The sequence below is a fragment of the Mastacembelus armatus genome, chromosome 11 (genome assembly GCF_900324485.2).
Source record: "Mastacembelus armatus chromosome 11, fMasArm1.2, whole genome shotgun sequence".
Lineage (NCBI taxonomy): Eukaryota > Metazoa > Chordata > Actinopteri > Synbranchiformes > Mastacembelidae > Mastacembelus > Mastacembelus armatus.
The window spans coordinates 1153966-1258438 of NC_046643.1; the positions used below are offsets into that span (position 1 = coordinate 1153966).

General features: G+C 40.0%; 3 protein-coding genes across 5 annotated transcripts; 1 reads left to right on the forward strand and 2 right to left on the reverse strand.

Annotated features, from left to right (window-relative positions):
• Positions 1 to 238: 238 nt before the first annotated feature.
• On the reverse strand, positions 239 to 35764 carry LOC113125981 (death-associated protein kinase 2). The gene is made up of 12 exons (XM_026299684.1): positions 35503 to 35764; positions 16986 to 17146; positions 13065 to 13286; positions 8441 to 8579; positions 8195 to 8324; positions 6629 to 6677; positions 6202 to 6228; positions 5720 to 5872; positions 2517 to 2562; positions 2321 to 2410; positions 1129 to 1221; positions 239 to 1003 (listed from the first exon to the last, which is right to left on the reverse strand). The coding sequence occupies exons 2-12, from the start codon at positions 17045 to 17047 to the stop codon at positions 923 to 925; spliced, it is 1092 nt and encodes a 363-aa protein (XP_026155469.1). The 5' UTR covers positions 17048 to 17146; positions 35503 to 35764; the 3' UTR covers positions 239 to 922.
• A 6377-nt stretch (positions 35765 to 42141) lies between these two features.
• ssr2 (signal sequence receptor, beta) lies at positions 42142 to 49912 on the reverse strand. Its single transcript, XM_026301180.1, has 6 exons — positions 49834 to 49912; positions 45290 to 45447; positions 44798 to 44896; positions 43394 to 43502; positions 43232 to 43309; positions 42142 to 42702 (listed from the first exon to the last, which is right to left on the reverse strand). The coding sequence occupies exons 2-6, from the start codon at positions 45445 to 45447 to the stop codon at positions 42592 to 42594; spliced, it is 555 nt and encodes a 184-aa protein (XP_026156965.1). The 5' UTR covers positions 49834 to 49912; the 3' UTR covers positions 42142 to 42591.
• Positions 49913 to 61131: 11219 nt separating this feature from the next.
• Positions 61132 to 88967, forward strand: LOC113126460 (uncharacterized). Of its 3 annotated transcripts, XM_026300475.1 has the most exons (10): positions 61204 to 61256; positions 62071 to 62239; positions 63510 to 63612; positions 64646 to 64759; positions 64855 to 64911; positions 66375 to 66512; positions 81615 to 81662; positions 81890 to 82003; positions 86055 to 86150; positions 87816 to 88967. In XM_026300475.1, the coding sequence occupies exons 3-10, from the start codon at positions 63517 to 63519 to the stop codon at positions 87921 to 87923; spliced, it is 771 nt and encodes a 256-aa protein (XP_026156260.1). In that variant the 5' UTR covers positions 61204 to 61256; positions 62071 to 62239; positions 63510 to 63516; the 3' UTR covers positions 87924 to 88967. The 3 variants fall into 3 exon arrangements, with proteins under 3 accessions (XP_026156258.1, XP_026156261.1, XP_026156260.1); XM_026300473.1 differs by lacking the exon at positions 62071 to 62239 and having other exon boundaries at positions 61132 to 61256; XM_026300476.1 differs by lacking the exons at positions 62071 to 62239; positions 81615 to 81662 and having other exon boundaries at positions 61132 to 61256.
• The last annotated feature ends 15506 nt before the right edge of the window (positions 88968 to 104473 follow it).

Here is a 104473-nt window from a genome sequence, read left to right on the forward strand (position 1 = left end):
ATAATTCAAATAGCTCTTTCACTTAGCAGAGTAAGAAATATAATAAAAGTTTTAAAAAATACTCACTGGTAGTGTCATAGCACTTTTGAACATTAAAAGCAATTTGAGATTTTGAGCAAGTGATTTTGGGTGCTACAACAATACCATGGACTTATTGAAGATACTTAAAGAGCAACTTAACAGCAACTGATAATATTGTTCTGAGTGACTTCCAGTGGGAGCGCTTTTGACCTTAGAGCAGACCTTAGACTATATATGGTGATGTTGCTAAAAATAGGTTCAGAATGGCAAGAAACATAAGCAGTCAGACAATTTGACATGTTTAAAACATAAAACAGATGAATTAAACATTAGGCACCAATTATTGCAATTCTTCAGTCAGTGGAGTATTCAGACATATAAGTACAGTGAATCTAAGTTAAAGTTCTTGATGACAGGGTACAAACAATCCATCAAACCACTGTAAGTAAACAGACATGAAATGTTTCTAATATTCTGTCTTTGCACAAGAAACCTGAGTAGTTGTAACACAAATTGAAAACCAAGCATTAAGTGGGTTTGAAAAGTAATGTCACTATCTTCACACTTTGCTGCTATTTACTTGATAAGAAGAGGCAGTAATAAATCAGTTTTCTTTTATCGAAACAACTTCAACTTCACTTTCATGGTGCTCTATGTTCAGATAAAAGTATTAGTCACCACAGGAGAAACTGTTAAACAATATTTGTAATATTTATGATGAAAACTTTATCATCAGAGAAGAAGTCATGGAAGACTCAAACTAGTAACCATCCAAAGCATTCTAGCTTTCAACATGTATCATTAAAACCATGTAGCCACAGTGGTTTCCACTAGCTTTTTCTGATGACAAGGCAATGCTCAATTTTCAGGCACTTTGCTTTGCTGCGCCCTCTGGTCAGCTCTATGAACTACTGCTGAGTCTTCGACGCAGCAGGGAGGCAGGCTTGCTTTCTGTGTCCTCTGTGTCGCTTTCACATTGTCTCTGGAGAAAAGGACCATTAGAAATGGGGTTTAACCTGATGCACACTGATGAATATAAATATATATGTTGCAAAGTAAGCTGTAAACTGTAAAGCTTGCAATGTGAATGAAACAATGCTGTCTCACCTGTAGTGGACCTGGATCTGTGGTGGAGATACCCTTACAAAGCAGTTTCAAATTGACCAGCCGGTTACACATACACACCATGTTGTAGGACATCTAGAAGGGTGCAGGGGGTGTAGAAATATCACTTTACAGACATATATATGAATGTTTTTAAGCATTGTACTTGGAGCAAGAAAAATCAGAGCAAATTGATAAACAAAAGGTGATCAAAAGGTGAAATGAAGAGCAGCACTTAAAACGAAACAGTGAACTGTGAGTCTATACTGTATATTCTAAAATTATCTAGAAATCTTGAAACAAAGTACTGGGTTAAGTAATCTGCTGGTGGTCTACAAATTACCTCAGTGTACAGACTGACTCCTTCAGAGCACTCACTACTGTCAGAAAAGCACAGAAGGTCCATTAACACCAAAATCCTGGTGTCATTTCAGATTGAAAAATGAACAAATGTATACATGCTGTGCCAACTGTATGTTATTGCATCTGTCAGTGTTTCTTGTAGTGTGTCTTTTTTGATGTGCTGCCCATAGCTTGCAGCAGGTCTAATTAGCCTTGAGGTACTTGGGTACAAAAGTACTAAGACTGCAAAGATCAGCAGTAAAAGGTAGGGTGCAGTATACACCACCACCTAACAGTGGATTGGACATGAGTAAAATTAAACACCCATACATACCCATAAGTATAAATCAAATAAAAGTTTCCAAAATTTTGTCAATTTAGGTAAATATTATTACACTTATTTGTGAGGTCATTTTTTGTTTTTGCTAAGTTTGTTTTTAATATTTTTTTTAAGCTATAAACATTTTGGATGAGAGACAGCTTTGACGGTGGCAGGGTGTTTAGCAGTGTCGCTTCACATTTCACCATTTCTGTGTGGAGTTTGCATGCTCTCCCCCAGGTCTGTGTCACTTTTCTCTGGGTACTCTGTCTTCCTCCCACAGTCCTAAGGTTTTGGCTAATTGATGACTGATGTGAGTGTTTGTCTCTATGTGTCAGCTGCGACTGGCTCCAGGATAAGTGGTAGATAAGGGATGGATGAAGGACTACCATGGTTTAGAATCCGCTTGTTGCTGTAGGTCATGCACATGTGGCTTCCTATCACTTCTTTCCATCATTTCCTGGCATCTTTCTACTGCTTACAAATAAAGTTTTAAATATAGTTAAATGTTGGTTGAGCATACAGAAAACTTACCTTCCATTTCCTTTTGGCATTGAACCTCTTAAAGTTCTTCATATTGATTGAGGATCGATTCCTATTGGCTGCCTGTTTGCGTGTGATGGGCTGAAACAAATAACAACATTGTCATTATATGCAACACACAATAATGGTTAGTATCATGATGCACTAAATAAGTCAAGCGGGTTTATAGTAGGTAACTGGTAGTTACTTTAATCCAAGGATGAAGCAGACACTCTTCCGCTGTCATTCTCTCACTGAAAGACACATCAGCACAGAATTATGACAGCAGATAAGGGGAGCAGTGGTAAGTAATACAAAATGCTAATCTTTACTCATATGCATATTTTGCCATTCTTCTTCTACATCTAGATGTCTAAATGTCTTTGCTATCATTCCCTGGGGGAGCACCACAAGGGCACCAAAATGTCCAACAGTGACCCTGCCAAAAAGAATTGTACAGTTACATGGATTCACCATTTTACTATAATATTTTATATTAGTTAAACCTTAACCATGAAACTATGTCAGACTTTTAGTGTCACATAAATCATTTAAAAATTTTGAATTACTTTCAGTAATTGTCTATTGTTAATAAAAACTGTAATTATTAACAGTTTTAAAAATAATAAATAAGTTTAACATTTAAACAGCCAATAAAAGATAATAATTTTCATTCATTTGAAATTTATTTTCATATTAATCCATCAACAGTGCAGACCTCTGTTCCAACATCTGCAAACGGCAACTGCTATCACAGCTAGAGATTGACGAGAACGTCAAGGGGGAGCCAGGACAAGAGGTCGGGGGGAAATAATACCAGCACGAGCTGAGATTGGGTACCAAGCCACAATAATAACAATCCCCACACGCTCAACACAAGAGCACCTGACCTGAGATTACTTGGGAGCCAGTTACCAAGAGTGCAAATGGCTAACGGAAAGCTGGACAGTCCTGATCCTGAAGGACCCCACAAAGGGAGCAGTCCCATCCAACTATTGCCCAGTAACCTGCCTCTGCACAAAATGGAAGCTCCTGTCAGGCATCATAGCAACTAAGATGAGTAAGCACATGGCTCAGTGCATGAGTGGGTCCCAGAAAGGAATGGGAGCAAAACAAAACTAAGGGAGCAAACATCAACTACTAGTAGATAAAGCAGTCACTTGAGACTGTTAATCCAGAAGGACCAACCTGAGCAACCCCTTTGATTGACTACAAGAAAGCCTACAACTCAATGTCTCACACACGGATCCTGTTATGCAATAGGACTCTAAGAGCCTTCATAAGGAACTCAATGGGATTGTGGAAAACAACCCTAGAGGCCAACCTCAAGCCTATTGCACAAGTCTACATTAAGTGCAACATCTACCAAGGAGATGCTCTGTCCCCGCTGGTGTTCTGCATAGGCCTGAACCCCCTCAGCCAGATCATCACTAGGACTGGTTTCAGATAACTACTATGAAATGGAGCAACCATCAGCCACCTCCTGTACATGAATGACATCAAACTGTATGGCCAGAAGTGAGCGAGACATTGACTCACTGATCCAAACCACCAGGATCTACAGCAACATCAGAATATCATTCAGACTGAATAAGTGTGGTCAGATGATAAAGAGAGGGTCGCATGTCAGGACTGAAAGAATTGAACTGCTAGAAGGCAGCATAGCGGATGTTGAGGAAAGCTACAAGTACCTTGGAATCCCACAGGCAAATGGGAACCAAGAAGAAGCCGCAAGGAAAGCAACCACAGCCAAATACCTACAGAGAGAAAGGTAAGTCCTAAGAAGCCTGCTAAATGGGAAGAAGGCTATCCAGGCTATCAACACCGCTGCCATAATAAGCTGGCCAAAAGAGGAGACAGAGGTCACTGATGTTAAGACAAGGAACAGAAGCCTGACGTGAAGGGAGAAGAGCAAGAACCATCATGGCAGGACAAACCCCTGCACAGTATGTGCCACCAACAGATAGAAGAAGTAGCTGATATTGAAAAGTCCTACCAGTGGCTGGAAAAGGCTGGACTGAAAGACAACACACAGCACTAATCATAGCAGCACAAGAACAATCCCTGAGCACAAGATCAATAGAGGCTGGTTGTAAGATGCTAGCAGGCAGGGCAAACATGGAACGCCATAACCAAGTGGCCGGCATAGTGTACAGGAACATCTGTGCTGAGTATGGTCTGGAGGTCCCAAGGTCAAAATGGGACACACCTCCACAGGTGTTGAAGAATGACCGAGCTAAGACGTTGTTTGGGACTTCAGGATACTGACAGGCAAACGGGTGATGGCAAACCAACCGAACATAGTAGTGGTGGACAAACAGCAGAAGAAGGCCGTAGTGTTAGATGTAGCAATCCCAAGTGATAGCAAAATCCGAAAGAAGGGACATGAGAAGCTTGAGAAATACCAAGGGCTGAAAGAAGAGCTAAGAATCTACAGCTAAGAGCCATAAGAAACAGCATCCTCCATGGAAGAAGGGTTTGGAAAACAAGATCAAGGCAGCATGATGAGAAGCTATTAGAAATGCAGAAAGGTGTGATAGAGAAAGGCTTACCTGAGAAGTATGACATATAAAGTGCCTTGAAATGACTGAATTGTGATTTGGCGCTATACAAATAAAACTGAATTGAATGGAATTTCTGACAAGCAGTGTGTTTACTCTTTTCTTCTTCTTCTAGTAAATAAGTGGCAGGATAGATGCAGCAAAGGCAGCACAACCCATTCGTGGCATGTTCTGCCAACTGGTAAATATAAACTGTAGTAAATTTAACATAGTGTACAGCAACATCTGTGCCAAAAATGCGAAATGCCACCCAAGGTTTTTGAGAACGACCAGGCTAAGATCCTGTGGGACTGCCATATACAGATATATGTACATATATATATATATATTCTTATCTATCATGTTTGTTCTGTACTGTATTTATTCTGTCATTCAGTAGGACCTCTGCTTGCAGACTGAAAACGTAGGAAAAAAAGGTAGATAAGGTCATTTTCTGTAGAGCATAAAGATCTCAGTAAATTCCCCACCCTCTTCACACACAGGCATATATGCACACACACACCTATTGACTGAAACTTCAAACTTCAAACTGAATGATCAGTATAGTATAGTATAGTATTGTTTCAGCAGACAAATTGGAAATGTGCAATAGAACTTTATCATGATTAAAATGTGAATGTGAAATGTAACAAAATTTAAAAAACACTCATAGTCCTCCATGTGACACAACTATGATTACACTGTTGTGTTTTTTCTAGTTAGAGAACTGGTTGCAGAAAATGAAAGTTTTATTCACAAGCAATACATGAAGTGTCCTATTTCATTTAGCACTGCCAGAGCCCCAGTTGCCAGTGGAGTTACTCCAACAACCCTGCCATTACCCATAACAAACACTGCTTATGCTACATACCTGGCATTTTTCACCAAAAGTTTCTCGATGAAATCTTTGGCCATGGAGCTGGTTGTGCTAAAGTATCGGGCATTAAACTCATACTTCATGGCAATGATATTCTTCAGAGTCTCTTCATCACTATCACCTTGGAATGGTGACAAACCACTTAGTCTGAGGACAGAGTGCACAGTGAGAGTGAGACTGCAGTATGTCCACATCTACCTCCGTCCATGAGTCTACTAGTAATTCTAAGTCAGAAAAAAGCTTCACAGATGAAAGGTCAACAATTTCAAAACTGAAAGTAAAGGAGACAATGAGTTTAAAGCTGAAGGCTATAATACACATGATGGAAAAAGAGAAAAGACCAGTAAGTGCAGATTCACATAGTATTAAAATAATTTTAGATGTTTCCATGTGAGCTTTCTGACCATTAAATATTTGCAGCGACAAATTATATGCCCACATGCTTAAAGGCCTACAGACAAGCCTGTACAACTTACAGTATGTAGGTAATAACTCCGATGCTCCTGGAGGACAAAGAAACATAGGACACAGGCAGTCATGTGGTGTGATTTGAACCTTTTCACTACTACATGACAAACATGGGACAAATATTGCATCCAACAGCTAAAGTCATTCAGTGTTGCATTCAAATGTTTTTTTTTAAATTTGGTTTTCTCAAAATGCCAGCAGACTCTTGACAATTAGAATGAAATCAGTGAGGCTCAGAACAGGCCCCAGCATGCCACTAAGAGGAATGCATTCTCCTGTCTATAGAGACAGATCATTAAGATACTTAAAATAGTTCAGAAATTCATAGAAACACCAACTAGGTGTTTGTGTACAATCATTAATTATAACGCTTTCTGTGGAAGATGTAAAATTGTGAAAATCACTGCAGAATACAGTAGATGAAAAAACACTCACCACATATCTGCTGCTGTGCTCAGAGGTTCATTGTTGATCACCTCAGGGCCTGAAAGAGGGAGAAGAGAATGTGATCAGGATGGGGTGGTATAATTCTCATCTTCCCAGGTATCAGGGAGCTCTGAAGCTATCGATTTAATATGAATATGGCATACTTAAATACTCAGTCTAAAGGAATATGAATGTGTAACAAAGTTATTGGATACCTTGGAAAAAAAATGTGAATGCAGATATTTAGTAAAAATAATGATTAAAGAAATTACGCTATTATGTGTGCAATATGCCCACCTCTGCCATTTGTCAGTCTAATTAGTTAAAACCTAAAAATTGACCCAAGCTTTACTGCCAGAGCATAACTCAGGCCAGAATCAAACATGTGCCTTTGGCATGATAGCGCTACACTTTATACGTTCGCCATCCTCCCTGACAATCAGCCATATGGTGCTGTTTCTTAGGAATGACAAGGTGACTGAAAAAGTAGGTTTTAAAATACTAATTTGGGAGAGTTGATTTAAGACTGCAATGCACCTCTGGTCTCCCCTTCTCTGTGGTCAGCCATGTTGTGTTTTAATGAAGCCCAATTGAAAATATTTTTGCTGATAAAACTAAAGACAACATATGGTTGTGACTGCAGCTGTCTGATATAAGGGATTTAACATGAGTGTTCACAAAGATGTTTTAATTCTAGCAAACTGTACATGGTGTTGTGCTTCATGTTTAATAGATCTTGACTAGATACATGACACCATGGTGTAACAGATTGTAATTATTTATCTGGCACTGTGCCTGTATATTTGCACATCTACAAACAGGCTAATAGGCTTTGGGATACCTGGTGGAGAACTGCACGTTGAATCTTTTTAGCCTATTCCTGAAGCAATGCAGTGACTGTGCATCCAGGGCACCACAAACATACTGAGAAAAAAGTGTGACATTTTGATTTGCTACAATTGTAGTTTTCAATTTATACACAGCTGACCTATATCAGTGGTGGCAGGTAAGAAAAGGACCTCTGCAATAGTGTGGATTTTTTGCATTATGCAATCCAGTGAGCAATGTCATTAAATGCCTGTTATAGAACTAGTTTGCATTATGTGTCAAGTAGCCCATTTGTTTGTCACATTTGGGCCCAGTTTTTAAAAATCTTTCTTTTGTTTTTTTTCCACAAAATAGACATGCTCATTTCTGACCTGCTTTTGTACCACAGACCTTGGTAAAATACCAAATACATTAACCAATGAGACAGGTCTATAACTGCCATATGGTTGAGACTCCTTCCCTTTACTGATTTTAAAGCAATTTAACTTTTTCTTATGCTGGTAGGAATTAAGTGTTATTTTCTGATTTATTAAAAAAATACAGATACATACCTAGAGGAAAATATACCACTTAATGCCTACACAGAATTGATGACATATCTCTCTCTTGATGCAACTCAAAATCTTTGTCTTAGCTCCTTGATATAGTTATTCCTGCATTCCTTGTCATTCTATACATGATAGGAATGTCAGATATGAATATCTAAAAATGAAGAAACCAATAAAAACATCATCCAAGAGGACTCACCAATGTACTGTGGGGTCCCACTTGTGCTCCTGTATTCCTCACCCTGATAGAAAAGGTGGGCCAGGCCAAAGTCAATTAGTTTGATGTTGGGATGTGGTGACACTTTGTCTGACAGCATGATGTTTTCTGGCTGAATTGAGAGAATATTGTTGTTATGATGGAAGCAATGTCAAAAAAAGTTCCTAATTCACTGTTGTGTCTCAAAACATCAACAACAAGGGGAGAAGTCATTCAGTTTACTGTTACCTTGAGGTCAAAGTGGGCAATGTTCTTGCTGTGCATGAAAGTGAGTGCCTTCAGGATTTGCTTCATGAAGTCAATAGCCTCATTCTCCAACAGGTTCTCCTTCTCAGCAATGAAATCAAACAACTCCCCTCCACTAACGCTGAAATGTCAAACATAGATGCATGTAATACTGAAATGTTTATTTTGCTTATAACAGTGATGTGTTTATATGTAGCACACATCATTAGTTGTGACAAGCATACAGCAGTGTTCCTTCCAATGTTACTTATAGATAAGTCAGAATTTAAAATTTATATAAACGGAATAAAATGACTTGCAAAACCCATATTTCATTGTGAAAAGAACAAAGACAACACATCAAACATTGAAAGTGAGGTTTTTTTAAAAAATATATACTCATTTTCAATTTGAAGCCAGCAACATAGTGTTTGGGATCTTAAAAGATCAGCAAATTTACTTCTTATACGTTCTGAAAATGAAATGTTTTCCCATTCTTGTCTGTTATGAAATTTCAGCAGTTTGGGTTCTACTTTGTTGTATACTTTACTTCATAATGCGCCAAATGCTTTCAGTGAATAATAGACTTGAACTGCACATAGGCCTGTGTGTATTACCATGCAGAAAGAAAAGAAGCCAGGTCCTCCCTGAAAAATATGTCATATAGATAGCAGGATATCTTGCTCAAGAACCTGTACATAGTTGCAAGAACAAGTAATGGCACTGTTTGTTGTTACTGGCCCCATCAACCTGCAGTGTCAATTTGTTGTTTATTGTTGCTGTTCTTTTCTCTCTCCTCTATCCACTCACCCCAACCGGTCGAGGCAGATGGCTGCCCAAACTGAGCCCGGTTCTGCTGGAGGTTTCTTCTCCACTGTCACAATGTGCTTGCTCAAAACGGATATGTAAAGTGCTGTGAGATTAATTTAATGTGTATTGACATCATATAAACAGACTCAATTGAGCTGAATATTGAATTACCAATATGGGATAAATTTAATTTTCAAAATGAATGACATGAATTTTTATTTACAATTTACACAGCATTTTTTCAATTCTGGCTCTGTAGCGTTTTCCTTTTTTGGCTCAAATGTTTATCAAGCTCATGGCCAGGAGATTCTGGTGTGGAGGTGGAGCTGTCTTTGGCATAGGACAGACAGAGCAGGTCGTAGGGTGGTAGTGCCAGGTGTGTACAGGTGCATCTCGAAAAAATTAGAATCATCATCATCAAAAAGTTGATTTTTATGATTCCAACTTAGAGCTAATGAAAACCCCAAACTCTGCATCTCAAAAAAATTTGAATATTACTTAAGAATAATTTAAAAAACGGATTTTTAACACAGAAATGTTCCGACTACTGAAACGTATGAACATGTACAACACTCAATACTTGGTCAGGGCTCTTTCTGCATGAATTGCTGCAACAATGCAGCATGGCATGGCACATCCATCAGTCTGTGGCACTGCTGAGGTGTTATGGAAACCCAGGTTGCTCTGATAGCAGCCTTCAGCTCTTCTGTGTTATTGGGTCTGGTGTCTCGCATCTTCGTCTTCAAAATACCCCATAGATTTTCTATGGGATTTAGGTGAGGTGAGTTTGCTGGCCAATCAAGCACAAGATACCATGGTAACTACCTTTGGCAGTGTGGGGAGGTGCCAAGTCCTGTTGGAAAATGAAATCAGCATTTCCATAAAGCTGGTTAGCAGAGGGATCCATGAAGTGCTCTAAAAACTTCCTGGTAGACGGCTGCACTGATGTCGGACCTAGTAAAACACAGTGGACCAACACCAGCAGATGACATGACTCCCCAAACCACTACATGATGTCAAGAAACTTGGATTCTGTGCCTCTCCTCTCTTCCTGCAGACTTTCAAAATGAATAGTGAGCAACTGTCCAGTCCTTTTTCAGACTTAGAGAAACTTTATTTATTCTCAAGGGGGAAATTCAGTTTGCAGTCAAGTCACAGCAAGAAAAAAAACAATGTCACAATGTCATTCATCAACAGAAACGCAGCATAATTCGCCTACAATTTAGATAATTTTCAGTCCAACAGGTCAGTGTTAATGTCGTTGACGAAGTATTTTCGTTATAATTTTCGTCAACGACAAGTTTTCACTGACGAAAACGAGACGTTAACTAAAAAATTAAATGATGACGAAAACTAAATAAAAATATTGACATTTTCATTGACTAATAAAAACGTGACGAAAATGTGAGGGAGGGACGTTTTTAGAAAAGATCCAATCAGAATTAATCTTCTTAGACACACATTTGAAAAGTAACTGATCCACCTAGTGACGTGGGATGCGCGAGTGCACGACATCATCATAGCCTACACTGGGTTTCTGTCTGACTTAAACTATAATGAAATGGATACAGCTGGAGAAAACAAAGAGAAGATATATGGGTCAGTTTCATCTTTGATGCAATGGCATTACTGCTAAATACAGTTTTTCTTTTAAATATTTTGGAGTTGCTCTTTTGCTTTAAAGAATGAAGAATGTCATATGCAGGTTATAAACGATGCATATCTAATTTTTGGTTTTTTATGGAAAGGCCATATTCCATATATATTTAATGAAACTTATTTTTTATTTAATTTTAATTTAGAATATTTTGTATATTACAATTGTTTTACTAAATTACACTTAAATTAAACCCAATATATTTTAGTTGACTAAATCTACAGTAGATTTAGTCGACTAAAAATAGACAAACTAAAATAAAGCAGATGACTAAAATATGACTAAAACTAAAATTGCATTTTAGTCAAAAGACTATGACTAAAACTAAATTAAAATCTGCTGTCAAAATTAACACTGCAACAGGTTTATACCATCAAGAGCAGAGCAGCGTACATGTTCAGACCAATACACAAGTCATAAAGTGCAGAACACTTACAGCAACAAGTGGAGAAAGTGCAGTGACAATAGGGAATAAACAAAAATAGAAAACGTCCCTAGCCCAGGTAGGACGATGATGTCGTCTCTGGTTCAAGAGTAGCCTGACACAAGGAATGCGACAACTGTAGCCCATGTCCTGCTTACGTCTGTGCGTGGTGGCTCTTGAAGCACTGGCTCCAGCTGCTGTCCACTCCTTGCGAATCTCACCCAAATTGTTGAATGGACTTTGTTTCACAATCCTCACAAGGCTATGGTTATCCCTTTTGCTGGAGGACCTTTTTCTACCACGTCTTTGCTTCCATTCATCTTTCCATTAATGCGCTTGGATACCACACGCCGTGAACAGCCAGCTTCTTTAGTAATGACCTTTTGTGTCTTACCCTCCTTATGCAGGGTGTCAATAATCGTCTTCTGGACAACTGTCAAGTCAGCAGTCTTCCCCATGATTGGCCTACTGAACCACACTGAGAGGCCACTTAAAGGCTCAGGAAACCTTTGTAGGTGTTTTGAGTTAATTAGCTGATTAGAGTGTGATACCATGAGTCTCCAATGTTGAACTTTTTCACAATATTAAAATTTTCAGAGATACTGAATTTTGGGTTTTCATTAGCTGTAAGTTATAATTATCAAAATTAAAAGAAATACACTTGAAATATATCACTCTGTGTGTAATGAATCTATATATAAGTTTCACTTTTTGAATTGAATTACTGAAATAAACCAATTTTTTGATGATATTGTATGCATGTGAACTGGATGTGGGAATGAATTAAGCAGATGGGACTAAGGTCCTCACTATCGCCTTGCCTATTTAATAGGTGTGGGCATCTGTGCAGGAGAGGGGTTAATAACTAATGTAATAAATAAGAAAAACCTTTTTAAAATAAATGTTAGAAATTAAATAAGTAACTAAGGAAAATATTTAAAGCAGTTTAAAGATTAATGTTAACAAAAGCCAATATTACACTATACAATATACCTATTAAGTACATGTACAACTGTGATACACTGTACATTAGTACAAGTGGCAGATTTATGGTTACATGTAAGAAAGCGGTCTTTCTTTCCATGCAAAGATATAGATACGTGATTCAAAATAATGTAGGGTTTCTGTAATTAGTAATGATGGACACTCACATTAGGTTTCCTTATTACAGGGCTCACACTGGCTGACTGTGGCTTGCCTTGGAAGGCACATTCAATTCTGGATTGTTGCTTTTTAACCCTTATTTCTGAAAATTCCTACTTCATTACTTACAATTCTGTTGTAGATATCCAATATTTAAGGTTTGCATTCTCAGGCCTGCTTCCTGTTATTGGATGGAGGTAGGACAGTGAGCCTGACTTATCAGATATAATAAACTGTCAGAATATAATGTTATAACATAATGTCTGCATTACATTTAATGGTGCCAGTCCCAGGGTTTAATCACAAGTAATCAAGTCCAGGTCAGCATTTATGAGCTTGAGTAACAACAGGTCAATATGTCTGATTCTCATACCTTCCTATGCTTGCATTGACCAAACTGGCATTGTCTGCATAGAGATGCATATTGGATTTGTCTAGAAAAACATACAACAATCAAAGGAACAAGCAATTTTTCTGTTACTTCCTAGACTTTACACATTCATTCCTATAGAGTCACCCTAATTGTAACTTGCTTAACCCTAACCCTGTTGGTATACACACATACACACACACACACTCTCTTGTTAACTCACAGCTCCAGAATGAGCACCACCTCAGCTCGGCTCTCAAAAACATCTTTGAGAGTCACAATGTTTGGATGTTGCACAGCCTGGAGGATCTCCACCTCCCGCTCAACACTGCTCCTGTCCAGGCCCAGACGACTGCATGCGTTCTTTCGAATCTTTAGGAACTTGCCTGCCCAACTAGTCCCAGAGGCCCTCTCGCGAACTTGTCGAACCTGCCCAAAATGCCCGCTGGATGGGACGAGGACGAAGAACACCAAGGTTGAGGTGAAGCATAAATGTGTTGATTTGGCACTTAGTTGAGGCAAACTGCATAACAAACCACACATGCTCATTTTGTTTGCACCTAAGTGACTGAACATGCATAATCACTTCAGATATTTGTAAATCCACTGTTTCAGCTAAATTTCAATATGGACATTTGAACAAAAACAAATATCAATAGAAACATTCCTAAAATATTGTTTGAATGGTCAGCACCACCAACAAAATTATACACAACAGTGATGCATATTTTATTGTTTGACACTTTACTCTGGGCTCTAGAATGTGTTCCGACTTTCAGCTTTAAAAGTCTTTAAGCATGTTCACATCCAGTGAATGTAGACAGTTCAGGGGGACAATAATAAGGCTACAATTTTTACATTGCTCAGCCAGTAAGGATGTTACAGAGCTATCTCACTAACTAAAAAAAAATAAATGAGTTCTAGCAACAGAAACACTTTCATAATACTCATTTAGGGGCAGAAGTATAATTAATTAATAATTTTCTGCCAGTTATTTGGAGTCCAGTCGCAGCGGCAGAAGGTTCAGCAAGGTTGTCCAAATGGACCTCTCCCAAGCAAAGGGTGTTCCCAGGCTAGATCAGATATGTAGTCACTCTGGTGATCTCTGGGTCTATCCTAGTGTCTCCTACAAGTTGGATGCAACCAGAATAGCCACCTGTAGTGGAAGGTGTCCATGAGGTATCCTGATCAGATGCCTAAAACACCTCCACTGGCTCCTTTTAACATGAGGGAGCAGCCTTACTTTCTACCAAGCCCAGTAAATGGACATTTTTTTATGAGGCCAGTCTGTAATAGTATAGTACTGGACATCAAGAGACACACAGATTTTCAACGGTAAATAATGTGTTGTTAAGGAAGCGTTTATCATGTCAGTCATCTCAGATCAGCAGCAATGCATGAAAATTAATTCAAGCAACACTAATTTGTGAACAATATGAAGCTAGTATTAGTACGAAGTATAAAGGCCCTTTTATACAGAATGCAACATGTGCTGTGCTGACTGCTGGATTCAGAGCAAAATAGGTGGCATTTTCAAAATTTCTATTATGTTACGAGGGCTGTTAACGCCATAAAAAACGAGTTAAAGCAAATTCCTTTCAACACCACTATTTTTTGATGCACAATTAACACAGACACATTCTGTGATTATTGTTAACCTTTCCTGCTTCAGCCTCCAGACCATATTCAAGAAGCAAAGGGAAAGAAATTGATATTTAGCTAATATCAGACTTCATTTCTACTGGCCACGTGGTTAAATGTCAGAGCATGTGAGAGCTCACGGAGCAAACTGTCATCACACAAGCCATTGGAAATAATGGGGTTCAGAGGTGTCATTGTCATGTCCTGTGTAAAAGCTCGGTTAGTGCGCTAGTTAGCACAGTTCTTGAGACTACATACAAAAAACACACCCAGTTGTTCAACGAATTGATCATAATAAACTACAATGAAAAAGGTTTTACCAATATACAGTGGGTACGGAAAGTATTCAGACCCCTTTAAATTTTTCACTCTTTGTGTCATTGCAGCCATTTGCCAAAATCAAAAAAGTTCATTTTATTTCTCATTAATGTACACTCAGCACCCCATCTTGACAGAAAAAACCAGAAATGTAGAAATTTTTGCAAATTTATTAAAAACGAAAAACTGAAATATCACATGGTCATAAGTATTCAGACCCTGTGCTCAGTATTGAGTAGAAGCACCCTTTTGAGCTAGTACAGCCATGAGTCTTCTTGGGAATGATGCAACAAGTTTTTCCACACCTGGATTTGGGGATCCTCTGCCATTCTTCCTTGCAGATCCTCTCCAGTTCTGCCAGGTTGGATGGTGAACGTTGGTGGACAGCCATTTTCAGGTCTCTCCAGAGATGCTCAATTGGGTTTAGGTCAGGGCTCTGGCTGGGCCAGTCAAGAACGGTCACACAGTGTTTCTGAAGCCACTCCTTTGTTATTTTAGCTGTGTGCTTAGGGTCATTGTCCTGTTGAAAGGTGAACCTTCGGCCCAGTCTGAGGTCCTGAGCACTCTGGAAGAGGTTTTCTTCCAGAATATCTCTGTACTTGGCCGCATTCATCTTTCCTTCAATTGCAACCAGTCGTCCTGTCCCTGCAGCTGAAAAACACCCCCACAACATGATGCTCCCACCACCATGTTTCACTGTAGGGATTGTATTGGGCAGGTGATGAGCAGTGCCTGGTTTTCTCCACACATACCGCATAGAATTAACACCAAAAAGTTCAATCTTGGTCTCATCAGACCAGAGAATCTTATTTCTCATAGTCTGGGAGTCCTTCATGTGTTTTTTGGCAAACTCTATGCGGGCTTTCATATGTCTTGCACTGAGTAGAGGCTTCCGTCGGGCCACTCTGCCATAAAGCCCCGACTGGTGGAGGGCTGCAGTGATAGTTGACTTTGTGGAACTTTCTCCCATCTCCCTACTGCATCTCTGGAGCTCAGCCACAGTGATCTTTGGGTTCTTCTTTACCTCTCTCACCAAGGCTCTTCTCCCACGATTGCTCAGTTTGGCTGGACGGCCAGGTCTAGGAAGAGTTCTGGTCGTCCCAAACTTTTTCCATTTGAGGATTATGGAGGCCACTGTGCTCTTAGGAACCTTGAGTGCTGCAGAAATTCTTTTGTAACCTTGGCCAGATCTGTGCCTTGCCACAATTCTTTCTCTGAGCTCCTTGGGCAGTTCCTTCGACCTCATGATTCTCATTTGCTCTGACATGCACTGTGAGCTGTAAGGTCTTATATAGACAGGTGTGTGCCTTTCCTAATCAAGTCCAATCAGTTTAATTAAACACAGCTGGACTCCAATGAAGGAGCAGAACCATCTCAAGGAGGATCAGAAGAAATGGACAGCATGTGAGTTAAATATGAGTGTCACTGCAAAGGGTCTGAATACTTATGACCATGTGATATTTCAGTTTTTCTTTTTTAATAAATTTGCAAAAATGTCTACATTTCTGTTTTTTTCTGTCAAGATGGGGTGCTGAGTGTACATTAATGAGAAATAAAATGAACGTTTTTGATTTTGGCAAATGGCTGCAATGACACAAAGAGTGAAAAATTGAAAGGGGTCTGAATACTTTCCGTACCCACTGTACATACAAATGGAGGTTCTTAATGCCACATAATAATGTTGGAACTTCCCCTTTTTGAGTAGCAGTGCAAAAGACAATTGGGCAGATGTTGCTGATCCTTTTGCCTTGGTGATGTGCAAAGTCCAAACAAAAATACAAATTGACCTCCACTGTCTCGTGTCTCCCTTTCACAGCAGCAACAGAAACTATTTTGTGTTTATGGACTTTTACAATGTTCACATGTGTCAGGAAATTAGAAAGAAACTCTTCGAAACCAAGCATCCATCCTGAACATGGACATCCAACGTCATACTATTAAATAAAAGAGAGTGAATAATATGTTAAATTTTTACTGTTAAGGTTTATTAACCTTGAATATATACTGTTTTTCCTATATTACCCATAGGGGATTTGTTGGAATATGAAAACCTTCAAGCTGAAACTGAAAGTCAGCTCTTTGCCTTTAGTCACTGTTTCAAATTTAAGAACAAACATAACTAAATATGTAAATGTACAAATATCTTGTGACTGCATTGTAGAGTTAGAGTTAGTAATATCCATACCTTCCCAGGACTTCCCCGAGCTCATAGAAGTCTTCCACATTTTCAGGCTTAAAAACTGCCATGCTGATTTGCTTCGATAACCCTCGTCATGTGTTAGTCCACACCTGGCTATTTAACAGTCAGCATCAAGTGGTTCATGATCCATCAAACTGTAGCTGGGCCTGCATTTGAGTAACAGAATTCAGAAATATATTATATCACATTATAACATTACCATGGAATACGGTGTATTCCATGTATGTTTACTGTAGAAAGAAAAACAACTTCTAATTCTCCTATCATTTGGTTATATGTTGTTGTCATGTGACTCAGTTGTGTCAGAATGAGCATTTGGGCATGGGTTCGTTTTTCTGCACCAGACTTTTCCCAGTCAATATTATGTTCCAAATGAATGCAGATATGGGATCTAAGCTTAATTTAAAAAATACTCTTGACTTTACATGTTCTGAAGGTCACTCCTGCTCAACGCGTGGGGTTTTTCTGTTTGCATTACCTTTAATGGTTCCATCATGAACCATCCATTGCTTTGTTTAATAGCTGTTTATATGTATAAAGTACTGTGATGGACTGGTGACCTGTCCAGGGTGTACCCCTGCCTTCCACCCGAAAGAGAGCTGGGATAGGCTCCAGCAGATCCCCATGACCCCGATTCAGGAAAAAAAGCGGGTATAGAAAATGGATGGATGGATGTATAAAGTACTACAAGAGATTTTCTTTTCTCTTTAATATTCAGCTGTGTGTGTCAAATGTTTCCTAGCAGAAGAGGATGTGCTTTATGTCTGTACTCTAAATTAGTATTTAGTTAAATGTATATAACTATACTTGTAAGTTCAGTAGAGCTGTACTAAGAAAATTCATATTACAATTATTTATAATGATCCAGTGCTATACTAAGCCAGTTACTTTTGTTTCTGCTCTCCTTATGGCCCTTGCAAATGTTTGCTATGCGTCAGGACAGAAAATTTGTAGTGAAGACAAGACAATACTGCATGAGCTTTACATATGTAGAGGATCAAAGAGACCAAAATCATTTTGTTCTTTTGCTAACTTGTTCACCACTGGAGTTTAACATGGTTTATTCCAACACCTTGCTTTTTCAGTATGAATCAATTCACTTAAGGTAAATATTCTTTCCAAAATAAACATTGCATTATTTTTAATAAATTTGCAACATGTTTTTTACTATGATTTACCCGTTATTACAAGCTGCTCTGTGGAATAGAAAGGTCCCTACTAACATCACCAGCTTGTACAAAAGCCCCAATCACACATGGGTGTAGTACTTCCTAATTTCAAGTACTGAAATTGCTGCTGGGAGATGAACCATGTAACTTTTGGATTACTGTTGTTGACTGAAACACTGCAATACAATAAAGGAAATCCTGCTTTAACTAAAGATGGAAGCTCTTTCTTTTCAACCTAGCATTTTTGACACTTTATGTATACAGTATATGCACATACACATATTTGTATTTTTTGACTGTCCCAGTCATCACCTTTAAGAAATTTGCAAAAATAGGAATTTTGTCCTTGCATGTCTTCCCCAATTCCCCTTCTTCTCTGATCACACCTTTCCCCAGCTGAAAAGAGTGATATCTACTGTACTGTATGCAACCAACTTCCCTATATACATCAGACTTCCCTGCATGATTTTCTATGGGTGTGGACAACAAATTGTTGGTCTAGTAGTCCTACCTACAAGTTCTGCATCATTTTTATATACTAAAACAGCATTTTTAACATCAAGTTCACTAGTTATTAACATCTCTTTCACACATTGCTCTACTGAACATGCCAAGTTCATGTCCATGTGCTATGCACTATGCACTATGCTTTGTGCTGTTAATTGTCTGTCCTCATCTACTTTTGTCTTATATTGTCGCATTGCTTTTAACATGCCAGGGTGACTGGTGTATTTTAGATTTTGTACATGCTTTTTATGCTTGAGTTTCTGTTTTCCATGTTTTAATTAGTCCAAGTCATACTTTTGAAACTAAAGTAATTTTCAGCTATTTCTTCACTAGAACATGTCAATACAGGTCCAAGTTCATACCCTCACTGGATGGATGGATATTTATCCTAGCAGTCATGTCAACAAGTATGATTCATCTAGAAACAAGCTTCCATATATTGACACAACTACAGACAAACCCTATACCTGTGTCCATGCATTAATATTCGTCAGGAAGCAACAAGTAATTGAAACAGGTTATTGTATTCTATGTATATCAACTGAGACAGTATATACTAATGCACAAACCTAAAAAATAATATTAACATATCTTACAAAAAAAAAAAAAAAACAGAAAGATCAGGTCCTATCTGACTGACAGTATGCTGCTCAGCAGCACAAATGTGGATCAAATATTACCACATCTATGGCTCTGTGAAACATTCACTGTAAAATCCCTGAAACTCTATCAGCACATGTGGGACCGTATTCATAGAAGTTCCTAATGCAAAAAGTAGCTCCTAGCAACAAAACTCTAAGAAAATTCTTAGTACTGTGGGCATTTAGCAACAATTTCCCTAAAAATTGAAGTGTAGATCTGAGTAAAGATAAAAGTTATTTATGAAGCGTATTAGTCCTTAAAAGACCTCCTAGGGTGGAAAACTAAGAAGGACTCTTAAGAGGCTTAAGAGTTTCTTAGGAAGACGAGAAAATGCAAGAAAGGTGAAGAAATGTGCTGGATAATAATTGAGAGTGACAGAAAAGACTGTGCAGGAATAAAGTTTACATTTGATCTTATTACAGATGCGCTCATTTCAATTACCAACTACTTTTGCTAATTGTTACTCATTACTTCGCTAAAGGACTACCTGAATTTCCCTTCAGGGATTAATAAAGAAGCAGCATGGTAGATTAGTGGTTAGCAGTGTTGCCTCACAGCAAAAAGGGCTCGGGTTCACAACGGGTTTGCATGTTTTCCGTGTGTTTGTGTTTTCTCTGGGTACTCTTTTCGCCCACAGTCCAAAAACATGTATGTCATGTTAATTGCTGACTCTAAATTGCCCGTAGGAGTGAATGTAAGTGTGTGAGGTTGTTTGGCCCTGAGATGGACTGGTGACCTGTCCAGGGTGTACAACTGACTTTCACCCAAAGACAGCTGGGATAGGCTCCAGCAGATCCCCATGACCCTAATTAGGAATAAGCAGGTATAGATAATGGATGGATGGACTAATAAAGCTTATCTCAACTCATCTTATCTCCTGCCCAGCGCAAACATGCTACAATGCCAGAAATGAAGTCATCACAACACAGAGATATTCGGCAACACTGCAGAAGTGATGAGTTAAGATCTGTTACAATCTTCTATCAACAGAACGATCACACAATTAGTACAGCACTGTCAGAACTTCATATTATGTCACAGTCCATTTTGTTTCACTGGACATTCCACCTTGCAGGCTCACAAAAAGGCAGATATGGACTTCCCCAGTGTGGTCACTAATTGTTGGAACACACATCTGAATTTTTGCACTATATGAATAGAAAGAGGTAACACAGCATCAACATTCAAATATGTTAAATTGTGGACTATTTACAATAGGGCCATTTTTCTCCAGTTTCTTTAAAATATATGTGTGTGATTAGGGTTAAACACACAAAAAATAGTCCTGTTTTTTCAAGGTAGATGCTTATAACATTTCATTCACTTTTGTGTGTGTTTGTGGAGGCATGCAAAAAAAAAAAACAAAAAAACAAAATTACAGCCTTCAAAAGGATACCGAGCAACAGGGTCAGCTCCACCTCCTCACAAAGACTTTTGGCCTTTTCCTTGCTCAGAGTTGCTCTGACACTGGTCCTAAATCATTTTCAAGTTAATAATCCTAGCTATAAAATTTTAAGTTAAGTAAAGAGAGTCAATATGAATTCAGCCCAGACCTCCAACCTGGCAAACACGGCTGATGTCATGCCACTTTTCATTACTCTCCACTGGATCCATGTTGCTGCTCGCCTTAAGATCAGGTTACTAATGCTCACCAACGGAATGGCCTCCAGCACAACACCTTACTACCTGAATTCTCTCTTCTGTTTCACTATGATCTACAAACATCTGTTCCTGAAAACTTTATAAGGAAATAATATATAGGTAATGTTATTTATCTGGCAGACACTTAACTAAAGGATTACACTGCTGTAATCCTAAAAATGTGCGCCAGTTATAAAATTTCTTAAGCACACATTCGCCAGAGCTTTGGCACATTATTTGAAAATGTCTGCCTCTCAGCCTCTCAGACTGCATTTTCATATATAACCTCGTCATAACCTTGATTTGTCATGGTATCTTTAGGGCAGCGAGAAAGATAACAGCCATATGTGCATAGCATAACCCTCCATTCTGTACCCCATGAACACTTGCAGAACATCGCGAACACTACATTTGCATGCAAAAACTGTTTCTATAGTGGGCTTGTGCTGACGGGTGATCATCAGTTATTAGTGAAGAAAGACATGAATGTAATGGTCACTGTGTCACTAATACACTTGGTTTTAACTATGTGTGAGCATAAGCATCATAATCCATTACACAGGTGAACTTCAGGCTTCAACTAATAGGGGTGGATCAGCAAAAAAAAGGGGGAACAAATATAACTTTGCTTTCAATTTATTACTAAAAAAATTGAAAAAATAAATTGTGTCAAGAACACTGCATATTGTAACAGTTTGTATGTGCAAATATCCCACTTGCGAGTGCAAATGTGCAGTTTGCAAGCACAAATGTGAAATTCACCCACACAGAAAGAAGAGTTACACGTATGTTTACAATATCACATTCAAACTTTTTCCTCAAATGTTTGTTTGGTGTCACTTCAGACTGGAAAAAAAAAAAACAAAACAAACAAAAAAAAAAACCTCTGTTCAGTGTATGTATTGTAAAGCCAAACTAGCTTCTCACAACAGCATAACTCTGATGCTTCAGCATCTCACCAGAAAGCATCCAGCATACGCATCCAGTACACGGAGTTGAGCCGACACAAGGTAACGTTAACATTACTCTACTTTGTACTTTAACATTATCATCATGAAAGTTCCAGACCTACCATCATGGTGAGCACCTGGGGCTGGAACATGTGTTTGAAGACATGTGTCACAGAAGACATTCAAAATGTATCAGGTTGACTATGACTCCTTGTGTTTAAGAGGATTAACTCAATCTGACAGGCTGTTACTACCAATACTTTGAAAACGATATAATTAAAAGTAATGTTTTAGAAGTTTATGAATGACATTTAAAAATATTTTGCTATATCTAACAAACTTGAATGAATATGATTGGCTGCCTCACAAACTAAGTACAAATACATACAATTATTTAAATATATATATACATTTAATCTTAACACAGCTGTTAAGATGTAGCTGCCAGTCAAGAGGAAAAGAGGAAGGCCAAAGAGGAGGTTCATGGATGTGGTGAAGGAGGACATGTGCAAGGTTGGTGTAACACAGGAAGATACAGAAAACGGAGAAAGATGGAGATGGATGATCCGCTGTGGTGACCCCTAAAGGGAGCAGCCAAAAGAAGAAGATATACATTTAATCTTAACACCATATATACATGATTAGAGTAACCTGCAAATGGTTCATTTAAATTGTATAAACATTCAAAAGGTTTTCAGAGGGTAACATTCTTTATTTACACCAAAATGGGAAAAAACAAATACACAAAAAAAACATACATTTTGTAACAGTTTTCTTCATAACAACTAAGTCTGACATGGCTCAGCCACTTGATAAAAAATATCTAATGGTGAACTGAGTAATTTCTGGAAGATGTTACAGTTATCCAGCCTACAAAAGATTTGTAAGCTGGTCCTGAGGATTCACGGAGGATCCAAGTGGTCATGTCTGCCTGCCTCATCTTTGTCTGGCTGGTCAGTCTACACGGAGAGTGATGCGATCTTCTTTAGGATCTTGCCCATATATGTTGCCGAATCCACCAATACCTCCTCCAATATGGTTATCATCACAGAAGAGAAGGAGAAAAATTGTTTGATTCTCTTGCACTACAAGACTAAGGCTGCATCCGAAATCCCACACTTCCCTAATATATCGTGAATGGGGAAAACCCGGTCTGGTAGCGAGAGACGGCATCCATCCCACTTTGAATGGTGCAGCTCTCATCTCTAGAAATTTGGCCGAGTTTATTAGCCGACCTAAAGCCTGACAATCCAGGGTGGGGACCGGGATGCAGAGACTCAGTCTAAAACGCCTCTCTGCAGTTTCCTTAGAGCCGCCGCCCCCCTCAAACCACATAGAGACTGTGTCTGCCCCTCGAACATATAAATCAAATAAATCAGAAGTTAACAGAAAAGGAGTTATTCATAAAAACTTAATAAAAATTAAGACCACTCCTCTTATTGAACAGAAAAACAGAACTGTCAAATGTGGACTATTAAATATTAGGTCCCTTTCATCTAAATCTTTGTTAGTAAATGATTTGATAACTGATCACCAAATTGACCTACTTTATCTTACTGAAACCTGGTTACAGCAGGATGAATATGTCAGTCTGAATGAATCAACCCCCCTCAGTCATAAAAATTATCATGTTCCTCGAAGCACAGGTCGAGGTGGAGGAGTAGCTGCAATCTTCCACTCAAACGTATTATTAAACTTTAATTCTCAGATCAGTTATAACTCATTTGAGAGCCTCACTCTTAGTCTCTCACATCCAAACTGGAAAACACAAAAACCAGTTCTACTTGTCATTGTGTACCGTCCACCTGTCCCTTACTCAGAGTTTTTAACTGAATTCCCTGACTTTCTGTCTGATTTAGTGCTTAGATCAGATAAAGTCATTATAGTGGGAGATTTTAACATTCATGTAGATGTTCAAAATAATAGTCTCAGCACTGACTGCATTTAATTCTATATTAGATTCAATTGGTTTCATTCAAAATGTTAATAAACCCACCCACTGTTTCAATCACACCCTTGATCTTGTTCTGACCTATGGCATCGAAATTGAACATCTAATAGTTTTTCCCCCAAATCCTGTTTTGTCAGATCATTCTTTAATAACTTTTGAATTTAAAATGATGGATCATGCAGCGTTTGGAAGAAAATTCCACTACAGCAGATGTTTATCCGACAACACTGTTAATAAATTTAAGAAAATGATTCCATCTTTATTTACATCTATGCCAAGTATAAACATAGTGGAGGGCAGTTGCTTCAATCCCACTCCCTACCAAATTGATCATGTTGTTGACAGCGCTGTAACCTCACTGCGTGAAATGCTTGATTCTGTAGCCCCTCTGAAAAAGAAGTTAGTGAATCAGAGAAGACTAGCCCCATGGTATAATTTACATATTCGTACCTTAAAGCAGGCATCACGAAGGCTGGAAAGGAAGTGGCGTTCCACAAACTTAAAGGAAATTTTTCTAGCCTGGAAAAACAGTCTACTAACATATTAAAAAGCTCTCCGTAAAGCCAGAACTGCATACTATTCATCACTAATCGAGGAAAATAAGAACAATCCCAGGTTTCTTTTCAGCACTGTAGCCAGGCTGACAAAAAGTCACAGCTCTGTTGAGCCCAGTGTTCCCTTAGCTCTCAGCAGTGATGAATTTATGAGTTTCTTTACAAATAAAATCACAACTATTAGAGATAAAATTCAGCAGATGCTTCCTATACCTGCAATAAATGAATCTTCTACTACAGTAGCTCTTGAATCATCTGTAGGACCTCAGTTATGTTTAGACTGCTTCTCTCCCATAGATCTCTCTGAATTTACATCAGTAGTTGCTTCATCGAAATCATCAACGTGTCTCTTAGACCCCATCCCGACTAGACTGCTTAAAGGCACCCTGCCATTAATCAACTCATCTTTATTGGACTTGGTAAATTTATCTCTAGTATCAGGCTACGTACCACAGGCCTTTAAGACTGCAGTAATCAAACCTTTACTCAAAAAGCCTAGTCTTGATCCAGGAGTCTTGGCTAATTATAGACCAATATCCAACCTGCCATTTATTTCTAAAATCCTAGAAAAAGCTGTTGCTAAGCAGCTATCAGACCACTTACACAGGAATGAACTATTTGAAGATTTTCAATCAGGATTTAGAGCACATCATAGTACAGAAACAGCACTGTTGAAAGTTACCAACGATCTTCTCTTAGCCTCAGATAATGGACTTGTTTCAATACTTGTCCTCCTAGACCTTAGTGCAGCATTCGACACCATTGACCACAATATCTTATTACAGAGACTGGAGCATGTGATTGGTATCAGAGGAACAGCGTTAAAGTGGTTCCAATCCTATTTATCGGACAGATTCCAGTTTGTTCATGTCCATGATGAACCTTCCACACGAACAAAAGTTAGTTATGGAGTTCCACAAGGCTCCGTTCTAGGACCGATTCTGTTCACCCTGTACATGCTTCCTTTAGGATATGTCATTAGGAAGCACTCTATTAATTACCACTGCTATGCAGATGACACTCAGTTGTATCTATCTATTAAACCTGTTAACACAAACCAGTTAACCAGACTTCAAGTCTGTCTAACTGACATAAAGGCCTGGATGACCAGTAACTTTTTACTTTTAAACTCGGAGAAAACAGAAGTCATTATATTTGGGCCAAAAAATCTCAGAAATAACTTTTCTCAAATTATAGCTACTCTAGATGGCATAGCCCTGGCCTCCACAGCACTACTGTAAAAAACCTTGGAGTTATTTTTGACCAGGACATGTCCTTTAACTCACACATAAACAAATCTCTAGAACTGTATTCTTTCACCTGCGCAACATTTACAAAATTAGGAGCTTCCTGTCTCAAAATGATGCAGAAAAACTAGTCCATGCATTTGTTACCTCAAGGCTAGATTACTGTAACTCATTACTATCTGGATGTCCCAATATCTCCATAAAAAGCCTCCAATTAATCCAGAATGCCGCAGCCAGAGTCCTGACAGGAACTAGCAGGAGAGATCATATTTCTCCTATATTGGCTTCTCTTCATTGGCTCCCTGTAAAATATAGAATAGAATTTAAAATCCTTCTTCTCACATACAAATCCCTTCATAATCAAGCTCCTTCATACCTTAAAAACCTCATAGTACCATATTATCCCAATAGACCACTTCGCTCTCAGAGTGCAGGCCTACTTGTGGTTCCCAGAGTTTCCAAAAGCAGAATGGGAGGCAGAGCCTTTAGTTATCAAGCTCCTCTCCTATGGAACCAGCTCCCAGCCTGGGTTCAGGAGGCAGACACTCTCTATATTTTTAAGGATAGACTTAAAACCTTCCTCTTTGACAAAGCGTATAGTTAGGGCTGGCTTCAGGCAACCCTGAACCATCCCTTAGTTAGTTATGCTGCTATAGGCCTAGACTGCCCGAGGACCATCGGTGCACTGAGCTCCCCTACCCTAACCCCCCCCTTTCCCTTCCCCTCTCTTCTCTCCTCCCACCTCATGTATATTCCACCATTGAATCTTACTAACCTTGTGTTCTCTCTCTCCCCTAGTTTGTGCTCTCTCCCTTTCTCTCTATTCTCTCTGTACCTTCTGCAGGTGTCCCTGGTCCTGGAGCTGTATATCGCTGAGGTGCAGTTACTGGTCCCACCAACTTGCAGTGTCTATTTGTTGTTTATTGTTGCTGTTCTTTTCTCTCCGCTCTATCCACTCACCCCATCCGGTCGAGGCAGATGGCCGCCCAAACTGAGCCCGGTTCTGCTGGAGGTTTTTTCTTCCGTTAAAGGGAGTTTTTTCCTTCCACTGTCGCCAAGTGCTTGCTCATAAGGGAATTGTTGGGTTTTTAGTTTTAGTTTTTGTAAAGTGCCTTGAGATGATTTGTATTGTGATTTGGCGCTATACAAATAAAATTGAATTGAATTGAATTGAATTGAATTGAATTGAATCGTAGGGCTGCAATGAATCCTCAAGGAAATTGAGGAATTTGATTACAAAAAAATCCTCAAAGCAAATTCTTTGCCTCAAGTATTCGTTTTAACTAGTATTACTATCACTTGCATTATCAAACCTGCTCTGCCTAGGGATTTCATTTCAGTATCAAAAGTTGGCGCTATGGCAGAGAGCGAGACTCTTAACATAACTGCTTAACATAGTCTAAATAAACGGCTGATTTATTTAAAGTTTAAACAATGTAATTTGATGACATGATTTCGTGAATCGGCTGTGAAAAGATATTTAATCATTATTTTTGAGCAGATGGAGTAATTGTCAATGCTGAACACCAGCTTGTTAACACTTTTTAAGTTGTTAAGCAGTTTAATTAGATTAGAACATTTAATGGAATTTAAACAATGCCGTTCAATAGAGTGGGCTCTTTAAATATTTGCGTGGTTGTGACGACGCATAACACGTGAAAACATCAACATGGCAGATGTTATAAAATTGGACAAGCCGTATTGATAATCTAGAAGAAAACACTGTGATGGACCCTCAATTACCTCATGCCCAGTGGCCTATTGGGAAAGTAATCAAGGTCTATCCCAGTCTTCAGCTTTTCATTCTAACACAGCAGATAGACTACTGTGATGGCGGCTGTTATAAAATTACTTAAGTCTGTCAAATAGCCCCTCTGATGGACAGGTGAGATGAGTGCAGTTTGACCTAGTTATTAATAGCCTAACCCAAATCAGGTGTGCTGGTACTACTTAAAGTCTAAGTCATATCAGAGGAATCACTGCTCTTTGATCCAACCCACTTCTCCAAGCCCCATGTGTCTGTGATGAAATAAGCTTCCTGTTCCTTTTTTACTTTAGATTGCACTTTATTTACCTTAATGTTTACTTACTAACAAGTATTGTGTATGTGTCTTGCTTCAGAAACCATGGTATGACTGGAGAAAATTAAACTGAGAAATCTGATCTACATCTGGTGTTATCTCTTTAATTTGAGAAGCTACTGTGGTCAGCCTTCACTACTGCTAGAACCAAATATAACTAACAGCGGATGTAGTACATCCGAATTCCATTCATACCACCCATACTCATACTATATAGAACGTACTATTTTAATGGCCGCCAACTACGTACTTACTCAAATGTAGGAGTCTTGGCTAATTATAGACCAATATCCAACCTGCCATTTATTTCTAAAATCCTAGAAAAAGCTGTTGCTAAGCAGCTATCAGACCACTTACACAGGAATGAACTACTTGAAGATTTTCAATCAGGATTTAGAGCACATCATAGTACAGAAACAGCACTGTTGAAAGTTACCAACGATCCTCTCTTAGCCTCAGATAATGGACTTGTTTCAATACATGTCCTCCTAGACCTTAGTGCTGCATTCGACACCATTGACCACAACATCTTATTACAGAGACTGGAGCATGTGATTGGTATCAGAGGAACAGCGTTAAAATGATTCCAATCCTATTTATCGGACAGATTCCAGTTTGTTCATGTCCTTGATGAACCTTCCACTCGAACAAAAGTTAGTTATGGAGTTCCACAAGGCTCCGTGCTAGGACCGATTCTGTTCACCCTGTACATGCTTCCTTTAGGATATGTCATTAGGAAGCACTCTATTAACCCTCTGGGGTCTGAGGGGGTTTTTGGGGCCTGGACAAATTTTGACATGTCCTGACATTTGTGCTTTTTTCAGTGTTTTTTAAACATATTAATGTCTAAAGTCTAATAACACTGTAATCAGCACAAAATTGGCTACAATAATATGTGAGCTTCAAGTTTATACATTATTGTGTTTTTGAGAAAAAAGTGTTTATGCATGGCTAGTGAAAAACTACAATTTTTTACTCACTGAAATAAGACCATAAAACACAAACAGAACATTGGTTCACAAGACTTTGGAGACCAGCATGTTGTAGGCTAAAGTGTTTACTTCAGAGTGCTGTGAATGTCATCTTGTTCACACATTCACAATAAACAATACACTGATTTAAATTTTCTAAGACACTTTTTGTCCAGAAAGGCCATATGCAAGAGGGTGTGTCTGAGGATGAATAGTCATGTGATTTACCTGAGAACACAAAAGACGCACTGAACGACCAGACAAAGCCGCGCATAATGAGCCTTTCAGTCAATGTAGATGGGACGGATTAGTGCAGCACAATACAAAACAATGAGGAGCCAAACGATCCTCATTTGAGTTAAAATCAGTGTTTTTACTCTGAGGACAAGCTAAACTATTTGTCTCTGTGAGGAATGTAAGGAGCGCCGCTTCACGTGCGTAACGCGCCATCATCCAAACACGCCGAAAAAGTGAGTAAATTCTATGATGAAGTTTGATATTTTGTGTCATTTCTCGGGGGCGTGCACATATTTACCTGGTTCACCTGAGATTATTTACATGTGAACAGTGAACAGAGTACAAGGCGGGACCGCATTACCTGTAATGAGGTGAGACAGGAAAATATGGACTTCTCCTTACGTTCATACGGATTAAATAAAAAGTGATGATTTGTTTTTGACTTGAATTGTTTCACTCAAAAGAAAACATTTCAAGCTTTCTAGCCATATAATTCTTATTTTTATGAGGCAAGTATTCGCTGAGATTCTGGTTGTTTTATTTACGCGTCTGTGAAGAGAAATGGCAGAGACAGAAAAGTCCGAGAGCGCACCCTGTCGGCTTTCTTTATTTAAAAAAAGCACAACGTTTTGTTGTTATTATGATGGTATACCACTAAAACTAGACCCTTTACAGATTTGAATGATATACTTCTTTTATCTGTACGATCAGAATTGACGGAGTAATTTAAGTTTGTTCCGGCCTTATCAGAAAAAGATGCGTCAAAATGCACCGGAGCGTGCGTCGACCCCAGAGGGTTAATTACCACTGCTATGCAGATGACACTCAGTTATATCTATCTATTAAACCTGTTAACACAAACCAGTTAATCAGACTTCAAGCCTGTCTAACTGACATAAAGGCCTGGATGACCAGTAACTTTTTACTTTTAAACTCAGAGAAAACAGAAGTCATTATATCTGGGCCAAAAAATCTCAGAAACAACTTTTCTAAAATTATAGCTACTCTAGATGGCATAACCCTGGCCTCCAGCACTACTGTAAAAAACCTTGGAGTTATTTTTGACCAGGACATGTCCTTTAACTCACACATAAAACAAATCTCTAGAGCTGCATTCTTTCACCTGCGCAACATTTCCAAAATTAGGAACATCCTGTCTCAAAATGATGCAGAAAAACTAGTCCATGCATTTGTTACCTCAAGGCTAGATTACTGTAACTCATTACTATCAGCCCCCCCCCCCCGCCCTTCCGTTCCCCTCCCCTCTCTTCCTCTCCTCCCACCTCATGTATATTCCACCATTGAATGTCACTAACCTTGTGCTCCCTCTCTCTCTGTTCTCTCGATACCTTCGGCAGGTATCCCTGGTCCTGGAGCTGTATATCGCTGATGTGCAGTTACTGGTCCCACCAACCTGCAGTGTCTATTTGTTGTTTATTGTTGCTGTTCTTTTCTCTCTGCTCTATCCACTCACCCCAACCGGTCGAGGCAGATGGCCGCCCAAACTGAGCCTGGTTCTGCTGGAGGTTTTTTCCTCTCCACTGTCGCCAAGTGCTTGCTCATAAGGGAATTGTTGGGTTTTTAGTTTTTGTAAAGATTTGGGGCTATACAAATAAAATTGAATTGAATAAAATTGAATTGAATAGTACCTACCAGATAGTATGCGACTTAGAAAATGGCCTAAGAAAACATGTAGATGTTTACAGTGACAGTATTTTTAGAAGGCTTTTTTGGTTTGTTTCATTACTTTTTAAAAACAGTAAATTTTTATTTACATTATTTAAATCTGTAAATCATAGACGAGCAGCTTGATCTGTAACAACAAATCTTTTAATGAAGTGGTCATCATCATCATCATGGTTTGCATTAAAAGAACAGGTAAAGATTTAAATATCCAATGTGTTGGTGTTCAACCTGTGTGCATGAGTAAACCATGAAAAACAACTGGCTTCACATTATCTGACTGATCTGACGGAAAGTCACACTTCCAAACAGGATTCTGCTTTGCTGTTTACAATGACAGACTCCTGGTCTATCAACAGAACAAAACATACAATATCATCTTTGCAAATGAACAGAAATCCTGTCTGTGTGCCCAGGAAAATTTTTTTAAAGCAAAGCTTCACTCTCCCACAATAATTACATCTAAAAACACAAACCTCTGATATCTGACCCACAAACTCAAGCCTCTTTACTCTGCATCCTGCTGTTGTAACATAGCTAACCAACAAACGTTTTCTGCCAAGTAAACTAGACAGACTTACCAGACAAACTATCATCCTTACAGTTATCCTCAAAAGCAAACAGCCAACCCGTCCTGTTTCAGAGTAAAACCAAGGCTATGAGTAGACAGAGCATGTTAGCCAACAGCATTAGTGCTAACTATACAGCCAACGTGGCTAATTTCAACATGTCCATGTTTTAAGAAAACAAAATATTGTACTGTGGAGCAATCTAGAATGAACCACTACAGGAGCTGTGGCTTTTTGGCAGCCTTTTTATTTGAAGAGACAGCCTCAGACACTAGCAAGCTTCCTGTGCTTCATACACCGCATAACCCCAGGTAGGCAGGCTTGACATTGAACATGCCCATCACATGGGAGAACATGAGGGAGTCTACTAACAGACAACACTTCTGACTGATGGTGCAGACAAGAAAACATTCGCCTCACATTGATTACATGGGAGACTCCTAAAGGCAGTTAAACAGATATGGGAACTCATACACATAAACAGGCTAACTGAACACAAGGATTAACTATTTACAGTAACTGGCAGTGCTGCAAGGGATGCTGGATAACCTCATCCCTTGTGCACACTACATACAGTGGGTACCGAAAGTATTCAGACCCCTTTAAATTTTTCACTCTTTGTGTCATTGCAGCCATTTGCCAAAATCAAAAAGTTCATTTTATTTCTCAATGTACACTCAGCACCCCATCTTGACAGAATAAACCAGAAATGTAGAAATTTTTGCAAATTTATTAAAAAAGAAAAACTGAAATATCACTGTGAGCTCAGCCACAGTGATCTTTGGGTTCTTCTTTACCTCTCTCACCAAGGCTCTTCTCCCACGATTGCTCAGTTTGGCTGGACGGCCAGGTTTAGGAAGAGTTCTGGTCGTCCCAAACTTCTTCCATTTGAGGATTATGGAGGCCACTGTGCTCTTAGGAACCTTGAGTGCTGCAGAAATTCTTTTGTAACCTTGGCCAGATCTGTGCCTTGCCACAATTCTGTCTCTGAGCTCCTTGGGCAGTTCCTTCGACCTCATGATTCTCATTTGCTCTGACATGCACTGTGAGCTGTAAGGTCTTATATAGACAGGTGTGTGCCTTTCCTAATCAAGTCCAATCAGTTTAATTAAACACAGCTGGACTCCAATGAAGGAGCAGAACCATCTCAAGGAGGATCAGAAGAAATGGACAGCATGTGAGTTAAATATGAGTGTCACTGCAAAGGGTCTGAATACTTATGACCATGTGATATTTCAGTTTTTCTTTTTTAATAAATTTGCAAACATTTCTACATTTCTCGTTTTTTCTGTCAAGATGGGGTGCTGAGTGTACATTAATGAGAAATAAAATGAACTTTTTTGATTTTGGCAAATGGCTGCAATGACACAAAGAGTGAAAAATTTAAAGGGGTCTGAATACTTTCCGTACCCACTGTAGTCCCCCTCTAAGAGAGTTAACTGTCCCCAGAGCCCTTAGTCCACCACAAAGTCTCTATGAAGGAACGACAGCCCGATTGCACCCTACCAACTTCACCCGATATATCACCTCAGTCAGTCTGTCCAACACCATACATGGCCAAACCCAATGGCTCATGAGCTTGGACGACAGTCCTTTCTTGCGGGTCGCGCAGTACCACCCACACCTGCGCATCAATCTCCAGAGGTTCCCCTCTGCACCGTGTATTGTAGGCCCGCTTCCATACCAGGCCCCCCCCCTCCACCTCTGGCTGTGGTGGGGACCCAAACATCAGTTCCACCAGGGGGCGGACCTCTCTCCCGAACATGTCAATAGCCAATAATGGCAGCCAGCACAGTTCTGCCGAACTTTTCTGTGGGCGGTGTTTGTGGGTAGAGCCAGAGGAGGGACTTGCCTCTAGTATACATACACAAGAGCAGAATGTTTCACAACTTCCCTTCAAAAAAAGAGGAAAAAGGGGAAAAAAAAGGAGGCAGCACATCTCTACCTTGCTTGGTGTGTCTCTAGAGACACCAGACAGCCATATAGAAATAGAGGTGGATTTGCATGAATAAGTTTCATTTCATGTTGGCTTTGGTTTTCAATACAAAGTGTGTTGAAGTTGTACACATTGAGTCTTCTTTGAACTTTCTTATCCACTTGTTTTTACTTCCTACAAATGCCACTAAGCAAGAAAAGACTTGTACACAAATGACTGCAGTCTTCTGTGCATCAGCTGAGGTCTACACTTTTTTATGTTAGAGTGAATTTGAATGTAAGAACACTTACATGCAATTTTTAAGGATAGACTTAAAACCTTCCTCTTTGACAAAGCGTATAGTTAGGGCTGGCTTCAGGTAACCCTGAACCATCCCTTAGTTATGCTGCTATAGGCCTAGACTGCCCGAGGACCATCGGTGCACTGAGCTCCCCTACCCTAACCCCCCCCTTTCCCTTCCCCTCCCCTCTCTTCTCTCCTCCCACCTCATGTATATTCCACCATTGAATCTTACTAACCTTGTGCTCTCTCTCTCCCCTAGTTTGTGCTCTCTCCCTCTCTACCTGTTCTCTCTCTACCTTCTGCAGGTGTCCCTGGTCCTGGAGCTGTATATCGCTGAGGTGCAGTTACTGGTCCCACCAACCTGCAGTGTCTATTTGTTGTTTATTGTTGCTGTTCTTTTCTCTCCGCTCTATCCACTCACCCCAACCGGTCGAGGCAGATGGCCGCCCAAACTGAGCCCGGTTCTGCTGGAGGTTTTTTTCTTCCGTTAAAGGGAGTTTTTTCCTCTCCACTGTCGCCAAGTGCTTGCTCATAAGGGAATTGTGGGGTTTTTAGTTTTAGTTTTTGTAAAGTGCCTTGAGATGATTTGTATTGTGATTTGGCGCTATACAAATAAATAAATTGAATTGAATTGAACTGAATTGCATACCAAACCATAGGGTAGGGGGGTCTGTATCAGTCACAGATGGCCAATGGCCCATTACACCACTAATATATATATAAATGAATTACCTGTAACAACTGACTTCAAATTTTTACACAGTGCAGAACTAGTTTCAGGTACTATTAGAGAGAGGACACATAAATATATAGAAAAGCAGAGAAGGTAGGTTGTTGTTAGTAACTATAGTAATTGTGCAGACAATTACTACAGTATGTGACAAAATGAACTAAAATACAACCTAATCACAGCAGCTATTCTGTGAGATCAGCTATATTTAAAATGTGCCATGATAAAGTTACTACTCTCTCTCTCCAGTATTTTATGACAAGCTCAAAACAAAGTAAAAAAAAAACAAACAGTTTGCTTCAAAGTGGACTGGCTCTGAAAACAACAGAGCAGAACAGGAAGTAAAAGCAGATAAAGGTCCTGGGGTAAAACTGGGGTTGACATGCCAGAGAGTCACCTATGCAAGGAATGGAGTCTACATGCACTATTATATCAGGTTTTTAATACTGAAAAAACATTTTCACTCTGGCCGAACTGCTTTCCACATGATGTGTTAGGATGGACATCTTCATTTCAATGACATAAATCAAACATTTCTATATGTAAGTGATCAATCAGTATGGCTATAAGATCTTCGGATGTTACAGTGTAAGTGCTTTTTTGTTTGTTTGTTTTTTGTAAAGTGCCTTGAGATGATTTGTATTGTGATTTGGTGCTATATAAATAAAATTCAATTGAAATTAACTGAATTTTGCTGTGCTTTTCTCTATACACATTAGCAAATTCTGGATGACCCACTAGAGCTTCCAGTTTTGAAAATTTCCAGGAACAGGACACGAAGATTCGAGGCAGTCTAACAAAATTCACCCCCTGAATCCTGGTCTATGTCTGGTGTTAAATGTGCAATTTAAATTCGGATGAAACCGTGAAATAATACGGTTTTATCTTACTGTCTGAAAGTATGAAAACATTCACGACTAGTTGAGTATAGCCTGTAAATTGCCTATATGTTTAGAATCTTAGGCTGATGGTTGCTTTTAAAAAAACATCCAAGGTGATGGCCCCTCTGGCAGAAAAAGTGGCCTCAGTCGTGGCCCTGCCCTCCAACCCCACCTCATCACAGTGAAAACTGTCTAGAACTGCCCTGATGTCATTTGCTCTCATTTTCTGCTCTACAGGTAGCATTGAGCAATTTTAGACCCACAATTTAAATTAGAACAATGATACAAAACTTTCTAATCCAACAAGTGTATGTTGGTACCTTTGAACATTTTAGACGGCATAATGAAGTTAACATCCAGAAAAACATCCACCGTGAAACACAATTTGCAGACTGACCATCGACTTAACGTAGCTAAATGCAGAAGTACGTTAGCCTCAACCGCAGAACCTTTTAAACAGAATGTACTCACACGGTGTATGACTGCTGGACTTCCAGGTGAGACGTTCCCATGAACCGTCGTCTATCCAGCCATAGATGTGTCTGTACTGGACGCTCGGCTCAGCCCAGACGCTCACAGACGGGTTAAGAATGCGGAAAACACCCACATTTACTGTTTGATGTCATGTCCGAGTTACCGTAAATACGAGTTCAGCAACCTTAAGAGGCGTTCGCGACACCTCCTATTGGTTCAGACTTTTAAGGCCCTGGCTTATCTTATTTCATTTTTGATACGAACGCACCAAACTGGCAACTAATAAAATAATACTTCCGGTTTGTAAAAATAAAAGCGGAAAATACATAAAATGCTAATCTATCTTACAAACAAATGATACATTTCATTAAAATAAGGAATTTATGTGTCATTTGTCCATAAAGTTACTATTGGATCAAAGCTGAACTCAATATTACGAGAACTGAATGTACAAAATCTGGCCCAGGAACAAAGGAAATATAGCAAAAACCAGTTATACAAAACCATATTTTATAGAATAAAAATAATAATTGATCTATCATGTAATAATGAAAATGCAAACATCAAATAATAAATACACGTATAAACAAGAGCACATTAATATCCATAGCACTGTTGCCTCACAGCAAAAAGGTCGTGGTTCGCAACCTGGCCTTTCTGTGTGGAGTTTGCATGTTCTCCCTGTGCTTGCATGGGTTTACTCCGGATACTCTGGTTTCCTCCCACAGTCATAAAACATGTATGTCAGGTTGATTGGTGACTCTAAATTGCCCATAGGAGTGAGTGTGAGTGTGTGAGGTTGTCTGTCTTTGTGTGTCTATACGTGGCCCTGCTATGGACTGGTGACCTGTCCAGGGTATACCCCTGCCTTCCACCTGAAAGAGAGCTGGGATAGGCTCCAGCAGATCCCCGTGACCCTCGTTAAGGAATAAGCGGGTATAGAAAATGGATGGATGGATAATACAAAGCTAAATGCCTGCTAACAAATGAAAAAAAATCAACTGCTATGAATCAACAGATTGACCACATATCAAATAAAGAGCACAGAAGTTAATGAAAAGTCAGCACCAGTTGTGCTAAGTGATAACTTAATATTCAGTATTAAGCCTTCAGAGATCTTTGGAGAAAAAATAAGGTAAAGGAGGTAGGCAACAAGTTTATTAGTCAACAACAGCTTAGACAATGACTGAAAAAATAATAATTATTGAAACACACTATATGGGCTTCAACATTGTGCTCAGATGCTTCTGCAGAACTAGTTCTACACAAGGAATTAATTTTGTAGATTTACCTAATCCAGGGACTATGTCTCTCAGCTGGCCTGGGAACACCTTGGTATCCCCCCAGGAGAGCTGGAGGAAGTGTCTAGGGAGAGGGAAGTCTGGGCACCCAGACAAAGAGCCATAACTGTAAATGAAGTGTAAGATTATATTTTATGTTGCTGATTGAAATATGGTGCTCTAGCAGCAAAAAGAGAACACTTGTAAATGAGTACACTTTTATATCATTGGAGTTTTGGTTTTAATTTTTTTCCCTTCAGACTTCAGTTTCCTGCAGGCCCACTGACCAGCATGGAATTCTTCAGAAAAACATATTGTAGATCTCTTCAACTGTTTGGGTTTCATGAAAGGATTTCACCAGTGATAGGCTCCAGCGGATCCCCGTGACCCTGAACAGGAAAAGCGGGTATAGAAGATGGATGGATGGATGGATGGATTTCACCAGTGTGGTGGTCACCAGTCCATCACAGGGCCACATAGAGACAAACAACCTCACACAACTCCTATGGGCAATTTAGGACTGATTCACCAATCAACCTGACATACATGTTATTGGATTGAGAGAGGAAAGTATAAAAATAATAGTATAATTATAATGATAGTATAAAAATAAAAAAAAAAATTAAAGTTAAAGGTTGAGCATAGAGAAAATAGGCAATGATAGAATATAGTTTTCGGCATAAAAAAAGAAATTTGCAAATTGTGCCAAGTTGAAAAAAAAAAGTCTAACCACTTTTTAATGTGCAGTCCTTTTTTAGGGCAACACTCTAGAAGGAGGAGTCAGCTGCAGGCCAATCTTCTGGCCCAGCCACCAACAATAGGATTTGCAGTTCAAGTGTCTTGTCTTAAACTTTCAACAAATTTCTAGAACTGCATTCTTTCACCTGCGCAACATTTCCAAAATTAGGAACATCCTGTCTCAAAATGATGCAGAAAAACTAGTCCATGCATTTGTTTCCTCAAGGCTAGATTACTGTAACTCATTACTATCTGGATGTCCTAATATCTTAATAAAAAGCCTCCAATTAATCCAGAATGCCGCAGCCAGAGTCCTGACAGGAACTAGCAAGAGAGATCATATTTCTCCTATATTGGCTTCTCTTCATTGGCTCCCTGTAAAATATAGAATAGAATTTAAAATCCTTCTTCTCACATACAAATCCCTTCATAATCAAGCTCCTTCATACCTTAAAGACCTCATAGTACCATATTATCCCAATAGACCACTTCGCTCTCAGAGTGCAGGCCTACTTGTGGTTCCCAGAGTTCTCAAAAGCAGAATGGGAGGCAGAGCCTTGAGCTATCAAGCTCCTCTCCTGTGGAACCAGCTCTCAGCCTGGGTTCAGGAGGCAGACACTCTCTGTACTTTTAAGGCTAGACTTAAAACCTTCCTCTTTGACAAAGCATATAGTTAGGGCTGGCTTCAGGCAACCCTGAACCATCCCTTAGTTAGTTATGCTGCTATAGGCCTAGACTGCCTGAGGACCATCGGTGCACTGAGTTCCCCTACCCTAACCCCCCCCCCCCCCCTTCTCTCCCACCTCATGTATATTCCACCATTGAATGTTACTAACCTTGTGCTCTCTCTCTCCCCTAGTTTGTGCTCTCTCCCTCCCTCTCTCTCTCTCTCTCTGTACCTTCTGCAGGTGTCCCTGGTCCTGGAGCTGTTTATCGCTGATGTGCAGTTACTGGCCCCACCAACTTGCAGTGTCTATTTGTTGTTTATTGTTGCTGTTCTTTTCTCTCTGCTCTATCCACTCACCCCAACCGGTCGAGGCAGATGGCCGCCCAGACTGAGCCCGGTTCTGCTGGAGGTTTTTTTCTTCCGTTAAAGGGAGTTTTTCCTCTCCACTGTCGCCAAGTGCTTGCTCATAAGGGAATTGTTGGGTTTTTAGTTTTAGTTTTTGTAAAGTGCCTTGAGATGATTTGTATTGTGATTTGGCGCTATACAAATAAAATTGAATTGAATTGAATTGAATTGAACTTTGTCAAAGAATTTAAGTTCGATAGAGATGGGAAGGATGTGCAGCAGGTTAGGGTGATCAAGGACAGGGATGGTAATGTGTTGACAGGTGCCACAAGTGTGATGGAAAGATGGAAGGAATACTTTGGAGAGTTGATGAATGAGGAAAATGTCAGAGCAGGAAGTAGCAAAGATCAGTAAGGATGAAGTGAGGAAGGTGTTGAAGAGGATGAAGAGTGAAAAGGCAGTTGGTCCTGACGACATACCTGTGGAGGTATGGAAGTGTTTAGGAGAGGTGGCAGTAGAGTTTTTGACTGGGCTACTTAACAAGATCTTGGAGAGTGAGAGGATGCCTGAGGAATGGAGGAGAAGTGTACTGGTGCTCTTCTTTAAGAACAAGGGAGACGTGCAGAGTTGTGGAAACTACAGAGGAATAAAGCTGATGAGTCACACAATGAAGTTATGGGAAAGAGTAGTGGAGGCTAGGCTGAGGTCAGAAGTGAGCATTTGTGAGCAGCAGTATGGTTTCATGCCAAGAAAGAGAACCACACATGCAATATTTGCTTTGAGAATGCTGATGGAGAACTACAGAGAAGGCCAGAAGGAGCTGCATTGTGTCTTTGTAGATTTGGAAAAAGCATATGACAGGGTGCTGAGAGAGGAGCTGTGGTTTTGTATGAGGAAGTCTGGAGTGGCAGAGAAGTATGTTCAAATGGTGCAGAACATATATGAGAGCTGTAAGACAGTGGTGAGGTGTGCTGTAGGGGTGACAGAGGAGTTCAAGGTGGAGGTGGGACTGCACCAAGGATCAGTTTTGAGCCCCTTCTTGTTTGCTGTGGTGATGGACAGGCTGACAGATGAGGTTAGACAGGAATCTCCGTGGACCATGATGTTTGCAGATGACATTGTCATCTGTAGTGAGAGCAGGGAGCAGGTGGAGGAAAATCTAGAGAGGTGGAGGTTTGCTCTGGAAAGGAGAAGAATGAAGGTTAGCCGCAGTAAAACAGAGTACATGTGGGTAAATGAGAGGGAGTCAAGTAGAACGGTGAGGTTACAGGGAGTAGAGGTGAAGAAGGTGGAGGATTTTAAGTACCTAGGGTCAACAGTCCAGAGCAAAGGAGAGTGTGGAAAAGAAGTGAAGAGACTTTTGCAAGCAGTTTGGAACGGGTGGAGGAAAGTGTCAGGTGTGATGTGTGATAAAAGAGTGTAGAAAAAGACAGGAGGCAGAGCTGGAGGTAGCAGAGCTGAAGATGTTGAGGTTCTCTCTGGGACTGACGAGGATGGATAGCATCAGGAATGAGTACATCAGAGGGACAGCTCATGTTAGATGTTTTGGAGAAAAAGCCAGGGAAGCCAGATTGAGATGGTTTGGACATGTTCAGAGTTGGGACAGTGAATATATTGGTAAAAGGATGCTGAGGTTAGAGCTGCCAGGAAGGAGGCATAGAGGAAGACCAAAGAGGAGGTTCTTGGATGTAGTGAAGGAGAATATGAGGATTGTTGGTGTGGGTGAGGAGGATACAGCGGATAGGGTAAAATGGAGGCAGATGATTCGCTGTGGCGACCCCTGAAGAGAGCAGCCGAAAGAAGAAGAAGATATAATACAACTTATTGTACAAATCATCTTGCTCACTACTACTTTTGACATAATATTCTGAATGATGAGATCATATTTAATTAGTGGCAAAAGAAAATATTTAACAGAATCTCATGCACATACACAATATTACTCATCCCAGTAGTTCTTGGCTTTTTTGAAAGTAGGGCCTAGCATTTGGTTTGTTTGGATAAAATTTGATATTTTTAGTGAATAAAAACAAATAAATACAATCAAAATATACTAATATGATTCTAAATAAAACAAACTATTGCAAAGTTGGTTAGAAAGCCACAATTCCATGTCACAATAACATAACAGTAACAACTGCCCTTGCTTGCGATGGACTGGTGACCTGTCCAGGGTGTACCCCTGCCTTTCGCCCAAAGAGAGCTGGGATAGGCTCCAGCAGATCCACACGGCCCAAAAAATAGGAATAAGCAGGTACAGATAAATGGATGGATTTGCCTTGCGGCTCATTGGAGATCTGACATGTCATACACTCACTGAATATTGGTAACAACAGAAATTGCTACTTATCTTATTGATCCATCCATTATGTATACCCGCTTATTCCTAACCAGGGCAGCGGGGTTATCTTAATATGAAATTCAAAATTATGAAATTGTTCACAGTCCACCTGTATTGTTGAAAGAGGTTTGGATGAATCCCTGATTTTCAACTGGTGCCTTTGCCTTAAACATTATCACAAATGATCATTTTAGTGGTCTGGATATTGTGGAGTGAGCGAACCTCTGAACAATGTCTGTGTGCTGAGGATCTGATGGCATTTACCTGGGGAGTTCATAACAATGTGTGTTCTTTCACAAAAGATGCACTCCTTCACAAGCATCAGTACGACGTCCTGTCTTACTAGATGGAGTGAGGTGATCAATGGACAATATTACTAAAATGTCCATATACATTTTAGTAATATTGTCCTTACTTTCCTCTAAAGTGTCTACAAGAGCTGTCAGCTCACCTTCAGATATGTCTGACTTTAACTGCTGTCTAGCATACTGGGATTTTCGATTGTTCTTAATGTTAAGCGGTCTCTTTTGTAAGCCTCCACCTTCTGAAATGCAAGCATCATTTTCGTGGAGTTCCATGAATGACCAGAGCATCTGAGTTCTGCCCCTTCACTGGTACAGCCATTGTCTGGTCTGAGTCTGTAGTATCTACAGGTAGGTTTTCAGATGCTTCCATTATGATGGGAGTGTCACAACCTTAAGACTGTTGAATCACTGTTGGGTAACTACAGAATAAAGTGAGAAACTAGGCTATGAGGTTAACATGAAAAGTTTTAAAGAGCCAAATCTAAAAGTGATATGGCTATCACACAGTAAATTCCAACGTCTCTAATTGCATCCACATTTCCCTCACTTGTGTCTTTTCCTTGCACCTTATTTCTGCCCACATACAATGCAAGGAAAAGATTGGGGGTATGGGGGAGATGTGTCTAGAACTTGAGTGGAGTCTGCCTGTGGCTAATTGAACCGTTCGGACATAATTTAGAATGGCGCACGCACGCACGCACGCACACACACACAAATAATGCACAACAGTCTCAACTGCATGTCAGGATAAATCCCATGGTGCATTCAAGCTGAATGTTTTTCAATCAATACACAAGCTTTGAGCTCACAGGCAATGGATTTTCTGTTTCAACATTGTAGTCTGACGGATTACAGAACAATTCATTTCAATTTCCATCTTTGATAGTATATGGACTTCTGCTCAGTTCAATCTGGCAAAATTGGAATGTGAAATCGCAGAAATCACCAGACACAGCCTAATTAAAACCCAGCCTGTTTTTTTATTTTGCAGTTCAACAAGTGGCCTTAAACTTCAAATGTGAATTCAGTTCATTACATATACAATTATAAAATTCCATAAACCTGTTACAGTACTAACTGCCATTTCAACTGTTCTGCCACATGATCCATTTGTAAAAAAAAAAAAAAGGAATTACCAGCAATTGGTGAAGCTTAGAGCATGAGCAGTCAGTGAGAGCAGCTGCTAATGGTTTGTTGACCACAGCGAAGCCTTTCACCTTACCTTTGCTGCTCTTCAACTTCCTGACTGCAAGCTCTCTTAAACACATGCTTCTTTGATCAAATCACCACACCTCTTTGTCAATGTACTTTTAACTTTTATCCCCAATATGGGTTATTAGGTTATTCTAAGATTCTGTGCCCACTAAGCCCTCTGATTTCTACCCCCACCCCATACCCAGGAATGCCTTTTCAGTTTTTCTTGGCCTTTGGTGAGTCATACTTCCTCTTGCTGGAGTACCAGAGGAGCAGAGGGATGCCAATGGAGGGAAGGGTCATAACGCCAAACGCAGCCCAATCAAGCTAGAAAGTCATGGAAAAATAAGTTTCAAGGGAAAGTTTGTAAAAGAAAAATCTTTGTTCTTCTAGAATTGCTATTTCACTACAAATCTGTATTTATGATAGACTAAGTTCCAGTTTAGTCAAGTTAGATTTCATTTATGTACCAGAATTTTCTTCAAGGGTAACATGATAAAATACACTAACTGGCAAGCAAAAATGCATCAGCATGTGACTGCTGTTGTTGGTTTAGTGCACACTATATCAAGGCACTGATAACTTATTAACATACTATAAGGTAAAATACAGTAAGTAACTGGCTGCCAGTATGCTTAGTTTTTACAACACTAATGTTTTATAAGACTAGTCAACAGAGCTAAATTGCAGACTACCAGCCCTCAGACTCCATTTGCAACTTAGCAGGTCATTAAAAAAAAAAGAAAAACAGTGCAGAGGTTTTGGTTCCTACAAATATCCACTAGCACTTAACACTGCATGCAGGTGAGTGCATGCAGAAACCTGACCCACCAAGCAAAATGCTCTTTTTACTTACATAATGTGGAGAGAAGCGCCGATCAAACTCCCTCTGAGCCAGGATGCCTCCCTGACCTGGAGCGCTGGTAGAGCCAACCTGCAGGATAAATAAACACTTGAGCCTCCTTCACTTGATTAAACACTTTAACTGCTTTGATCCATTAAAATAAACTGGTTTTACCACAACTTGTCCTCCCTCCTGAGCCAGGTAGCTGACTGTAGCAGAGGTGAAATTAAAGTATCCAGCCTTTAGGGGGCGCAGCACTACTGTATGAGAGACATTGCTGGCTCTGAAAGTTCCAAAGTTAAATTGAACAACTTGAAATAAATGAAGAGTACATATTTGAAACAAATTCAAAAGGATGAGGATAAAAGGATAAGCAATTCCGATGTGCCCCCTAGTTTTTCAGCTGTGTTGGATTAGAGATATATTTTTAATTTAAATCCCAACATAGGTTTGAAATCACGCTATGTGACAATGTGCTAAACAAGAACAGTGTCTGCCCAGTGCTCTCTTTGCTGACTCCATCCTGCTCTCCCCCCTCCTCTCCCTCTGTTCTTCTCTTCTGTGCTCTCAAATAGCAATATCACTTAACATCCAATCACAGAATCTACAACCCCAATTCCAAAAAAGTTGGGATGCTGTGTAAAATCGACATTTAAAAACAGAATGTAATGATTTGCAAATCCCATAAACCATACTTTATTCACAAAAGAACATAGAAAACTTAGCAAATGTTTAAATTGATTTAAATTTAAAAAAATGTCATTTTGAAACTGACGGATGCAACACATCTGTCATTTTGACCTTACCTTCTCACCTGAACCTGGTTTTCCAGTTAGTGAGCCCAATGCACTGTCCTTAAATGTATTAAATATATTGTAAATATACTTTGTGTAACTGCAGAGCAAATGTGTTTATCTGGCTAAGTTACCATTAAGTTTAATGTAAACTTAAAATGTAGTTTTCTTTCATTTGTTAATGAAGAGTAACTGCCATGCTGTATAATATTGTTGTTGCTATTGCATATCCGCTTAAGCTAAAATAATAAAGTGCATCAGTTAGCTTATTACTTGGCAAGTGTGCAACCAAGTCAGCTAACTTTATTAATAAGTTTAACCCAATGTTCACAGAGCAGTCAGCAACTCTATTTGCTAAGGGTACATTTTCAACTTATTTTAATCTCCACCATGAAATTCACTGCTGTCTTTCTGTCATGCTTCCCCAAGATTGTTTTTATAGCAGATTACAGAAACAACGCTGGGCTGCCAAAGTATGAGCCTGCCAGTTAACCGGCTTAAGATGGCAATGCTGATTATGTTAAAATGGCAAAAATTAGCCTGATTAATCGATCAGCCTCTAATGTTAACTAGACACCATTATAAACGTTTTCCCATTTGTGCAAGAAGTGGCTGCTAACAGAGGATTCCTAAGGACAGAAAATGTGGACAACGTCAGTGTGAGTAACCTGAGATACAGAGGTATGTTAGATACACTGTTCTCCCATTAAACTATCATAAATGGTATAGCACCAGAAACACCTGAAGTGGAAGGAATTAAAAAGACTTTTAGGTTTAAGGATACGGTGCAATCCTGTCCCATTTGACATTCAACATTCCAGAAACAATTCCAAAGTCTTCAGGAGGAAAAGAGTCATCTGAAAGCTCCACCTCCAGAGCAGCACTGTAGAAACAGATAAGCAGATGGCATTCTGACAATAATGTATCTCAAAATACAGCCACAAAACATGTCAGATTAAATTTAGCCATGTGTGGAAAAGGACAAACTATCCCACTTCAGTTTCTATACACTGCCTGTGCATTAATGCAGCCACTGTGATAAGAAACGTTTGACAACATGCTTTTGCAATATAATAATCCATTGGTGGCAAAAAACCTACAAGGAATACGTTTGATGGATTTGTGTTATAATATTAAATCTTCAAGCTAACTAAAAAGTTAAAAATACCATAACAGGTTTTTCACAGGTCACAGGTCATTCTGATGTCCTATATATCAAAGACTTGTGTCATACACAGTTAACAGCTTTATATACATGGGAAAATACAACTCTTACCTGGAGCCCACATTGTAGATGTTGTACTGTAGGGTGAGATCACGGCCCTCCACAGCATAGCGGTTCAGCAGGGATTTTGAGGCCAACAAACGGGCTCCCTCTTCTCCAGAAACCACACCAAGCAGACCCAGGACAAGAAAAATATGCAGCATAGTCATCTGGGGAAAAAAAAAAATTCTGGTCATGAGAATAAGACAATTGGGAGGGAAGGGACATACAGATTCTGTGAGGTACAATCTACTTGAAAAGTCTCAGTACTGCCGCTCGCTATATGCAGAGTACTCAGTTTTTATAGGGCACCAATATATATATATATATATATATATATATATATATATATATATATATATATATATATATATATATATATATATATATATATATATATATATATATATATATATGTGTGGACACAGCACATCACTGCATGACACCGCACATGATGTCACATGATGTCAATCGGTATTGACCCATTCTGAAGATCGTAAGCTGTGCTTGTGACTCTGCTGCTTTTGCCTATTACACATGCCATCCTATAACCTTAGATTTGCTTCCTAGTGCTTTTTGCCACGACAACTGCAAATGATAATTAATGGACAACTATGAAAAACATCAGTAGTCCAGTGCCAAGAAATGAAAAAGAAAAAAAGCCCAAGATGAAGCCCATGCATCACTTTCAGGTACAGTGGGTACGGAACGTATTCAGACCCCTTTAAATTTTTCACTCTTTGTGTCATTGCAGCCATTGGCCAAAATCAAAAAAGTTCATTTTATTTCTCATTAATGTACACTCAGCACCCCATCTTGACAGAAAAAAACAGAAATGTAGAAATTTTTGCAAATTTATTAAAAACGAAAAACTGAAATATCACATGGTCATAAAGTATTCAGACCCTGTGCTCAGTATTGAGTAGAAGCACCCTTTTGAGCTAGTACAGCCATGAGTCTTCTTGGGAATGATGCAACAAGTTTTTCCACACCTGGATTTGGGGATCCTCTGCCATTCTTCCTTGCAGATCCTCTCCAGTTCTGTCAGGTTGGATGGTGAACGTTGGTGGACAGCCATTTTCAGGTCTCTCCACAGATGCTCAATTGGGTCTAGGTCAGGGCTCTGACTGGGCCAGTCAAGAATGGTCACAGAGTTGTTCCGAAGCCACTCCTTTGTTATTTTAGCTGTGTGCTTAGGGTCATTGTCCTGTTGAAAGGTGAACCTTCGGCCCAGTCTGATGTCCTGAGCACTCGAAGAGGTTTTCTTCCAGGATATCTCTGTACTTGGCTACATTCATCTTTCCTTCAATTGCAACCAGTCGTCCTGTCCCTGCAGCTGAAAAACACCCCCACAACATGATGCTCCCACCACCATGTTTCACTGTAGGGATTGTATTGGGCAGGTGATGAGCAGTGCCTGGTTTTCTCCACACATACTGCTTACAATTAACACCAAAAAGTTCAATCTTGGTCTCATCAGACCAGAGAATCTTATTTCTCATGGTCTGGGAGTCCTTCATGTGTATTTTGGCAAACTCTATGCAGGCTTTCATGTGTCTTGCACTGTGGAGAGGCTTCCATCGGGCCACTCTGCCATAAAGCCCCGACTGGTGGAGGGCTGCAGTGATAGTTGACTTTGTGGAACTTTCTCCCATCTCCCTACTGCATCTCTGGAGCTCAGCCACAGTGATCTTTGGGTTCTTCTTTACCTCTCTCACCAAGGCTCTTCTCCCATGATTGCTCAGTTTGGCTGGACGGCCAGGTCTAGGAAGAGTTCTGGTGGTCCCAAATTTTTTCCATTTGAGGATTATGGAGGCCACTGTGCTCTTAGGAACCTTGAGTGCTGCAGAAATTCTTTTGTAACCTTGGCCAGATCTGTGCCTTGCCACAATTCGCTCTCTGAGCTCCTTGGGTAGTTCCTTCGACCTCATGATTCTCATTTGCTCTGACATGCACTGTGAGCTGTAAGGTCTTATATAGACAGGTGTGTGCCTTTCCTAATCAAGTCCAATCAGTTTAATTAAACACAGCTGGACTCCAATGAAGGAGCAGAACCATCTCAAGGAGGATCAGAAGAAAAGGACAGCATGTGAGTTAAATATGAGTGTCACTGCAAAGGGTCTGAATACTTATGACCATGTGATATTTCAGTTTTTCTTTTTTAATAAATTTGCAAAAATTTCTACATATCTGCTTTTTTCTGTCAAGATGGGGTGCTGAGTGTACATTAATGAGAAATAAAATGAACTTTTTTGATTTTGGCAAATGGCTGCAATGACAAAGAGTGAAAAATTTAAAAGGGGTCTGAATACTTTCCGTACCCACTGTACGTTCATAATCCTGTGAATCTTTCTTCGGCTGTTGACATTAACGTATTGTAATGTCTGTAACAGTTTCACCATCACCAACCAAGAGTCTCCGAAGTTACAAAAATAGCTTAGACCACACACCATCCATGTTGAAATGGAGGGAACTTGAGATGGGTCTAAATAACAAGAGGGCAATAGACAATCAAGAATTAACTACTGGAGGCAGAGAGGAAAAGGTGGAAAGATGTCCTCACACGATTAGTCAGCATCACAATATCTTTGGCATGCCAAAATCTTGCTTTTAGGGCTCTTCAGATTGTCTCTACATAAACAATAGCAACTTTCTTAAGGAAGTCGAGCTTCTTGCACTGTTTGAACCTGTGATGGAAATTCATCTGTCAAGAGTCAAGGACAAAAGCACTCACACACATTACCTTGGACAACAAATCCAAAATGAGCTGGTACAGCTCATATGTAACAAAATACTGAAGACCATCGTGTCCCATATTCATCAGGCAAAATACTATTCCATTATTCTTGACTGCACCCCAGATACAAGTCATAAAGAACAAATGTCAGTCATACTGCGGACTGTGGCCTTGGAGCCAAAGCCAAAGGTTAAAGAATACTTTTTAGGATATGTGAAGGTCTTCAAAATCACTGGCTTGAATCTGTCAAATGTGATACTGGAAAAGCTTCAGAAATTTCAGATTCCTTTTGAAAATTGCAGAGGACAGGCCTACGATAATGGTGCTAATATGAAAGGTAAAAGACAAGGAGTGCAGGCAAGACTGCTGATGCGAAACCTACTGTGGTTATGTGCAGAAACTTCACATTCTTTTCAGGAGCTACACAACAATAGAACATCTTGTTGAAGCAAGTCCAGCTCACATTGAAGTCTTGAAGTGATGTAAGATGGGAAAGCAGAATACAAAGCATTACAGCTGTCAGACATCAAGTGAAGGAAATAAGAAATGCTCTCATTGAGGCAAGGCAAACTGAATGATCCAGTAGCCAAAGTAGAGGCTCAAACCCTGGCAGAAGTGGCTTCAACTGGGGTTTCTGATATGCACTGTTGTATGGTTTGACATCTTGACAAAAATTAACCAGGTGAACAAGATGCTTCAGTCTAGTTCAGTGCAACTGGATGTTGTTGTTGGATTCTTTGAGAGTACAAAAGATTCTCTCTTGAAATACAGACAATCTGGATTTGTGGATGCTCAGTCAACTGCAAAGGAACTCTGTGAGGAGAAAAAGCTGAGAATCACTGAAAGGCATTTTGCCTATGAGGCTGCAGATGAGCCCACCACTGATGCCTTCAAAAAGCTTGAAGTAATGTTTCAACAGTGTTGTGGACTCTGCTTTGGCATCACTTCAAGAGAGATTTCATGCTCATCTATGGCACAAGAGCGCTTGAGTGGTCTCACAATAATCAGCATCAACTCTGAATTAGCAAAGACATTATCATATGATGAGCTTATTGATGATTTTGCCTCCAGAAAAAACATAAGCGTGCCTTTGTAAATTCTGAACTTTGGAATGCTCCAGCAGATGTAAGTGGTGATTTTTGATCCAATTTATTATAGTTTACTTTGATAACATTTAATCTTTTTAAATGATTTATTTAATATGTGTAATTTTAGTTTGTTTTTTTTTTTTCTGTAGAGGTACAATTGTAATTTCTCAATAGATACTTTATTCAATAATAATATATATACATACAATATAATATACATAATACAATATCAATAATACAATTTAAATACTACTTATTTACTTTTATGTTTTATTAAAGTTATATTTTGAAAGATACTGAACTACGTATGAAGAGATTGGTTGTCAGACGAAACTATAGCTGGCTTGAGTGGCTGTTCATGGCTAAAAGTTAACGCCAAGCCAACTTTTTTATAAAAACTGGTCTAGCTTTCTAGCTAACGCTATTTAATATAGGTTCGGGTTTTATTCACTTCACATCGTTTGTAGACAGATAGGGCAAATAGTTAGAAAACAGTACATTTTAGCTGGCTAAGTCCAGGTCCTGAACACAGACGCTTACGTGGACCAGTTAGCTTTTAGACAACATTAATTCACAGAACACATCAGCCCCTAACCTTACAAATTACGTTACATGGATGAAGTCATTATTGCTAATATGTCTACTTCTAAAATACCAGCTAGATAAAACACCAAATATCAACTTGTTACCAGCCTTTGCGCAGTTAAAAGAGTAGAAAGACCGATTCTTACCGTTGACACAGCCTCCTCGCCCTGCAAAGAATGAAAGAATAAGACAAGCGCATGCTCAGAAGTTTAAGGCTGATGTTTGCATGACGTGTACTGAGGGGGAACATACAGAAGACTGCAAACAGCACAGCGCCCCTGGTGCCTGGGAGGTTTCTCTTGGGCTGTACGGGGTGTCAAAGACTTGTAATGACTTTCTACATTGCTATAAAGTTATTTTGAGCTAAAACAAATCTCAACAGGTGTTACTTTATACCCTTTGTGTTGAAGATGAGATACAGAGAGGGGAGCCCTGCTGGACCACCCAAATCTTCCACTGATATAAGCAGAATAAAGGTTAAATGTGCCCAAAGAGGCATTTTGCCTTGCAGACACTAGAGAATAAAATAGAACTAGAAAAGACAATTTCAGAAGAAATTGTGGTGAGATTGCTGGCTGCTGAAAAAAGCTTGAGCTAAACTGTGTTGCTGGCTGCTAAACAGTTGAAACTGGTGTGAATTAGCTGGGAACTATATACTAAAAGTGATATAATTTGTATGAAGGAGCAAGGAAGCAGCATTAAGACAAGAAAAAGAGGAACGTGAATGAATAATGCAAATGGAGCCATAATGTGTACAAGATCTGGATGAATGTGTTAAACAATGGGACAATATCAGCTCATCCACACCATACCACTATAGGTTATGAACTCTTCAAAGTTAGAATAAAGTTTATAAAGTTTATGCATGTATGTATAAATGAGTAGGACCTACTAGGAAAAGCTTTGAATGAATTTTCTGTCTGTATGTCTGTGTGTGTGTACTCATTTTGTGAATATTTGTTTTTTTGTGTCTGTGTATGTATCAATGAATGTAAGTGTGTGTCTGTTTGTGTGAATGTGTCTGTTCCTGGGTGTGTCTTTGAGTCTGTGTATGTATGAATGTTTGTGTGCATCTGTACATATGTAATCATGTGTGTGCATGTGTGTAATTGTGAGTGTGTGGCTGAGTATGTGTATGTATGAATGTTTGTGTTTGTGTGCATTTGTATGTATATGTAATCATGTGTATTTGTGAATGTGCCTGTATGTGTGTGTCTGTGTTTGTACACATAATCTCTGTATGTTTGTCTGTGTCTGTTCATGTGTGTATATTGTACTGACTTGACACCTGTCTGAAACACAGCATGTAGCAAAGATCCAATCGGCTAATGCTAATCGTAAATATGGAAAAATTGTTGCTGGCTGTCTAGGTGGTGTCCAGCAAACGATGTGGGCTTCATAGACAATTGGGCCACTTTCTGGGGAAAATCCGGTCTGGTAGCAAGAGATGGCATCCATCCCAATTTGAATGGTGCAGCTCTCATCTCTAGAAATTTGGCTGAGTTGATTAGCCAACCTAAAGTTTGACGGGACGCAGAGACTCAGTCTAAAACGCCCCTCTGCAGTTTCCTTAGAGCCGTCACCCCCCTCATACCACATAGAGACTGTGTCTGTCCCTCGAACATATAAATCATATAAATCAGAAGTTAACAGAAGAGGAGTTATTCATAAAAACCTAATAAAAATTAAGACCACTCCTCTTATAGAACAGAAACAGAACAGTCAGATGTGGATTATTAAATATTAGGTCTCTTTCATCTAAATCTCTGTTAGTAAATGATTTGATAACTGTCTGATTTAGTGCTTAGTTCAAATAAAGTCATTATAGTGGGAGATTTTAACATTCATGTAGATGTTCAAAATAATAGTCTCAGCACTGACTGCATTTAATTCTATATTAGATTCAATTGGTTTCATTCAAAACGTTAATAAACCCACCCACTGTTTCAATCACACCCTTGGTCTTGTTCTGACCTATGGCATCGAAATTGAACATCTAATAGTTTTTCCCCCAAATCCTGTTTTGTCAGATCATTCTTTAATAACTTTTGAATTTAAAATGATGGATCATGCAGCGTTTGGAAGAAAATTCCACTACAGCAGATGTTTATGTGACAACGCTCTTAATAAATTTAAGAAAATGATTCCATCTTTATTTACATCTATGCCAAGTGCAAACATAGTGGAGGGCAGCTGCCTCAATCCCCAAATTGATCATGTTGTTGACAGTGCTGTAACCTCGCTGCATGAAATGCTTGATACTGTGGCCCCTCTGAAAAAGAAGTTAGTGAATCAGAGGAGATTAGCCCCATGGTTTAATTTACATATTCGTACCTTAAAGCAGGCATCACGAAGGCTGGAAAGGAAGTGGTGTTCCACAAATTTAGAAGAATTTTTTCTAGCCTGGAAAAACAGTCTACTAACATATAAAAAGTCTCTCCGTAAAGCCAGAACTGCATACTATTCATCACTAATAGAGGAAAATAAAAACAATCCCAGGTTTCTTTCAGCACTGTAGCCAGGCTGACAAAAAGTCACAGCTCTGTTGAGCCCAGTGTTCCCTTAGCTCTCAGCAGTGATGATTTTGAGTTTCTTTACAAATAAGATCACAACTATTAGAGATAAAATTCAGCAGATGCTTCCTATACCTGCAATAAATGAATCTTCTACTACAGTAGCTCTTGAATCATCTGTAGGACCTCAGTTATGTTTAGACTGCTTCTCTCCCATAGATCTCTCTGAATTCATATCAACAGTTGCTTCATCGAAATCATATCTCTTAGACCCCATCCCGACTAGACTGCTCAAAGACACCCTGCCATGAGTTGGCTCATCTTTATTAGATTTGGCCGATTCATCTCTAGTATCAGGCAATGTACCTTTTAAAACTGCAATAATCAAACTGTTACTCAAAAAGCCCAGTCTTGATCCAGGACTCTTGGCTAATTATAGATCAATATCAGATTCACTATCATATTTAGATAGATAGATAGATAGATAGATAGATAGATAGATAGATAGACAGACAGACAGACAGACAGACAGACAGACAGAGAGAGAGAGAGAGAGAGAGAGAGAGAGAGAGAGAGAGAGAGAGAGAGAGATAGATAGATAGATAGATAGATAGATAGATAGATAGATAGATAGATAGATAGATACTTTATTCATCCCCCATGGGGGAAATTCAGATTGTCCTGCAGTGCTTATATTAACTTTAACATAGAAATTTCACTATAAAATATAACATTTGAAATATAATTAACAGATAAATGCACTCAGTTAATAATTTACAACATTAATAGCATAACTAACATATCAACAATTACTATTAAAAAGTCTAATGGCTGTGGGGACAAAGGATCTCCTCAACCTCTCAGTTCTGCAGCACAGTGAGATGAGCCTCCCACTGCAGCTGCTACTCTGTTTAGTCAGTATATTGTGTATGGGGCGTTTATTATTGTTCAATATAGAAAGCAGACCATTTCTGAAGGTGGCAAGACTCGGAGTTATACCTAAAGTCAGATGTGTAAACCGTGAACAGAGAAGGAGCAAGAACAGTCCCCTGTGGAGCCCCAGTGCTGCATTCCAGTGTCCCAGAAACACATCTCCCCAGCCTGACATACTGCGGTCTGAATGTCAAATAGCCCATAATCCATGACATCAGGGAGGGGGCCACCTCCATACATAAACACTTGTCTCTCAGTTTGGGAGGCTGTATAGTATTAAAAGCACTGGAGAAGTCAAAGAACATAATCCTCACATATTAATCAGGCACATCCAGATAGGCATATGCCCGGTGCAGCATGTAAAGCACCACATCTTCCCCTCCCATGTGTTCCTGATAGGCAAACTGAAGGGGATCAAGATCCTCCTCAACCTGCAGCCTCATGCGACGGAGAAGGAGCCACTCCAAGGTCTTTATGATATTGGATGTCAAAGCCATCGGTCTATAGTCATTTAGCTCCACCAGCTGCCATGTTTTGGGCACTGGTATTAAACAAGAAGTTTTCCACAGCACCGGGACTTTTTCCAGCCGAAGACTCATGTTAAAGAGCCTCTGAATAGGAACAGCTAGATGTCCTGCACAGTCCTTCAGAACCCTCGGACATACTCCATCTGGTCCCGCTGCCTTCCATGGCCGAAGTCTCCTGAGCTCAGCTTCAACTTCTTCTGTTGTTAGAGACATAAGCAGCTGTTCAGATTGTAACGGCGGGACGGTGGAGATGGAGGTAGCAGTAATAGAGGATGATGTATAGTAAGGAGCTGCAGAGGTGGAGGGAGCATCTGTGGAGAGGGGGGGGGCAGTTTTTAGTTTTGCGGAGTTATCAAAAGATGTAATGTGTATCATTGACAGTACTTCCCTGTACTTTCTTAATTTTACTTGAGTAATGGAGTTGAGTCAGTATTTCTACTTTTACCAGTCTTTTTTCACACAAGTATCTGTGCTTCTTTTTTTTGAACATTTTTTATTGTTATTAATCAGATACAGATAAATAAGCTTACAATTTACATTATCGTATGAGAACAAGAAAAGAGACGAGAGATAAAATAAGAAATATATAAATAAATAATAATAATTAAATGATGAACAAAGGGAAAAATATTAAATAAATAAATAAATAATACACATGAATACAATCTCCACAGACCACAACAGAAGTTCTGTATACAATTTCACTGTCCATATGTTCTAGATAGGATACAGCGTCCAGACTCTCCAGATAACCATAAAATACCTGCCACATAGACCAGAAAACCTGGATTTTGTTTTTTAGAAAATAAGTGAGTTTTTCCAAAGCAAGACATTAAATCATCCTGTTTATCCAGTGAGAAATACACAGACTCTTTTCCTGTTTCCAAGCATATGCAATCAGTCATTTTGCTTCTAATAAACAGAGGGTAACCATTAACTTTTCATGTTTAGTAAGTGTGACATTTACAGGGTAAATGTGTGTGGGGGTTTTACAAGATGTCAAGGGGTGACTTGAATGTTTGCTTGACCCTTTGATGGTATGTGGTTCTGTCTGTTTTATTAGTTTAGTGTTTTAGGGTAGAGGGTTGTAAATGACTGCCAACAATTTGTTTCTTTGATTGTAAGAAGGCTGAAGATAGATACCTGAACAAACAATGTGGGGGTCTGTTCAGGATTAGTCCACAGTACTGTATATAAACCTGGTGTTGTAACACAGAGGCAGAGGATTTCTGCAAGGATGTCCTCTCCGGGCCCGTGATTAAACCTGAGATGATTCATCACACTTGTGGTTGTTTCTGAGAAGTAGCAGCTCTCAAACTTAAAGAAATTTCCACAACAAGTGCAATAAACATAACTTAGGGTCGAGTTGAAAATTCTTACTTCTCATCTTGCTAAGAGTATTCACAACTTTAACCCCAAAACCATAAACCTTAGTACACTCCCACATACAGTGAAAGAGAGTTCCCTTTTCTTGTTTGCATTTATAACAGGTATCAGGAATATATGGATTAAAATGGTGCAATTTAACTAGAGTGATGTATTGTCTACTAAGCCATTTGTACTGAAGCAATCTTAGATTTGCACTTGTCTGAGTTTGGGCATCTGAGCATGCTGCTTGCCATTCATCTTCTATTATTTCACACTGTAAGTCAGATTGCCTTGACAGAATGAAACTGTGTACTTGTAAGTACTTAAAAAAAATGTTCTTGCAAAATTCCAAACTTTGCTCTTATTTCTTCAAAGGACATAAACCCTTTCTCATTATAAAGATCAGATACTTTACTAATTCCTTGGGTTGACCAATTTCTAAAACCTGGATCAGCTCTGCCAGGGTGGAAGTTTTCATTTCCAAAACTTGGTGTGAAATGGGACAGTTGTGGTAATTCACCCAACTGAGAAAGGGCTTCAAACCACACCAGTATAGTGTTTTTTCTAAAAATAATCAATGCATGAGAACGTTTCATAAGTACTAGAATAGCATGAAAAGGCCAGTTTATCCGGGTATCTGCTCCTCCACAAATCTGTTAAATTGAGATCTTCCATAAATCATTTCATCACTACTCTTGTTTGTGCATGCGAAAGGTCTGATTTAGTTGATCTAGGTTTCTATAAAAAGCAGGATTATCTACATTGGGCCCATAAATGTTTACTAAATTCAGTTTAACGGAGAGGATCTCCGTTTAAGGGCGTTTTCCCTTGTGTGTGATGCACAGATTAGTTGGATGTAGAATACCCTCTCCGTGATATCAAAATCCCCAGCTTGCGGTAAACTGGGGATTTTGAGATCACGGAGATTCTTTTTCACAGTGTCAAAACCTTTAGTTTTCTATTATCCAGCATAACAGTACCTTTGAGTGCGCTGCTTTTAGGATGCGAACTTTGTCCGCGTAGTTTAATAACTTCATAATCACTGCTCTTGGGTGCGGATCAGAGCGGTTTTCTGAGGACCTGCCAACCCGGTGCGCTCTTTCGACCGGGGTCGGGGAAATTCTCCGGTACGAGAATCTCGGGGAGCATCCTTTCCACAAATGAACACATGTCCGTCCCCTCACAAGACCAGGTACCCTCAGGTTCGATCGGCGACTGCAGAGATTGGCGCATGTGATTTTAATCAAAGGAACAGCATTAAATCAATCTTTGTTTATTGGACAGATTCCAATTTGTTTATGTTCATGATGAACCTTACATGCGTTATGCAGATGACACTGTATCTATTTATGAAAACTGATAATGTAACCCTACCCAAAACATTGGTTAAGTTACAGTTGGTCACCTTGTCATTATAGGAAATTGCCAAATGTGTACTATACGGTATAGAAATGTTACTGTCATCCAACAACATAAAATCTCATGAAAATTCTGGACTTTACTATATTTGCTTGGAGTGAATTTGACACAGTCATCCCTGTTAGGATATGTTTATTTACTTTATTTATCCTATATCAGATAATGTCGGTTGGCAACCACTAGGTGGCAGAAACCCTCTAGTTGATGTGACACTTACTGTGAAAGTGTAATTTTTTTTAGCTGTGTGGAGAGAAGTTAGCGTGCTCTCCTCTGCGTGTGGTGCCAACCGGAGCTGGGATTCCTGAACATTGTGCCTAAAACTGTTATTTGTTGAAATAGAGCCTGACAGCAAGATTCAGAGAAGTGAAGGAGCAGTGCGGGCGGCCATTCTCAGCGTGACGACGGACATACAGTGGGTACGGAAAGTATTCAGACCCCTTTAAATTTTCAATCTTTGTGTCATTGCAGCCATTTGCCAAAATCAAAAAAGTTCATTTTATTTCTCATTCATGTACACTCAGACAGGTGTGTGTCTTTCCTAATCAAGTCCAGTCAGTTTAATCAAACACAGCTGGACTCCAATGAAGGAGCAGAACCATCTCAAGGAGGATCAGAAGAAATGGACAGCATGTGAGTTAAATATGAGTGTCACTGCAAAGGGTCTGAATACTTATGACCATGTGATATTTCAGTTTTTCTTTTTTAATAAATTTGCAAAAATTTCTACATTTCTGTTTTTTTCTGTCAAGATGGGGTGCTGAGTGTACATTAATGAGAAATAAAATGAACTTTTTTGATTTTGGCAAATGGCTGCAATGACACAAAGAGTGAGCTCACTCTGGTTGTGCGCAACAGCATCAAAACTGAATACAGCTGCAGCAATTGATTGTAATTTTCTTTTTCTGGCCAGATTTTGTTTATTTATTTATTTTATTTTGGTTTGGAAATTTGTTTTTGTGGGATATTCGAACTGTATAGCTGGATTGAGGTTACCCCGATATTTTTTTTCTAAGAGAAATATGCTTAAATAATTGAAAACTGAAAAGTGTGTATTTGTCATCTCTGAGTGGGATCAATGGTTCCTTCAGCCTAAGAGACAGGTATATACTTTCTCTTGCATCAAGAACCGAGACATAGCTGTTAACAGTTGTGATCTTAAACCTTTGAGATTTTTATTTTTTGTATATGCTAAGTAGATTAACGGAACTTGGTTACAATAACACAAACCAGTTAGCTAAACTTCACTTCACTTCCACTTTTAAATTCAGAGAATTGTGTTTTAGGGATGTTTTTAGGGAGTTTTTCCACCCCACTATCACCAAGTGCTGCTCATAAGGGATTTGTTGGTTTCTGGGTTTGTTTGTTTTTTGTTTCTGTTGTTGTTGTTTTTTTTGTTGTTTTTTTTTTTTGCTTGTTTGTTTTTTTGTCAAGTGCATTGAGGTGATTGTTTTGTGATTTGGTACTATGCAAATAAAATGAATTGAATTGAATTGAAATTGTGTCAAGCCACTCTTGAACCAGACAACATCAGAGGCATCTTACCTGGTCTAAGGGCAAGAAGGACTGGACTGTTGCTCACTGGTCCAAAGTACTCTTTGCGGATGAAAGTAAATTATGCATTTCATTTGGAAATCAAGGATCCAGGGTCTGGAGGAAGAGAGGAGAGGCACTGCATCCAAGTTGCTTGAGGTCCAGTGTTTCCACCATCAGTGGTGGTTTGGGGAGTCATGTCATCTGCTGGTGTTGGTCCACTGTGTTTTATCAGGTCCAACATCAGTGCAGCCGTCTACCAGGAAGTTTTAAAGCACTTCCTGGATCCCTCTGCTGACGAGCTTTATGGAGATGCTGATTTCATTTTCCAGCAGGACTTGGCACCTCCCCACACTGCCAATGGTACCAATACCTGGTTTAAGGACCATGGTATCTTGTGCTTGATTGGCCAGCAAACTCGCCTGACCTAATCCCCATAGAGAATCTATGGGGTACTGTGAAGAGGAAGATGCGAGACACTAGACCCAACAACGCAGAAGAGCTGAAGGCTGCTATCAGAGCAATGTGGGTTTCCATAACACCTCAGCAGTGCCAGACTGATCACATCCATGCCACGCTGCATTGTTGCAGCAATTCATGCAAAAAGAGCCCTGACCAAGTATTGAGTGTTGTACATGTTCATACATTTCAGTAGTTCATCATTTGTGTTAAAAATCCTTTTTTATTGGTCTTAAGTAATATTCTAATTTTTTTGAGATATTGAGTTTTGCATTTTCATTAGCTGTAAGTTATAATCAACAAAATTAAAAAGAAACACTTGAAATATATCAGTCTGTGTGTAATGAATCTATATATGAGTTTCACTTTTTGAACTGAATTACTGAAATAAATCTTTTTTAAAATATATTTTTTTTGATATTCTAATTTATTGAGATGCAGATGTATATCACAAATATGCAAGAGGAGTTAGATATTAACTACAAACTTGTTATTTAGGGAAATGTTAATTTACAAAATGGTGAATAAAAATTTATTATAAGGGCAAGTTAAAAACCTGTGTCCCTGTCCTTGTCTCTGCATCACTCTCTATTTGCCCTTCTTTCTGATTCAGTTTATCCCCATTTTGATTCTTCACAACTCTTTCTTCTGCCCTCATTTTCCCCATCGATCTTATGTCCTCCTCTGTCTCTTTTGTGGCCTATACCCTTCTTTTCTTTGTCTCCTTCCTGCTGTCCACCTACAGACCAGTCCACCTACTGTGACCTACAGTGGGTACGGAAAGTATTCAGACCCCTTGAAATTTTTCACTCTTTGTGTCATTGCAGCCATTTGCCAAAATCAAAAACGTTCATTTTATTTCTCATTAATGTACACTCAGCACCCCATCTTGACAGAAAAAAACAGAAATGTAGAAATTTTTGCAAATTTATTAAAAAAGAAAAACTGAAATATCACATGGTCATAAGTATTCAGACCCTGTGCTCAGTATTGAGTAGAAGCACCCTTTTGAGCTAGTACAGCCATGAGTCTTCTTGGGAATGATGCAACAAGTTTTTCACACCTGGATTTGGGGATCCTCTGCCATTCTTCCTTGCAGATCCTCTCCAGTTCTGTCAGGTTGGATGGTGAACGTTGGTGGACAGCCATTTTCAGGTCTCTCCAGAGATGCTCAATTGGGTTTAGGTCAGGGCTCTGGCTGGGCCAGTCAAGAACGGTCACAGAGTTGTTCCGAAGCCACTCCTTTGTTATTTTAGCTGTGTGCTTAGGGTCATTGTCCTGTTGAAAGGTGAACCTTCGGCCCAGTCTGAGGTCCTGAGCACTCTGGAAGAGGTTTTCTTCCAGGATATCTCTGTACTTGGCCACATTCATCTTTCCTTCAATTGCAACCAGTCGTCCTGTCCCTGCAGCTGAAAAACACCCCCACAACATGATGCTCCCACCACCATGTTTCACTGTAGGGATTGTATTGGGCAGGTGATGAGCAGTGCCTGGTTTTCTCCACACATACCGCTTAGAATTAACGCCAAAAACTTCAACCTTGGTCTCATCAGACCAGAGAATCGTATTTCTCATAGTCTGGGAGTCCTTCATGTGTTTTTTGGCAAACTCTATTCAGGTTTTCATGTGTCTTGCACTGAGGAGAGGCTTCCATCGGGCCACTCTGCCATAAAGCCCCGACTGGTGGAGGGCTGCAGTGATAGTTGACTTTGTGGAACTTTCTCCCATCTCCCTACTGCATCTCTGGAGCTCAGCCACAGTGATCTTTGGGTTCTTCTTTACCTCTCTCACAAAGGCTCTTCTCCCACGATTGCTCAGTTTGGCTGGACAGCCAGGTCTAGGAAGAGTTCTGGTCGTCCCAAACTTTTTCCATTTGAGGATTATGGAGGCCACTGTGCTCTTAGGAACCTTGAGTGCTGCAGAAATTCTTTTGTAACCTTGGCCAGATCTGTGCCTTGCCACAATTCTGTCTCTGAGCTCCTTGGACAGTTCCTTCGACCTCATGATTCTCATTTGCTCTGACATGCACTGTGAGCTGTAAGGTCTTATATAGACAGGTGTGTGCCTTTCCTAATCAAGTCCAATCAGTTTAATTAAACACAGCTGGACTCCAATGAAGGAGCAGAACCATCTCAAGGAGGATCAGAAGAAAAGGACAGCATGTGAGTTAAATATGAGTGTCACTGCAAAGGGTCTGAATACTTATGACCATGTGATATTTCAGTTTTTCTTTTTTAATAAATTTGCAAAAATTTCTACATTTCTGTTTTTTTCTGTCAAGATGGGGTGCTGAGTGTACATTAATGAGAAATAAAATGAACTTTTTTGATTTTGGCAAATGGCTGCAATGACACAGAGAGTGAAAAATTTAAAGGGGTCTGAATACTTTCCGTACCCACTGTACATGCACCAACAGTGTAGGTGACTGCCCCTGGACATTAAATGTAGATTTACAGACAAATATACTCAGGTAAAATGAATCTAATCTAAGACAGAAATATCATTTCAATATCACCAAAGTAGTGTCTGGCGAAGAGAAATTTATCACGTAGCCTATACATCACTTGAGGTTGTCTTTGTAGCGCTTACGTAATGGGAGCTGAGCCTGCTGGAGGCTGCAGTCATGCATGTGAACTGCATCAGACAGCAAGTCTACAAAAAAAAATGTCCGCATCTGCAGTGAAGCCCAGCGCCTGAACACACCCTGCTGCAGCCTGCAGAGCGGCCGCACGACACTGACAAGATATTCTGGCAGTTCAGCGCTACGCCTTCACAGAGCAGATAAGAAAAGAGACGGGGAGCTACTGGAACACAGCTGAGGTAAGAACATCTGTTCATCGCAATTTGTCCTGCAGGAGAAACCAGGGCAGGTAACCCGGGACAGGAATCAGGATGCAGCGCAAGGAAGCCTAGCATCATTGTTCATGTGGTGTCAGAATCGTTGGTATGGGCGCATTTCTGAGGAGAGGATCATTGGGAATTTCATAAAAATGATTCTTCATAGAACGACCAGACTTGTGTTGTTGTCGGCCCTGGGAGCTGTGCCAAATCCCACTGCAGTGCCATCAGCGACTTGATCTCTGCTGCAGACTACAGACTCTTCATTTTTAAGCACACACATTTTAAACACTAACTAAATACTAATATTGCGCATATTTTTATATTCAGTACACGGAAAGGATTTTCAAGAACATCGCGTCCAATCTATAATTCAGAAGGTCAACCATAAAATATATGCCCTGCACAGACTATAATAACATCGGAAGCTAGCATTGTATTTTTGCAGTATGATTAGTAGGCTATTTAGTTTTGCTGACTCAATGGTATTATCGTACGTCTGAACTGATATCCTGCAGGCCTGGATCAGAGCATCATATTATGACACTTTATTAACAATCCTCTGATCATTTTGTTAATGATCTTTACATGGCAATTCTTTAGTCGTGTATTTTTCATATGTGACAATTTAGTGAATTGATGTGACTGTCAGTGTGCTAAACTGAACTTGTCTAGTAATTTGTCTGTGCTACAACAACACTAGTTGTCCTAGTACTTAATCTAAAAACAGTGTGGACTTGTGTAACTCTTTAAACTGGAAGATGCACAAAATTAACTTTCTCCATTTGTTTTCTAGTGGAATTGGTGTCATTACAACCTTTACATCAATGCAGATATGCACTTTGAAAAATGATGTGGCTGCCACCACAAATAGATGGTGCTGTGGTACTCCTGTGAGAAACATGCACAGCTTAGAAAAAAAATGAGCTCTGGCTGAGCGTTGATCCTGTCTCTATTTTCCACAGGTATGACAAAAAGTAATTTTTCTAAACTTATTATTGTTCGACAATGCGTGTATTGTAATGTTTTGAAGTTGTTGCAACAGATCTCTGTACCAGGGATGTCACAATACTGAAGTTTCTAACTGAAATGGCAAATAATGTATATTAAATACCATTTTCGATATATGTGGGGTGGGGGGTGAGGCTGAATGTTGCCTAAAACCCAGTGCACACACTTAAAAATACACTTCTTGAGATGTTCTTCAAATAAAATAACAATAAACCTAAGACAAGCCCAGGCTATCACTGCCCTTGTCCCTCAGAACAGCTCTATTTGTACTCATTTTGGTACCTCAGCATTTCGCAGCTGGCACTTCAAAATGGTTTGGCACCTGCAGCTGGCTCTTCTGACTTGGACTTTCTAGACTGTTTCTCAATAAAAAGTACATGTGTCAAAAACTGCTAGCTTATCGGTGGGTGGTCTTCAACAAAAGTTTTAAAAAGTGTGAACAAGTTTCATCTGGTCACAAGAAGATGCTTGTGAATCCACTAAAGTTTTAATTAGATTGCACAGAGTTCAAATAATCATAACAACCAACAGCTTTCTGCTGATGAATGAGCTGCTACGAACATAAGATTCAATTTCAATTCAGTTTATTTGTATAGCGCCAAATCTCAATTCAATCATCTCAAGGCAGAAAAACCCAACAATTGCCTTATGAGCAGCACTTGGCGACAGTGGAGAGACAAAACTCCCTTAAACGGAAGAAACCTCCAGCAGAACCAGGCTCAGTTTGGGCGGCCATCTGCCTCTACCGGTTGGGGGAAGAAGCTAATGGGAAATGTTCAAATATACATGAAAAACAGATTTTTAAAAATTGGTTTTTCATCTTATGTCCCCTTTAAATTTTATTCTTTCAATCTACTTTCAATTTACTGTCGTAATAATGTTTTATTTTTTTAAATGAAAATCTTGATGTTTATTTAATTTGTGGAGTGTTTAGTATAAATTCATTATTTCCCACATTTTTTTTTTTTTGGTTCCACAGTGTGAAGCTGCCTTTGAACCACTTGTTAATGGATAGATTCCCCAACTCTTTATAACCTTAGAATTCAGGATAGTATTAAATAGACATGGCCAGTGCCTGAAGTGCAAACTTGCATTCTTATGTACTGTATATTTATCTAAAATTCTTCCAAAATCTTTCAATCATCAATTATTTAGCAGCATTTTCTTTGTTGATGCAATCCTGTTGTACATACTGTTTTAACAAAGTTGTCATTTCTCCATCAGCAATAGGATGTCTCTTAATGACAAAGACGCAATGCCCGCAGTGGGGACCCTCTCCCCGGGCCAGCTGCAGTCCCACCTCAAGATGGAACCCAAGACTTTGGGGGTGAGTAGAAGCATAGATCACACACAATATACTGCCAATCAATAATTCAAGCTCAGATATCCATAGCATAATCATAATCATTATTACCATTATTATGTATATATCCATGTGCTTAGATGGAAAAAAAGATGGAATATTTGCAATATCGCTTTCATGTTCTAATTTGAAGGGCTATTTCAATGCATTTTTCCGCAATATAGCAGAAAATGGTGAAGTAAGAAATATGAAGTAAGTTTAATGAAGAAAGTTCACCAGATTATAGGCATAAACAGAATCACTTTTCCTCTTTCATAGTTAGTTCATCAGAAATGTTTATTGCGAGGGCAACACAGTAGATTAGTGGTTGGCACTGGAGTCTCACAGCAAGGTTGTTGGTTCGAAACCCAGCAGGGACCTTTCTGTGTGGAGTTTGCATGTTCTCCCTGTGTTTGCATGGGTTTTCTCTGGGCACTCCAGTTTCCTCCCACAGTCCAAAAACATGTATGTCATCTTGATTGGTGACTCTAAATTACCCATAGGAGTGAGTGTGAGTGTGTGAGGTTGTTTGTCTCTATGTGGCCCTGTGATGGACTAGTGACCTGTCCAGGGTGTGCCTGCCCCTTTCACCCAAAGAGAGCTGGGATAGGCTCCAGCAGATCCTGTGACCCTAATTGGGAATAATCGGGTATAGGTAATGAACAAATGAATGAATGTTTATTGCAAATCATTTCTGCTTAATGGTACAATAACACTAAATTCTTAGGTTCCTATGAAGTCCACAGGAATTTAGCCTTTCTCAGCTTAATCTATTGTGTTTTGTTTTCTTACTGTAATCTAAACTGTTATCTGTTCTTTGTATTGTCTGCATTTGTGCATTGTTTTTCTTTTTTTAACTTTGTGCTAAAGTGAAAGACAAATTACCACAATTGTAACCAAATCCAACCTAATAAGCAGTCCTGAATTTTTGAGTATTTGCCATATTTACAATAGATCTGAAGGTCTGAAATCCACCCGATCAACTCTTTTACTAACTCCCACCCGTCACCTCTTCCAGGCTATCCAGATCATTATTGGGGCTTTGATTCTCTGTCTGAGTGCCTCTGTACTTCAGATCCACGAGGTCCACTTTACAGGAGATGTGGCCCTCTTCCTGATTGTTGTCATACAGGTCAGTTAGAGGCCACTTGCAAGGTCTAGTCTCAGATTCAGTCAGGTCACTTACTTTTGTCAACACTGCTTCTCATTTGTACTTTATCCCACCAGGTGACCTTGTCTGGTTCAGTGTTGATCCACAGTGGAAGGAGACCTACTCTCTTCTGGGTGAGTCTGACAGAATAAACCCTCAGTTCTGTGTTACAGTCTGGACCATCTCTATAATGATCCTGATCAGTATTTGACACACACAGTCAGATAGATTAAGTCAGAAACCATTTAAAGGAGCAATCACTGTAAGAATGGAGAATTTAAAGTGGTTAATACTTTGTTAAATTTAATAAAAATTTGAATAAAATTTCTCAGTAAACAAAATTGGCATTAGGCAATTGTTATAATTCAGTTTTAGGTGTAATGGGAAATTCATTGTCCTAAAAGTGAGTTATGACATCATATCCATCGCATCAAGTACAGTATCTACCAAGGAGATGCACTGTCCCCAATGACTCACTGATCCATATCACTAGCGTCTACAGTAATGACATTGGAATGTCATTCGGATTGGATAAGTGTGGTCAGACGGTAACAAGAAGAGGGAAAGTAGTCAGAATTGTATTGTACTACCAGAAAGCAAAATAGTGGATGTTGAGAACAGCTACAAGTACCTTGGAATACCAGAGGCAAATGGAAACCATGAAGAGGCTGCAAGGAGAGCAACTGCCAATACCTACAAGTCAGCTGAATGGGAAGAATAAGGTTTGGGATATCGACACCTGATAATCAGATACCCTGCTGGTATAATAACATGGCCAAAGGAGGAGATAGAGACCACTGACATCAAGACAAGGAGGCTCCTCACAATGCATGGAGGGTTTCACCCCAAATCCAGCATCCTGAGACTGTACACTAAATGGAAGTAGGGGGGAGGACCAGCAAACATCAGAGCCACTATCCAGGATGAAATAGCAAAAATCATGAGTACATCAGGAAGATGGCCCCAAGTGATGATGTGCTTAGTGAATATCTAATGGAACGCCATAACCAAGTGGCTGGCATAGTGCACAGGAACATCTGTGCCAAGTATGGGCATGAAGTCCCAAGATCAAAGTGGGAAAAGCTCCCGAAGGTAGTTGAGAACAACTACGCTAAGATCCAGTGGGACGTCCAGACTGACAAACTGGTAATGGCTAACTGGCTGGGCAGAGTAGTGGTGGACAAACAGGAGAACAAGGCCGTAGTGATAGATGTAGCAATGCCAAGTGACAGCAATATCAGAGAGAAGGCACATGAGAAACGTGAGAAATACCAAGGGCTGAAAGAAGACCTGGAAAAGATATGGAAGGTGAAGGCAACCATGTGAGAATGGCTACATCAGATCTGTCCAGAAAAGTGCAATCCTAGGAACAGCTAAGATACTGTGCAGGACCCTCAAGCTCCCAGGCCTCTGGTAGATGACCTGAGCTTGAAGGAGAAAAAGTCATTGTTATATAAGTGGCAATAATAAATAACACACGTAAAGGATGTAGGAAAGGCACAGCATCATAAAACATTTACTTTGTAGGTGCTGTTTTTCTGTCTTGAAGGAATGTGTAATAAAATAGTGTACTGTGCACTACTGTTGTCATTTATAGGTGAAATGTGTCCTAGTGCTCCATCTTATTAGTGCTGCATTTGCCACTGCTGCCCTGGGTCTGATGTCCAAACACCTCCCCTACCGCCAAGACTCTTACCACTGTGAACACTGCCGCAGACTGGAACTACATGCTGTGGTATTGTCTTTATTACCTACGCACATTGAGGCCTGAGCATAATATGAAATTCATTATATATATATATATATAATGTTTTGTTATCAATTAGAATCGTCATATTTATATCTATGTTACTGCTGTGTTTTTTGGGCTTTGTGGTAGGTCATCTTACAGCCTGATTTGAAATGTATAACATGGAAACATTTTTAAGATGAACTTTGTCATTGTACCTGAAATTGGCTAGTCTCAACAACACCACTAAATTGCTGCCAGAAAATTCTGTTTGGGGCTAAAAGTGATCTGCATATATGAATTTAGAAGACTCTTGAAGAAGAATCTTGCCTGGTGCAAGACTGAAACAATGTTTGCAAGACAGAAATATATTCCTGAACAAAAGAGATCTTCTCAGGTTACACTGGCATATTCACTGTGTAAATACAAATATTTATGTCCATGGGATAGACACAGTTTCAGTGTTCACAGATACAGTAAAAAGCAGTTTAATATGTTAACCTAGTCAATCATTTTTGTTTTAAAGACACAATAGCCAAATTTGTTACTGTCCAGTAGTCCCCTAAATTCTCAAAATTGTGTTGCATTTCACTATCCAAACAGTGACCTTGAAGGATAGGGATATTATTAGACACTGTATGAACATAAAGAGAGTTTATATATTTTTTACATTAAAAATTCCCAAAGCATTTGAGGAAGATAACAACTAACAAGTCTATTAAAAGTTAGGGATTTTTTAGAACACGTTTTTATTCAGATCCGGCTCCTTCCGTCTGTGGGCCCTGGTGGTAAAGGAACTGGATAATATATGCTGCACATGCCTAGTAACTCAATAGATCAGTTTTTGCAACCATCTGCCTCAATCAGTTGAGGTGAGTGGATAGAGCAGAGAGAAAAGAACAACAACAATAAACAACAAATAGACACTGCAGGTTGGTGAGGCCAGTAACTGCACATCAGCAATATACAGCTCCAGGACCAGGGACACCTGCAGAAGGTACAGAGAGAGAGGACAGAGAGAGAGGGAGAGAGCACAAACTAGGGGAGAGAGAGAGCACAAGGTTAGTGACATTCAGTGGTGGAATATACATGTGAGGGGGAGGAGAGGAAGAGAGGGGAAGGGAAGGGAGGGCAGGGGTAGGGGAGCTCAGTGCACCGATGGTCCTCGCGCAGTCTAGGCCTATAGCAGCATAACTAAGGGATGGTTCAGGGTTAACTGAAGCCAGCCCTAACTATATGCTTTGTCACAGAGGAAGGTTTTAAGTCTAGCCTTAAAATTACAGAGTGTCTGCCTCCTGAACCCAGGCTGGGAGCTGGTTCCACAGGAGAGGAGCTTGATAGCTAAAAGCTCTGCCTCCCATTCTACTTTTGGAAACTCTGGGAACCACAAGTAGACCTGCACTCTGAGAGCGAAGTGGTCTATTGGGATAATATGGTACTATGAAGTCTTTAAGGTATGAAGGAGCTTGATCATGAAGGGATTTGTATGTGAGGAGAAGGATTTTAAATTCTATTCTGTATTTTACAGGGAGCCAATGAAGAGAAGCTAATATAGGAGAAATAAGATCTCTCTTGCTAGTTCCTGTCAGGACTCTGGCTGCGGCATTCTGCATTAACTGGAGGCTTTTTATGGAGATGGGACTGGGACATCCAGATAGTAATGAGTTACAATAATCTAGCCTTGAGGTAACAAATGCATGGACTAGTTTTTCTGCATCATTTTGAGAAAGGATGTTCCTAATTTTGGCAATGTTGCGCAGGTGAAAGAAGGCAGTTCTAGAGGTTTGTTTTATGTGTAAGTTAAAAGACATGTCCTGGTCAAAAAAAACTCCAAGGTTTTTCACAGTAGTGCTGAAGGCCAGGGCTATGCCATCTTAAGTAGCTATAATTTTAGAAAAGTTATTTCTGAGGTTTTTAGGCCCAAATACAATAACTTCTGTTTTCTCTGAGTTTAAAAGTAGAAAGTCACTGGTCATCCAGGCCTTTATGTCAGTTAGACATGCTTGAAGTCTGGTTAACTGGTTTGTGTTAATAGGTTTCATAGATAGAGTGTCATCTGCATAGCAGTGGTAATTAATAGAGTGCTTCCTAATAACATTGCCTAAAGGAAGCATGTACAGGATGAAGAGAATCGATCCTAGCACAGAGCCTTGTGGAACTCCATAACTAACTTTTGTTCGTGTGGAAGGTTCATCATTTTAACGCTGTTCCTCTGATAGCAGTCACATGCTCCAATCTCTGTAATAAGATGTGGTCAATAGTGTTGAATGCAGCACTAAGGTCTAGGAGTACAAGTATAGAAACAAGTCCATTATCTGAGGCTAAGAGAAGATCCTTGGTGACTTTTAACAGTGCTGTTTCTGTACTATGATGTGCTCTAAATCCTGATTGAAAATCTTCAAATAGTTCATTCCTGTGTAAGTGGTCTGATAGCTGCTTAGGAACAGCTTTTTCAAGAATTTTAGAAATAAATGGTAGATTGGATATGGTCTATAATTAGCCAAGACTCCTGGATCAAGACTAGGCTTTTTGAGTAGGCTTTTTGAGTAGGGGTTTGATTACTGCAGTCTTAAAGGCCTGTGGTACATAGCCTGATACAAGAGATAAATTTACTAAGTCTAATAAAGATGAGTTTATTAATGGCAGGGTGTGTTTGAGCAGTCTAGTCGGGATGGGGTCTAAGAGGAACGTTGATGATTTAGATGAAGCAACTACTGATGTGAATTCAGAGAGATCTATGGGAGAGAAGCAGTCTAAACATAACTGAGGTCTTACAGATGATTCTTACAGAGCTACTGTAGTAGAAGATTCATTTATTGCAGGTATAGGAAGCATCTGATGAATTTTATCTCTTAATAGTTGTGATTTTATTTGTAAAGAAATTCAAAGTCATCATTGCTGAGAGCTAAGGGAACACTGGGCTCAACAGAGCTCTGACTTTTTGTCAGCCTGGCTACAGTGCTGAAAGAAACCTGGGATTGTTTTTATTTTCCTCTATTAGTGATGAATAGTATGCAGTTCTGGCTTTACAGAGAGCTTTTTATATGTTAATAGACTGTTTTTCCAGGCTAGAAAAAATTCCTCTAAATTTGTGGAACGCCACTTCCTTTCCAGCCCAGATCATGGTTTTTCCTTCAATCCTTTCTAATAGGGCTCGTATCAGTGTTAATTTCGTTGACGAAGTATTTTCGTTATAATTTTCGTCAACGACTAGTTTTCACTGACGAAAACGAGACGTTAACTAAATAAAAATTAAGTGATGACGACGAAAACTAAAAAATATATAGACATTTTCGTTGACTAATAAAAACGACGAAAATGTGAGTGAGGGACGTTTTTAGAAAAGATCCAATCAGAATTAATCTTCTTAGACGCACATTTGAAAAGTAACTGATCCACCTAGTGACGCGGGATGTGCGAGAACACGACATCATCATAGCCTACACTGGGTTTCTGTCTGACTTAAACTATAATGAAATGGAGAAAACACAGCTGGAGAAAACAAAGAGAAGATATATGGGTCAGTTTCACGTTTGATGCAATGGCATTACTGCTAAATACAGTTTTTCTCTTAAATATTTTGGAGTTGCACTTTTGCTTTAAAGAATGAAGAATGTCATATGCAAGTTATAAACGATGCATATCTAATTTTTGGTCTTTTATGGAAAGGCCATATTCCATATATATTTAATCCATCCATCCATCTTCTTCTGCTTATCCGGGGCCGGGTCGCGGGGGCAGTAGCCGAATCAGGGATACCCAGACTTCCTTCTCCCTGGACACTTCCTCCAGCTCTTCCGGGGGGACACCGAGGCGTTCCCAGGCCAGCCGGGAGACATAGTCCCTCCAGCGTGTCCTGGGTCTTCCCCGGGGCCTCCTCCCGGTGGGACATGCCCGGAACACCTCCCCAGGAAGGCGGTCAGGAGGCATCTGAAACAGATGCCCGAGCCACCTCAACTGACTCCTCTCGATGTGGAGGAGCAGCGGCTCTACTCCGAGCTCCTCCCAGGTGACCGAGCTCCTCACACAATCTATAATGGAGCGCCCGGCCACCCTGCGGAGGAAGCTCATTTCAGCCGCTTGTATCCGCGATCTTGTTCTTTCGGTCATGACCCAGAGCTCATGACCATAGGTGAGAGTAGGAACGTAGATTGACCAGTAAATCGAGAGCTTCGCCTTCCAGCTTAGCTCCTTCTTCACCACAACGGACCGGTACACCGACAGCATTACTGCTGCCGATGCCAGGTTCCGTCCTTCCCTCACTCATGAACAAGACCCCAAGATACTTAAACTCCTCCACTTGAGGCAGGATCTCTCCCCTGGCCTGGAGATGGCAAGCCACCTTCATGGCCTCAGACTTGGAGGTGCTGATTCTCATCCTAGCCGCTTCACACTCGGTTGCAAACTGCCCTAGCGCACGCTGGAGATCCTGGCTCGATGGAGCCAACAGGACAACATCATCTGCAAAAAGCAGAGATGAAATCCTGTGGTCCCCAAACTGGACTCCCTCCGGCCCCTGGCTGCACCTAGAAATTCTGTCCATAAAAGTAATCAACAGAACCGGTGACAAAGGGCAGCCCTGCCGGAGTCCAATGTGCACTGGGAACAGGTCTGACTTACTACCGGCAATGCGAACCAAGCTTCTGCTCCGTTTGTACAGAGACCGGATAGCCCTCAGCAAAGGGCCCCGGACCCCATACTCCTGGAGCACCTCCCACAGGATGTCACGAGGGACCCGGTCGAATGCCTTCTCCAAGTCCACAAAACACATGTGGACTGGTTGGGAAAACTCCCATGAACCCTCAAGCACCCTCGAGAGTGTGTAGAGCTGGTCCAGTGTTCCACGCCCAGGACAGAAACCGCATTGTTCCTCCTGGATCCGAGGTTCGACCACCGGCCGGATCCTCCTCTCCAGCACCCTGGCATAGACCTTCCCCGGGAAGCTGAGGAGTGTGATCCCTCTGTAGTTGGAACACACCCTCCGGTCCCCCTTCTTAAAAAGAGGAACCACCACCCTGGTCTGCCATCCAGGGGTACTGTCCCCGAACGCCACGCGATGTTGCACAGGCGTGTCAGCCATGACAACCCAACAACATCCAGAGACTTGAGGTACTCGGGGCGTATCTCATCCATCCCCGGTGCTTTGCCACCGAGGAGCTGCCGAACTACCTCAGTGACTTCGGCTTGGGTGATGGATGGATCAGCCCCCGAATCCCCAGCCCCTGCTTCCCTTATGGAAGACGTGTTGACGGGATTGAGGAGATCCTCGAAGTATTCCTTCCACCGTCTATCTATTTAATGAGACTTGTTTTTCATTTCATTTTAATTTAGAATATTTTGTATATTACAATAGTTTTACTAAATTACACTTAAATTAAACCCAATATATTTTAGTCGACTAAATCTACTGTAGATTTAGTCGATCCTCGCCTCCAAAGCTAGCAGAACCTTGCACTTATTACAGGTATCATTATCACTAAAGGAGGCAGAGGAATAACTAAACATGTGGCACACTGAGCAGGAAAGAGAGAGAGAGGGAGAAGCCATGTTACTAGTTAGCTCAGCTAACTGGTAGGCTAACGAACACTAAGTCTGGGAATAGCAATAAATACCGGTCAAAATAGAAAGGTATTTGACTACTACCAGAATGTAGCGGTTAATGAATTGTTTAGAGTGTTGAGTTAGTTTTTAGGTGTGTTAGACTAAAGCTAGTCTGTTGCTGATCTGTAGACGAACTATACAGCACACACAGCAGGACATGTTTGAAATAGGAAGTGATTCACTTACCCGGAATTCCTATAGGGCAGGGGTGGTGAACTCTTACCTGGATCAGGTGGGTTCAGGTAATCAGAAGCTGGAACGACAGGGATAGTTAGAAAACAAGCAGGGGCAGAGACCCTCAAGGACCAGAATTTGTCATCCCTGTTGTAATGGAAAAAAGATTTTACTGTATGTTAATAGAGCAAAACAGCCCATAAATACCCATGAGCAGCATGCAGATGTAAACAGTTTAGCTGCAAATGAAGTCAGTGACTCAGATGATGTAAATACAGAATAGTGAAGGGCAGACTTGAAAACATGGATTGAAATAAAATAAATATATAAATAAAAATAAATATATACAATGGCAAAAGAAAGCCGCATTGAAGTCAGTATGCTTGCTACCTTGGCAAAGAATCTATGCACAAGCACAAGGGTTTTATGCACCTATACCTTAAATCAAATATGGTGTTATGAAGTGTTGTTACTGTTTTTTCATAGCAGATGGGGCTGAAGGTCCAAGGCTTGTTTGCCTCAAAGTACGGCTACTGCTATATTTGACACCGTCAGTTGTTATTGATATTGGCAGATAAACTTTGTAACAGGCAGATTGGTGTGATTATAAGAAAACACAATAATGGAAGATAATGTTGATGGATGTTACCAAGTAATAATCTAATAAAATAATCATCTAATTAAAGGTGACATATCATACACTTTTTTGGGAGGAAAAAATCACGCCCCGTAGTCACCTAAAAATGTTTGTTATATTGTCATGATGAAATACCTTTCAGATCGTCTTTTCCAGGATATCGGATACTAGCGCCGCTGAAAACAACCGGTTTTGGTGTTGATTTGCATAAGCTATTTCTGCAACACCTCTTTGAGGAAGTGTCTGCTACGTAGATCCCGCCTCCTCCTGGTTTCCATGGTGAGTGAGGTGCGTTGGGGGGTTGGCAACACTGCGGATCAGTGACACATTTTTTTAAAAAGCGACAACTCTGGCGACTATTTCTGGTGTTACTGGAGACTCTGACAACAATGTCTGCACTGCACCGTTCTTACACTTCTCAACTTGCCGCATGAGCTGCAGCCGCCGGCCCCTCCCCCGTCCCAAAGTACTCACAGACGGCCCAGTCCTCTCGCAGCAGTCCCTCCCAGCTGCAATCACAGCAAGAGAGGTTCACGCTTCCGCGTCCTGACTGCAAATGAATCGCGCGTGCGCAAAGCCGCCGCTGGCTGATCCCGCCCTGGATTTTTATTCTATTCTATTCTATAATGGTACAATTTACTCAGGCAGATGACATATTTTATGACATTAGAATTCTTTTTAGAGTATGTAGACAAACGTAATTATTTCTGAAATCTCATTAACTGCAGGCCGTCATCCTACATTATATGGCACAGTACAAATGTTTTGAGTGTCCCTTATTCTGTCCCTCATTTCTTATAAAGAATCACATTAAAAATTACACAGATACTGGGGTTAAGTGCTAGTTAATGTAAGTAGCTACATTAGCTATTACTGCTAGTCAATGGTATGTGCAGCAGTAGTAAATCATGTCTGTTATTAGTTTAAAAACGTGCTGCTTTTTCTAAGTTGTAGTTAGGTAAGTAACGATGGACGGTTCATAATGCATTCCAAAATGTGTCACGTGACTACTTGACACTGCTTTTTCATTTTTTCATCTTTTTCATTCATCAAGTAATATAATGTATCTTAACTGCATATATGCATGATTCATTTGCAATTGGTTAATTTAAATAGTATAAACATTCAAAAAAAATAGTATAACATTATTTACACAAAATTGGGGGAAAAAAACAAATACACAAAAATATAAATATATATATTTTGTACAAGTTTTCTTGATAACAACTAATTCTGACATGGCTCAGCCACTTCATAAAATATCTAATAGTGGATCTGTGTGACTTTTGGAATGCTACAGGCATACAGAAGCTTTGTAAGCTGATCCTGGGGATTCACAGAGGATCCGAGTGGTCATTTCTACCTGTATGGTTCTGCGCATACAGTCGGGGTTTGCTGATGCACAAGGCATCAAAACACTTTTCAAACACTGGTTGATTGAAGCTAAAGCCATTTTTGTCTAGCTGGGCAGTCTGCACAGAAAGTGGTGGGACACATATCCTCAGGATCATATATGTTGCTGAATCCATTAACATTTCCTTGAATATGGTTTCCATTACAGAAAAGAAAGAGAAATATTGTTCGATGGTTTTGCACTACAAGATTAAGAAAACATGTAGGTATTTACAGTGACAACTACTATTTTTAGAATATGATTTTTTTGTTTAATTACTTTTTAATAACAGTACATTTTTATTTACATTATTTAAATCTGTAAAAGATTTAAATAAGATTTAAAAGTTTTCTATTTTCAATTTACAGTTCTGGCATGCTTGCTTAAGTAATGGGTTGTTTATGCACTTTCCTTTTCCTCCTCTGAATATGACAATATTAATGTGTAATACCTCCAAATTAATAAATGTTGCTATTTTTTCCACAATAATTGTCTGTTATACTTACCGGCATTCCCTTGTGGACCAATAAAGTTTATCTAATCTAATCTTACACTCGGTTTTCACTGGTTTGCCAATGCACTGCCCCTTCCTTGTTTTGGGAAGTGCGGTCTGCCATGCAGTACGTAACAGTTCATTTCTGAGATTACTTTCAACTTCTTCATAATTCCTAGGATGAATTAATAACAATTGTTTAAGTTGTTTTTATACTAAACCTATAAAATTCTGTATAAAACATTTACCCCGCAAAAAGCAATCTCCTAGCATGACTAATATACATCAAATATGTCATGTAACAGTTGGATGACATTATTTGAATTAACATCTTGTTAAGCAAACATCTACCTGTGTGCACATTAGCACACCATTAAAAACACCTGTCTGTCTGATAGCAAGTCATACATCCAAACAGGATTCTGCTTTGCTGTTTACAGTGACAGACTCCTGGTTATATTAGCAATCAACTTACGTTTTACACCAAATAAACTAAACAGAAATAACCTTACCACATAAGCTCTCTGTAATCCTCTCAATTATCCTCCAAATACGGATGCCAACAAGGGCAAATGCGCTGCAACGGCCAAAACACCTGCAAAAGAGAAACGCTGCAACAACGAAAACACCTGCAAAAGAAAAATGCTGCAACAACGAAAACACCTGCAAAAGAGAAACGCTGCAACAACGAAAACACCTGCAAAATAAAAACGCTGCAACAACGAAAACACCTGCAAAAGAGAAATGCTGCAACAATGAAAACACCTGCAAAAGAGAAAACACAATGGAAGTGCGCCAGGCCTGTAGGGGGACCCCGAACTGAGGGATGCTATGAACAAAGTTTGGATAGGTTTTACAGAGGCGACATGGAAAAGGTAGGATTTCCATTTATCTCTTTTTAAACACTTGGCCGTCACGTTTTACAATATTATAAAAGTACAGTATTGTAAAAGATGACGGCCAAGTGTTTAAAAAATAATAAATGGAAAACGTACCTCAGATGTTCCACCCTGCAAAAACACCCCCCCCCATGTCTCCCAATGTTGTATGACACTTTTGATCAAGTAAACAAATGTAATAGAACATTGTTAGCACATATTAGCACATGAGAACAATCGTCAGAGGTCGCTCATTCTGTTGCAATTCAACACTATAACCTGCGTCATTACGCAGCCTCCAAAATGAGACGTGACTTATATCGCTACATGTGTCTCTCTCGCCTCTGTAAAAGTTCTTTGTTCATAGCATCCCTCAGTTCGGGGTCCCCCTATCGGCCTGGCGCACTTCCGTTGTGTTTTCTCTTTTGCAGGTGTTTTTGTTGTTGCAGCGTTTCTCTTTTGCAGCATTTCTTTCTTGCAGGTGTTTTCGTTGTTGCAGCGTTTTTTTCTTGCAGGTGTTTTTGTTGTTGCAGCGTTTCTCTTTTTCAGGTGTTTTCGTTGTTGCAGCGTTTCTCTTTTGCAGCGTTTCTCTTTTGCAGGTGTTTTCAGTGTTGCAGCGTTTCTCTCTCCTCTTTGCCTCAAGGGACATGGCCCACTGCCCTCTCTGGTTTTCCCTGGCTGACGGCGACGGTCCCCTGGGCCAGGATGCTCTGGCGCACGACTGGCCCAAGGTTCTCCTCTACACCTTTTCACCACTATCCCTGATATTCCCAACACTCCTGAGAGTCCTGCAGGAATGACACAGACTGGTGGCCACTTTCTGGCCAGGGAGGACTTTGTTTCCACCCGCTGAGCAGGCTCTGCCACGGCTTGCTGAAGCGCCTCCCCTTCAGGACAGATCTCCTATTCCAACTGGGGGGTCGGATACTGCACCCCAACCCGGGTCATCTCCAACTCTGCGTCTGGCCTTTGCAGGGCCCGGCACTGCCTTCTTGGACTACATCGGCAGAATTGGTCATACTGTAAGAAATGCACGAGCACCATCCACACAGCGATTATATGCAAATAGGTGAAAGCTCTTTGACGACTCCTGTTGTAGCATGGGACAGGATCCTGTACGCTGCCCGGTCTCATCTATCCTGACGTTTTTACAGGAACTCCTTGATCAGGGACAGTCTCTGTCTACCCTAAAGGTGTTGCTGCGATTTCATGTTGGCATGCTGCGATAGAAGGTGGCACTACTGGCAGTAACAAGCAAGTCTCCTTGTTCTTGAAGGGTGCCCGATGGCTTCACCCACCTTGGCGCTCTCTCTGGTGCTTACTGCCCTACGGTCTCCCCCATTTGAGCCCTTAATGGATGCAGGCCTTAAGTGGCTGTCGATTAAAATGGCTATTCTTCTGGTCATAGCCTCTGCAAAATGTGTGGGAGAACTGCATGCACTGTCAGTCCATGAGTCCTGTTGCCGTTGGAACTCTGACAGTTTGGGCATTACACTCTGGCCTAATGCCTTCTTTATTCCTAAGGTGCCTTCATCGCTGGGTCACACTTGCCTGCTGCAGTTGGCTCATTTTGACACTGGGACCCCATCTGAACCTCCGTGCCCTATTCGGGCACTGGAAGCATATATTTTCGCAACAGCGGCTGTCCGGAAATCCGATAGCCTGTTTGTATGTTTTTCGGGGCCTTGCAGAGGTCAGGCTTTTTCACAACAGCGCCTTGTCCACTTGGTGTTAGAGGCTATTACCCAGGCCTATGCCTCAGGGCCTCATCCGGGGCCGCAATCAGAGAGGCAATAGCCGGTTCAATTGCAGGCATTTGGCACAAGCCAAACTTTGGGGCGTCCTGCATTGATGCCAAAGTCTGTGCATCCGATGAGAAGGCCTTCATGTCTGCCCAACAGGCATGCAATTCCCTCACATATTCTGCCGTCGAGGGGACCATGAAGGAGGATGTGGCATTCCGCCGTCTAAAGAAGGCCCTGGAGGCAGCTGATTGCACCCACAGGGCATCTAGTTGAAAACAGGCCAGAGCTGTACAGATAGCTGAGGCCATTGAATCCCGCTCGCCTCCCTGAGAGGAGGTTGAAGCATATGAGCCTGATTTCGAGGCTCTAGAGCTGACCTCCAACCGACCATTGTGAAAATGCGTGTCAGACGCTGCCAAAGAAATGGCATCTTCATCAAAGACAGAGGTTCCGTCCCCACCCCGATATGACGACGTTGCGGTTACCGCTCGCCTGAATAGTCTGGAGGAGGGCTCTCATCTGGGCCAACTCTGTAGAGAGATGATCCACCCTAGCAGACTAGCAGACCTGTCGGAGTCCCCCTTCCTAGGTCTCTTCCTCAGAACAGTCGATGCCTCAGAACAATTGATGTCGCTGCTGTCGCGGAATGTTTTTGGCTCGTCTGGCCTGTTGGCAAAGGGGTCAGCTGCCCCACTGCTGAGCAGTCCTCAGGCTGTTCCAATGTCGCCAAGCGGGCTGCCCGCAATATACTGCAGTTAGAACACGCAGTTTCAGAGAGAGCTTTCCTGAGATGGTCCACTCCCAAACAGGAGGGAGACAAATCATGCTAGGATGTAAGTGTGGTAGGCCAAAGAACTAGTGATGCACTACCCAAGTGTACTTATCCAGAAATCAGTCACTAATCGGGAGCGAGATAAGGGAACTCCACTATAAACTCCTTAATGAGGCTTGCAGCACGAAGGGCACTTTTGTTTCTGTACTTCTAAGCTAGGCATCCGAAATCAGTTCGAGCCGAGCAGATGAATGTCTGAAAAAAGTGAGTTGAATGTTTGAAAGGACAGAGTTGAATGTTTGCAAAGCAAGTTTTAACACCAACACCAGTCCTACAATCTTTCAGTGGTGAGTTTCTATATTTTTAAATACGTTTTTTTATTGCATTGACGTAGCCATGGTAACGGCATAATTTAGCTAGCACTAATGCTGCCTAGCTAATGTACTCTTGTCTATTCATAGCCTTGTTTTTATGATGAAATAGGACAGGCTTGCTGTTTGCTTGGTAGTTTGAAAAGGAAACGTTTAGATAACGGTTTTTTAGTGTGTTTGTTGGTTGGCCTGTTTATTTAAAAGCATTACATGACTGAGTAAAGATGTAAAGAGGCATGGTTCCTGTACTTCATTCACTTCGTCGAACGTTGTCTTCACACTCCCACCGTTGCCAATGAAACAAGAATGTTGTCAGAAGTGGAGTTCGCCTACATAGCAGGCACTTTAAGTGGCGTGGCCGCAGTAGCTTATGCAAATTGACACCAAAAAATGGTCGTTTTTAGCGGTGCTAGTTTCAGACATCCCGGAAAAGACGATATGAAAGGTATTTCATCATGACAATATAACAAACATATTTAAGTGACTATGGGGATTAATTCCCCCCCCCCCAAAATGTCCGTAATATGTAACCTTTAAAGTTATAGGTTAATTTAATGAATATAATCCGACAATAGTTATATAAATCGCCTTTGACTAGCCTTGTGTCCAGTTCTTTGTAGACCTCAGTTTTGGGTTGCCACAATGAGAAATGGTGCCTCTTGGTGTCTAAAACATCTGGATATGAATAGAAATGTCAATGTGTTCTCTTCACTTTTTTGTGATTAGGTTGTAACTTAGCAGTGCTATTGACGCACAGACATTTTAAGGGGTAGGGGCTTAAGTGAAAAAAAGGGCACTTTTGGATAATTAAGCTCTAAATTCAAAGCACAGATTACTTAGTTTTTTGTTCATCACTATTCATCTCCACACCAAGACAAACATAACTGGAAAGGCAGGGAGGGCTTCACTTCTGCAGCTCTCTGCCTGTCTGTGATGTGTTGATCAAAGTGTGCTACACAGCTGTGCTGTGCTCCTGCGCGGACACTCGGAGGGGAGAAAGACATCGGACCTTCCTTTCCCGACCTGACCAGATATTTTGATTTTTTATTTGTTTGACATGGAAAGCTGTGTACAAACAGAAACACACACCTGTATGGAAGCCCGTTTCCACCACTGGGATGAAAAATAAAATGACCCCCTAAGTCAAAATAACGAGATACTTATTTAATATTCTGACTTAACAAGTGAAAATAAGGAGATACTTTCTCAATATTCTGACTTAGTAACTCAAAATAACAAGATACTTTCTCAATATTCTGACTTGATAACTCAATATAACAAGAACTCGCGGGATCAAATGTGACTTCATTACGCAGGCCTTTTCATTTTCAGCCCTATTTTAGTAACGATATGTCATGCACAGTACGTTAAAAAGACACTTATGTTGTTGGCGTAATTCAACAAGCATGTCTGCAATGCGCCTTTTGGTACTGGTTTAGTTTTAATTTTGCTACCATGTTTGTGAGGCGTAAAGGTGTATGACATCCGGGTGGTGACGTTTTCCGGGATGCTCGCTCTCATTGGCAATTGAGGGCATTCCGTTGGAGCTTCCCCTGACCAGCAATCATAAATATCAAACATGGTTGATATTTATGATTCCTGTTCTTGTAGAAAGTATCTTATTATTTTGAGTTATTAAGTCAGAATATTGAGAAAACATCTTGTAATTTTGATTTAGGAGGTCGTTTTATTTTTCATCCCAGTGGCAGAAATGGGCTTCCATACACATGCACACATATATACATATATTCATTTATTTAAAAAAAAAAAAAAAAAACTCCCCAGGAGAAAGGGCACTTTTTCTCGAGGAAGAAAAAGGGCGGTGCTCAAGCCCCCTTTGAAGTCAAATTAAATTCAAATTATGCAGTTTATTGAAGGAATTTGTGCAGCAGCTTCACATATTTGTGTGTGTGTGTGTTTTTTAGCAAAATCAGAAATGCTTAATGTAAACCTATGGGATGAAAGATGGCTCTCATAGTGAGGATTAAGTCAAATATAAAGAGAAAAATGTGGGTTGCAGCGCACACATAGTGGCAACAGACTTTAGGGTGTAACCTGTGGTACATAGTTTTTCCTTATAAACAGATGATTATAAGAGGGAGTCTATCATCCATTTAATGGCAAGGTACCAGGAGATGGACACACAAAGAACCAAATGACATGCACCTACTACCCCCACCCAGATGCAGGCAAATACAAATATGGACTTCAAACAGCTACATTTAGACATAGATAGAAATTACAAAAAACATAATCTCCACTAAATGTACAAATAATAATGTCTCCCCTTACAGAAAAGGACAAAAATCAATGTCATTATTCAGTCCTTAATAGGCTGTAGCCTGCAAATGGTATATATAGAAACTTTCAGAATTACTTTCAGAGAGAATAACTGATCCGATATTAGACAGACCAAGATGGTATCAACATTAATTCTGACATCCTTAAGGTTGAAAGTTTAGAAAATGTACGATACTAGAAGAACACTGGGGTGTTTGTTTGAAGCTATTTCTTCAGAGAGAAACTTTCTAAAAGCCAAAAGAAGTCCCTAGGAAAATCATAATTTTACACACAGAGCACAGTAGATGGAGGTATTAGTGTGTGTTATTCAGCCAATTAGCTTCGTGGTTTAGACATTATCATACTGTGCTGGCGAACAGGCCACTGGAGAGGCAAGGCCCTGTCAAGATATAGATTTAACTTCACAATTTCATATTTATTCATTTAGTTTAATATTTATTATTTCATTTTAGAATGATAATCATTGGTTAGGTCATTTTATATTTTACTGTGACCTGCCAGAAATCCCACATTTTGACAGTGACAGATTAATTGAACTGCATGCTTTGATTCTTTGCTGTCAGGTGAAATGTTTGTGTCTGCTATGTGTGTGTGTTGTGGTGGGGTGGGGTGAGGGGTTAGGCCAGGAATATGTAGTATAGCGCCACCATTAATGTATAACTGAACATTTACAATTGTTAGCTGACACTAAATTTTGTAAAAAAGCAGACTCCATGTTTCTTTGTCTTTACTGTTCACTGCAGCAACATTGTTTCAGGAAATGCACCGGGCTGATCGAGCAAAAGTGTAAAGTAAGTGGCTGACTACTGTTACAACTAATACTCTGGATGGGTTATGTGCTGTCTTGCAGAGTGCATGTAGTAGCCAGAAATGTCTTTAACTGAAACCATGTCCTGTGATTTTTACATTTCTGTTTTTCATGGAATCACAAGTCACAGCCAGAAACACTTTGTTTCAGTTTATACACTCTTCCTCTATTCTGACTATACTTCATATGCTGTTGGATTTTCCGGCTTAGCTGTTGATTGATGGGATCCTGGGGACTCTGGTGATCTTCCTTGTGCTGGAGTTGTTGATCTGTATCACTGCTATGCTGTTTGGACTCAGTGTCATTGCTGCTGGTGGACACCAGGTGAGTTATACCTTAAAGCTTCATCAAATTATATTTGACCTCTAGAGGGCATATGCAAATAATGCTGGGATAAAGCAATTACATCAGACAGTGATGAACAGGGTCGCTCAAGCAGATTATATGATCCCGTTGACGTAATGTGATTAAGGTAAATTCAGTAAGTGGATTGGGTAGACGATAACCTAGCTTTGACATGTGGTATGTACAAAGTGCAACATGCAGGTTATCAACCCCAGGAAAAGATTTTTGGAAAATGATGTAGCTAGATATTATATTTGTATAAGAAAAAGAGTACTTGGATCGGAGACCACCTTGAAAGACCAGGGTCCACTAGATTCAGCCATTGACTTTAAGATGGTCCCATGAGAGGGTTGCATCAGGAAGGGCATCCGACAAAACTTTTGCCAAATCAGTCCTGTGGATCAGTTATATATATATATATATATATATATATATATATATCACACATGGATCCTGGAATGCCTGGAGCTGTACAACATCAATAGGACCCTAAGAACCTTCATAAGGAACTCAATGGGACTGTGGAAAACAACTCTAGTAGCCAACCTCAAGCCGATAGCACAAGTCTCCATCAAGTGCGGCATCTACCAAGGAGATGCTCTGTCCCCGCTGCTGTTCTGCATAGGCCTGAACCCCCTCAGCCAGATCATCACTAAGACTGGCTTTGGATACCGACTGCGAAATGGGACAACCATCAGCCACCTCCTGTACATGGATGACATCAAGCTGTATGCCAGGACTGAGCGAGACATCGACTCACTGATCCACACCACCAGGATATACAGCAACGACATTGGAATATCATTCGGACTGGACAAGTGTGGGCGAATGATAACAAAGAGAGGGAAGGTTGTCAGGACTGAAGGAGTTGAACTCCCAGATGGCAGCATAGTGGATGTTGAGGGGAGCTACAAGTACCTTGGAATCCCACAGGCAAATGGGAACCAAGAAGAAGCCGCAAAGAAAGCAGCCACAGCCAAATACCTACAGAGAGTAAGGCAAGTCCTAAGAAGTCAGCTAAATGGAAAGAACAAGGTCCAAGCCATCAACACCTACGCCCTGCCGGTCATCAGATACCCCACTGGCATAATAAGCTGGCCAAAAGAGGACATAGAAGCCACTGATGTCAAGACAAGGAAGCTCTTCACAATGCATGGAGGACTTCACCCCAAATCCAGCATCCTGAGACTGTACACTAAGAGGAAGGAAGGAGCCCGGGGACTGGTGAGCGTCAGAGCCACCATCCAAGATGAAACAGCCAAGATCCATGAGTACATCAGGAAGATGGCCCCAAGCGATGGAATACTTAGTGAATATCTCAGGCAACAGAAGCCCGATGCAGAGGAAGAAGAGCAAGAACGATCATGGCAGGACAAACCCCTGCACGGCATGTACCACCGACAGATACAAGAAGTGGCTGATATCGAAAAGTCCTACCGGTGGCTGGAAAAAGCTGGACTGAAAGACAGCACAGAGGCACTGATCGTAGCGGCACAAGAACAGGCCCTGAGCACAAGATCGATAGAGGCCGGGGTCTACCACACCAGGCAGGACCCCAGGTGCAGGCTGTGCAAAGATGCCCCTGAGACAATCCAGCACATAACAGCAGGTTGTAAGATGCTAGCAGGCAGAGCGTAAATGGAACGCCATAACCAAGTGGCCAGCATAGTGTACAGGAACATCTGTGCCGAGTATGGGTGGAGGTCCCAAGGTCAAAATGGGACACACCTCCAAAGGTGAGGGAGAATGACCGAGCTAAGATCCTGTGGGACTTCCAGATACAGACCGACAAACAGGTGATGGCTAACCAACCGGACATAGTAGTGGTGGACAAACAACAGAAGAAAGCCGTAGTGGTAGATGTAGCGATCCCAAGTGACAGCAATACTAAGGGCTTAAAGAAGAGCTAGAAAGGATGTGGAAGGTGAAGGCAACAGTGGTCCCCGTGGTAATCGGCACCCTCGGGGCTGTGACCCCCAAACTGGGAGAGTGGCTCCAACAGATCCCAGGAACAACATCAGAGATCTCAGTCCAGAAGAGCGCAGTGCTAGGAACAGCTAAGATACTGCGAAGAACCCTCAAACTCCCAGGCCTCTGGTAGAGGACCCGAGATTGAGGAAGACACACACACACACCACCCATAGGGGTGAGAAAGGAAATTTTTTTTTAATATATATATATATAGAGAGAGAGAGAGAGAAGGTTACATGGTGTATACAGTATGTAGTTTATATTGCTTGTAACTGGGATGAAGTAAACATCTGTTGAGTATTTTAACATAAAATTGTTTGATTGATTAATGTATATTAGCCCTTTCATGCATGTGTAATTAAAGCTATATTCAGATTTTTTTTCCTGTGTTTTTGTTACTTTTTGGACTTATCACATGTCCACTCAGGTGGACTGCATGTGTTTGAGTTTTTAACTGAAGAAACAACTTCACAAAACAGAAAAATATACAAGTGAAAACTGTGAAATAATATTTAAAAAATTTTGTTACTTATGTGTTTAAATTCTAACATTGTGCAGTGCAAAGCTTCTTCAATTACGCAGTGTCAACCCATGCACATGCAAAAAAGCTGCTTTTAACTAGCTGTCTACTGCAGTGACCACTATGCATCAAAGGGTTAATACACAGACACTAGTCACATAACCATGAGCCAACTGTATGTCAGATACCATGAACAAACAAAAATGAAGAGAAATAGCAAAAAAAGGGACAAGAAGCAGCAGAAGTGAATGGGGCTCTTGTTCCAGCACTACAGCACTTAAAACCATGTAGCGCCACATGAAAAAAATTACAAATGTATTAGCTATTTGAACTGGATTTTAATGCTGCTAAACTGAAGTTATCAATTCAGCTCCATTTGCTGATGAAAACTGTGAGTTGTAGTTAAAAGTTACAGTTAAAGTCTTCTAAGTGAGCCCTTGAGTTTAGTTTCTGTCATATATAGCAGTAAGTCTAATGTCAAGAATAAACGTCCATGCACAAACCTTCAGTTTTTTACTTTAAGGCTGGGCACACACTAGACGATTTTAAGCCCGATTTGCCCCCTTCAGTGATCGTGGGGGCGTGGCCCGATTCCTGGTTTGTCGCGACTGTCTAAAGCAGGGGTATTCAACTAAAATTTAAAGAGGTCCAGTTAGAGAAAATTTCTTGAAGCAAAGGTCCGGAAGATCATAATGTCTAACTAGTTAGTGTGATATGTATTTAAGTAGCCTAGTGGTTTTATCAACATCTGCATGTAATCAATACCTGACTGTCAAATCAAATGAATTCAGTACAATTCAAAAACTTTTTGACAATATTTATTGTCATGTAACATACAACTGAACATATATGTATGGCTGTAGATATGTATAATGTTCTCTCATTATACATATCTGTATGGCTGTAGATATGTATAATGTTCTCTCATTAACTAAGTTCTCTCTCTTTCTCCGTCTCACTCGACAGTTTCTCTCCCTTTGTTTTCTACATGTATCGCCTTTTTTCTTTTTCTTTGTAGCGTCTCTTCATGTGTAACTTGCCTCTAGCGCTGTTTACACTGTAGAGTCGTAATGTTTACCGCATGGGATGCACAGGCTTTATTGGCTGAGTGGTATCACGTGGGATGGCTCAACTCGCATGCAATTGGTCTGTGCGTTTCCACTACCGTAAAGTCTACAAAAGCTGCGCCGGTGGAAATAGAAGCGCCCCGTTAGCTTTTAAATCTTAACCTTCTGTTTTGGCTGTAGGTCCGGGTCCGTATGGGGCGGCTTCTGTATCCGCACCCGGACCGCGGTCCGCCTGTTAGTGACCTATGCTCTAGTGTGTGCTATCCAAAGATTGTAATATTAAAAATCGGCAGAAACTGTCCTTATGTCTGTGGTCTCACACGTTCTTAAAATCGTTTAAGATTTTAAAATCATCTAGTGTGTGCCCAGCCTTAGTAAATGCTAAGTACAGTAACATTTGATTATTCACAAATGCATTATAATGTATCTATACTATGTATTTATATTTGTATATCATATCTGTGTCCTGCAGGCTCCCAGTCAGCCTGCCTATCCACAGACCCGCCCCCCACCTACTCCAGCTGTGCATGCTGCTCAGGCTTCTCCAGCTACAGCTGAGCTATCTCAGGTAACACAAACACAGCCTTTGTTAGGACCCTGCTCATGTGCAGGTGTAAAGCACAGGGTGTTGCTTCACAACAACTAGCTAGGATTCAAGTCATTGTGAGAGTCTGTCCTTAGTTCATTCATTATTTGCCAAAGTAAGAGCAACAGGAATGACCTAGCAGCATATCAAAGTGGCATATTTGTATTTGGGCTGCAATGTCAGCGGATTGTATCTTGGGCCTGTACACCTCCTGAAATTATAATTTGTCTTTAAAGTGGTCTTCACACATGTTGCTACAAACCACATCTCTGCACACTGTACATAGGCGCATATGATGCCTTGTGCTCTGCAGGACAACAGTATTAACACCATTTACTCATTTTTCTTGGTCAAAACAGAAAATGAAGTTTCACTTTCACTTCATTTAGTTTTGACCTTGATCCTCCAAGTTAGTGTGGACTGTGGAAAAGATCAAGAAGCTTGTTTATTAATAGTTATACCACGTCCACCGTCAATACTTGATACTGATTGACCAGATGAGGGCGCTTTTCATCATTCTTCTTCATTTTAAGCAGATAACTTCGGAAATGGAAGCTAACGCTGTAAAATATTTCAGCTGTAAAAAAAAAGCTAATAATTAGTCTACATGCTTGGGTATTGTGCATATTTCGCCAAAATATGAATACTCAAGTAAACCTGCCTGCAAGCAATAAAGTTTTATTAAAATGTCTTTTTGGATAAGTCTCTACCAGCTTTGCAACCGGGGATGTAGACAGTTTATCTCATTCCTCTCCAACTCCATCAGATTGGATGGGAAGCGTCTGTGAAGTGCCATCTTTATGTTTCTCCACAGATGTTCTTTGGGATGTAAGTCTGGGATTTGGCTGGACCACTTAGGGACAGTCAGATGCTTCAGGTCATTGTTGTCTTGCCTGCAACTTGGGGTGGCAAAGGATCTGAACGCTGTTACTAATGAGAAATATCAGTTTATGATTTTTAATAATTTTCACATTTCTAGCATTTCTAAAAACATATTTTGGTTCATTGTTATGGAATGTTGTTCCAACTCTATAAAACACGGGAGACGATAGAGAAAAACTTTAACATTATAATCCTCCAATTGTAGAGTTCACAGAAAGTCACATGATCAGTCACGTGACTTCATGACCCACACCTTTTCCTTGTCTGCCGTTTGTGGTATGTCTCACATGATATATTAAAAAGAAACTCATGAAGCTGCCATAATTCAACAAGCTTGTCTTCTTTTTCAATGCTTTATTTGGTTCAGTTTGTGCTTTGATGCACTGCCATGTTTGTGAGCTGTAAAGTCATCATCTGGTTGCTGACGTTTCCTGGGCTGCTTGCTGTCATTGGCTGAGCCTCACCAACCAGGAATCAGAAATATCCAACACAACCGAGGCTCTGACTTGAACAGGAGCAATAAAAGAATTGTAGTGATACCACACACTTGAGGATTGTTTAGGCAAATAATCTTGCTTGCTACAGGACTTGAATCACTGGAGGGGGAAAATTGGGCATAAAACTGTGTAGTGTGTCCCCAGCCTAAAACAGCAGGGTTTCTTTCACTCAAACAGGAGAAATGTGACTATCCTCAACCTGCAGGTGTATATTTTCCTATTTTCTTCACATCATGCTCACAGTTTTCTGTTCTCTTTGTGTCAGCAGGTGGCTGTAGTTGTGACTGAACCAGATTTGGAGCAGCTAGAGGACATCTCCACTCCACCTACTGAACCACAGGTGGAGCCAATAGACACTGTGACAACAGAACCCTGAACTCAGCACACACTGCTGCTTTCTGTGGTGTCATGTCATGTCAGGAACAGTGTGGATGTGGATGTCATTCAGAAGCAGCAATTTCTTTTACCCTCTTGGTGGTCATTAAAAGTGATTATTATAAGTGGGACTCAGACTCAGATTCCTGTTTACCCTGATGACTCATATATCAACTCAGGTGACAACAGATCTTTACTTCTGGCATGACATGACCACAGCATCAGTGTTAGCACTGCTAGACCTGCAGTGTAGTATGTGATTCTGATTATATTATTGATGAGCGTTACAAGAAATGTTGATGTATTTAACCAATACTAAGACCACTCAAATAAGTATATTCAGAGAAACACCAGAGAAAAACAAGCATTTTCTTACAAAGAGAGGAAAGCAAAGTGAGTATGTAGAATAATTTTAGATATTCAGTGTATACATTTTATGTTAATTAGAATGAAGGCAGATTCAGTTTATCTGACATCATTTGCCTTTTAAAGGTCTTAAGGCTCTCTTGCCTAAAGCATATTTGGCTGTGAAATAAGATGTCATTGAGCTAATGTTATTCTATGCTATAACTTAATGTCATTCCAGAATAGGGCTGTGCAATTAATGGAATTTTGATTTTGATTCTGATTCTGGGTCTCTAAAATCACAAAAACTATGTAATCAAAAAAAAAAACTTATTAACTTATTATTCTGTTTTTCAAGTTATTTTGGCCTGCGCTCTTAATGATGCGCATGCAGACTTTTGCCCCTCTGGAAGCCCGATCTCTCTCAATCTACTGTCGGCGAAACAAGTCACATACATGTTATCTGGTGGCATTTAAAAATCAGCATGAGTGAAGATGGCGGAAAGAGCAGCCACAGACGTCTTTGGTCAACTAAAGAGGTAGAAGCAGTTCCATTGTTTGGGAACAGTTTGGATTTGAAGAAGTGGACGTGGATCAAAACATATTATGTGCAAGATTTGCTATGTGGTGGTGTCCGCACTGCTATTTATACATTATATATTATTTGTTTTCGGGATAATTCATTGTTTTGTTCAATAAATGGAACATATTTCCAAAGTCAATGAATAATCATGTAAAATAATGGTGATTTCAATAATGACCAAAATAATCGTGATTATGATTTTTTCCATAATCCAGCAGCCCTATTCCAGAATGAGCTACGTTACAACAGCCAATCTACAATTCATTGTTGGTTCTAATATTTTAGGCGTGTTATCTGAAGATTCAAAGTTAAAGCAGTGTTCTGGTCATGTAGTACTTCCATAAAGCAGAGAGACTCAAAAGAAGCAGATTAAAATATAATGGCCAAAGCACCAAACACTTGGGTATTCTAACCTAATGTCCTTATAGATAGGAATATGAAGGTATAGATAACGGATGGACATCCTTAATATGTCAAGCTCTAAAACACTGGATCCTACTTTTCCCATGTAGCAACTCTGTGAAAATTTCCCAACCTGGCTTAATGCTTTTTCCATACTCTTGTTACCTTGTTTGAAACTTTTTTTTTCTTATACATTTATAGTCTCCAAACCCAAGCTACAGAAACCCTCAAGACATTACCATGATGGCATTATATTTAATTGCCCTTAATTTGCCAGTGGATTTACATTCTATTGTTGGTTTATACTTATGAGATTTGTTGAATGCTAAGAGAATGACAGTATCTGGGCTGACACTATAAGGCGTGGAGCTCAAAATGGAGAGAAAAGAGCCAGCTGAGCTAATTTGATTTCGCCCGCCCCAGAGCAACTGTAACAATTACATATGTCCCATCTGTAATTGCAGAGCTTTGTAATCCCTGGATAATCACCGAAAAAATGCACAAATGGGTATGTCTACAAGGTGTTTGAGAGACAATAAGATAATCGTTGTACATTTATACTGTATTCATTCTGTCAACACAGGAGAAATATGTGGATAACAGGCATAGAAAACAGTCCTAAACATGTAAGGTACCCACTTACACTCACCAAAGCACAGTAGCAAGCCATTTAATGCACCCATACTGGAATCAAACCATTTAAGTGAAAAATGAATTTACTCTGAGCCTGTTATTCTTCATTATACATGACTGAAGTGTGCTTCAAGTTAAAATTTGCATAATTATAGTACAGAAATGAACTGAAACTTTAATTATCTGTAGTTAATGACATCTATTATTGTAACTATAGTGCTTGTATGTGCAAGACCCAAAATCTGGAACACAACCCTATCTGCCTGCCACAGCCAGTTTTCTATTCAGATGTGTGTCAGACAAAGATTTCCTGCACTGTCTTGTTAGAATTGATTGGATATTTTGTGAAAATTACAGGATGGCATGATCAACTGTAAATAAAGTGTGAACATTTTAATCACAATGAAAATAAACAGCTGCACTGGTGAAAAAAGAACAACAGATATCCCTCATTACTCCCAAAATTCACTTATTGCATTCTCTATAGTAGTTACTAACACTTTTAATTTTTAATTCTACAAATTATGCCAGTTTTTTGCATAAAACTCTTATTAAGGTCAAAGGTACTCTTACTCTCTACTCTTAATATAAATTGTATATTGATTAGATAAAGAGCTAGATTGCCCATGCGACTTTGCCATCACAGGATTTGGTTTGCTATTTAGCTTGCTTAAATAATTTCAGTTGATTTACCATATTCCAGCTAAGCTGAAGAGGTCTGTCTGCTGAGCTGGTGCTAAACTAAAGGCTAGGAGATGGAGACACAAACCTTTCCTGCCATTCATCTTCATGGGGAATGTCAACTGTTTACTGAACAACAGTGATGAGCTGGAGGCACTGGTTAAAGACCCAGAGAGCAATTCGTGACTGTAGTGTAATGTGTTTTACTGAGAGCTGATTGAATCAAAACATTGAGGACTCCTATGTGGATGGTCCTAACTTCACCCTGGTACGTGCAGAGAGAGATGCTGAGCCAAGTGACAAGACAAAAGGTGGAGGACTGGCTTTATTTGTAAACAACAGATGGTGTATCCCTGGTCATATTACAGGTATGTAATATGACAAAGGGTATGTTGTCAGGACATGGAGCTTTTGACAGCTGGTCTCTTATTACGTTATATCATCGCCATACTTGTTTCTAGAGTGGCGCCTATTAGGTGGCAGCCAGTTGCAGCAGCTCCTCTGTTTGTTTTTTGTATCGACTGAATATATATACTGAATTATAATCTGTTAATTCAAGACCTCTATGCTATCTCTCTGATAGCAGATGAAAGTAGATGAGGGAACAACTGTATCTTTCAAGAGAACAAGTCTGCTTCTTGGTATAAAACCTGAAAACTCTTATAAAACCTCCTACGCCTCCTCAGATCTTGGGGAGTGCAGGAGTGAAGCATCGAGAAAAACGTAGGAGATTTAAACCATTTCTCCAACATTTATTATTGGGAATGTGAGGTCACTCTGCAACAAAGTGGATGAACTTTCTGCTTTAGCTAGCAGCCAGTGAGAGTACAGAGTGTAGCTTGCTTTGCTTCACCGAAACCTGACTGAATGAAAATATACCGGACAGCTCACTTGGACTGCCTGGGTTCTCACTAGTGCGAGCGGACAGAGGGAAAAGGAGCGGCAAGAGAAGGGGAGGTGGTCTCATTGTTTTTGTTAACTCCAAATGGTGCAACCCTATAACAGTGAAGGACTGCATCTGCTCTCCAGACACTGAGCTGTTGGTGGTTGGTCTGAGGCCATACTACCTGCCCTGTGAGTTTTCACACGCCATTATTGTGACTGTTTACATTCCTCCATCAGCTGCAGCACAGAGTGCATGTGACATCATCCACACAGTTGTCGCTGGTCTCTAGACAAAACACCCCAGTGCCCTTAATGGGGATTTTAACCATGTCAGTATTTTTGGGAACTCTGACCAACTTCAAACAGTATGTGGACTGTGCAACACGGGAAAATAAGATTCTTGATCTCCTTTATCCCCCCCCCCGCTTCGTGGATCAGACCACAACTTAATATATCTAGTACCAACATACAAGCCCATAGTAAGACAATAGTCTGCTACCAATAGGTATATCAAGGTTTGGTCAAAGGAGGCTGAAGAGGCCCTGCAGGAGTGCTTCAGGGTTACAAACTGGGACCTTTTCATGGATGCTCATGGTGAGGACATCAAAGGCATCTCTCACTGTATCACGGACTGCATCCGCTTCTGTGAGGACAAGGTTGTTCCAGCCAAAAAAGTTTGAAGTTTCCCCAATTATAAGCCATGGATAAATAAGGTCATTAAAGGTCTCCTCAACAAGAAGGAGAGGGCGTTTATGGCAAGAGACAAGGAGGAACTCTGGGCTGTGCAGAAAGAACTCAAGAGGAAGCTGAGGGAAGCAAAGCAGCGCTATAGAGACAGAGTAGAGCACAAGTTGAGACAGAATAATATCAAAGAGGTGTCGAAACAGGTGAGGAAGGAACTATCCAAACTAAAGACCAACAAAGCCACACACACTATCAAAGTCTGGATCACAGACTACCTCACTGGTAGGCCACAGTTTGTTCGCTTGGATGTCTCCGTATCTGATGTGGCGACGAGCAGCACCAGTGCACCCCAAGGAACTGTACTGGCACCAATCCTCTTTACACTCTACACCTCAGACTTCCGCTACAACTCAGGAACCTGTCACCTCCAGAAGTTCTCTGATGACTCCTCAATCATTGGATGCATCAACGGTGTCACCAACGATTTTCTCTTAGCCTCAGATAATGTACATGTTTACTTGTCCTCCTAGCCCTTAGTACTGCATTTGACACTATTGACCACAACATCTTATTACAGAGACTGGAGCATGTGATTGGTATCAGAGGAACAGCGTTAAAATGGTTCCAATCCTACATATCAGACAGATTCCAGTTTGTTCATGTCCATGATGAACCTTCCACACGAACAAAAGTTAGTTATGGAGTTCCACAAGGCTCTGTGCTAGGACCGATTCTGTTCACCCTGTACATGCTTCCTCTAAGCTATGTCATTAGGAAGCACTCTATTAATTACCACTGCTATGCAGATGACACTCAGTTGTATCTATCTATTAAACCTGTTAACACAAACCAGTTAACCAGACTTCAAGCATGTCTAACTGACATAAAGGCCTGGATGACCAGTAATTTTCTACTTTTAAATTCAGAGAAAACAGAAGTTATTGTATTTGGGCCTAAAAACCTCAGAAATAACTTTTCTAAAATTTTAGCTACTTTAGATGGCATTGCCCTGGCCTTCAGCACTACTGTGAAAAACCTTGGAGTTTTTTTTGACCAGGACATGTCCTTTAACTCACACATAAAACAATTCTCTAGAACTGCCTTCTTTCACCTGCACAACATTGCCAAAATTATCGCAAAATGATGCAGAAAAACTAGTCCATGCATTTGTTACCTCAAGGCTAGATTATTGTAACTCATTACTATCTGGATGTCCCAATATCTCCATAAAAAGCCTCCAGTTAACCCTCTGGACAGGAACTAGCAAGAGAGATCATATTTCTCCTACATTAGCTTCTCTTCATTGGCTCCCTGTAAAATACAGAATAGAATTTAAAATCCTTCTCCTCGCATACAAATCTCTTCATGATCAAGCTCCTTCATACTTTAAAGACTTCATAGTACCATATTATCCCAATAGACCACTTTGCTTTCAGAGTACAGGTCTACTAGTGGTTCTCAGAGTTTCCAAAAGCAGAATGGGAGGCAGAGCCTATCAAGCTCCTCTCCTGTGGAACCAGCTCCCAGCCTGGGTTCAGGAGGCAGACACTCTCTGTACTTTTAAGGCTAGACTTAAAACCTTCTTCTCTGACAAAGTGTATAGTTAGGGCTGGCTTCAGGCAACCCTGAACCATCCCTTAGTTATGCTGCTATAGACCTGGACTGCCCGAGGACCATCGGTGCACTGAGGAGGATGGTAGCCAAAATCAACTCCATACTATTCAATTCAATTCAATTTTATTTGTATAGCGCCAAATCACAATACAAATCATCTCAAGGCACTTTACAAAAACTAAAACTAAAAAACCAACAATTCCCTTATGAGCAAGCACTTGGCGACAGTGGAGAGGAAAAACTCCCTTTAACGGAAGAAAAAACCTCCAGCAGAACCGGGCTCAGTTTGGGCAGCCATCTGCCTCAACCGGTTGGGGTGAGTGGATAGAGCAGAGAGAAAAGAACAGCAACAATAAACAACACATAGACACTGCAGGTTGGTGGGACCAGTAACTGCACATCAGCGATATACAGCTCCAGGACTAGGGACACCTGCAGAAGGTACAGAAAGAACAGAGAGAGAGGGAGAGAGCACAAACTAGGGGAGAGAGAGAGCACAAGGTTAGTAACATTCAATGGTGGAATATACATGAGGTGGGAGGAGAGAAGAGAGGGGAGGGGAAGGGGGGGGGTTAGGGTAGGGGAGCTCAGTGCACCGATGGTCCTCGGGCAGTCTAGGCCTATAGCAGCATAACTAAGGGATGGTTCAGGGTTGCCTGAAGCCAGCCCTAACTATATGCTTTGTCAAAGAGGAAGGTTTTAAGTCTAGCCTTAAAAATACAGAGAGTGTCTGCCTCTTGAACCCAGGCTGGGAGCTGGTTCCACAGGAGAGGAGCTTGATAACTAAAGGCTCTGCCTCCCAGTCTGCTTTTGGAAACTTTGGGAACCACAAGTAGACCTGCACTCTGAGAGCGAAGTGGTCTATTGGGATAATATGGTACTATGAAGTCTTTAAGGTATGAAGGAGCTTGATTATGAAGGGATTTGTATGTGAGAAGAAGGATTTTAAATTCTGTTCTATATTTTACAGGGAGCCAATGAAGAGAAGCCAATATAGGAGAAATATGATCTCTCTTGCTAGTTCCTGTCAGGACTCTGGCTGCGGCATTCTGGATTAATTGGAGGCGTTTTATGGAGATATTGGGACATCCAGATAGTAATGAGTTACAATAATCTAGCCTTGAGGAAACAAATGCATGGACTAGTTTTTCTGCATCATTTTGAGACAGGATGTTCCTAATTTTGGAAATGTTGCGCAGGTGAAAGAATGCAGTTCTAGAGATTTGTTTTATGTGTGAGTTAAAGGACATGTCCTGGTCAAAAATAACTCCAAGGTTTTTTACAGTAGTGCTGGAGGCCAGGGTTATGCCATCTAGAGTAGCTATAATTTGAGAAAAGTTATTTCTGAGATTTTTTGGCCCAAATATAATGACTTCTGTTTTCTCCGAGTTTAAAAGTAAAAAGTTACTGGTCATCCAGGCCTTTATGTCAGTTAGACAGGCTTGAAGTCTGGTTAACTGGTTTGTGTTAACAGGTTTAATAGATAGATATAACTGAGTGTCATCTGCATAGCAGTGGCACTGAAACTGCTTGTCCAGCTATTGTAGCTTGTGGTGTTTTCTGTCATTGTTTCCCTTTTTGTTCTCTCATTTCTGATGTTCACTCCTCGGGATCAGGGCTCGAGTGAGGCTGGTACTTCTGAAGTAGCTTCTGTCTATGTTCGATTTCCATCGACTTCTGGATTATTGTTACTCCTCGGATCTGGGTCTTGTGGCCAATAAATGCTCTAATGACTGCAGGTGAAATTCAAATTTCCCAAAAACATACTAGGGTTAGGAATCAATTGGTGACATCTATGCTTCTGATAGGGAGCCGATTCCATCACCTCTTCGTTCCAATATGTGATATTAGATTCTGAAGCACATAGTTGTATGTGGTATCATTGTGGGTTCTGTCCATCTGTCAGGATCAAATTTACTCTAACTTCTCTAGTCTCTTGTTGGCGTAGGATGATCCTATACAGCAACACTTTATCCTGGTGTAACTCCATTGGCATCAACGGCATGATTCTTACTCTATTTCTTTCCCTTGGCAGTTCTCATAATAGTCGAATATGAACAGAGGAAGGTATGGTGTTGAAATCCTTACATCAAATCTTTCTGGCATTGTGGTGCACTGGTAAGGGGCTTAGGCCCATCTTTCAAATTTCCAAAGCTTCCTTACTCTTTTACTTTGACGATACCTTGGTATGTTTTGAGTTACAACCCTATAGGCGGCTCAAAAACATTTTCCACCCACACGGCTTCTCTTCTGCCGGTTTCTCAGGGTCTTCCTCTAGCTTAACCACAGGAATTGGTTTTGGGCCAACAGCAGGTTGTACCTTAAAACTGAGAGAGTATACTCCTACAGCTCTCCTTCAGACGCCCTGATCTTACTGCGAACTCACAGGTACCACACTGGGTTACTTCATTGCCAGTCCAACAACATTGGCAGTTACTAGGACTGAGGGAGTTCTCCCTCAAATCCCACTGAGTGATTATCTTCAGTCATGGAAGCCTCTCCATTCGGCAGCCAGCACAAAAGGCTGCACTCCTTTTCCTTTTGTATATGCTGTACACAACTCAATTCAGTATCATATTTTCACCTTGAAAGAAAGTCTGCCACCTCCCTGTGTGAATGCAACAGACATTGTCTGCTACCTCCCTGTGTGACCTGTGTGAATTCAAAGACTTTTGACACTGCTTTGTATTTCAGTAGGAAGCAGACGAAAAGACAGGTAGTCCCACAGACTTGCTAATCATATTACTGACCACTGTGTATTCACTTGTGTGTTGTCATGCTGGCGTGACTTGCATGTGACTGACTCTGATGTGTAAATTTAAACTGCTGAGCAGATATAAACATTTTCCATTTCCTTTGTCTGGGGTCAATCAGTATTGACCCATTCTGCAGATCGTTTGCTCTGCTGTGACTCTGCTGCTTTTGCCTATTAAACTTGGCGTCCTATAACCTGAGTTATATAACCCTTAGCCAGTGGCAGATGACGACTTACTACTAACTACTCTTACTACTGATTGATTAATTACTATAAGACCACCTGCATTTCCCACTGAGGACAAATAAAGTTAATTTAATCTTATCTTATCATATCTTGCAGTCATTATTTCCCCATGTCAGAAATGTTTTGTATTTGATCTTGGAGCATTTAGTAAAATACTTTATGTAAAGTCTGTTCCTATACGAGCACTAAATCATTGATCATCATCATAATGACTGCGATATAGTTAACAGATACATGTGATGGTACAGATGATAAATAGCCTTAGCCTCACAGACTTTCATGACCTGACATGACTAGTGAATTTGTTATGTTTCGCACTAAATGGTCTAATTTCTTTTTGAAGAGCCAGAAGTATTGAAGTATGAAATCCTCAGTATTTGGAAAGTGAGAATTGTAAACCTCTTTTTTAAAATATTTTATTAAAGATCTATATTGGAGTAGTGTTAATACTAACAATACACACTGCTTATCATTCATTCATGTTTACATCAACTGTATTATCCATAGCTGTTTTATGCATATGATGATACAGATAACATCCAACACCCTGTAGGCACTCCCATTTTATGACTTTTATCTGGCTAAGATCGGACTAAATGAATAATGATGACTGTTATATAAAGTACTTGATAAATTCTACACAGATTAAGCATTTGTTTGACGCCTTCCTCAAGGCAGGTGAATGGCTTGCCCTGCCCATATCAATTACAGTAACCACAACACATTCACAATGCATGAACATAAGGCTTCTTTTCTATAAGAAATATAAAATTTGTAATTTAGTGCAATCTACCGGTGTATTGGCCTGTAGATAATTTGTATATTTCAATTCATTTCAATTCAATCCAATTCAATTTATTTGTGTAGCGCCAAATCACAATACAAATCATCTCAAGGCACTTTACAACCCCCCCCCAAAAAAAACAAAAACAAACAAAAAAATAAATAAAGACCTACCAGAAGTATTTATCATACAGTATATTTACCTATAAAGATAATAAAATGAGACTATATAAAAGAATTTAAAAAATGCTATGATATGAAGCTAGATATGCAGTAATGCATATCTACCAGACTACAGATATTCATGTTAGTGTTTCATATACAGTAATTTTTGATGTTTACTGGAGAGGGGCAAAGGAATAAATCTGTATTTGGAAACAAGGCTGCATACGGCACTGCAAAAACTAAAAATGAATATCTAAAAGCAGTTACATACACAAGTTGAATTACAGAAAAAAGAAAGAAATATGTACTCTGTGTTACAGTGGGAGCATGGGAATATGGATAGGTTTATTGTATGTGATCGAAGTTGGGTTTTTGGTTGAAATTATCTGGTAGGCTGACATAGGTCTCATTGTAAATAGGATTTAAAAATGCAGCATTAACTGTTGTATCCCCAGAACATCTTCACACAAATCTGGGCCTTAAATGATACAAGAGAGTACTTTTTGCCTGGCTCCTAAATTTCCTAGCATGCAAGTGAGACAATAATCAATTTAGTCATTTTTGAGAAATGTAAAGGAGAGATTTGCTCAAAGTTTATGTGTATCCCTGTTTAGAGTGACACTAACTATAATCATGTACAATTCGAAGTAATTCTACTCTATAGGAGAAAATTCAACAGAAAATCATGATGGAGGATAATAAAAGGAAATGAGAGGTCAGTTTATTGTACCACTTTGAGTCAACTAGTGTTAAAGAGACCTTCAACTATATTAGAAAACTTATTCATATAAATCCAGAGACAGATCAACATACACAAAAGAGAGACATAATTAACTGTGAAATCCAACGGGATCCACAGAAAATTTGATTACAAGTCTGAATCTGTTAAACAACTTTGAAAGTGTTCCCAAGTGTTCCCATTCCTATTAGATTTGTGGAGAAATTTCTTTTAATTTTTTAAAAAACTGTACAATAAATTTTTTAAAAATTTTGTAGCATCATAATGAATATCAGTCTGACCAGAAACCCATTTAAACTTTGACGAAAACTTTAAAGAACCAGTTTTTATGAGTCCAACTATGAGGCATTTCAGGCCAGTATCTGTAAACAATAAATAGTCTGATCCAATATAGGGGACAGAGACAGCCTTAATTAAATTAAATGATCCATGACAAGATTCTAACATGCAGGCACTACTCATCATTCTAGAGATGAGACACACAAAGGTTTTGTCACATCCACAAATTCTTATCTAGTGCATAGACTGATGCCTGCAGATCTTAGAAGCCAAACTCAACACAAACCTTACACTGAAGACATGGAAAACATGTGACCACAGTAGCATAGTATTTGGTTACACCCTACATTATGTAGTTTCTTTTTAACAATGGCACTGTGTTCCATTCTGCCCTCTGTTCTGCTGACAATGCAGCAACCATTAATCTTCCAATTAACAACACAAACTTAGAACAAAGAGCGGAGTTAATCATGGATAACTGTATACACAACAGTGTATTTTATCATTGTGATTTATGCACTGATAAGCAACTGTACTGTTAAGACAGCCTGGAGGTAGTAATATTTACATTCTTTAAAGCAGGATGCACTTTCTCACTTAGAGAAACATAGTAACATAGTTTTTTGTCAGCTCTTTTGGTGGAAACTGATAAATGAGCAGATACAATTTAGACAAAAGTTGCTCATTGGAAGAATAGCTAATAACCACTGAAATCAGTCAGGTGAATGTTCATTAGAGCAGATGACAAATGAATGGAAAAAAACAGAATATTTGACTCCTATGATGATCTGGTGGCTCCGTTATGCTGTCAGGGGCATTTTTCTTCCATGGTTTTGCCATGGCTTGTCCCCCTTGTCACTGCAGATTAGCACAAATTTGTTCATGTGGAGCCACTGGCAGAGACACTAAAGAGGTTCCTATATGTTGAAATTTCTATCCTGATGGAAGTGGTGTCTGCCAGGATGACAATGTCCTCATCCACAGGACACGAGGCTGAATGGTTTGATGAGTATTAAAATGAGGTGAATCATATTATGTGGCCTTAACAGTCTCCAGATTTCTCCCAAAGCCTATTAGAGTGAAGGCATTTTTTACCAGCCAGTGCTTTCACCACATTCATCAATCATTCCAGAGACTTGTAAAGTCAATGCCAAGGCACACTGAAGCTGTTCTGGTAGCATGTAGTGGCCCAATACCTTACTAATAGACCTTCTGATTGTTTTTCTTTTCATTGCCTTTAATTTATATGGGTGAACAAAGTTTCAGCTTTTGTGTCATAAGTCTTCTTTCCTCCCACAGTCCAAACACATGCAGGTTAGGGTATTTGTTGTTTTTAAATTACTCATAGAATGTGTGTAAAATATGCATTAACCTACTGCACCATCATTTGAATTTGAGATGCATAAAATATTATAGGTGGACTGCTGTACAATCCTCTATTTGAACACTAATAATGCATTTTTACCATTTAATACACTTAACTGTTATATATTCACGCTCAAAAAAGGATTTTCTGAAATTTAATAATGACATCTGAAAAAAACCCTGATAGTGAAAGAAGACAAGCTTCACAATATGAAATGTTGCAGGCAGTTAGTAATGTAAAACTCCACACCAGATCATTGGGTTAAGGAACTACATTTAAATGAGATGGGCTATTATATGAAAAAACTGTTTTAAAATAGTCATTTTAATCTAATGGTAACTTCCATATACTTCCTTATTTTTGAATGCAAAACTTTTCAGTATAAAAGTGTATTTTTGAAATGTTGTGAAATATGCTTGAATTAAAAAAAGAAACACGTTCTGGCATTTGCATTTTGATATGGCTAATGTGAGCCAATTCATTTGTGCCCCTGGTGGGAAACCAAAGACAGGAGTCTCCCATGGTGGGACAGGGACATCCTGGTTAAACAGAAATATTTCAGATTCAGACAAAATAAGTGGTACACCATTGAATGTTATTCTAAATGTTATCCCATTGTACTGAGGATCATATTTCAATTTATATATGAAAGCTTGTAGACTACTTTGTCTTATTCCAAAATTCTGGATAGTGGTTCCAAAAAGTGAAGCAACAGAGACACTGAAGATAAAAATAACCCTTCTTTACATCAGAATAAATCATTATGTCTGTGTTTTATTATAGAGATATATTTTTAGTCCCATGTTCACTCAATCTATATAATACAAAAACGTGATGCAGTCTATAACTGTGCTTTTTATTTCATTCTTTTTTTCATTCAAATTACTGTAAACCACAGTTCACCAAGGCAGAACTCAGGTCTGTTTGACGCTAGTAAGCCCTCCCATAAACACTGGCCTGTGACAAATGGCCTTCATTACTTTGAATCATCTAAACAGAATGAATTACAGAGAACTTTAAAACCCCAGTATATCATTGTACTGACTGGTTTCAAATTTACTTTTTCTATTAATAGTTGTCTGTGATTATCTTCTGATACTGTGTGTGTTTTTGTCAAGTCTGTTGTTTGTATTTATATATGGATTCAAATGAATAGAAATATAGCAGAAACAAAGCATATTCCTTTAATCATAGTTTAAACAGATTATTCATTTTCTAACATTTACTGTAACATACAACTGAATACATTTTAACAAGATAACGATCATGGGTGTATATATATATATATATATATATATATATGTGTGTGTGTGTGTGTGTGTGTGTGTGCGTGTGTAATAGTTGCTATGAATTTATTATGGGATTAAAGCTTTTAAAATCACCCAGAGAATTACCATTATCACCATTATTTATAGTGTAACACACACTATTTATCTATATGAACATGAGCATTCTGACCTGAAATATGGCCAAAAAAAACCCATTGTAATAAAAAATATCAGTTGATATTAATCCATGCTGTACATTATCTCTGCTGTTTTCCCCTCTGTCTCTGCTCAATGCAGTGTGCCTAGAAGGACAAATACACATCTGAGTCAGTGAGAATGCTGAACACTGGCATTTGGTATGAGTTTTCAGGGCTTGACCTTGGAAGCTTTCAAAATAGATACTGAGAAAATCATGTGAACTAATAAAATCATGGTTAATGGAAAAATAGCAGCATTAGATACATTTGCACATTGACTTAAAATGGCATTTAAACTGTTAACCAATGTTAATAGCTAATATTAAACCTATGTTTGAGGTGTGTACATCATGATTTTAAAAGAAACCTACAAGCTTATCTTAATATTTCTGGCATCATGTTATAGTGGGAGCTACAATAAAATCAGGAAAAATAACTTCAAAATATCACCACTCATTTAGACAAACCTGCTGATAATTTTGTCTCTTAAGCCACTGTGTTAGTAACATTTGAGATGTGGACTAGCAAATCATGCCTTTTGTTGTCTGAATGAAAATAGATGTTTAATAAATGCATTTGTTCATTCATACAAAAAAGAAAAACAGTGCCCAGCTATTGTCAGATGGTGCATTCGTGTGCATGTCAAATAAATCTTCCACTGAGTAAGCTGTGATTAAGATCTACTATTGTGAGAGTGGGAGAGGTCAGAACTACTTCTATCGCTCTGCATTACAACAGAGAATCAGATACCTAAGGGTCAAATTAAACTAAATATAGATTCTCCAGGAACAGGATGTGAATCATTCATGTGTTTATCGTCATCAGAATAATATTCAAATGGTAACAATCAAAAATCAGTTTGATTATTACAAGGTTAAGCTACTGCAAACATGAAGCCAAAGCTGTGTCACATGGGTATTAAGAGGAACAGCTCCAGTATTCGTAACACTCGATCACTGATTGCAAGATTGACCATTTCCAGTTCAATTCAATGAGTCTCATTCAAGGACCATGTATTTGTATAGCAAATTGCATGTATTTGGACAGCAAATAATATATTTGGATGAATGAAATCAGCTACCTGCTGCTTGATGGCTCCTATTCATTCATCCAATCTCAGGGATTCACTGCATAAAACCCTGTCTTGTTCTTCTTGGGTGTGTCCCCCTATTGGAAAATTCAAATTTTAAACAAATTCCAATTTAAAATCCCATCAAGTTATTATAATGAATATGGCAGATTTTTATATGATTATATGCATGTAAATTTACAGTACTTACAATAGTTAGAGGAGTGGAGCCTAGTTTCTGTGACACTGGGGTTTGTGGTGAGTACACTGGCAAAGACTCTTGGGGTGGTTGTTTCTTTTCAGTGTAACATGGATCCTCAGCATTTCCCATTTGGTCGCTTTCTGTTTTTTTACAGCACCACTGGACCAACTAAAATAATGGAACATCAGGACAGAGTTCAGAGTGGGCAACCAAGGATGTTATATCCCGAGTCAACTGTTCCTACAATAGATGCTCAAATGCAACTAGCATTCAGTGGATTTTGGGATGCTGAGGGCCACAATGGAAAAACATCAGAATGACATAGGCTGTGCATTATGGGATTGTCATGTCATGGAGGATTCACTTGAAAGTACAATGACCTGTGGATATGCTACTGTAAACAGACTCATCCATTGCTTATATAACTATCAATTAGTGCAGTTTTATTTATGGCTCTATTCCAGCAAGTCATTTACGTCTCTTTGTGATGTGAAAAGTCAGAATCATTATTTAATGTACATGACACATATAATTTTTAAAAAATTGGCTTAAAAATGGGAGAGATTCATTTCAAGTACATTACATTCAAGTATAAGATGCTTGATAACTCACCACTATGACAAAGATGATTATGAGCAGCAATAGAATCACAGCAGATAATACTAAGAGGGCAATTCCCCATCCAGGTACCCAGTCATTGGGCCCATGGCTACTGCTGTCATCACTTGAGGTGGGAGTCTCACTGGGCTTTGCAGTTGAAAGGCTGTAATGTGGATCCACAGTTACAGTGCTCTTCACTGCTGGCTTTTGTGTGGGATTTTCTCCACTGCTTGTTGTGTAATTGTCACTTTGGGGTCCATCATTTGTCTTGGTGGTTGAAACCAATATCTCATTATCAGAATTGTTGTTTTTTTTTGAAGGTGGTGTTGTTGGAGTGGACGAGAGTACTGGAGTCAGGTGGCCAGTGGTAGCTGTTAAGGTGGTAGTTGTAAGTTTTGTCAGTTTAGTGTTAGGTGTTATGGTAATTGCAGTGGGTGCCGTGGCAGGCATTGTGGTGGTTTTGATAGGTGTCGGGGTTGTAGTAGATGTTGTGGTTGTAGTAGATGCTGTAGTTGTACTAGTTGTAGTTTGTGTTGTGGTGGTTGTAGTAGTTGTTGTAGTTGTACTAGTTATAGTTTGTGTTGTGGTGGTTGTAGTAGGTGTTGTAGTTGTACTAGTTGTAGTTTGTGTTGTGGTGGTTGTAGGCGTTGTAGTTGTACTAGCTGTAGTTGGTGCCGCGGTGGTTGTAGGTGTTGTAGTTGTACTAGCTGTAGTTGGTGTCGCGGTGGTTGTAGGTGTTGTAGTTGTACTAGCTGTAGTTTGTGTTGTGGTGGTTGTAGGTGTTGTAGTTGTACTAGCTGTAGTTTGTGTTGTGGTGGTTGTAGGTGTTGTAGTTGTACTAGCTGTAGTTGGTGCCGCGGTGGTTGTAGGTGTTGTAGTTGTACTAGCTGTAGTTGGTGTCGCGGTGGTTGTAGGTGTTGTAGTTGTACTAGCTGTAGTTTGTGTCGTGGTGGTTGTAGGTGTTGTAGTTGTACTAGCTGTAGTTTGTGTCGCGGTGGTTGTAGGTGTTGTAGTTGTACTAGCTGTAGTTTGTGTCGCGGTGGTTGTAGGTGTTG

Bases quoted from the DNA above. Each gene is read 5' to 3' on its own strand.
- LOC113125981 (XM_026299684.1), bottom strand. From the start codon at position 17,047: ATGGCAGTTTTTAAGCCTGAAAATGTGGAAGACTTCTATGAGCTCGGG. The intron at 1,222-2,320 runs GTAAGTTTTCTG...GCACCCTTCTAG, and splicing joins ATGCCAAAAGGAAATGGAAG to ATGTCCTACAACATGGTGTG. The intron at 1,004-1,128 runs GTGAGACAGCAT...CCTTTTCTCCAG, and splicing joins CAGATCCAGGTCCACTACAG to AGACAATGTGAAAGCGACAC.
- ssr2 (XM_026301180.1), bottom strand. From the start codon at position 45,447: ATGACTATGCTGCATATTTTTCTTGTCCTGGGTCTGCTTGGTGTGGTT. The intron at 44,897-45,289 runs GTAAGAGTTGTA...CTGTTTCTACAG, and splicing joins ATCTACAATGTGGGCTCCAG to TGCTGCTCTGGAGGTGGAGC. The intron at 42,703-43,231 runs GTAAGTAAAAAG...ATGACTTTCTAG, and splicing joins GGCGCTTCTCTCCACATTAT to CTTGATTGGGCTGCGTTTGG.
- LOC113126460 (XM_026300473.1), top strand. From the start codon at position 63,517: ATGTCTCTTAATGACAAAGACGCAATGCCCGCAGTGGGGACCCTCTCC. The intron at 82,004-86,054 runs GTGAGTTATACC...TGTGTCCTGCAG, and splicing joins TTGCTGCTGGTGGACACCAG to GCTCCCAGTCAGCCTGCCTA. The intron at 86,151-87,815 runs GTAACACAAACA...TTGTGTCAGCAG, and splicing joins CTACAGCTGAGCTATCTCAG to GTGGCTGTAGTTGTGACTGA.